This window comes from Mustelus asterias, unplaced genomic scaffold, assembly GCF_964213995.1.
Source record: "Mustelus asterias unplaced genomic scaffold, sMusAst1.hap1.1 HAP1_SCAFFOLD_619, whole genome shotgun sequence".
NCBI lineage: Eukaryota > Metazoa > Chordata > Chondrichthyes > Carcharhiniformes > Triakidae > Mustelus > Mustelus asterias.
Window position 1 is genome coordinate 119,915 of NW_027590568.1, and position 133,178 is coordinate 253,092.

A 133,178-nucleotide genomic window follows, 5' to 3' on the forward strand; every position below is an offset into this window, starting at 1 on the left:
TTCCTTGTCCTCCGAGTGTACAAAATAAGAATTGTTTTCCCAACACACACCTCTTGGTGCCTGTATATGTTTTGTATATCTCTGCTCAACTATTGGTCAAAATAGCCTTCAGTCTCACACAAGCAACCCATTAGCTTAAATGTTGTCCAAGGAAATTCTATCTGCTTTACATTGCCCGGCCCAGCAGCTGGTGGGTAAAATGTCAGTTCTGTGCTTTAAACTTCTAAGGTGTGATTATTTACAGGATTTTATAAAATAATTAGGTTTTGTATGATACATTATACTTAATATATATCATTCATCCCCTCTTCAATGTGTACCCAGAGAGTGGGAAGCACAGTGAGAGGGTTTGGGGTGCCCAGCACTACCTGGACATTGATGTGGGTCACACCAAACTCTCCCATCTACATTGTGTTGATGGGATGGACTTTGTCTCCGTCTGTGGAGACAGCCAGGAATTCCGCTCCCTGGATAACCAAGCCGAGAAGGAGTTCTCCCTTTCTCTCAGTCGCGCTGTGCACCGTTGGAATTGAACAGCCAATGACATTGCAGTAGTTCAGAGCTGCAGGTCAGGTATTGGCTGAGGGCTTTCACAACTTTGACCTCATCTTGACAGTCTGCAGAAAACGTCAAGTGATCACGGCCTCTCCCTCTGCCCCCCGCCCCCCCCCCTCTGCCCCCCGCCCCCCTCTCTGCCCCCCGCCCCCCCCTCTGCCCCCCCTCCCCCTCTGCCCCCCCACCCCCTCTGCCCCCTCCACCCCCCCTGCCCCCCCCTGCCCCCCCACCACCCCCCCTGCCCCCCCTCTCTGCCCCCCTCCCCCTCTGCCCCCCCACCCCCTCTGCCCTCCCCTCTGCCCCCTCCACCCCCCCCTGCCCCCCCGCCACCCCCCCCTGCCCCCCCCTCTGCCCCCCACTCCCCCCCCCACCCACTCCCCCCCCCACCCCCTCTGCCCCCCCCCACCACACCACCCCCCACCCCCCACCACAAGCAATCAGCAAAATCCAACCCCAACAGGCAGCTAATTCAGCCCACCTCAAAAATGGCTGCCACTCACAATGGCCAATGGCATGAGAGTTCTTCATTCCAGGAGCTTCTACTGGTGTGAAGAGGGGAGATCAGGAGAAACCTCATTCGTTATATGGGAGGGGGGGGACACACGATTGGTGGATGGAGGGGCTGGTGGAGGGAGAGGTTGGGGAGGGCGGGGCTGATGGAGGGCGGGGCTGATGAAGGGATGGGCTGGTGGAGGGCGGGGCTACTGGATGGAGAGGCTGGTGGATGGAGGGGCTATTGGATGGAGAGGCTGGTGGAGGGAGGGGCTGGTGGAAGGAGGGGCTGGTGGAGGGAGGGGCTGGTGGAGGGAGGGGCTGGTGGAGGGAGGGATTGGTGGAGGGAGAGGCTGGTGGAGGGAGGGGCTACTGGATGGAGGGGCTGGTGGATGGAGGGGCTATTGGGTGGAGGGGCTGGTGGATGGAGGGGCTATTGGATGGAGAGGCTGGTGGATGGAGGGGCTGGTGGAGGGAGGGGCTGTTGGAGGGCGGGGCTACTGGATGGAGAGGCTGGTAGATGGGGGGGCTATTGGATGGAGAGGTTGGTGGAGGGTGGGGCTGATGGAGGGAGGGGCTACTGGATGGAGAGGCTGGTGGATGGAGCGGCTATTGGATGGAGAGGCTGGTGGATGGAGCGGCTCTTGGATGGAGAGGCTGGTGGATGGAGGGGCTGGTGGAGGGAGGGGCTGTTGGAGGGAGGGGCTATTGTGTGGAGGGGGTGGTGGAGGGAGGCAGTTGGAGAGGAGTGGCTCTTGGAGGGAGAGCTAACTGGTTGGCATGGCTACCTAATGTTACGTCTCCAGCTTGCCTCGAAATAGCAAACAGGGAAAATTTTAGGGGAGTGGGAAATCTCCTGGCTGAGAAAGACCAGGAGAATTCCCCAGACCTGTTCCCACTCCCACTCTGGAATCTCGCTGGATCGCTGGCATTTTCATCAGCTTGGCATCTTGCAAAGGGGTGTCGGTGGGTTCATGATTGGGTGGGACACATGGAGTATAATGTGGGAAAATGTGAGGTTGTCCAGTTGGGTGGGAAGTTTAAAAAAGCAGCAAATTATTGAAATGGAGAGAGACTGCAGAATGTGGCAGTACAGAGGGATCTGGGTGACCTTGTACATGAATCACAAAAAGCTAGCATGCAGATACAGTAAGTAATTAGGAAGGCAAATAAAATGCTGGACTTCATTGCGAGAGGGAAGGAATACAAGCAGGGGTATAAAAATCTTTCGACAGCTGTATTGGGCATTGGTGAGACCACACCTGGAGTAGGATGTACAGGTCTGCTCTCTTTATTGAGGGAGGGATATACTTACATTGGAGGCAGTTCATAGTGAACCTCGATGAACTGATTCCTGGGATGAAGGGATTTGTCTTACGAGGAGAGGTGGAGCAGGTTGGGCCCACACTGATTGGAGTTGAGAAGAATGTGAGGTGATCTTATTGAAACACAGGATTCTGAGGGGGACTTGACAGGGTCGAGGCTGAGAGGTTGTTTCCCCTTGTGGGGGAATCTAGAACTAGGGGCACAGTTTGAAACTAAGGGGCCTCTCATTTCAGATGGAGAGGAGCAGGAATTTCAGAGGGTCGTTCATGTTCAGAATCCTCTCCCCCAGGGAGCAGTTGAGGGGGAGGAGGGTCATTGCATTTATTCAAGGTTGAGTTAGACAGATTTTGAAATGATGGGGAGGGTCGAGGGTTATGGGGAGCAGGCAGGAAAGAGGATTAAGGTCACAATCAGACCAGCCACGGTCCTACTGACGGGTAGAGCAGGCTCAATGGGCTGAATGGCCGACTCCTGCTCCTCGGTTTTCATGATGTGGAGACGCCGGCGTTGGAGCGGCGGGCTTGGAGCTCCGAAAGCTTGTGTGGCTTTTGCTACCAAATAAATCTGTTGGACTTTAACCTGGTGTTGTTAAACTTCTTCCTCTGTTTTCAGCCAGATTTCCAGAAACGTTATGACATAGTTGGGGGGGTGGGTGGTGGGGAACGTCTCCTGGGTAACAGTAACAGCCTTGACTCATCCAGCCCACCTTCTGCCCCGCCCCCCCCCCCACCCCCCGCCCCACCAGCCGTTGTGATCAATCATGTCTTCCAGGTTTCTTGTCCAGTTTGACTCAATTGTAACGATCCCAAGATCCGCTCCGTGAACTGGAATCCGATCCGATCCCGATCGACTGAACTCATCACCTTCTTGTTGTGCAGATTGTTCAGGATGTACAAGTCGGGGAATTCTCTCCCGGCCCTACGCCCAATACCGCTCCTCCCATTGACTCCCCGAGCCAGGTTATTAATGGTGGAAAGCAGTTAGAAGTGGAGACATTGAGAATGTGAAATTCTGTGTGGGATGTATAATAAAACTGTCAACTCTCTGTACCGACGTCTGTGTGTGTTTCTGTTGCTAAGGAGGTGAATTTTCACACGAATGGTCGTGGGGAGTTAAGCACAGCAATATTGAGAATGTCACCGAGTGGGCCACTGAGACAAGGCTCTCAGGCTTCTGTCCAATAGAAAGCCAGTGAGAGCCCTACCTTGCCTCTTATGGGATGACCCGCCCGTATCATGTGCCAATCAGGCATTTAATTCATAGAATCATAGAATCCCTACAGTGCAGAAGGAGGCCATTCGGCCCAATGAGTCTGCACTGACCACAATCCCAACCAGACCCTATCCCCATAACCCCCTGCACTTACCCTAACTAGTCCCCCTAACACTAAGGGGCAATTTAGCACGGCCAAGCCACCTAACCCGCACATTTTTGGACTGTGGGAGGAAACCGGAGCACCCGGAGGAAACCCATGCAGACATGGGGAGAACGTGCAAACTCCACACAGCTAGTGACCCAAGCTGGGAATCGAACCTGGGTTCCTGGCACTGTGAGGCAGCAGTGTTAACCATTGTGCCGCCTCTGTTCAGCATCAGGCCCTCGCCATGATCAAGGACCCCAAGGAGTGGAAGTCCCGCCCTCCCCGAATCCCCACTCCCACCCCGCATCTCTGAGGAACCCAGGTGATCAGTGTGTGATGGCAGGAGGGAGTCGTGGGGGAGGGGGCAGGATCACAGGGGAGAGGGTGATCGACGGCTAGGGCAAGGATGTGGTTCTCCCTTCCGGTTGTGTGGTGCCTCAGTCAAAGAAGAACAAAGAAAATTACAGCACAGGAACAGGCCCTTCGGCCCTCCAAGCCTGCACCGGCCATGCTGCCCGACTGAACTAAAACCCCCTACCCTTCCGGGGACCATATCCCTCCATTCCCATCCTATTCATGTATTTGTCCAGACGCCCCTTAAAACTCACTATCGTATCCGCTTCCACTACCTCCCCTGGCAGTGAGTTCTAGGCACCCACCACCCTCTGTGTAAAAAACTTGCCTTGTACACCTCCTTTAAACCTTGCCCCTCACACCTTAGAACTAAGCCCCCGAGTAATTGACTCCTCCACCCTGGGAAAAAGCTTCTGACTATCCGCTCTGTCCATGCCCCTCACAATCTTGTAGACTTCTATCAGGTCACCCCCCTCAACCTCCATCGTTCCAGTGGGAACTAACAAAGTTTCTCAAACCTCTCCTCATAGCCAATGCCCTCCATACCAGGCAACATCCTGGTAAATCTTTTCTGTACCCTCTCCAAAACCTCCACATCCTTCTGGTAGTGTGGCGACCAGAATTAAACACTATATTCCAAATGTGGCCTAACTAAGGTTCTATAAAGCTGCAACATGACTTGCCAACTTTTATACTCAATGCCCCAGCCGATGAAGGCAAGCATGCCGTATGCCTTCTTGACTACCTTCTCCATCTGTGTTGCCACTTTCAGTGACTTCTGTACCTGTACACCCAGATCCCTCTGCCTATCAATACTCTTGAGGGTTCTGCCATTTGCTGTATATTTCCCATCTGTATTAGACCTTCCAAAATGCATTACCTCACATTTGTTCGGGATTAAACTCCTTCTGCCATCTCTCCGCCCAAGTCTCCAACTGATCTACATCTTGCTGTATCCTCTGATGGTCCTCATCGCTATCTGGAATTCCACCAACCTTTGTGTTGTCTGCAAACTTACTAATTAAACCAGTTACATTTTCCTCCAAATCATTTATATATATTACAAACAGCAAAGGTCCCAGCACTGATCCCTGAGGAACGCCACTTGTCACAGCCCTCCATTCAGAAACGCACCCTTCCACTGCTACCCTCTGTCTTCTATGACCAAGCCAATTCTGTATCCATCTTGCCAGCTCACCACTGATCCCATGCGACTTCACTTTCTGTACCAGTCCTGCCATGAGCGACCTTGTCAAAGGCCTTACTGAAGTCCATGTGGACAACATCCACTGCCCTACCCTCATCAACATCTTTGTCACTTCCTCAGTCAGTCACTCAATAATTTTGAATGCGTGTCACCCCACCCCCACTCCCCCACCCCAGCCTGAAAATGACCCAACTGGGTTTGCTTTTTGGGTCTCACACATGGTAGGAGACCCCTTGCCCACCCCCACACCCCCCACCCCCTGTGCCCCCAGACCCCATCCCCATGCATCCCCACCCCCATCCCTTGCCACTGGGTGAATACTTGCAGGGGCAGAATGAGGGTCTTAAGTCGACATTAATTGCCCACATAAGGACCCCGATTGGGGGTCGGAGCAGGAAAGCCGACCATGAATCTTTCCAGCAGGGAGTTAATCGGGGCAGAGGCAGAAAGAATCAGAGGCTGGGTCAGGGCTGTATGAGCTCAGCAGACGTGATGCCAACTCTCCAATGAATCAAGAGTGGCTCTGGGCAACAGGCATAGTTGGCACAACACAGACATGCCAAAACCAAAGTGGGGGCGAATCAAGTGACAGGAGGCACAATCCCCATGTTGGATGGATCGCTAAATGGGAGCACTGCTTTGTAAGGTCGGTGTCCTCACGTGTTTGCACAGAGACGCTGTGGGCCGTGTACCTGGCAGTAGGTGGCACCCACAGTCAGCACTGTGGACAGGTCCATGCAGCACCAAGGAACAGATAAGGCAGATCATTCAACAATACAACACAGAAGGAGCCATGGAGCCCAGTATGTTTGTGCCAACACATCTCAAGAACTATCCAATCAGTGCCATGCCCTGATGTTTCTCCGGAGCCCTGTCTATTTCCTTCCCTCCGCAAGGTTTCTATCCAATTCCCTTTGGAAAGGGAATTATTGAATTCGATTCCATCTGCTTCCATTACACTTTCAGGAAATGAGTTCCAGATATGAATTCATTTTAAATACTTCTCACATCAACGGCCATTTATCCTAATTATGGAACTATGGCAGAGCTAAAGAAAGCTTTGAGGGGAAGATGTCCTTCGCTGATGACTACCAGGGGAGTGAGTGAATCTGGAAGACCCTTGACGCTGTAACATTGCAAATAGATACCAGGTGACTGTAAGACACCATTCCCACCCTGAACAAACGGTTAGTGATGTAGAAAGTGAGTGACAGATTGGGCATACATCCTTTAACTAACACCACATCTTTACTCTGATTAAAGGACAAGATCAGTTAATAATAGAAAGAACTTTCAATGCAATAGCACCTTGACACAAGGGGATACTGAACTTGAGAAAGAGCGAGTTACTGAGTGAGTGATATACGGTGTGAGGGAGGTTGTTATTGTGTGAGGGAGTGAGTTACTGAGAGTGAGGGAGTGAGTTAATGAGTGAGGGAGGGAGTTACTGAGAGGGAGGGAGTTACTGAGTGAGGGAGGGAGTTACTGAGTGAGGGAGGGAGTTACTGAGTGAGGGTGTGAGTTACTGAATAAGGGAGGGAGTTACTGAGTGAGGGTGTGAGTTACTGAGTGAGGGATTTACTGAGTGAGGGAGGGAGTTACTGAGTGAGGGAGCGAGTTACTGAGTGAGGGAGGGAGTTACTGAGTGAGGGTGTGAGTTACTGAGTGAGGGAGTGAGTTACTGAATAAGGGAGGGAGTTACTGAGTGAGGGTGTGAGTTACTGAGTGAGAGAGGGAGTTACTGATTGAGGGAGTGAGTTACTGAGTGAGGAGGGAGTTACTGAGTGAGGGAGTGAGTTCCTGGAAGTAAGGGAGGGAGTTAGAGGCATAGAGATTTACGGCACAAAAACAGGCCCTTCGGCCCAAATCATCCATGCCGACCACATTTCTTAAACTGATCTGGTCCCATTTGCCTGCGTTTGGACCATATCCCTCTAAACCTTTCCCATCCATGTACCTATCCAAATGTCTTTTAAATGTTGTAATTGTACCCGCCTCTGGCAGCCCATTCCATACACACATCACCCTCTGTGAAAAGGTTGCCCCTCAGGTCCCCTTTAAATCTTTCCCCTCTCACCTTAAACCTATGACCTCTAGTTTTGGACTCCCTGGGGAAAGACCTTGGCTATTCACTTTATCTATGCCCCTCATGATTTTATAAACCTCTAAGGTCACCCCTCATCCTCCTATGCTCCAGGGAAAAATCTCCTTCCGATTCAGCCTCTCCTTTATAGTTCAAACCTTCCAGTCCCCGTAACATACTTGTAAATTATTTTTGAACCCTTTCCAGTTTAATAACATCCTTCCTATAGCAGGGTGATCAGAATTGTACGTAGGACTCCGAATGTGGCCTTAACAGTGTCTTGTACAGTTGTAACATAATGTCCCAACTCCTGTACCCAATGCTCTGACCAATGAAGGCAAGTGTGCCAAACACCACCTTCACCACCCTGTCTACCTGTGACAACACTTTCAAGGAGCTATGTACCTGCACCCTGAGGTCTCTCTGTTCGACTCCCCAGGGCCCTACCATTAACTGTGTAAGTCCTGCCCTGGTTTGTCTCAGCAAAATGCAACACCTCGCATTTATCTGAATAAAACTCCATCTGCCATTTCTCCAGTCACTGGCCCAGTTGATCAAGATTACATTGTAATCTTAGATAACCTTCTTCACTGTCCACTACACCACCAATTTTGGTGTCATCTGCAAACTTACTAACCATGCCTCCTATATTCTCATCCAAATGACAAACAACAGTGGACCCAGCACCAATTGCTGTGGCACACCGGTGGTCGCAGGCCTCCGGTCTGAAAAACAACCCTCTACCACCACCCTCTGTTTCCTACCAGCAAGCCAATTTTGTATCCAATTGGCTAGTACTCCCTGAATCCCATGTGATCTAACCTTACTGACTAGCCTATCATGTGGGGTACCTTGTTGAAGGCCTTGCTAAAGTCCATGTAGACAATGTCTATGCACTGCCCTCATCGACTTTCATGGTCACCCCTTCAAAAAAGTATCAAATTTGTCAGACACAATTTCCCACGCTCGCAGACATGCTGACTGTCCCTAATCAGTCCTTGCCTTTGCAAATGTATGTAGATCCGATCTCTCAGAATCCCCTCCAACAACTTACCCACCACTGATGTTACGCTCAATGGTCTGTAGATCCCTGGCTTTTCCCTGTCACCTTTCTTAAACAATGGCACAACACTTGCCTCCCTCCAGTCTTCACTTGTGGCTGTCGATGATTCATATATCTCATAAGACCATAAGACGTAGGAGCAGAGTTAGGCCGCTCGGCCCATCGAGTCTGCTGCGCCATTCAATCATGGCTGATATTTTTCTCATCCCCATTCTCCTGCCTTTTCCCCATAACCCCTGATCCCCTTATTAATCAAGAACCTATCTATCTATGTCTTAAAGACACTCAATGGCCTGCAGCAAAGGGTTCCACAAATTCATCACCCTCTGGCTGAAGAAATTCCTCCTCATCTCTGTTTTAAAGGATCGTCCCTTTAGCCTGAGGTTGGGCCCTCTGGTTCTAGTTTTTCCTACTAGTAGAAACATCCTCTCCATGTCCACTCTATCCAGGCCTCGCAGTATCCTGCATGTTTCAATAAGATTCCCCCCACCCCCCCTGCCCCCTCCTCATCCTTCTAATCTCCAATGAGTACAGACCCAGAGTCCTCAACCGTTCCTCATACGACAAGCTCTTTATTCCAAGGATCATTCTTGTGAGCCCATTCTGGACCCTTTCCAAGGCCAGCACATCCTTCCTTACATATGGGGCCCAAATCTGCTCACAATACTCCAAATGGGGTCTGACCAGAGCCTTATACAGCCTCAGGAGTACATCCCTGTTCTTGTATTCTAGCCCTCTCGACATGAATGCTCACATTGCATTTGCCTTCCTAACTGCCAACTGAACCTGCACGTTAACCTTAAGAGAATCTTGAACAATGATTCCCAAGTCCCTTTGTGTTTCCCATTTCCTAAGCATTTTCCCATTTAGAGAATAGTCTATGCCTCCATTCCTCCTTCCAAAGTGCATAACCTCACACTTTTCCACATTGTATTCCATCTGCCACTTCTTTGCCCACTCTCCTAACCTGTCCAAGTCCTTCTGCAGCCCCCCTGCTTCCTCAATACTACCTGTCTCTCTACGTATCTTTGTATCATCTGCAAACTTAGCAACAGTGTCTTCAGTTCCTTCCTCCAAATTGTTAATGTATATTGTGAAAAGCTGTGGTCCCAGCATCGACCCCGAGGCACACCACAAGTCACCGGCTGCCATCCTGAAAAAGACCCCTTTATCTCCACTCTCTGCCTTCTGCCAGTCAGCCAATCCTCTATCCATGCCGGGATTTTACCCTTAACACCATGATTTAAATATCTACGCTAGGAGCCCCGCAATTTCTTCCTGAGCTTCTCACAATGTCTTGGGATACACTTGATCGGGTCACAGAATCACAAAATCACAGAATCCTGCAGTGCAGAAGAGGCCCTTTGGCCCATCGAGTCTGCACCAACGCATGGAAGGCCCTGACCTGCCCACCTAATCCCACTTGCCAGCACTTGGCCCATAGCCTTGAATGTTCTGGCGTGCCAAGTACTCACCCAGGTACTTTTTAAAGGATGTGAGGTGTCCCGCCTCCACCACCCTCCCAGGCAGCGCATTTCAGACCTCACCACCCTCTGGGTAAAAATGATTTTCCTCAAATACCCCCTAAACCTCCCACCGCTCACTTTTAACTTGTGTCCCCTCATAGCTGACCCTTCAACTAAGGGGAACAGCTCTCCCTATCCACCCTGTCCATGCCCCTCATAATCTTGAACACCTCAATCAGGTCGCCCCTCAGTCTTCTCTGCTTCAACAAAAACAATTGTCTGTACCTTTAAGACTTGATTAGCTGTAAAGACTCACATTCCAATCATTATTCATGTAAATTGAGTTTGTGTCTTCGTGCCCTGTTTGTGATCAGAACTCCCACCCACCTGACGAAGGAACAGCCTGTTCCGAAAGCTCGTGGCTTTTGCTACCAAATAAACCTGTTGGACTTTAACCTGGTGTTGTTAGACTTCTTACCAACGAAAACAACCCAAGTCTATCCAACCTCTCTTCATAGTTTAAATGCTCCGTCCCTGGCAGCATCCTGGTGAATCTCCTCTGCACTCCCTCCAGTGCAATCACATCCTTCCGATAACATGGCGACTAGAACTGCACACAGTGCTCCAGCTGTGGCCTCACCAAAGTTCCAAACAACTCCATCATGATCTCTCTGCTTCTGTAATCTATACCCCGATTGATAAAGGCGGGTGTGCCATATGTCTTTTTCACCGCCCTATTAACCTGATTTTCTGCCTTCAGCGATCTATGGACAAAGGTCCCAGGGATTTATCTACCTTTATGCATTTTAAGGCCTCCAGCACCTCCTCTACTGTAATGTGGACGCTTTTCAAGACATCACTATTTACTTCCCCCAATTTCCTAGCTTCCATGTCTTTCTCCACGGTAAATACTGACAAGAACATAGAACATAGAACAGTACAGCACAGAACAGGCCCTTCGGCCCACGATGTTGTGCCGAGCTTTCTCTGAAACCAAGATCAAGCTATCCCACTCCCTATCATCCTGGTGTGCTCCATGTGCCTATCCAATATCCGCTTAAATATTCCTAAAATGTCTGACTCCACTATCACTGCAGGCAGTCCATTCCACACCCCAACCACTCCCTGAGTAAAGAACCTACCTCGGACATCCTTCCTATATCTCCCACCATGAACCCTATAGTCATGCCCCCTTGTAATAGCTCCATCCACCCGAGGAAATAGTCTTTGAACGTTCACTCTATCTATCCCCTTCATCATTTTATAAACCTCTATTAAGTCTCCCCTCAACCTCCTCCGCTCCAGAGAGAACAGCCCGAGCTCCCTCAACCTTTCCTCATAAGACCTACCCTCCAAACCAGGCAGCATCCTGGTAAATCTCCTCCGCACTCTTTCCAGCGCTTCCACATCCTTCTTATAGTGAGGTGACCAGAACTGCACACAATATTCCAAATGTGGTCTCACCAAGGTCCTGTACAGTTGCAGCATAACCCCACGGCTCTTAAACTCCAACCCCCTGTTAATAAAAGCTAACACAAAGAAATATTTGTTTAGGGTCTCACCCATCTCCTGTGGCTCCACACGTAGACAACCTCATTGATCTTTTGCCCTTAATATACTTATAGACTCTCTTTGGATTCTCCTTTGCCTTATCTGCCAAAGCTATCTCATGTCCCCTTTTTGCCTTCCTGATTTCCCTCTTACTTTACTCCGATACCCCCGATACTCCTCAAGGGATTCACTTGACCCCAGCTGCCTGGCCATAGGCGGCACGGTCACACAGTGGTTAGCGCTGCTGCTTCACAGCGCCAGGGGCCCAGGTTCGATTCCCAGCTTGGGTCACTGTCTGTGTGGAGTCTGCATGTTCTCACCGTGTCTGCGTGGGTTTCTTCCGGGTGCTCCGGTTTCTTCCCACATTCTGAAAGACGTGCTGGTTAGGGTGCATTGGCCTGAACAGGCGCCGGACTGTGGCGACTCGGGGAATTTCACAGTAACTTCATTACAGTGTTAATGTAAGCCTTACTTGTGACTAATAAAAAGACTTTAAATCTGCTTCCTTCGTTTTATTGACCAGTGCCTCAATATCTCGAGTCATCCAGTGACCCCTATTCCTGCCAACCTCGCCCTTCACACTAACAGGAACATGCTGACCTTGAACTCCTGTTATTCCGCTTTTGAAAGCCTCCCATTTGCCAGACGCTCCTTTACCCGCAAACAGCCTCCCCCAATCAGCTTTTGAAAGTTCCTGTTTAATACCATCAAAACTGGCCTTTCCCCAATTTAGAACTTTTCACTTATGGACCAGACCTATCTTTTTCCATAACTATCTTAAAACTAATAGTCACTGGTCCCAAAGTGACCCCTCACGAACACTTCAGACATTTGCTCTGCCTTATTTCCCAAGGGGAGGTCGAGTTTTGCCCCTTCTCTGGTACATATTGATTGAGAATTTTTTCCTGAACACACTTGACAAATTCCTCCCATTTAAGCTGTTAACACAATGGCAGCCCCAGTCTATGTTTGGAAAGTGAAATTCCCCCATGATTACAACCTTATCATTCTGGCAGCTATCTGTGATATTTGCTCTTCAATTTCCCGCTGACTATTTGGGGGGCCTATAGTACAATCCCATCAAAGTGATCTCTCCCTTCTTGTTTCTCAGTTCCAACCATATCGCCTCACTGGACGATCCCTCAGGAATATCCTCTCTAAGTGCTGCCGTGATGCACAACTCCCCCTCCTCTCTTTCCTCCCCTTCCACCCTTCCTATAGCATCTGTACCCCAGAACATTGATCTGCCAGTCCTGTCCCTCCCTCAGCCATGTTTCAGTTATTGCCATGATATCCCAGTCACATGTACCCACCCATGCCTTGAGTTCATCGGCCTTACCAGTCAGGCCTCTTGCATTGAAATAAATACAGTTTAATTCATCAGTCTTCCCTCTCGTTCCCTGCCATGCTCATGCCAGCCTTGTCTATTTAACTTTGCTCTCTTTAAATTCTGTATTAGCCTCAATATCCCCTTTTGTCTCACTACTCTTTAGGGTTCCACCCACCCCTCCCCCAAACCCTCGCCAGACCAGTTTAAACCCTCCCAAGTAGCTTTAGCAAATCTCTCCACCAGTACATTTGTCCCCTCCAGTTCGGTGTAACCTGACCCTCTAGTGCAGGTCACCTCTGCCCCAGAAGAGTTCCCAATGCTCCAATAATCTGAAACCTGGCCCCCTGCACCAGCTCCTCAGCCACGCATTCATCTGCCCTACCCTGTTCCTACTCTCACTAGTGCAGGGCACCAGGAGTAATCCAGAGATTACCACCCTTGAGGCCCTGCTTTTTAACCTCTTGCCTAATTCCTTATATTCTGATTGCAGGACCTCATCCTTCTTCTTACCTCTGTCAATGATACCGATGTGGACCAGGATCTCTGGCCGTACGCCCTCTCCTTTCAGGATGCCCTGCAGCCGTTCAGTGACATCCCTGACCCTAGCATCAGGGAGGCAACACACCATCCTGGAGTCACATCTTTGGCCGCAGAAAGGCCTGTCTACTCCCCCAACTAAAGAGTCCCTTATCTCTATTGCTCTTACACCCCCCTTCTGCCCCACCCCAACACCCCCCAACCCCCCCCACCCCCCCCCACCCATATAACCAAGCCGCTAGCGGTGCCAGAAGCTTGGCTCTGACTGTGCTCCTCTGAGGTACCAGCGCCCGCATCAACTTCCAAACTAGAATACCGGTTAGTAAGTGGGATCCAGGCAACTCCTGCACTGCCTGCCTGTTCTTTCTGGACTGTCTGGTGGTCACCCATTCTTTTCTTAGAGCTGCGGTGTGAGCACCTCTCTAAACGTGCAGTCTACATAACTCTCAGCCTCGCCGATATGCCACAGTGTCTCCAGCCGCTGCTCAAGCTCCAAAACCCGGAGCTCCAGCTTCTGCAGTTGGGAGCACTTCCTGCCATGGCCATGTGGCCATCTCGGACACTGGCAGCGTCCAGGACTGCACACATTTTTTAAAAATTCATTTGTGGGACATGGGCGTCGCTGACTGGCCAGCATTTATTGCCCCATCCCCAGTTGCCTTGAGAAGGTGGGGGTGAGCTGCCTTCTTGAATCGCTGCAGTCCATGTGCTGTGGGTTGACCCACAATGCCGTTAGGGAGGGAATTCCAGGATTTTGACCCAGTGACAGTGAAAGAACGGCGATGTATTTCCAAGTCAGGATGGTGAGTGGCTTGGAGGGGAACTTGCAGGTGGTGGTTTTCCCATTTATCTGCTACCCTTGTCCTTCTAGATGGAAGTGGCCATGGTTTGGAAGGTGCTGTCTAAGGATCTTTGGTGAATTGCTACAGTGCATGTTGTAGATAGTCCACAGTTTTGCTATTGAGCGTCGGTGGTGGACGGAGTGGATGTTTGTAGATGTAGTGCCAATCAAGCGGGGCTGCTTTGTCCTGGATGGTGTTGAGTTTCTTGAGTGTTGGAGCTGCACCCATCCAGACAAGTGGATATGACATATGACAAGCTACACATTCCGCTTGGCAGGCCACTCCGGACATCTCTTAAATTGACAATTAACAACTTAGACTAGAATTAACAGACTATTAGACTTATTATGAGACTTCCTACTCCTTATCACTAAGATTATGGGAGTGTGGGAGTGCTGCTCGGGCTGCAGTAGAGTGTGACAGTTGGTGTCTCACTGTGGGAGTGCTGCTCGGGCTGCAGTGGAGAGTGACAGTTGGTGTCTCACTGTGGGAGTGCTGCTCGGGCTGCAGTAGAGTGTGACAGTTGGTGTCTCACTGAGGGAGTGCTGCTCGGGCTGCAGTAGAGTGTGACAGTTGGGGAAGTGTGGGGAAGTTTTTTGTTTTCTTTTTTTCTTGCTGGTAATGGCTTCAGGGATGGCAGTTCAGGCAGTATGCTGCATCTCCTGTGGGATGTATGTGGTGAGGAAATCCAGTAGTGTTTCAGGAGATTTTAGTTGTAAGAAGTGCATTAGATTGCAGCTTCTGGAGGAGCGTGTAAAGGAGCTGGAGGGGGAGGTAGAGGAACTCCGCATAATTCGGGAGGCGGAGGTGGAAGTTGATAGGAGTTATAGAGAAATAGTAACTCCTAGAAATGAGGCTTGGGTCAATGCCAGGAGGAGGGGTAAGAAGCAATCGGGAAGACAATCCCCTGGGGCGGTTCCCCTCCATAATAGGTTTTCGGTGCTGGAGGCTACAGTTGAGGAGGAATCAACTGAGCATAGAGAGCAGATCTCTGGGGGTGAGCCGAGTGAGAAAGCTCAGGTGGTTAGGGGCTGTAAAAGACTGGGCCTTGTGATTGGGGACTCCACAATTAAGGAGACAGATAGGAGGGTCGGAACTAAAGGTAGGGACTCAGGGTTGGTGTGTTGCCTACCAGGGGCTGGGGTCCGGGATGTGTCTGACAGGGTATTCAGGACTCTTAGGGGGGAGGGAGATAAACCACAAGTTATTGTACATGTGGGGACACACGACATAGGGAAGATAGGGGAAGGGGATATTAGGCAGGGATTTATGGAGTTGGGGTGGAAACTAAAGGCCAAGACTGACAGAGTGGTTATCTCTGGACTCTTGCCTGTACCACGGGATAGTTTAGAGAGGAATAGGGAGAGGGAAGGTTTGAATTCATGGCTGAGGGGATGGTGCAGGAGGGAGGGGTTCAGGTACTTAAGCAATTGGGGCTCGTACTGGGGAAGGTGTGACCTCTATGAGAAGGATGGTCTACACCTTAATCAGAAGGGGACCAATATCCTGGGGGGTAAATTTGCTAAGGCCATGCAGGGAGGTTTAAACTGATTCGGGGGGGGGGAGGGATCCTGAGTAGTGGGGCTGAAAGTGAGGGATGCATGGATGGGGACTGCAATGCACGGCATTGCAGAGGTGGGGTGGAGCAGGGTTTGAAATGTGTATACTTCAATGCCAGGAGTATTCGCAATAAAGTGGGTGAACTTGCAGCGTGGATCAGTACCTGGGACTTCGATGTTGTGGCTATTTCAGAGACATGGATAGAGCAGGGGCAGGAATGGATGCTGCAGGTCCCGGGGTTCAAATGTTTTAGTCGAAGTAGGGAAGGAGGTAGAAGAGGGGGAGGGGTAGCATTATTGGTCAGAGATTGTATCACAGTGTCAGAGAGGAGGTTTGATGAGGACTTATCTGTTGAGGTAGTATGGGCGGAGATTAGAAATAGGAGAGGAGAGGTCACCCTGTTGGGAGTCTTTTATAGACCTCCTAAAAGTTCTAGAGAGGTTGAGGAAAGGATTGCGGAGTCAATCCTGCTTAGGAGTGAAAGTAATAGGGCAATTGTTATGGGGGATTTTAACTTGACTAATATTGACTGGAATTGTTATAGCTCTAGCTCGTTAGAGGGGTCAGTTTTTGTTCAAAGCGTGCAGGAAGGTTTTTTGACTCAGTATGTAGACAGGCCAACTAGAGGTGAGGCTATATTGGATCTGGTGCTGGGAAATGAGCCAGACCAGGTGCTAGACTTGGAAGTTGGTGTGCATTTTGGTGATAGTGACCACAATTCGGTTACGTTCACCTTAGTGATGGAAAGGGATAGGCATGAACCTCGGGCCAATGGTTTTAGCTGGGGGAAGGGTAATTATGAGGCTATTAGGAGAGAATTAGGAAACATAGGTTGGACTAGGAGATTACAGGGACTGGGAACGTCCGACATGTGGAGTTTTTTCAAGGAGCAGCTACTGCGAGTCTGTGATAGGTATGTCCCTGTCAGGCAAGGAGGAATTGGTAGGGCTAGGGAACCGTGGTGCACCAAAAAAGTTTCTTTGTTGGTTAAAAAGAAAAAGGAGGCTTATGTTCGGATGAGACGTGAGCACTCGGGTAGTGCACTAGAAAGCTTTAGATTGGCTAAGAGGGAGTTGAAGAGCGAGCTTAGAAGGGCTAAAAGGGGACATGAGAAGACTTTGGCGGATAGGGTTAAAGAGAATCCTAAGGCGTTCTATAGGTATGTCAAGAACAGAAGGTTGGTTAGGGCAAGTTTAGGGCCAGTTATAGATGGCAGAGGGAAGTTATGTGTGGAACCGGAGGAGATTGGTGAAGCATTGAACCAATATTTCTCTTCGGTGTTCACGCAAGGGGACATGAATATAGCTGAGGAGGACACTGGGTTGCAAGGGAGTAGAATAGACAGTATTACAGTTGATAAGGAGGATGTGCAGGATATTCTGGAGGGTCTGAAAATAGATAAATCCCCTGGTCCGGATGGGATTTATCCAAGGATTCTCTGGGAGGCAAGAGAAGTGATTGCAGAGCCTCTGGCTCTGATCTTCAGGTCGTCGTTGGCCTCTGGTATAGTACCAGAAGATTGGAGGTTAGCGAATGTTGTCCCATTGTTTAAGAAGGGGAACAGAGACTTCCCCGGGAATTATAGACCGGTGAGTCTCACTTCTGTTGTCGGCAAGATGTTGGAAAAAATTATAAGGGATAGGATTTATAGTTATTTGGAGAGTAATGAATTGATAGGTGATAGTCAGCATGGTTTTGTGGCAGGTAGGTCGTGCCTTACTAACCTTATTGAGTTTTTTGAGAAAGTGACCAAGGAGGTGGATGGGGGCAAGGCAGTGGACGTGGTATATATGGATTTTAGTAAGGCGTTTGATAAGGTTCACCATGGTAGGCTTCTGCAGAAAATGCAGATGTATGGGATTGGGGGTGATCTAGGAAATTGGATCAGGAATTGGCTAGCGGATAGGAAACAGAGGGTGGTGGTTGATAGTAAATATTCATCATGGAGTGCGGTTACAAGTGGTGTACCTCAGGGATCTGTTTTGGGGCCACTGCTGTTTGTAATATTTATTAATGATCTGGATGAGGGTATAGTTGGGTGGATTAGCAAATTTGCTGATGACACCAAAGTCGGTGGTGTGGTAGACAGTGAGGAAGGGTGTCGTAGTTTGCAGGAAGACTTAGACAGGTTGCAAAGTTGGGCCGAGAGGTGGCGGATGGAGTTTAATGCGGAGAAGTGTGAGGTAATTCACTTTGGTAGGAATAACAGATGTGTTGAGTATAGGGCTAACGGGAGGACTTTGAATAGTGTGGAGGAGCAGAGGGATCTAGGTGTATGTGTGCATAGATCCCTGAAAGTTGGGAATCAAGTAGATAAGGTTGTTAAGAAGGCATATGGTGTCTTGGCGTTTATTGGTAGGGGGATTGAATTTAGGAGTCGTAGCGTTATGTTGCAACTGTACACAACTCTGGTGCGGCCGCACTTGGAGTACTGTGTGCAGTTCTGGTCCCCACATTACAGGAAGGATGTGGAGGCTTTGGAGAGGGTGCAGAGGAGGTTTACCAGGATGTTGCCTGGTATGGAGGGGAGATCCTATGAGGAGAGGCTGAGGGATTTGGGATTGTTTTCGCTGGAAAGGCGGTGGCTAAGAGGGGATCTTATTGAAACATATAAGATGATTAGAGGTTTAGATAGGGTGGATAGTGATAGCCTTTTTCCTCTGATGGAGAAATCCAGCACGAGGGGGCATGGCTTTAAATTGAGGGGGGGTAGTTATAGAACCGATGTCAGGGGTAGGTTCTTTACCCAGAGGGTGGTGAGGGATTGGAATGCCCTGCCAGCATCAGTAGTAAATGCGCCTAGTTTGGGGGCGTTTAAGAGATCCGTAGATAGGTTCATGGACGAAAAGAAATTGGTTTAGGTTGGAGGGTCACAGTTTTTTTTTAACTGGTCGGTGCAACATCGTGGGCCGAAGGGCCTGTTCTGCGCTGTAATGTTCTCTGTTCTATGTTCTATTATGAAAGAATTAACTGTAGCTAAGATCCTACTGCTCTAACTCTGTTAGGATAAGAAAGAGTTAACCAGTAATTGTCAGGTAACCAGTTCTCACCAATCCAGAGCTTTTCTACCCACCAAGACCGGAATTCCCGCCCAAGGTCAAGCGATATTTCCATTGTCGGCTCCGATTCTGTGGTGGGCGGGACGGTAGAGTTCCAGCAAATGACTACTAACTTCAGAGTTACTGACTACTAACTATAGAGTTACTAACTAGTAACAATCGAGTTACTGGGTGGGATTTTATGGCCTTGCTCGAGCGAGACCGGAAATTCCTGCCCAAGGTCAAGCGATATTTCCATTGTCTGCTCCGATTCCGTGGTTTGCGGGACGGTAGAATTCCAGCAAATGACTACTAACTTCAGAGTTACTGACTACTGACTATCGCCACCAACTAGACTAACCTCTAAATAGTCAAAAAGGAACTCTTACCTTTCAGCTGTAGTCAGATTCCCAGTCCTGTAGAACTAAGGGACTGCTTCCCAGACTGCTTCAGAGTGACGGTGACTGTAGAGTACACTCTTCCCCAATATCTACCCTTGTCCTTCTAGGGTAGAGGTCGTGCGTTTGGAAGGTGCTGCCTAAGGAGCCTTGGTGATTTCCTGACTTGTGCCTTGTAGATGGTGGACAGGCTTTAGGGAGTCAGGAGATGAGTTACTCGCCAGAGTATTCCTAGCCTCTAACCTGCTCTGGTAGACACAATATTTATATTATTAAGGCCCAGGCCAGAAACGCCAAGGTGTTTTGTGAAGTTGGCCTAGACCCTAAGTTTACATTTGTTTTGGCGTGGGTGGGCATAAGGTGTTTCACTCCAGGTATGATTCAAGTGACCCATTAGGAAGCTTTTATCAAAGTTTATTTAAGAACACAGTTAAAATATAACAAAAATAATTAACATAGCTTTTACCAATTACAGGACTTCAACATGACACAGTATAGCTCCTAACAGCTAGCTATCTCTGTTGTTCCAGGTTAAGCACCATCCCACAGACATAAACTCTTCTTCAGACTTAGCACAAAACAAGTATACTCACATGAGGCTGGATTTTCAGCTTTGTAACATCTATGGACATCTATGGACAGGGCGGCACGGTAGCACAGTGGTTAGCACTGCTGCTTCACAGCTCCAGGGACCTGGGTTCGATTTCCGGCTGTGTGGAGTTTGCACATTCTCCTCGTGTCTGCGTGGGTTTCCTCCAGTCCGGTTTCCTCCCACAGTCCAAAGATGTGCGGGTTAGGTTGATTGGCCATGCTAAAATTTCCCCTTAGTGTCCTGAGATGCATAGGTTAGAGGGATTAGTGGGTAAAATATGTAGGGATATGGGGGTAGGGTGGGATTGTGGTCGGTGCAGACTCGATGGGCTGAATGGCCTCTTTCTGCACTGTAGGGTTTCTATGATTTCTATGATGATTTCTATGAAATCCAGGCCAGCTGTTTACAGAGAAGGATATATCCTCAAAACAGCCAAACTTCAGCAAGGTAAATGTAATCTCTGGCGACTTCCAGTCTTCACACTCCAGAGAGTGAAAAAAAACTGCTGTTGCTTCTCTGCTTCAAGCTGCTTCTGAAAATGAAACTAAAGCCTGGAATGCTCTGTGAAAAATAAATGTCCCCGGGCATATCACCTGACCTGTCAATTACCCCCAAATCCAGCTCCATTCAGAAATTCCAGGGCACCATTAAAAACCACAGAACACTGCATTAGTTCAGATTAAAAGCAACTTGGTATCAATTATCCAGCTTCAGTAATAATAAAGGATACTGGCTACTGGCCGACTAAACATCCTGCAGAGAAACATATTAAAATACATTTCTTAAAGGCACGGTATCGTCACAGTATGACTAGTCCAGCTCAGCTTCTGGTCAATGATAACCCCCAGGATGTTGACAGTGGCAAATTCAGCCATGGTAATGCAATTGAATGTCAAGAGACAATGGTTAGATTTTGCTTGGCCCTTGTGTGGCACGACTGTTACTTGTCTCTGGCCAGCCCAAGTCTGGATATTGTCCAGATCTGGTGGCATTTGGACATGGACTACTGCAGTATCTGAGGAGTCGTGAATGGTGCTGAACATTGTGCAATCATCGGCGAACATCCCCACTCCTGACCTTATGATGGAGGGAAGGTCAATGATGAAGCCATTGATGGTTGGACCGAGGACACTCCCCTGAGGAACTCCTGCAAAGATGCCCTGTAGTGAGATCATTGACCTCAACTTTCCTTATATTGAGTGGGGACCAGATGGACAGGTGGATCTTTCCCCTTTGACACTGTGGAATGGGCAAACCTACAGACACGGACAGCTGCAGTTTGTGACTCTCTGTTTTATACATCATTCACTGCGTTATTCATAACAGCTCAGGAAAGGCCAGCAGCAGCTCCTATGGGTCTTCCAGAATGAAGGATGGTAACTCATTGAGTATGCGAGGTGCTGCGGGGTTGAGGGAGGCCATTTACATCTCGAGTACTGAAATGGGATTCCCTCCAGCAAGTACAACGCTGGGCAGATAGGGGACAGCTTCACATGTCTCTTCTGTTATTTGAGGCCAAATGTAATAAATCAAGGGCAACTTGATGTGGCTCAAAGTAACAAGGGATTTATTGCCAATGATAAATAAGCCTTTACAACACAAGGTCAGACTCAAGCTTCTATGCAATTCTACAATTCTCCTCCCAGACTCCAACTGTGGGATCTCCTCGACCCGGGAAATGCACCCTCGCTCCCGATTGGCTTAGCTTCCCTCCTTGAAAGCCCTTAAGGTCCGGTCCAAACGCACAGCCCTCAGGGAACGCCCCCTTAAAGGGGTCACACGACCACATTCTTCCCCCCGCCACACCCCAACTCCTGAACTCACCTATGGAGGAAACAAATAACATCATTTGCAAAGACAAACAAATTTTAAAGGCAACATGAGTAACCCAGGGAAAATTTCAGCATGAGTTTAGTTGTTCCGGTGACTTCCTGGTAGAATGCCTCAGTTCTGTGGCAGGCTCCTTAGGATTTGAAGAATCAGGCCGGGTGGCTGCAAAAGGCATCAATCCGAGGTCTAGTTCCTCCTCGATAGCGGCTGGTTCCTCAGTTACCAATACTGCTAGCTGCTCATACCCTTCATTTCCAACCAGGATTCCAGTAACCAATCCTGACATCTTCGAATATACAGCAGGGGTCGCCTGTGGACCCCTTGTGTCCGTCACTATTCTCCTCCTCAGATAGTCTACGTATTTCTTGAGACAACAAACTTGACATCGGAGATCAATCCTGTTCCAACCACGATCTTGCCAACCACTCATGCCGGTCCTGCTGCAAAGTATCTGACCACGACTGAATCCTCAACTTGGAAACTCTGTCATTTTTCCTAGAATCATGATTGCCCTTCTGAGAGGCTAGCGTAACCTCCACATTCCCTGCCAAATGTGGAAATACCTCCACCCATGTTCTTAAGCAGTGTCCCATCGGTAGCGCGGCTGGTGTGACCCCCCTCTTGGTGTGGTGTTATAAGACAGCAAAAAGCTGGCTGTAGGTAGAGGAAGAGGCCAATTGATGGGTTTCTTCATTGACGACTTGACTGCCTGTCCAGCACATTCTGCTTGCCAATTGGAGGCTGGGTGGTAAGGTGCTGACCTCAAATGGCCAATCCCATTTGATTCGACTCATTTTTGAAACTCCTTTGCGGTGAATGATGTGCCAATGTCCAACACGATAACTTCTGGAATTTTCCTTAATTTGTCAATGGTGGCCATGACTGTTGTGAACTCCATTAACTACACATCTAACAACTTAGATTGCGCATCGACTAATATAAGAAACATGATCCATGAACTGTCCAGCAAAGTCGATATGATTCTTACCCAGGGTCTACCTGGCCGCTCCCAAGGATGCATGCTCGCCGGTGGTGGCAAGGCCTGTTAAGCTTCACAATTGGGGCACTGACTGACCATTCTTTCAATTTCTTTCTCAATGCCCAGCCACCAAACGTGATTCACAGCTCGGGCCTTCATTCTGCTTTGCCCGGGATGGGAGTCATGCAATTCCTGTAATAAAAGTGGTCTCCCCCGGGATTATAACTCTAGCCCCCACACAATAACACCCCGTTTTCACAGGTTATCTCCGTCCTTCTGTGCTGGTAAGATTTCAGCAACTCTGACTTCTCACATCGCCACCCTTGCATTACCATCTTCTTAACTTTTGAGAATACAGTTTCTCTTTCTGTCCACATCTTTATTTGTTTAGCTGAGACTGGCAAGGTCGCTGCCAGATTCAGTGTCAATACAACCTCTTGAGGCACCGATGATGATGGGTGGCAAAGGCAACCAGTTGAGTGCAACTGCATTTGATATCCATGTCCAGGGTGATGCTGAAACGTATAACTGTGATGCACCATCAATCGAGCAAAGACTAGTTTGAACGGAAGAACAAATAGGCTTTTATTAGCAAAAGACTTGGAGCACACCCATGCCGATGAACTGGTCCAGACTGAGGCGGGGGGGGGGGGGGTGGTGGGGAGCAGTCACCTTTATATCTGGACCGGGGGGGGAGGAGTCTCGGGCAGGGCCGGCAGGGGATGTGTCCAGGCATGTCACATATACAGGTAATAAGCTAACAGTGGTTTACCACAAACTGTACGCTGATAATGAAAGAGCCATCTCTGCACCCTTACAGAGGCGATTTGGCAGCATGGACTTATCTTTTCTCAATAGACCGAACAATGGCTTGTGGTCTGAAACTATTGTGAAGTGCCAACTGTAAATATATTGATGAATGGACGGATGAATGAACACCGCTCGACAATCACCAGGCAGGAGCGTTCTCTTCCTGTCGGGGAACACTTCAGCAGTCACGGGCATTCAGCCTCTGATCTTCGGGTAAGCGTTCTCCAAGGCGGCCTTCATGACACATGACAATGCAGAATCGCCGAGCAAAAACTGATAGCCAAGTTCCGTACACATAATTTTATTCCTATTGGAGAATCTCGTCCTATCAACGTTACAGACAATAGTTAAGATATCTATCAATATTTAAAGTAATATTCATCCTAAATCCCCAAGTAGAAAGCTATCGAGTCAGGCAAAGTGCCTCTATTCCAATTAAGGGAATAACTACCATCGCCACACTACAGTAGTTATGCCTTTACCTTTTGAGACATTGAAATGAATGTAATAAGTCCTACTGTGTGGTTCTGATATTCCTACTATAAAAGAACAGAACCAGCATATTGGCCACATGTGCTGGAAAACAGTCTTTGCTTTTGTCAACATCTTTCGGTTTAGTCAACATCCTTGAAGCAAACGATACCGTGCAGATAGTGTTCAATACACGCAGTTTCGAGGATTCAATTGACAAGTTATTTAGGGTCATCCATTAGGTTATCCATTGGCAGATGAAGTTTAGTCTGGACAAATGTGAGGTAATGCATTTTGGAAGGTCTAATACAGATGGGAAATATACAGTGAATGGCAGAACCTTAAGAGTATTGGTAGACAGAGGGATCTGGGTGTACAGGTACACAAGTCACTGAAAGTGGCAACGCAGGTGGATAAGGTAGTCAAGAAGGCCTACTGCATACTTGCCTTCATCGGCTGGGGTATTGAGTTTAAAAATTGGCAAGTCATGTTGCTGCTGTACAGAACCTTAGTTAGGCCACACTTGGAATATAGTGTTCAATTCTGGTCACCGCACTACCAGAAGGATGTAGAGGCTTTGGAGAAGGGACGGAAAAGATTTACCAGGATGTTGCCTGGTATGGAGGGCATTAGCTATGAGGAGAGGTTGGAGAAACTTGGTTTGTTCTCACTGGAACGATGGAGGTTGAGGGGGGTGACCTGATAGAAGTCTACAAGATTACGAGGGGCATGGGACAGAGTAAATAGTCAGAAGCTTTTTCCCAAGGTGGAAGAGTCAATTACGAGGGGGCATAGGTTTAAGGTGCGAGAGACAAGGTTTAAAGGAGATAGATGAGGCAAGTTTTTACACAGAGGGTGGTGGGTGCCTGGAACTCACTGCCAGGGGGAGGTAGTGGAAGCGGATACGGTAGTGACTTTTAAGGGGCGCCTTGACAAATACATGAATAGGATGGGAATAGAGGGATATGGTCCCCGGAAGGGGAGGGGGTTTTAGTTCAGTCGGGCAGCATGGTCGGTGCAGGCCTGGAGGGACGAAGGGCCTGTCCTTTTGCTGTAATTTTCTTTGTTCTTTGACTGCATAGACCACCTCCAAACTTCCCTTGCTTATCTGCGAATACTCGTTTTCTGCATCTGGCAGGGTTCTAGAAGCAAAGGCAAGGGGCCTCTCTGCCCTGTGGGATAAATCAGCTCCCACTCTGTATGGTGATGAGGCCTTGCATGGGATTGTTAGAGTCAAAGTATTGAAAAGAGTTAAAAAAATAATTTGCAAAGATGAGTCAGGAACATTTGACACGTTCAGCAATATTGATAATTGAAAGTGCGTTGTCACAAGATTTTACCTACGATGATGTAATTGATAATTATTTGAAGAAAGAGTGAAGAAAAGCTATCTAAATTGCCATGCCAACAAGGGATGAAGCAAGAAAATCTTAAAAATCAGTCCCGCTTCCATATTCTCCTGTTTAAATTCTGTTTTTCAAAGCGGGGAATATTGCTGCTCTGATACAGTGGCTGCAGCTGGTCACATGTTGATAGCTCTAACCATCATCACTCTCAAGACTTCCTCTTCAGAAAGTCTCTACAGGACAAGGAACGGAATCCTCCTGCAGACGGAGCCGCTGATATGGATTCACCAGACATTTCACTCACATGAATTTATGGCAATAACTTCTTTGATTTTGTAAGAGGAAGTGGGGAAGTTAACTTCTGAACCTGAATGATACTCTGGAATGTACGGAATGATGGCGTATTGGAGTATTTGCTCTGGATTGGCTCATGACCATCTGCACTGGCCTGTGCTGCAGTGATGTCATTGGTTGCAATTATACAGGGCCTCGGTGAGGCCACACCTAGAGTATTGTGCGCAGTTTTGGTCTCCTTTTCTGAGGAAGGATGTTCTTGCTCTCCAGGGAGTGCAGCAAAAGTTTACCAGGCTGATTCCGGGATAGCGGGACTGATGTGTGAGGAGAGATTGACTAGGTTAGGATTGTTTTCGCTGGAGTTCAGACGAATGAGGGGGGATCTCATAGAGACTTATAAAATTCTAACAGGACTCGACAGGGTAGATGCAGGGAGGATGTTCCCGATGGTGGGGGGAGTCCAGAACCAGGGGTCACAGTCTGAGGATTCTGGGTAGACCGTTTAGGACGGAGGTGAGGAGACATTTCCTCACCAAAAGAGTGGTGAGCCTGTGGAATTCATTACCACAGGAAGTAGTTGATCGCAAAACATTGAATGTATCCAAGAGGCGGCTGGATATAGCACTTGGGGTGAATGGGATCAAAGGTTATGGGGAGAAAGCAGCATTGGGCTATTGAGTTGGATGATCAGCCATGATCGTGATGAATGGCAGAGCAGGTTCGAAGGGCCGAATGACCTCCTGACCTATTTCTAGATCTATGTTGATTTATCCATCTCGTTGCTCATCAGCAAGTTCCACATCTGCTCGTCTCAAAACTCACATTGCATTCTTGACCATCTTTACCGTCATCCTGACAAGACGGAAGCTTGGATTTCAGAGTCATAGGCTGGAATTCTCCAGACCTTCACGCCGGCGGGATTCTCCGGTCCTGCTGACAGCGCATCCCCTGCCCGTGGGATTGCCGCCGGTCTGGGGTGACGTCGATGGGAATTCCCATTGACAGCGGCAGGACCACGGAATCCCGCTGCTCGCAAGCAACACGCCACCTCCTGCAGGCGGGAAGCATGCGGCTGGGAGGCCAAACAATCCTGCCCATAGAGCCAAACAGCACAGAAAAGGCCCTTCCGTCCATCGAGTCTGCACTGACAATTACTACCACTAAAGTTGCGCGAATCGCATTTTCCAGCATGTGTCCCATATCCTTGAATGTTCTGATATTTCAAGTGCTCATCCAAATATTTTTTAAAGGTTGTAAGGTTTCCGGTCTCCACTACCTTCCCAGGCAGCGCATCCCAGATTCCCATCACCCTCTGAGTGAGAAAAAGTTTTCGCAAATCCCCTCTGAATCTTCTGCACCTCACCCTAAAACTGTGCCCCCTTGTGACTGACCCCTCAACCAAGGGGAACATCTGCTCCCTATTCACCCTGTCCACACCCCTCATAATCGTAGACACCTCAATCATGTCCCCCCTCAGCCTTCTCTGCTCCAGAGAAAACAATCCAAGCCTATCCAGTCTCTCCTTATCGCTCAAACGCTCTGTCCCAGGCAGCATCCTGGTGAATCTCCTCTGTACCCCCTCGAGTGCTATCACATCCTTCCTATAGTGAGGTGACCAGAACTGCACACAGTGCTCCAGCTGTGGCCTCACCAACGCTCTGTACAGCTCCAACATCACCTCCTCGCTCTTATACTCTATACCACGATTGATAAAAGCAAAAGTACCATATTCAGCAATTATTCACACACACATGTTTTCACAAGTGAAAAAGCAGTGATCGATGTGTGTATTTATGTGGCTTCCTTTCAGTTCTGTGGGGCGAGGGAGGGTCGGGAGGGACACGAAGTTGTGCCCTGACTGTAAGTGCGGTGGAGACAGGTTCAACTGAGGCATTCGGGGGGGCATTGAACAAACAAAGAACAAAGAACAATACAGCACAGGAACAGGCCCTTCGGCCCTCCAAGCCCACGCCGCTCCCTGGTCCAAACTAGACCATTCTTTTGTATCCCTCCATTCCCACTCCATTCATGTGGCTACCTAGATAAGTCTTAAACATTCCCAGTGTGCCCGCCTCCACCACCTTGCCTGGCAGCGCATTCCAGGCCCCCACCACCCTCTGTGTAAAATATGTCCTTCTGATATCCATGTTAAACCTCCCCCCCCTCACCTTGAACCTATGACCCCTCGTGAACGTCACCACTGACCTGGGAAAAAGCTTCCCACCGTTCACCCTATCTATGCCTTTCATAATTTTATACACCTCTATTAGGTCTCCACTCATCCTCCGTCTTTCCAGTGAGAACAACCCCAGTTTACCCAATCTCTCCTCATAACTAAGCCCCTCCATACCAGGCAACATCCTGGTAAACCTCTTCTGCACTCTCTCTAAAGCCTCCACGTCTTTCTGGTAGTGTGGCGACTAGAACTGGATGCAGTATTCCAAATGCAGCCGAACCAACGTTCTATACATCAGACCCCAACTTTTATACTCTATGCCCCGTCCTATAAAGGCAAGCATGCCATATGCCTTCTTCACCACTTTCTCCACCTGTGACGTCACCCTCAAGGATCTGTGGACTTGCAAACCCAGGTCCCTCTGCGTATCTACACCCTTTATGGTTCTGCCATTTATCGTATAGCTCCCCCCTACATTAGCTCTACCAAAATGCATCACTTCGCCTTTATCTGGATTGAATTCCATCTGCCATTTTTTGCCCAAATTTCCAGCCTATCTATATCCATCTGTAGTCTCTGACAATGTTCCTCACTATCTGCAAGACCAGCCAATTTTGTGTCGTCCGCAAACTTGCTGATCACCCCAGTTACACCTTCTTCCAGATCGTTTATATAAATCACAAACAGCAGAGGTCCCAATACAGAGCCCTGCGGAACACCACTAGTCACAGGCCTCCAGCTGGAAAAAGACCCTTCCACTACCACCCTCTGTCTTCTGTGACCAAGCCAGTTCTCCACCCATCTAGCCACCTCCCCCTTTATCCCATGAAATCCAACCTTTTGCACAAACCTCCAACCTTTTGCACCAACCATGGATGATTATTTGAATAGAAACATTGTGTAAGGGTACGGGGAAAAGCCAGGGAAATGGCACAAAGTCATGAAGCAGACATGGTGGGCCAAATGGTCTCCTTCTGTGCTGTGATTGTGAACGTCACTCCGACTTCCCGCTCCCATCAATGGACTTTTGTCCAGAGTGGAAAATTCTGCTCAGATGTGGGCGTAACCGTACCCACACAGTGAATGGCCAATCAGGTGAGGTAGCTAGCTGCTGATCGGGGAGATATTTAGTACCACATGCGAGAGCCTTGAGGAGAGGAAGAGAGAAAAACGGGCTGGAGGGGAGGTGCTTCACTGCAACATATCACCATGGATGAAGCCTTCATGCTCCGCTTCAATGGAGCTGTTAACAGAGTCTTGGAGCAAAGTCAAACGACACTTTGAATCATCATTAATCAGCTGGAGGTCTCTCTATTCTCCTTTATGGTCTATTAATCACTGCAGAAAATTACACAAATGCACTTTGATCCTTCCTTCCCTTTCTGCTTCTGGATCTCAATGTTTTACAATCGCTTCATCAAAGGCCATGCTGTTTCAAAGAAACCTGGGCGTTCTCAGTGGCCCGTTCTCTCAGACTCCTGTTCCCAGTGTTCACCCTGCGGGCCTGTTCGATGAGGTTTGACCCCCATTAACCCCGACAGGAATGAAGATTGTGGGAGGGTAATCACCGCCTGCCCCCGCACTAACTCACCCGCAATACCACTCTTCCTTAAGGAGCAGGGCTACTTATCTCCTGGAGGACCCAATTCCCTTCCTATCCACCATCCTCAGGGAAACACGGGCTGGCGATGTGGGGGGTGGGGAGAGGCAATGGGGGGAGGGGACGGTGGGGGGAGGGGGGACAGGGCTGGACCCAGACAGATTTTCCTTCTCTCAGTCAGGAACAGTAGTCTTGTTAGAATCATAGAATCCTACAGTGCAGAAGGAGCCATTCAGCCCATCGAATCTGCACCGACCACAATCCTAACGACGCCCTATCCCCATAACCCCCATTTATTTACCCAGCTAATCCACCTGACACTAGGGGGAAATTTAGCATGGCCAATCCACCGAACCCGCACATCTTTGGACTGTGGGAGGAAACCGGAGCACCCGGAGGAAACCCACGCAGACACGGGGAGAACGTGCAAACTCCACACAGGCAGTGACCCAAGCCGGGAATCGAACCCGGGTCCCTGGCGCTGTGTAGCAGCAGTGTTAACCACTGTGTCACCGTGCCACCTGCTGCTGATGTTGGCTGACTCCTGCAGAGCTGAAGGATTGGGCCTGGATCCCCTGGACTGTGTCAGCCGTGTCTCAGAGACTAAAACAATCGTCACAGGGCTGTGGAGAGAGAATAGAGCCAATGATTCGAGTCAGGAGAGGGTCATCCAGACACGAAACATTGGCTCTATCCTCTCTCCACAGATGCTGTCAGACCTGTTGAGATCTTCCAGCATTTTCTGTTTTTGTTTCAGATTCCAGCATCCGCAGTATATTGCGTTTGCCACAGGGCTCTGGTGGTCTAATCCAAGAAGAGAGTCTTGGTGCTGCCTTTTGGATGAAACATTAAACCGAGGCCCCGTTCGCCCTCAGATAATCGCTAAAGATCCCTTTTCAAGGAGGAACAGTCGAGCTGTCCTCATGTCTGGTTAATAGTTATCCCTCAATAAACATCTCTAAAACAGATGAACAAGTCACTGATGGTGGGAGCTTGCTGTGTACAAATTGGCTGCTGTGATTCCTACTTCACAACTCTTCGAAAGAGAATTGGATAATTATCTGAAGAGAAATAATTTTGCAGGACTACAGGGTCAAGGGGGAGGGGAAGGGGAGTAGAGAGTTTGCTCTTGCATATTTGACACCTCGACAATGATTGAGAGCTTCAAGTTTTTAGGTGTCCAGATCACCAACAACCTGTCCTGGTCCCTTCACACCGACGCTATAGTTAAGAAAGCCCACCAACGCCTCTACTTTCTCAGAAGACTAGGGAAATTTGGCATGTCCACTATTCATCAACTTCTATAGATGCACCATAGAAAGCACTCTTTCTGGTTGTATCACAGCTTGGTATGGCTCCTACTCTGTCCAAGACCGCAAGAAACTACAAATGGTCGTGAATGAAGCCCAGTCCATCACTCAAACCAGCCTCTCATCCACTGACTCTGTCTACACTTCTGGCTGCCTCGGAAATGCAGCCAGCATAATCAAGGACCCCACACACCCAGGACATTCTCTCTTCCACCTTCTTCCATCGGGAAAAAGATACAAACCAACTCAAGAACAGCTTCTTCCCTGCTGCCATCAGACTTTTGAATGGACCTACCTTATATTAAGTTAATCTTTCTCTACACCCCAGCTATGACTGTAACACTACATTCTGCACTCTCTCCTTTCCTTCTCTATGTACGGTATGCTTTGTCTGTATAGCACGAAGTGTAGACTGAGTCAGCAGGAAGTGTAGACAGAGTCAGCAGGAAGTGTAGACAGAGTCAATGGATGGGAGGCTGGTTTGCGTGATGGACTGGGCTACGTTCATGACCTTTTGGAGTTTCTTGTGGTCTTGGGCAGAGCAGGAGCCATACCAAGTTGTGATACAACCAGAAAGAATGCTTTCTATGGTGTATCTGTAAAAGTTGGTGAGAGTCGTAATCAATCGGTACTTACTCAGCAGGAACCTGCTCAGTGACGCCCAGTTTGGGTTCCACTCAGTTCCTGACCTTATTACAGCCTTGGTTCAAACATGGACAAAAGAGCTGAATTCCAGAGGGTGAGGTGAGAGTTATTGCCCTTGGCATCAAGGGTGCACTTGACTGAGTGTGGCATCAAGGAGCCCCCGCAAAACTGGAATCAATGGGAATCAGGAGGGAATTCTACGTTGGTTAGAGTCATAGCTGGCACAAAGGAAAATGGTGGTGGTGATTGAAGAGCAATCATTTCAATCCAGGGACATCTCTGCAGGAGTCCCTCAAGGTAGTGTCCTCGGCCCAACAATCTTCAGCTGCTTCATCAATGACCTTCCCTCCATCATAAGGTCAGAAGTGGGGATGTTCGCCGATGATTGCACAATGTTCAGCACCATTCACAACTCCTCAGATACTGAAGCAGTCCATGTTCAAATGCAGCAAGATCTGGACAATATCCAGGCTTGGACTGACAAGTGGCAAGTAATATTCATAGAATCATAGAATCCCTACAGTGCAGAAGGAGGCATTTCGGCCCATCGAATCTGCACCGACTCTTACCCATGCCCTATCCCCTCAATCCTATCCTGGTAATCACACGTATTTTACCCCGTTAATCCCCCTAACCTATCTTTGGATGCTAAGAAGCAATTTAGCAAGACCAGTCCACCTAACTGGCATATCGTTGGACTGTGGGTTGAAACCGGAGCACCCAGAGGAAACCCACGCAGACACAGGGAGAACGTGCAAACTCCACACAGACAATGACCTAAGGCCAGAATTGAACCCGGGTCCCTGGCGCTTTGAGGCAGCAGTGCTAACCACTGTGCCACCGCGTTGCCCAAGAGCCAGACAATGACCATCTCCAACAAGAGAGGATCTAACCATCGCCACTTGACAGGTCCAAGACTAAGCCAGTTTCTGATCCATCTCACCAAGTTTCCCTGAATTCCATGTGCTTCAACCTTCTCAATCAGTCTCTCATGTGGGACCTTGTCAAAGGCTTTGCTAAAATCCATATAAACTACATCAACTGCACTTCCCTCATCCACACACTCGATCACATTTTTAAATAATTCTATCAAAGGTGGGAGGCTCTTTGCCAGAAACTGGCTGAAGGAGAGAGTGGTAAACAGGACAGGCCACCACTGATGTTGTTGAGGTTGGATTCAGATGAAGAGCTTCAAAATTTATTCTATGGAGGCAACGTGTTCCAGTCACTCAGGGGATGAAATTCTCCCAACAGCCTCCACCACCGCCCCCCCCCCCCCGCCCCCCCCCGCCACAGGAATCGTAGCGGGCGGGACATGGACCATGCAAAGATCTATTGACCTCGGGCAGGGTTTTCCAGCCTTGGGGAGAGCACGGCCAGAAAATCCCACTCAGGGAGTGCAAGTCACTGCACTTTTACATACATTTTGTCAGCGAGATCTATGGTAGAAGCTGCAAAGTTCTAACATGAGGGAAAGGTGGGCTGTCTAATGAGGTTAGGCTGGTATCTGCCGGAGTTTAAAAGAATAAAAGGTGACTTGATCAGAACATTTATGATCCTGAGGGGTATTGACAGGGTGGATGTGGAGAGGATGTTTCCTCTTCTGGGAGAATCTAGAATGAGGGGTCACTGTTTAAAAATAAGGGGTCGCTCATTTAAGACAGAGATGAAGTGAATTATTCTCTTCTCAGGGAGTGCTCTCTTCTTCAAAAGGCAGTGGAAGCAGAGTCTTTCAATGTTTTTAAGGCAGAGCTGGATAGATTCTTGATTAATAAGGGGGTGAAAGGTTATCGGGGGTCGGCAGGAATGTGAGTTTGAGGTTACAATCAGATCCGTCAGGGTCTTATTGAATGGTGGAGCAGGCTCGAGGCATCTTTTGTTATGATCCCAATTGGTGTTACTACTGAACAGGGAGATCCCAGAATGGAAGCCCAGCTCAATAGACCCTAACTCTTACTTTTGTTTTAGAATATGTAGTAATAACGAATCTCAGGACAACTTTGAAAATTTGATAATAATGCAATATTTCTTCACTCCCCTCTTATTTTCACAAATGTACTCAGATTTCAAGAATAGCACAGGTCACACAACATAACTCATACTACAATGCTCTCAATAACCACACAGTCCCTGTAACTCAAGAGGCTAACTGTGGTCAGACAACACCCCTCTCTGAATCCCAGTGGCAGATGCCACTCAATCGATCTTCCATCTATTTCGCCTCAAATTCCCCCTCCTCAGATGATTGTCACATGAATGATTCTGAATTCCACTCTCAAAACAAATGCTTTAAAATCTTCTTTCAACCAATTATTTCCATCAGGTGTTTTCATCAAGGATCCACCTCCAGGTTTTCCAATTATCCTTTCAAACAAGGCTTTCTCTCAGCTGTTTTAGCAAGGACCCACATCCAGGTTTTCCAACTCTCCTTTCAGTATTCCTTTGTTTTTAATTGCAACATGCATCCAAACCTCTACACAAAAACTCCCGGGTACTGAGTCCCCAACAGAATACTATTGTTTCAAAAGGCTGGAAGTAAGGCTACCAAGCTTATGATTGCTTCAGATGTCTGGCTTTTCCCTCACTGACTTCACACAGGTCTGCACTTCCAGCTTTTCAGGGGCCAGTATCTTGTTCCAATGGCATTCCTCTTTCATCCTTTCACTTCAGTCTTCCGGGAAACTTGGGAGTTTCCAGAATTAACCGCCCTTGAGCTTCTTGGGAGCTTGCTTTCATGCCTATTACTCCAATGTACAGCTTTCCAGTTTCTAGCAGAGCTGGGAGTTGTCCCCTCTCTAGCATCCTATCTCCAACTACCTGGATTCAGTGAATCATTAAGACGCAAAAGGTTTTCTCCCGAAAAGTGCCCCTTTAGCTGCTAAGCAACATCTCATTCTTTCCACCAGCTTGTGTTTACTTTCCTCATCGTAAACTCACTCAGCACAACGCAGAAAACAGTTTCCCCCACATATACAAACAGCTTTGTTTAACATGAATCTAACCTGGGTTGTGCCCTTTCCGGGACAAACACTAAATTAATCCGACCTAAATCTGTACCATGTTTCTAATATTTAACAAAAAATGTATAGATCACTTAAACTACCTCTGTTTCCTGACACTTCTCCTGTTTCTAATTGCTACGTGCCAAAAAAATGCCTAACCAGGTATCTCTCCCACTCTTACCGCCTGCCGCTGGCATGTTTGGAAGGATTTGCAGGTTGATGGTTAACCTGTTTGACCACGTTTAGAATGTGTCGTCCTTGGCCGTCAAGTCCTGGATTGGGATTACGAACCTGGACCTTCTGGCTCAGGGGCAGGGACACTAACCCACCGCGCCACAAGTAAACAGGGTTCGTTTAATATCTTCTCCACCCAAAATCAAAAGCATATTGGAATTCGAGTGAGACTCACCAAGGACTTCCTGGGGGAGAGTGAGTTTGGGGTGGGGGGGAGGGGGGTGTGTGATCAGAGTTTGAACAGTGTGGGTTTAGAGTGGGATAAGGCATCCTGAGCTGGAAAACGAGTTTCATTTTATTTGTGGCAATGTTAGGCCATTAATCATTCATCTGATCTCAGACATTTCAGTCCAGTAAAGAACAAGAGGTGGCAATGATAACCTTTTGAAAGAAAGCAAAGTTAAAATAAGGAGCCTCTCTGAACTAATACATCCGACCAAAATTATTCATCTATTCTTTTCTAAAACAAAGTCCTGGAACAAAGTTTGCTGATGAAATCAGCAGCAGTTTGAGAAGCTGGGAGGAATGACTGTACAACTCCGTCAGAGATTGTGAAGTAACAATCCTGTCACAAGAAATGTGATGTTTCATTAATTTGACTTCATTATGAGGACAGGCACAGTTAGATCTGCCGTGTTCATTATGCACTGGGTTTATTATTCACGTACAGTCTCCCACTCTCTGCCCAAAGCAATAATCCCACCAACGTGAGTGCTTATAGGTAATCCAACCATGAAAGGCATTACAACTGAGTGTTCGAGACAACGGCCACAGCTTCAAGGCACAACTAAATGCCTCCTTCTCAGCACAAAGTACTCTTCCGCGCAGGAAGTGAGGGATTTGCTGTGGTTTCGACAAGAAGCTGTCAGCTCAGAGTCACTCCAGCAGCACTGTCTTACTCTCTCTCAAAGCTGTCCCTGTCCCCAGTTTCGTTTCATCCTCCGCATCATTCGGTGTCTTAACAAAAAACTTTTCCTGTTTCTTGCCGATGTTAAGGAACACAGGCTTCAACAACTCATCAACACCACTGCCCATCCTCGGCTCTCCGCCAGTCCCAAATCCCTCAAACTCCATCTCTTCTAGCGCCAGCCCTTGCCGTGTGTTCACCATATCCTCCGACCCTCCCCTCTGAGGCTGAGCGTGCTGTTCTCAGCAAAGCACTCAGCTTTGTACCCTTACGTCCCCACCTCAATGAATTCCGGGCTCAACATGATGTGAACTCTTCTTCTGCCGCCTTCGACTCCGTGCCCACTTCTTTGGGCAAGAATCCTCCCCCTGTTCCACAGATCCTTTCATGTGCCTCCAACATTCTGCCTCCAATTGGACACCCCCACCGAGACAATTACCTGCCCTCAATCTTTTCACTGGGAACAGTCAACAGGACATTGGTCATCTTAATTTTTCTGCCTCCCCCTCACCCATTCCAACCTCTCTCCTTCTGAACTTTCCGCTCTTCACTCCCTCAGGTCCAACCCCGACTTTGTCATCAAACCTGTCGACAAAGGGGCGCTGTTGCCGTCTGGTGTACTGACCGCTTCCTCGCAGAGGCTGTGTGCCAGCTCTCAGGTACTCTCAGATGTCACAAGTAGGCTTACATTAACACTGCAATGAAGTTAGTGTGAAAATCCCCTGGTCGCCACACTCCGGCGCCTGTTCGGGTACACTGAGGGAGAATTTAGCACGGGCAATGCACCTAACCAGCACGTTTTTTGGACTGTGGGAGGAAACTGGAACACCCGGAGGAAACCCACGCAGACACGGGGAGAACATGCAAACTCCACACAGACAGTGACCCAAGCTGGGAATCGAATCGAGGTCCCTGGCGCGGTGAGGCAATAGTGCTAACCACTGTGCCACCATGCCGCCTGTGGTGAACCATAGATGGTTACCACTATGGGTACTGAACCATAGATGGTTAGTACTATGGGTACTTGTACATATGTTACTGTTGTCACTGTTGGGGTTAGGGTTGGGGTGTTCTACCTGTTGGTATTGTTCTGTGGTACACTCCGGTTGGCTCCGCCTACCTGTAGGAGTATAAAGGTCACTGCACTGCCTGGTGACCCTTTAGTCTGGGATTGTATTGTTATATAGTATGCTCCATTCTTGTTACTAATAAAAGCCTTTATTTCCCGGGTACGATCCAGCCTCCCGAGTGATTTAATCGCACATCACCGCCCTAATCAGGACCACATCAACCATTCAACCCCTCCAATTCTCCAAGTTGCTGCACTTTCCCACGCGTGTTGTAGTCTGGAGCTATGGTCAGTGATGGTCGAGGCTCCAACATTCTTTCCATCACATGTCTGACCAGGAATCTTTCCCACTCTCACCGCCTGACATTGGCTTGTGTTTGGAAGGATTTTACAGGCTGATTCTCAACCTGTTTGGCCGCGTTATGAACTTCCTTGGGCATCAAGTCCTGGGGTGGGACTCGAACCCAGAGCTCCTGGCTCAGAGGCAGGGACAATAACCCACTGCGCCACAAGATCGCCAAATCACAGCGATCAATCTCTTATCAATTTGTCTCCAACAGCCTCAGACATGAGGTGAGGAAAACCCCCAGCGAGGGTAATCCTTGGGAACCAGAGATCGAAAAAACACCTGTTTCTTCCATACACTACACACACCAGACATCAAATCCAAAATTATTCATAGAGTATTCAAAAATATTATTTTCTGAAATCAATCCAATTTTGATTTGAATTAATTAATGCTCACCGCTCTCACCACCTCAAGAAGGTGGGGCGCTGCTCTATAAATCAACCAATCATCTCCTTGGAATATTGAGCTAAATTTGTGTCAAACTCCCTGGGCCAGGTTGGAAGGCAAGGTGCTGTTAAAATGGGGAGGGTAGTCAGGGGCTGGAGAATGGGGTGCTCGATTCTTTCTGACCATTTTACCAGCGGCAGAGAATGGAGTAGAAAGACCTCCTCCATCCAGAGGCTAATTAAACCACATACAGAGCCAATCAATCGTCTCTTCCCACATCTCACTGTGGGGGGCGGTGGGGGTCTGCCACCCTGTGGGGAGACCACTCAGTACCAATAGGCTCAGGCAGGTATGTAATCTCCTACCGAAAGAGGAAACGCTGGAAAATCTCAGCAGGTCCGGCAGCATCTGTAAGGAGAGAAAAGAGCTGATGTTTCGAGTCCAGACGACCCTTCGTCATGTGTGGTCTCCTATTTTGTCACTCTTTACTCAATGGGAGGGGGGCTCCCGGGAGCATTATCCAATTCCGTGACTAAAGATACAGCCTGCTGACACCATTCCCCCACCCCAGCCCAAGCATTGGAGCCTCTGTGACTGCCCCTGCCACCAATAGATTCCTCTCATCCACCTTCTGTGCCATCCTCTTCTTCCAGGTGCAGTCCCAGCAGTGGCCAGCACAGCCGATGAAGAAATCATAGAATCCCTACAGTGCAGAAGGAGGCCATTCGGCCCATCGTGTCTGCACCGACCACAATCCCACCGAGGCCCTATCTCCGTAACCCTACATATTTACCTTGCTAATCCCCCTTTAGCAAGGTAATTTAGCATGGCCAAGCGACCTAACCCGCACATCTTTGGAGTGTGGGAGAAAATTGGAGCATCTGGAGGAAACCCACGCAGACAAGGGGAGAATGTGCAGACTCCACACAGACAGTGACCCAAGCCGGGAATCGAACCCAAGTCTCTGTGAGGCAGAAGTGCTAACCACTGTGTCACCGTGGCGCCCATACGAGAGTGTCTTGAATGATGATTTAGGCAAAATAAAAGGCCTGCAAGTGAAGGTCTACGTGGACCCAGGGGTGGACCCAGGGTCTGACTCGTACCATGTGCTTTACAAGAGAATGTAGATACTGAATTGCAGTGATTGGAAGGACTGAGCATTATCCAGCCAGTTCAGTTCACGGAATGAGCAACACCTACAGTCTCCGTATTGAAACCGGAGAAGACTTTCCACACTTATGGTGATTACAAGTTAACAGCTCATTGTGCTGCCAAGTTGGATAAATATCCAATCCCAAAGATTGAAGACCTGTATGCAAAGCTGGCTGGAGGTCAGTCTTATACAAAGCTGGATATGAGTCATGGATATCAGCAACTCGAATTAGATGATGCTTCCCGAGGTTATGTCACGGTAAACACACACGTGTTCCAGTACACACGCCTGCCTTTTGGTGTGCCTTCAGCATGTGCGATTTTCCACAGGACAATGGAGAGTCTGCTGCAGGGGCTGTCACGAGTTGTGTGGACCTTGATGATGTTCTCATAACTGGATCGACAGAAGCCGAGCATTTAGCAAACTTAGAGGAGGCGCTAGAGAGATTTCAAGAGGCTGGAATCCACCTCAAGAAGGAGAAATGTACTTTTCAAGTCACTGAGGTCGCCTATCTGGGGTATTGTGTAGATGTCCAAGGATTACACCTCATGGAAGACAAGGTCAGAGCCATAAAGGAGGCACCTGCCCCCAGAAACACATCCGAGCTCGAGTCACTCTTAGGAATGGTGAATTACTGTGGGCATTTTTACTGAATTTGTTGACATTATTTTGCCCCCTTGTATATTCCGCTGAAGAAACACCAGCGTTGGTTTTGGAAGATTCCCCAGGAAGAAGCTTTCAACAGAGTAAAGCAATTGCTGCATTCTTCAATCCGACTAGAGAGGGGGCTATACTGGACCTAGTTCTGGGAAATGAGCCCGGTCAGGTCGTCAAAGTTTCGGTAGGGGAACATGTGGCAAATAGTGACCACAACTCTGTTAGCTTTAGGATAGTAATGGACAAGGATGAGTGCTGTCCTACGGGCAGGGAGCTAAATTGGGGGAAGGCTAACTATAACCGGATTAGGCAGGAATTGGTGGATGTTGATTGGGAGAGGATGTTCGAGGGTAAGTCCGCGTCTGGCATGTGGGAGTCTTTTAAGGAATTATTGATAAGGCTGCAGGATAGGCATGTGCCTGTAAAAAGGAAAGATAGGAAAGGTAGGATTCGAGAGCCGCGGATAACCAGGGAAATTGAGGATCTGATTAAAATGAAAAGGGAGGCGTACGTTAAGTCCAGGCAACTGGAAACAGATGGAGCTCTGGAGGAATACAGAGAGAGTAGGAAAGAACTCAAACGGGGAGTTAGAAGGGCAAAAAGAGGTCACGAGATGTTCTTGGCAGGCAGGATTAAGGAGAATCCTAAGGCATTCTATTCATACGTTAGGAACAAAAGAGTTGTCAGGGAGAAAATCGGACCTCTCAGGGACAAAGGAGGGGAATTATGCTTAGAACCCAAGGGAATAGGGGAGATCCTAAATGAATACTTTGCATCAGTATTCACGAAGGAGAGGGGCGTGTTAACCGGGAGTGTCTCGGAGGGAGGTGTTGACCCGTTAGAGAAAATCTCCATTACAAGAGAGGAAGTGTTAGGTTTTTTAGGGAACATTAAAACTGACAAAGCCCCAGGGCCTGATGGCATCTATCCTCGACTGCTCAGGGAGACGAGAGATGAAATTGCTGGGCCTCTGATGGAAATCTTTGTCGCTTCTTTGGACACGGGTGAGGTCCCTGAGGATTGGAGGATAGCGAATGGGGTCCCGTTGTTTAAGAAGGGTCGCAGGGATAACCCAGGAAATTATAGGCCGGTGAGCTTGACGTCCGTGGTAGGGAAGTTGTTGGAGAGGATTCTTAGAGACAGGATGTATGTGCATTTAGAACGGAACAATCTCATTAGTGACAGACAGCATGGTTTTGTAAGAGGGAGGTCGTGCCTTACAAATTTGGTGGAGTGTTTTGAGGAAGTGACAAAAACGGTTGATGAAGGAAGGGCCGTGGATGTCATCTATATGGATTTCAGTAAGGCATTTGACAAAGTCCCACATGGCAGGTTGGTTCAGAAGGTTAAGGCTCATGGGATACAAGGAGAAGTGGCTAGATGGGTGGAGAATTGGCTTGGCCATAGGAGACAGAGGGTAGTGGTCGAAGGGTCTTTTTCCGGCTGGAGGTCTGTGACCAGTGGTGTTCCGCAGGGCTCTGTACTGGGACCTCTGCTATTTGTGATATATATAAATGATTTGGAAGAAGGTGTAACTGGTGTAATCAGCAAGTTTGCGGATGACACGAAGATGGCTGGACTTGCAGATAGCGAAGAGCATTGTCGGGCAATACAGCAGGATATAGATAAGCTGGAAAATTGGGCGGAGAGGTGGCAGATGGAGTTTAAATGCGAAGTGATGCATTTTGGAAGAAATAATGTAGGGAGGAGTTATACAATAAATGGCAGAGTCATCAGGAGTATAGAAACACAAAGGGACCTAGGTGTGCAAGTCCACAAATCCTTGAAGGTGGCAACACAGGTGGAGAAGGTGGTGAAGAAGGCATATGGTATGCTTGCCTTTATAGGATGGGGTATAGAGTATAAAAGCTGGAGTCTGATGATGCAGCTGTATAGAACGCTGGTTAGGCCACATTTGGAGTACTGCGTCCAGTTTTGGTCGCCGCACTACCAGAAGGACGTGGAGGTGTTAGAGAGAGTGCAGAGAAGGTTTACCAGGATGTTGCCTGGTATGGAGGGTCTTAGCTATGAGGAGAGATTGAGTAAACTGGGGTTGTTCTCCCTGGAAAGACGGAGAATGAGGGGAGATTTAATAGAGGTGTACAAGATTATGAAGGGGATAGATAGGGTGAACGGTGGGAAGCTTTTTCCCAGATCAGAAGTGACGTTCACGAGGGGTCACGGGCTCAAGGTGAGAGGGGCGAAGTATAACTCAGATATTAGAGGGATGTTTTTTACACAGAGGGTGGTGGGGGCCTGGAATGCGCTGCCAAGTAGGGTGGTGGAGGCAGGCACGCTGACATCGTTTAAGACTTACCTGGATAGTCACATGAGCAGCCTGGGAATGGAGGGATACAAACGATTGGTCTAGTTGGACCAAGGAGCGGCACAGGCTTGGAGGGCCGAAGGGCCTGTTTCCTGTGCTGTACTGTTCTTTGTTCTTTGATAAACTGCGGTGTTGAGTTAATAGTGCTTGCTTTGTTTAACTCTAAAATACAATAAAGTTTGTTTTTATTTGAAAAAGTTGAAATCTAGTGACGTAGTTCTGTCAGGTAATTATGGTCAGTTAATTCTCTATAAATGTTCCTAACAGGGTTGTAATAAATTACAGCGGCCACTACACTTCGCTGACTGTAGTGTTTTACAATGTCCTGAGGAAAGGCGCTGAAGAAATGCAATTCTTTGTTTCTTTTGGCGACCAGCTGGTTCAGTTCTGAGAGAATTGAGCAGAGATTTCCGTGTCCGTGTGGCTCACTTGTATCCCACGCGGAGCATTTACTGACACAACATTTAATTTGCTCCCCTTGCCGCAGTACTCACTGAGCTTCCTCTTCTGTTGGCTCTTTGCACCTGGGTTATAGCCCGGGGGATAAACCAGCTCCAGGAACTCCTCTGCCAGCTGTCCGATTCTCCTGTCCATAACATCATTCTTTGGCACTGTGTGGGGAAAAGACGATTTCCCCTATTACGCTCCTCTATCAAAGTCATTTATTCGCACCTCTCCAGCTTCCTCTCTCCCCCCGCCCCGGCTTCTCCCCCCACGCTCCCTCCAGCCCCCGCGTCCCCACCCCCACCCGCCACGGCTCTCCCTCTCCAACCCCCCTTCTCCACCTCTCTACCTTTCCTCCTCCCCCCCCAGCACCCCATCTCCCCTCTGGCTCCCCCTCTCTCCCCCAGCTCCCCCTCTGCCCCCCAGCTCCCCCTCTCTGCCCCCAGCTCAGAATCACAGAATCCTCCAGTGCAGAAGAGGCCCTTCGGCCCACCAAATCTGCACTGATGCATGAAATGCCCTGACCTGCCCACCTAATCCCATTTACCAGCACTTGGCCCATAGCCTTGAATGTTATGACGTGCCAAGTGCTCATCCAGGTACTTTTTAAAGGATGTGAGGCATCCCGCCTCCACCACCCTCCCAGGCAGCGCATTCCAGACCCTCACCACCCTCTGGGTAAAAACCTTTTTCCTCAAATCCCCCTTAAACCTCCCACCCCTCACTTTTAACTTGTGTCCCCTCGTAACTGACCCTTCAACTCAGGGCAACAGCTGCTCCCTATCCATCCTGTCCATGTCCCTCATAATCTTGAACACCTCGATCAGGTCGCCCCTCAGTCTTCTCCGCTCCAGAGAAAACAACGCAAGCCTATCCAATCTCTCTTCATAACTTAAATGTTCCGTCCCAGGCAGCATCCTGGTGAATCTCCTCTCCACCCCCTCCAGTGTGTTCACATCCTTCCTATAAGGTGGCGACCAGAACCGCACACAGTGCTCCAGCTGTGGCCTCACCAAAGTTCTATACAACTCCATCATGACCTCTCTGCTTTGTGATCTATACCCCGATTGATAAAGGCGAGTGTGCCATATGCCTTTTTCACCACCCTATTAACCTGCCTTTCCACCTTCAGAGATCTATGGACAAACACGCCAAGGTCCTTTTGTTCTTCGGAACTTCCCAGTGTCAGACATTTCACAGTATACCTCCACCCTCTCCCCACCCCCACTCCCCATCTCCACCCCCACCTCTCCACCCCAATTCTCCCTCCCCCCAGCTCCCCCTCTCCAACCCTAGGTCACCCCCTCTCCCCCCCCTCCCCCCACCCCCAGCTCCCCCTCTCTCCCGCCCCAGCTCCCCCTCTTCCCCCCCCCCAGCTCCCCCCCCAGCTCTCCCCGCCCCAGCTCCCCCTCTCCCCCCCGCCAAGCTCCCCCTCTACCCCCCCCAGCTCCCCCTCTCCTCTCCCCCCCAAGCTAACCCTCTCTTCCCCAGCACCCCCTCTCTCTTCCCTAGCACCCCCTCTCTCTTCCCCAGCACCCCCTCTCTCCTCCCCAGCACCCCCTCTCTCTCTTCCCCAGCACCCCCTCTCTCTTCCCCAGCACCCCCTCTCTCTTCCCCAGCACCCCCTCTCTCTCTTCCCCAGCACCCCCTCTCTCTTCCCCAGCACCCCCTCTCTCTTCCCCAGCAGCCCCTCTCTCTTCCCCAGCACCCCCTCTCTCTTCCCCAGCACCCCCTCTCTCTTCCCCAGCACCCCCTATCTCTTCCCCAGCACCCCCTCTCTCTTCCCCAGCACCCACTCTCTCTCTTCCCCAGCACCCCCTCTCTCTCTTCCCCAGCACCCACTCTCTCTCTACCCCAGCACCCCCTCTCTCTTCCCCAGCACCCCCTCTCTCTCTTCCCCAGCACCCACCCTCTCTCTTCCCCAGCACCCCCTCTCTCTTCCCCAGCACCCCCTGTCTCTTCCCCCAGCACCCCCTCTCTCTCTTCCCCAGCACCCCCTCTCTCTCGCCCCCACTCCCCTCAGCTGCCCTTCTCCAACACGGTAAGAAGTTTAACAACACCAGGTTAAAGTCCAACAAGTTTATTTGGTAGCAAATGCCACTCGCTTTCGGAGCGCTGCCCCTTCGTCAGCTGGAGCTCAACACCCCCAGCTCCCCCTCCCCGCCAGCTCCCCCTTTCCCTGCCAGCTCCCCCTCTCCCCCCAGCTCCCCCTCTCTCCCCCCTATCTGCTCCTCCCCCCAGCTCTGCCCAGCTCTGCACCGCCGCCCCCCCCCCCCGCCCCGCCCCGAGCTCCCTCTTATTAACAGTGGAGGAATAATACAGCAGCTGGTCTTTTTCCTTCAGCAAGTTTATTCTACATGCAGCTCAGTACAGATACAAGCTCCTCTGATTCCCCCACAGTATCTGTTCCTGCTGTGTCCATTTATACTCTTTCAGAGGTTGAGTCAATAACCATCGCCTGTCTTCAATAAGGCAATTACTGTAATTGCCACAGTATGCATTTGCTGATACACTGACTCTCCTCTCCGCATCCCCCAGCTCCCCCACCCTAACCCTCCCCCCACTTTGCCATATTTCTCCCCTCTTCATGCCCCCAGCAACCCCTCTCTGCCCCCCAGGGAGCATTACAACTGGATTCAACAATTACCCAATATTCATACCTGCCCCGGGGCCCTGAATCCAATGGGAAATATTCCCGATATACTGCTCTGTTACAGACTACGTGTGAAAGCTGGGCTTTTTTAGTCTTTACAATCACTATCTTATCATAATCACTATCATTCCTTATCATAATCAAGGACCCCACGCACCTCGGACATTCTCTCTTCCACCTTCTTCTGTCGGGAAAAAGTCTGAGGTCACGTACCAACCGACTCAAGAACAGCTTCTTCCCTGCTGCTGTCAGACTTTTGAATGGACCGACCTCGCATTAAGTTGATCTTTCTCTCCACCCTAGCTATGACTGTAACACTACATTCTGCACTCTCTCCTTTCCTTCTCTATGAATGGTATGCTTTGTCTGTATAGTGCGCAAGAAACAATACTTTTCACTGTATGTTAATACATGTGACAATAATAAATCAAATCAAATCAAATTAATTCCTTTTGCTGCTGGGCAGTGGGTACGAGCTGTACAGCAGGATACTCACGTGTCAAATCTTCAACTTCTTCCGGTTCCTTCAAATCGAGGGCCAGTGCCTCCAGATTACGGAAATGCCGCTGAATAACCGGATTCTCAAAGCTCTCAGGCCTAATCCAGAGGGATAGAAATGGTCACCATTTTATTTTAAGGAGAATTTGCAGAAATTTCCTGTTCATCTGCACTGGGGAAATCATAGAAATCCTACAGTGCAGGAGGAGGCCATTCAGCCCATCGAGTCTGCACCGACAACAATCCCACCCCAGGTCCTATCCCCGTAACCCAATGTATTTACCCCGCTAGTCCCTCTAATCTACACATCTGGGTCACTGAGGGGCAATTTAGCACGGCCAATCCCGCACACCTTTCAGACTGTGGGAGGAACCCGGAGGAAACCCATGCAGACACGGGGAGAACGTGCAGACTCTCCGCACAGACAGTGATCCCCTAAAGGCGCAGAAAGTATCGCTGGAACCTCCGACTGACCTGTATTTAAACCGGAGCTTCTGCACCACTGATTTCATCTTCTCGATCTGATCCTCGCTGGCCACTCGCTTCTCCGTAAAGCCGATCTTCCTGACATCGTCGGCGTAAGGCAAATAAATCAGGTGGAATCCTGATGGGAAAACAATACTTTTTGTTTTGTTTGTACCAGGAATCGGTGAGCATTTCACACGCCCACTCTGCCCGACTCAGGAGTTGCGTTTGATGGGATGACCTGGGATGAACATTCGCGTTTTTGCAGAAATCAGGTCAAAGCTACGACTAGTAAAGTTTTAAAGTTTAAAGTTTCAAAGTTTATTTTATTAGTGTCACAAGTAGGTTTACATTAACACTGCAATGAAGTTACTGTGAAAATCCCCTAGTCGCCACACTCCTGTTCGGGTACACTGAGGGAGAATTTAGCACGGCCAATCCACCCTAACCCGCACGTCTTTCAGACTGTGGGAGGAAACCGGAGCACCCGGAGGAAACCCACGCAGACACGGGGAGAACGTGCAGACTCCGCACAGACAGTGACCCAAGCTGGAAATTGACCCAGGTCCCTGGGTGCGTGTGTGAGTGGGGATTGCAGCTCTGTGGGGTGTTTGGATTCTTCGCGTACTTTAATGCTTTTCAGAAGTGACAGAAAACTGCGGTCCCCACATCCCTCGGAGATGGATGTTAACGACCCTGTTTTGAAGAGCAGCAGGGGAGTTTTCCCTGGTGTCTCGGCCAGTATTCATCCCTCAATCAACATCGCTTAAAAAACTCTGCCTATCGTCAGGTTACTGTTCCCAGGGAGGAAACCACAAGTGAAGACCCACGTCTAAAATCACTGCACTGCCAATGTAATGCAGGACTACAGCGATGGTAAATGATTCATTGAATGACACTGCATAGAAGCCATTCAGCCCATCATGGCTATACTGGCTCTTTGAAAGAGCTTATCCAATGCGTCTCAAGAGCCTTCTCTTTCCCCCAGCCCTGCAATCTTTTCCCCTTTATAGATTGGATCAATTTCCTCTCAGCAGTTATTATGTAATCTTCAATTTTCATCCATCCACTGTAACATGTATCCGCTATAACTCTGAACTATAGAAATCTGAAGTTAGTTCATCTGAGTCCAAGCCCAGGCTGTGGTGCTATCTTTCTCTTACGTTGATCTTTCTCTACACCCGAGCTGTGACTGTAACACTACATTCTGCACTCTCTCCTTTCCTTCTCTATGAACGGTATGTTTTGTCTGTATAGCGCGCAAGAAACAATACTTTTTACTGTATACTAATAAACGTGACAATAATAAATCAAATCAAATATCTGGTTTCAGTTCCTCTCTGCATTGGAGCTGCACACAATCAGCCAGGCTCCACTGTGTGTATATATGTGTGTGTACGTGCGGTGTGCGCGTACGTGTGTTGCGCGCGTGTACGTGTGGTGCGCTTGCACGTGTGGTGTGCGCGCGCATGTGTGGTGTGCGCACACGTGTGGTGCGCGCGTACGTGTGGTGTGCGCACATGTGTGGTGTGCGCTTGTACGTGTGGTGTGCGCTTGTACGTGTGGTGCGCGCTTGTACGTGTGGTGCGCGCTTGTACGTGTGGTGTGCGCGCATACGTGTGGTGTGCACGTACGTGTGGTGCGCGTGTATGTGTGGTGCGTGTGCGTACGTGTGGTCGTGCGTGTACGTGTGGTGCGTGCATGTACGTGTGGTGCGTGCATGTACGTGTGGTGCGTGCATACGTATGGTGCGCGTATACGTGTGGTGCGTGTGTACGTGTGGTGTGTGCGTGTGTGTGTGGTGCGCGTGTACATGTGCTGTGTGCGTGTACGTGTGGTGTGTGTGTGTACGTGTGGTGCACGCGTACGTGTGGTGTGTGCGTGTACGTGGTGTGTGCGTGTACGTGTGGTGTGTGTGTACGTGTGGTGCACGCGTACGTGTGGTGTGCGCGTATGTGGTGCGCGCTTGTACGTGTGGTGCGTGCTTGTACGTGTGGTGTGCGCACGTACGTGTGGTGCGCGCGCGTACATGTGGTGTGCGCGCGTACGTGTGGTGTGCGCGCGTACGTGTGGTGTGCGCGCGTATGTGTGGTGTGTGCGTGTACGTGCGGTGCGTGTGTATACGTGTGGTGCGTGCGTGTACGTGTGGTGTGTCTGTGTACATGTGGTGCGTGTGTGTATCTGAGATGTGTGTAAATGTGTGCTATGTGTGTACGTGTGGTGTGTGTACGTGTGGTGTGTGAACATGTGATGTGTGTACATGTGATGTGTGTACGTGTGGTGTCTGTACGTGTGGTGTGTGTACATGTGATGTGTGTACATGTGATGTGTGTACGTGTGGTGTGTGTACGTGTGGTGTGTATACGTGTGGTGTGTGTACATGAGATGTGTGTACATGATGTGTGTACGTGTGGTGTGTGTACATGTGATGTGTGTACATGTGATGTGTGTACGTGTGATGTACGTACGTGTGGTGTGTATACGTGTGGTGTGTATACGTGTGGTGTGTATATGTGTGGTGTGTATATGTGTGGTATGTGGTGTGTGTGTGGGGAAGGTGAGTGGGGGTAGGATAGGCAACAGCTACGATGCCCTCCATAGACAAATAGTGTGTGAATAATTATCATATGTGGTCAGGCAGAAAAGGTGCCGGGGATTCTGTGGCACTGGTGTGACCATAACTCAGTCAGAAAGGAGAGACAAATCAAGTGTACTCACCCAGTCAGTGAGCGATCCGAGAGAGACAGTGTCACTGACCTGGAGGGATGGTCTGCACTTTCTGATCATCCAGCGCCTCCTCCTGTGGGACCAACGCCACAAATCGGGGTGGGGTGTTCCTCCGGGGAGTGTAGCGGCAAACAGCATACACGTCCTTCTCCAGGCACTTGGTGAGCAGTGCGCTGAATAAAGTGGTGCTTCCTGTTGGGAATGTGAAACATAAACACAGCTCAGAACAATAAGCACCTGGCACCAGGGCTGGCCCAAAGGCTGCTGGAAAGGACCAGGGGGGCTGACCTCTCTGAGCTGCTTAGCAAGCGGCGACGATAAAGTCAAATTGTTACTTCATCCCCTATAACACGATAGAATTCTTCATCAAGGTGGACAGTGAGGGAGTTGATTTTGAGACTAGGGTCCTGAATCTTAATAAAGGAAACTACGATGAATATGAGGCACAAGTTGGCTTTGATAGATTGGGAAATGTTATTTAAGGGGACGATGGTGGATCGGCAACGGCAAACATTCAAAGAATGATTATTTAATCCAGTCTGGCACAAAAATAAAACTGGAAAGGTGGCCAAACCAAGGCTTACAAGGGAAATTAGAGATAGTTAAAGGTCCAAGGGAGAGGCATACAAATGATCCAGAAAAACTGTAGACCTGAGGATTGGGACAGTTTATAATTCAGCAAAGGGACTAATTAATAAGGGGAAAATGGAGTACGGGAGTAAGCTCGTGGGAAACATAAACATTGACCGTAAAAGTTTAGAAACATAGAATCCTACAGTACAGAAAGAGGCCATTCGGCCCATCGAGTCTGCACCGACCACAATCCCACCCAGGCCCTACCCCCATATCCCTACATATATACCCACTTATCCCTCTAACCGACACATCTCACGACACTAAGGGGCAATTTTTAGCATGGCCAATCAACCTAACCGGCACATCTTTGGACTGTGGGAGGAAACCGGAGCACCCGGAGGAAACCCACGCAGACACGAGGAGAATGTGCAGACTCCACACAGACAGTGACCCAAGCCGGGAATCGAATCCAGGCCCCTGGAGCTATGAAGCAGCAGTGTTAACCACTGTGCTACCGTGCCATCCAACTTCTATTAGGTGTGTGAGGTGAAAAAGATTGTTAACGACAAACTAGGTCCTTTACAGTCAGAAACAGGGGAATTTATAATGGGGAACAAAGAAATGGCTGACCAACTAAATACATACTCTGGTTCTGTCTTCACAAAGGAGGACACAAATAACGTACCAGAAAAGTTGGGGAACACAGGGTCTAGGGAGAGGGAGGAACTGAAGGAAATTAATATTAGTAGAGAAATGGTTTGGGGAAATTGAGATTGAAGGCTGATAAATCCCCAGGGCCCGATAATCTACACCCCGGAGTACTTAAGGAAATGGTCTGAGAAATAGTGGGTATATTGGTATTCATCTTCCAAGGTTCTATAGCCTTTGGGACAGTTCCTATGGATTGGAGGGTAGCTAATGTAACCCCACTATTTAAAAAGGGAGGCAGAGAGAGAACAGGGAATTATAGACCAGTCAGCCTGACGTCGGTAGTGGGGGAGGATTTAATAGCAGAGCACTTGGTAAACAGCGGCTGGACAGGACAGAGTCAGATGGATTTACACGAGGGGAATCATGCTTGACAAATCTACTGGAATTCTTCAAGGATGTAACTAGTAGAGTTGATGAGGGGCAGCCAGTGGATGTGGTTTATTTGGACTTTCAGATAAGGTCCCACATAAGAGATCAGTGTGTGAAATTAAAGTGCATGGGATTGGGTAGTGTATTGAGATGGATAGAAAACTGGTTGGCAGGCAGGAAACAAAGAGTAGGAAATAAACAGGTCTTTTTCCAAATGGCAGGCAGTGATTAGTGGGGTACCGCTGGGATCAGTGCTGGGGCCCCAGCTATTCACTACATATAAATTAATGATTTAGACGAGGGAACTAAATGTAATATCTCCAAATCTGCAGATGACACAAAGCTGGGTGAGCTGTGAGGAAGATGGAGAGATGCTTCAGTGTGATGTGGACAAGTTGAGTGAGTGGGCAAATGAACAGCAGATGCAGTATAATTTGGAGAAATGTGAGATTATTCACTTTGGTAGCAAAAGCGGAAGGCAGATTACTATCTGAAAGGCCATAAATTAGGAGAAAGGAATGTGAAATGAGACCTGGGTGTCCTCATGCACCAGTCGCTGAAGTTAAGCATTCAGGTGCAGCAGGCGGTGAAAAAGGCAAATGGAATGTTGGCCTTCATAGCGAGAGGATTTGAGTACGGGGCAGGGGTGTCTGGTTGCATATATATGGGGCCTTGGTGGGACCACACCTGGAATATTGTGTGCAGCTTTTGTCTCCTTTTCTGAGGAAGGACGTTCTTGCTGTAGAGCGGAGGTTTACCAGGCTGATTCCTTGGATGGCGGGACTGACTCCCAAGGTGAGATTGAGTCGGTTAGGATTATATTCACCAGAGTTCAGAAGAATGAGGGGTGGGGGAGAATCTCATAGAAACCCGTGTCTACGTGGGTTTCCTCCGGGTGCTCCGGTTTCCTCCCATAATCTGAAAGACGTGCTGGTTCGGTGCATTGGCCATGCTAAATTCTCCCTCGGTGTACCCAAACAGGCGCCAGAGTGTGGCAACTCAGGGATTTTCACAGTAACTTCATTGCAGTGTTAATGTAATTGTGACACAAATAAATAAACTTGAATTTCTAACAAGACGAGACAATGTAGATGCAGGAAGGATGTTCCCCAATGGCGGGGGGTTGGGGCGGCGTACAGAACCAGGGATCACAATTTAAGAATACAGGCTAAACCATTTAGGACAGAGATGAGGAAAAATGTCTTCACCCAGAGGGTGGTGAATATGTGGAATTTGCTACCACAGAAAGTAATTGAGGCCAAAATATTGAATGTATTCAAGAAGCAGTTAGATATAGCACTTGGTTGGGGCGAAGAGGATCAAAAGATATGGGGGGGAAGATGGGAACAGAATATCGAGTTGGATGATCAGCCATGATCATAATGAATGATGGAGCAGACTCGAAGGGCTGAATGGCCTCCTCCTGCTCCTATTTTCTATGTTTCTAACCAGGGTAATAGGATTCAGCACCTGACTCCTCGATTCAAAGTGTGAGAAATCTTTGGCGTGATCTATGATCCAGAGCAGTGGAGAGAACACATTAACGCATTCAGTATGTAACCGCATGCTGTAATGAGAGGAAGTGGACCAGGTACAATGAGCTCAAATTCATCTTCTCATCTCTTAAGATATAATAATGCTCAGGTAGCATCAAACAATCAGTGATACAGCTCCCAAGGATAGGGGATACTCTTCAGGGTATTCTAGGATAGTTATATTCTATGCAGGGTTTTCTAGCGTAATTATATTCTATACAGGGTATTCTAGGGTAGGGGGATTCTAGAGGAGGGGTATTCTATCCGATAACATATTTGCATCTGCTCGATATTACGGCTGCATTGTAAATATATAAAATGTCACTCTCTCTCTCTCCAGTAGGATTCCTTCATGCTGGAACATTAGCTCCTAACGTTTTAACACTTCTCGCTGCCACTGCAGGGTTTCCCATCATTATCTGCATGAATCTGTCTTGTGAACCATCAGCTAACTGAGGAGAAGGGGGATGAAGTTTGGACCCTGTGCTCTATAAATACCCTGGGTAGAGCCATGCCCACTTGGCCAAAGGGCAGCAGTAACAGCGGCTGAGGGTTACCTGTTATCAGCGTCTCATCTGGGTAAATGAACTGTGGGGATCTGATGTGGTGGTGCTTCGTTAGGAGTGACAATGGCTTGAAACCAATGAGAACCAAGCCTGGGCCATCAAATCTCTTCAATTCCTCGGTTTCCTCTTTCTCCAGAACAATCTGCCTCTGTCCATAAACCTGGGAACCAAAAAGAACAAGAACAGGCTTAAATTATATGAAAGAGCAACATCTTTCGAGGTACTCGCCCGCTGACCCTCCCAAAGCCTGTCCACCATCTACAAGGCACAAGTCAGGAGTGATGGAGTACTCTCCACTTGCAGCTCCAGCAACACTCATGAAGCTTGACACCATCCAGGACAAAACAACCGCTTGACTGGCACTCCTCCTACAAGCATTCACTTCCTCCACCACGGACACATTGGCAGCCGTGTGTACCATCGATAAGATGCACTGCAGGAACTGACCAAGGTTCCTTCAATAGCTCCTTCCAAACCCACAACTACTTCCAACTAGAGGGGCCAGGGCAGCAGATACCTGGGAAGACCATCACCTACAAGTTCCCCTCCAAGCCACTCACTATCCTGACTTGGAAATATATTGGCTGTTCCTTCACTGTCGCTGGGTCAAAATCCCTGAACTCCCTCCCTAACAGCACAGTGGGTGTACCTACACCACATGCACTGTCGCGTTTCAAGAAGGAAGCTCACCACCACCTTCTCAAGGGCAACTAGGGATGGGCAATCATAGAATCCCTGCAGTGCAGGAGGAGGCCATTCAGCCCATTGAGTTTGTACCGACCACAATCCCACCCAGCCCCTATCCCTGTAGTCCCATGTATCTATCCTGATAGTGCCCCTGACACTAAGGAGCAATTTATCATGGCCAATCAACCTAACCCGCACATCTTTGGAGTGTGGGAGGAAACCGGAGCACCCGGAGGAAACCCACGCAGACACCGGGAGAACGTGCAGACTCCACACAGACAGTGACCCAAGCCGGGAATCGAACCCGGGTCCCTGGCGCTGTGAGGCACCAGTGCTAACCTCCGTGCCGCCCTAACGGTCCTCTTCTGGATTAGGTCACACTGTGTGATATGAGCGATCACCGTCATGAGTAACACAGCCTCTGTGTTATTTTGTTAAATAACACAGAGGCTCAAGCACGCTCTGTTCATTAGGCTGGACATATTTTGTGGAATAATCCATCAATATAGATGGTCATGTAACCACATCAAGCAGATAAACTCAATGAAGCGAAAGCAAAATACTATGGACGCTGGAAATCTGAAATAAAAACAGAGAATGCTGGAAAAGCTCAGCAGGTGCACGGAGAGAGAAGCAGAGTTAACATTTCGGGTCCGTATGCCTCTTCTTCAAAGAGCTAATCCAGTGAAGGTCTGACTGAAAAATGGAAAGTTAATCTCGGTATAAAAAGAGCAAAGGGATGGAAGCCTCTTCCCACTGGCTGTCTGGATTACGATGGTACAAAATATTCAGGACATTGGAAGAAGGGTGATGCGTATCCCAGAAACGGGGCGGCACGGTGACACAGTGGTTAGCACTGCTGCTTCACAGCGCCAGGGACCCGAGTTCGATTCCCGGCTTGGGTCACTGTCTGTGTGGAGTCAGCACGTTCTCCCCCGTGTCTGCGTGGGTTTCCTCCGGGTGTTCCTGTTTCCTTGCACAGTCCGAATGACGTGCTGGTTAGGGTGCATTGGCCGTGCTAAATTCTCCCTAAGTGTTACCCGAACAGGCGCCGGAGTGTGGCGACTAGGGGATTTTCACAGTAACTTCACTGCAGTGTTAATGTAAGCCTTACTTGTGACACTAATAAATAAACTTTTAACTTTAAACAGGTAACCAGTTAAAGACAGAGCAGAAAATAAAAATGATACCTCGTACTGATCCTTATTTTAAAATAAAAAAGCAAGTTACAGGGAGGGAATCAGTTTGTGGAAGAAAGGGATGGAGAGAGTCAAATGTAAGTAGAAAGATTCCTACATTACAGCAGTGGCTAAACTTCGAAACCAATGCTGAACAAGGAGACAGGTTGTCGAAGTTTTTTGTCTTGCACTCATCAGGACAAACCCCAGAAGGTCAAATTTCAAACAATTGTGACAATTTATACCACAGGAGAAAAGGGTGTTGATTGGTTGACAAGTCGACTCTGATTGGCCGAGGTCTTGCCATGGAGAAAGCAATGGGGAGCTATAGGCTCCTCAAGCTGCCAGATAATTCAAAACAGGTGCAAGGCTTGGGCATATTCCTTTTGTCTGCAGGAAAGTTCAGAAGTACTTCATTGGCTGTGAAGTGCTTTGGGCCATCTTGAAGTTGTGGAAGGCGCTATTTTAATTAACACAAGTTCTTTTTCTCTTTATTTACTCATCTCATTACCATTCTATCTTTGCCTTGCACCATTATCTCTTCTGTTATTTAATCTCTGCTGCCTCCCCTTTCACTCTTTCCAGCCCTCCATGCATACCTTCCTTCTGTACCTGTTTGAACCCTGTGGCATGTCTAACGTGGGCTAGTTGTAAAGAAAAGTCATCGACCTAAAACATTAACTCTTGTTTCTCTCTGTACAGTACGCACAAGGGATACAATAACAGGGGAGTTCTGTTACTGGATGAGTAATTCAGAGGTTTTGACTAATGATAGAATCATTAGAATACCTACAGTGCAGAAGGAGGCCGTTCAGCCCATCAAGTCTGCACCGACCACAATCCCACCCAGGCCCTGTCCTCATAAACCTATGCATCTACCCGAGCTAGTCCCCCTGATACTAAAGGGGCAATTTAGCATGGCCAATCCACCTAAACCGCACATCTTTGGACTGTGGCAGGAAACCGGAGCACCCGGAGGAAACCCACGCAGACACGGGGAGAACGTGGAAACTCCAGATAGACAGTGACCCAAACCAGGAATCGAACCCGGGTCCCTGGCGCTGTGAGTCAGCAGTGCTAACCTACTGTGCCACCGTGCCGTCGATCTAGAGGCACGAGTTCAAACCACACCACAGCAACTGGGGGAGAAAAAGAGAAGATGCTGGAAAATCTCAGCAGGTTTGGCAGCATCTGTGAATAGAGAAAAGAGCCAATGTTTCGAGTCTGGATGACCCTTCGCTAGAGCTGTATAATAAAGGGGAAATTAGTCTGTGATCATGAAATTACCCGATTGTTGTAAAAACCCATCTGGTTCATTAATGCTCTTTAGAGAAGGAAATCTGCCGTCCTTACCCGGTCTGGCCTGTCTGAGGATCCAGAACCGCATGGCTGACTCTCAACTACCCTCTGATTGACTTAGAAAGCCACTCAGTTGTGTCAAAAGTCATGATGAAACTGCACTGTGGATGTGCCTTCACATCGCAGAGTGCAGCAGTTTTAGAAAACGCCCCATCATCGCCTTCTCGAGGGCAATTAGGGATGCACAATAACTCACATCTCGTTCATGAATTAAGAAAGAGCATTTTCTGTTTGTATTTCAGATTACCAGCATCCGCAGTGTTTTGCCTTTGGTCAGGCAGGAGTTGACGTTTTAATTCAGCACAGTATAGGTTCACCGTCCTTTACCTGGGCCTTCTTGGTGTCGCTGGGCAGGAGCAGACTGCCCGTCTTCCCGTTAAACCAGCGGGTTTTGGTTTTGACGGGCTTGTTGCTTTCTCGGTACAGGCGGATGGCACTGGGTTTCCTGGCACTCCGCACGAGATTGTAAACTCCGACTGAAAGTTCCACGCCTTCTCCCAGCTTCAGGTTCAGCCTGGCCAAAACAAAACACAAAAAAAACAGGACATCAAATACAAGCGGCACCGGAACAGAGAGTTTAACAGGGGCTGAAACTCAAAGACATTCTGATGCACATTAAGCGGTTGAAGAAGGCGGCAGTTTAGGGATGGGGGGCGGTGGGGTTTAAGCCAAGGTCCTGACGACTTGGTCAGTTGGATGTAAAAGATCCCACAGCACCACATGGAGGATGGCACGGTGGCACAGTGGTTAGCACTGCTGCTTCACAGCGCCAGGGACCCGGGTTCGATTCCCGGCTCGGGTCACTGTGTGGTGTTTACACATTCTCCCCGTGTCTGCGTGGGTTTCCTCCGGGTGCTCCAGTTTCCTCCCACATTCTGAAAGATGTGCTGGTTAGGGTGCATTGACCCGAACAGGCGCCGGACTGTGGCAAATAGGGGAATTTCACAGTAACTTCATTGCAGTGTGAATGTAAGCCTTACTTGTGACTAATAAATAAACTTTACTTTGGAGAGCAGGGAAGCTCTGTCCTGTCAAATTAACCTCCAAAAAACAGATCTGGTCATTATCTCACTGTTCAAGTGTGTGTGGAAAATAGTTGCTATGTTTACCAATGTTTGTGAGGAGGATTGTCAGAGGATGCAGCAGGATATCGATAGACTGGATAGACTTGGGCGGAGAAATGGCAGATGGAATTTAATCCAGACAAATGCGCCTCTGTTTTCTCAGAAGACTAAGGAAATTTGGCATGTCCACTATGACTCTCACCAACTTCTACAGATGCACCATAGAAAGCATTCTTTCTGGTTGTATCACAGCTTGGTATGGCTCCTGCTCTGCCCAAGACCGCAATAAACTACAAAAGGTTGTGAATGTAGCCCAATCCATCACGTAAACCAGTCTCCCATCCATTGACTCTGTCTACACTTCCCGCTGCCTCAGCAAAGCAGCCAGCATAATTAAGGACCCCACACAGCCCGGACATTCTCTCTTCCACCAAAAGATACGGTCACGTACCAACTGACTCGAGAACAGCTTCTTCCCTGCTGCCATCAGACTTTTGAATGGACCTACCTTGCATTAAGTTGATATTTCTCTACATCCTAGCTATGGCTGAAACATTTTTCACTCTCTCCTTTCCTTCTCTATGAATGGTATGCGTTGTCGGTATAGTGCGCAAGAAACAATACTTTTCACTGTATACCAATACATGTGACAATAATAAATCAAATCAAATCAAAGATGATGCATTTTGAAAGGTCCAATGCAGTACGGAAATACACAGGAAATGGCAGGACCCTTAGAAGCATTAACATACAGAGGGATCTGGGCGTACAGGTCCACAGTTCCCTGAAAGTGGCAACACAAGTGGATAAGGTGGTCAAGATGGCGTATGGCATGCTTGCCTTCATCGGTTGGGCCATAGGGTGCAAAATTTGGCAGGTCAAGTTGCAGCTGTCTCGAGCTTTAGTTAGGGCATGTTTGGAATATTGCATACAGTTCTGGTCGCCACATTAAAAGTTTACCAGGATGTTACCTGGTTTGGAGGGTATTAGCTATGAGAAGAGATTGGACAAACTTGATTTGTTTTCATTTGAACGTCAGAGGCTGAGGGGCGACCTGAGAGAAGTCTACAAGATTATGAGAGGCGTGGATAGAATGGATAGTCAGAGTCTTTTTCCCAGGGTAGAAATGCCAATTACTAGGGGACAGAGGTTTAAGGCAAAAAGGGGGAAAGTTTAAAGGAGATGTGAGAGGCAGGTTTTTTTACACAGAGGGTGGTAAGTGCCTGAGACGCGCTGCCAGAGGAGGTGGTAGAAGCAGACACAATAGCAACATTTAAGAGGCATCTGGATAGATACATGAAAAGGCTGGGAATGGAGGAATTTGCTATGTAGAGACGACAGGTCTTCAGTTTAGAAAGGCGTCCTGTGTCGACGCAGGCTTGGAGGGCTGAAGGGCCTGTTCCTGTGCTGTACTATATTCTTTGTATGGCCGATTCCTGTCAAAGTAACATGATGCACGGTAGCACAGTGGTTAGCACTGCTGCTTCACAGCTCCAGGGTCCTGGGTTCGATTCCCGGCTCGGGTCACTGTCTGTGTGGAGTTTGCACGTTCTCCTCGTGTCTGCGTGGGTTTCCTCCGGGTGCTCCGGTTTCCTCCCACAGTCCAAAGATGTGCGGGTTAGGTTGATTGGCCAGGTTAAAAATTGCCCCTTAGAGTCCTGAGATGCGTAGGTTAGAGGGATTAGCGGGTAAATATGTAGGGGTAGGGCCTGGGTGGGATTGTGGTCGGTGCAGACTCGATGGGCCGAATGGCCTCCTTCTGCACTGTAGGGTTTCTATGATTTCTATGATGCACTTTATGATGTTTCAACATAAGAGACGCAGCAGAGAAACAGGCCATTCAGCCCAACAGCTGCATGCCAGTATTTCCGCTTCCCATGAACTTTCTCCCTCCCCTCTCCCTTTTAGCGTTATCAGCGTAACCGGCCAATGATTTTCTCTCTCATGCTCATTCAGCTTCTCCCTAAATGCAGCTACACCATTCATTACAACCCTGTGGTAGCCAAGTTCCACATTCCCATCACTCTCTGGGTAAAGAAATTTCTCCTGCATTCCTGGCCTGGTCACTACCTGGTGTTGACAGTTTCTGGTTTCGCTCTTCCCTGCGAGTGGAAACATGCCCTGAGTGCCTAATCTATGAAGATCGTCCGTACATTTGAGCAGATTGTGTGCATGAACACGGACGTTCTGTCTGCCAAGGTCCGCAGGGAGTACATTAGAAGCTCTCCGAGGACCCAGGAGACACGGTGCTACTCTGAGTGACTGCTGACCTGGTGACGGTCCTCTTCTTGTAGTCCTTGGCCCACACTTTCCGAAGCAGATCGTCCAACCTGGCTGACCCCTCGCCTTGCACAGCTGCATCCCCATCCTCTGATACACTGACAATGTCGCAGTAAAAGAGAGACATGTCAAACCCACCAGGCTTCTTCAGATGCATCAGGTCAAGGATGATCCCTGTACACAGACAAGGGCAGAGACAAAGACACGACATTCACAGCATAGCAGCAAAAGGCAAAGCTTCTGTTATTATTGCTCGCGAGATGATGGGCGGGATTTTCCAGCCACGCTCACCCCCAAGGGTCCATGTCCCGCTCGCTACGATTCCCGTGGTGGGCGGGACGGGAAAATTCCGCCCAGTCTTTTGACAAAAATGATCGGCAATTTTCCCTGCAACGTTTCTCAGATTCTTTAAGTTGGAGCTGGACCCAGTTCTTGACGAGGGTAAAGATTGTGAAGTACAGAAAATCAGATTTGATCTGTGATCTCCTAGGCTGGTTTTGGTTGCCTGACGGGTTTGACTTTGGGCCTGTTTATTTGCCTTGATTAGCAGACTATGTCGGTGACTGTGGGGGAAGCGGGGAGTGGAGGGATAGAATGAGGAAAGAGAGGAAGAAGTGTTTAGTTCCGGTCTTCGTACCATCACGTCACAGGGCAGGCTGGCGTGGACTGCAGGTCTTACCCTTCCCTTTAGTTACCCTTTCCCTTTAGATGCTGGCTGGCAGGACACCAACCCATGTTGGGAAACAGCCTTCTGGCCATCCCTACAGAACCACGCTTCAGGTGACAATCAGGACAGTGGAAGCAGTGAAGGGATTGTTCGATGAAGCTCCAATGCACAGTACAACACTGGTCTGGCCACTACACTGTCTAACCCTGCTTCAACACAACTGAATAGTTTGAAAGGGAGAAGAGTGGGCCTAAGGCTAGTATTTTAAACTTAAATAAAGGCAACTATGTGGGCATGAAAGTTGTGCTAGCTAAGTGAACTGGGAGATTAGGCTAGGGGACAGATCAATAGACAAGCAGTGGCAGACATTTAAGGGGCTATTTCAGAATATTCTGAATAAGCAAATTTCTACTATTAAAAAGATTTGGAGGGGGAGGACCCACTTCTGTGGTTAACTAAAGAAGTTAAGGAAACTGTCAAACTTAAGCATCTGACTGCAGGCCAGATGATTGGTTAGAATGTGAAGAACAGCAGAGAATGACCAAAGGTTAATCAGGAGAAAGAAATTAGAGTATGAGAGGAAGATGGCTAGAAATGTGAAAACTTATAGCATGTGTTTCTACAGGTGTTTAAACAGGAAAATAGCAAGTTAAGTGGGCCCTCTAGAGAGTGAGAATGAACCATAGAATCCCTACAGTGCATAAGGAGACCATTCAGCCCATTGAGTCTGCACCAGCTCTCCGAAAAAACATCTTACTCAGATCCACCCAATCGATTTATCCCTGTAACCCCATGCATTGACCATGGCTAATCCACCTAACCTACAGTATCAGGAGAATTAGCTGGGTAAATACATAAGGTTATGGGGATAGGGCCTGGGTGGGATTGTCAGTGAAGACTCAATGGGCCGAATGGTCTCCTCCTGCACTATAGGGATTCTATGATTCTACACATTTTTGGACACTAAGGGGCAATTTAGCATGGCCAATCCATCTAACCTGCACATCTTTGGACTGTGGGAGGAAACCGGAGCACCCGAAGGAAACGCACGCAGACACGAGGAGAACGTGCAAACTCCACACAGGCTGTCACCCAAGCCGGGAATCAAACCGGGTCTCTGGTGCTGTGAGGCAGCAGTGCTAACCACTGTGCCACCACGTCGCCCAATGGGTAGACAATAGTAGATAATAGGAAGATGGCCAACAAAATGAACACATATTTGGATTTCGTCTTCACTGGAGAGGATACATAAACATTCCAGAAATATCTGTAAATCTGGAGGTGGAAAGGGGAGAGGAACTTGGTGAAATTACAATCATTAGAGAAGTGGTTTGAGCAAACTGATGGAGCTAAGGCTGGCAAGTCTCCGGGTCCTGATAGACTTCATCCTAGGGTCTTGAACAAATGAGGTGGTAGATACATTGGTGTTAATTTTGCAAAATTCTCTAGATTCTGGAAAGTTTCCATCAAATTGGAAAGTGGCAAATATAACCCCTCTATTCAAGAAGGGAGGGAGGCCAAAAACAGGAAATTATAGGCCAGTTAGCTTGACATCTGCCGTGGGAAAATTGTTAGAATTGATTGTTAAGTCCAAAGATGCGCGGGTTAGGTTGATTGGCCATGCTAAAATTGCCCTTAGTGTCCTGAGATGCGTAGGTTAGAGGGATTAGTGGGTAAATATGTAGGGATGTGGGGGTAGGGCCTGGGTGGGATTGTGGTCGGTGCAGACTCGATGGGCCGAATGGCTTCTTTTTGTGTTGTAGGGTTTCTATGATTCTATGAAGGAGGCTATAGCTGGACACTTATAAAATCCCAAGGTAATTGGGAAAAGTCAGCATGATTTTGTGAAAGGGAAATTATGTTTAACCAACTTAATGGCATTCTTTGAAGGAGTACCATATACTGTGGATAAAGGGGAACCTGTAGATGTGCTGTACTTCAATTTCCAGAAAGCAAAGCAAGAAGAACAAAGAAAAGTACAGCACAGGAACAGGCTCTTCGGCCCTCCAAGCTTGCGCCGATCATGATGCCTGTCTAAACTAAAACCATATGCACTTACGGAGCCCGTATCCTTCCATTCCCATCCTAGTCATGTATTCGTCTAGTTGCCCCTTAAATGCCGCAATCGTACCCGCTCCCACCACCTCCCCGGGCAGCGCGTTCCAGACATTCATCACCTTCTGTGTAAAAAAATTGCCTCGGCACATCTCCTCTAAACTTTTCCCCCACGCACCTTAAACCTATGTCTCCTAGTACCTGACTTTCCTACCCTAGAAAAGAGCATCTGACTATCCACTCCGTCCATGCCTCTCATAAGCATTTGATAAGCATCAAAGATTATTGTGAAAAATAAAAGCTCACGATGTACGGGGTAACATTTGAGCCTAGATCGAAGACTGGCTGGCTGGCAGAAAACAGAGAGTATGTATAAATGGGTCTTTGTCTGATTGGCAGGGCAGGAGGTCATGAGCAGAGTCTTGTAGAGGTCTGTGCTGGGGCCTCAACCTTTTACATCAATGGCTTAGATGAGGGAAGCAAAGGCATGGGAGATACATTTGCAGACAGTACAATGATAGATAGGAAAGTATGTTGTGAAGGGGACGTGAGTTTGCAGATGAATACAGACAGGTTGAGTGGGCAAAAATCTGGCAGATGGAGTATAATGTGGGAAAATGTGAAGTTGTTCACTTTAGCAGGAAGAATAAAAAAATCAGCATTACTTAAATGGAGAATAATTGCAGAATGCCGAGGTGCAGAGGGATCTAGGTGTTCCTGTGCTTGAATCACGAAAAGTTAGTATGCAGGTACAGCATGGAAATGAGAAGGCTAATAGAATGTTATTCCTTATTACAAAAGGAATTGAACATAAAAGTAAGGATAGTATGCTTCAGTTACACAGGGCATTGGTGAGACCGCATCTCAAATACTGTGTGCAGTTTTTGTCTTATTGAAGGTATGGTGGCACAGCGGTTAGCACTGCTACCTCACAGCGCCACAAACCCCCGGGTTCCATTCCAGCTTTGGGTCACTGTCTGTGGAGTTTGCACATTCTCCCCGTGTCTGCGTGGGTTTCCTCCGGGTGCTCCGGTTTCCTCCCACACTCCAAAGACGTGCAGGTTCGGTTGATTGGCTATGCTAAATTGTCCCTAATGTCAGGCGCATTAGCAGGGTAAATATGTGGGGTTACAGGAATAGGGCCTGTGTGGGATTGTGGTTGGTGCAGACTCGATGGCCTCCTTCTGCACTGTAGGGATTCCATGGGATTTTAAGGAAGTGTGTAAATGAGTTGGAGACGTTTCAGAGGGGGTTTGCTGGATCGATAGCTGGAACGAGCGGGTTATCTTATGGGGAAAGGTTGGGCAGACTGGGCTTGTTTCCACTGAAGTTTAGAAGGGTGAGGGGTGACTTGATTGAAGTAACTAAGATCCTGAACGGTCTGGACAAGGTGGGCATGGAAAGGATGTTTCTTCTTGTGGGAGAGTCCAGAACGAGCGGGCACAGTTTTAAAATTAGTGGTCGCCCTTTTAGGACAGAGATGGAGAGAATTGTTTTCTTTCAGAGGGTTGCATGACTTTGGAACTCTCTGGCCGGAATTTACTGGCACGTCCGCTCGAGGTTCGTACGATCCCGCCCGAGACTAACGGAGAATGCCGTTCTCCGAGCCTCACCCATCCCTGGAATCAGGGCAGGCGTGCCGGTAAAATTCCGGCCTCTGTCTCAGAAGGCAATGGGGGGTCACTGAATATCTTTAAGGCAGGGGTAGAGAGATTCTTGTTTGGCGAGGGAATCAAAGATTATTGTGGGTAGATAGGAATGTGGAATTTGAAACACAAACGTACAAGGCATGATCTCATTGAACGGCACAGCAGGCGGGAGGGGCCGAATGGCCTACTTACGCTCCAATTTTGTGCGAAGCACTATTTTCAATCTTGTCAAATCCATCCATTGCCTCAGCCCTCCCCGTCTCTGCGACCTGCACCCCAGTCCGATAACCCTCTGAAATCTCTGCTCTCAGGTGACAAGCTGAGGAAGAGGGTCTGCAGTGACCCAGAGGGTCAAGGATCGGGGGGGGGGGGGGGCGGCAGCCATAAGCCAGAGGGCTGGTAGCAAGAGGAAAGGTGAGGGAGTGGAAGAGGCGGGGAGCTGAAGGGGCAACGACAGGGAGGGTCAGCGAGTGGAATGTGTGGCACGTGGGAGATTCGGCAAGCATGATGGGCAGAAAACCGGAGCAAAGTATATTTATATCTTTAAATTGATTTCATTTCAAAAGTTGTTCCATCGACCGCTATAGTAATTCAGCAACGTTAAATATTTTCACTCGCAGGTTATCATGTTGAGAAATGTCCTACAGACTCTAAAGACAGCTTTCACATTGGTTTTAATGGGAAAACCTGATTTGTTTAAAGTTGTTTCACATAAAGTTGCACTTCACGGCAATGCAACTGCAATCTTAAGTGAGGACTTTGTGATTCAACATCTTTGAACCAGTCGCTGACAAAGGCTTGATGGTAACAGTGGTTTGCCGACCTGTCTCTCGCAGGTCATTGGCCTTTGTTCTGGTCAGTCGTGCTTTGGAGCTGTCTTTAGCATGTGGGTTGTCATTGTTGGTGAACAGCATGATGCGCTTGTGGCTCAGTTTCAGCGTGACGTCACTGAAGAGATTGGAGCAGACCCAGAGAGCATCGCTCAACGAGTCATCGGTACTGTGGCCTATGTTCTTCTTGAAGGACTTGTTCCCCTTCTCCCCCTCATACTGGTCCAACTCCAGTACTCGCTTAGCACCTGAGCCCAGACAGAGAGAGTCAGATTCGAACATCAATCTATTAAACACACCAGGGGAGGCGATGGCCCAGTGGTATTATCGCTAGACTATTAACCCAGAAACTCAGCTAATGTTCCGGGGACCCGGGTTCGAATGGCGCCACAGCAGTCGGTGGAATTTGAATTCAATTTTTTAAAAATCTGGAATTAAGAATCCACTGATGACCATGAACCACGGTCGATTGTCAGAAAAACCCATCTGGTTCACTAATGTCCTTTAGGGAAGGAAATTTGCCTTCCTTACCTGGTCTGGCCTACATGTGACTCCAGATCCACAGCAATGTGGTTGACTCTCAACTGCCCTCCAAGGGCAACTAGGGATGGGCAATAAATGCTGGCCAGCCAGCGACGCCCGTGTCCCACAAATGAATAAAAAACAGGAAATGGCCCATGTTCTTTTTACATAGATACAGGATGATGACCTATTAGGGACAGAGGCCTCAGAAACCTGCTCTTACACTTTCAAACTTAAGGATCCTGGGGTTAGAACTCTCCTCCTCTTGGCTTTTTAATTTTTCTTTTATAGGATGTGGGCGTTGCTGGCTAGACCATCTCATATTGCCCTCGAGAAAGTAGGTGGTGAGCCGCCATCTTGAACCGCTGCAGTCCCTGTGGTGTAGGCACACCCACAGTGCTGTTAGGGAGGGACTTCCAGGATTTTGACCCAGTGACAGTGAAGAAACGGCCGATATATTTCCAAGTCAGGATGGTGAGTGGCTTGGAGAGGAACTTGCAGGTGGCGGAGTTCCAAGATATGTGCTGCCTTTTTCCTTCTAGATGGTAGAAGTCATGGGTTTGGAAGGTGCTGTTCATAAGTTGATAAGATATAGGAGCAGAATTAGGCCATTTGGCCCATCGGGTCTGCTCCGCCATTCAATCATGGCTGATATGCTCCTCATCCCCATTTTCCTGCCTTCTCCCCATAACCTTTCAACCCATTACCAATTAAAAAATCAGTCTAACTCCTCCTTAATTTTACTCACTGTTCCAGCATCCGCTGCACTTTGGGGCAGCGAATTCCAGAGTTTCACAAGCCTTTGGGAGAAGTAGTTTCTCCTCAACTCTGTTTTAAATTTGCTTCCCCTTATCCTAAGACTATGACCTCTCGTCCTCGAATGCCCCACCAGCAGAAGCATCCGCTCCACGTCTACTTTATCCTGTTGAAGGAGCCTTAGGTGAGTTGCTGCAGAGCATCTTACAGATGGTACACACGGCTGCCACTCGGTGGAGGAGAGTGAGAGTGTTGAAGGTGGTAGATGTGATGCCAATCAAGTGGACCGCTTTGTCCTGGATGGTGTCGAGTTTCTTGCGTGAAGTTGGAGCCGCACTCATCCGGGCAAGTGGGGAGTATTCCATTACACTCCTGACTTGTGCCCTGTAGATGGTGGACAGATATTGGGGGAGTCAGAAGGTGAGTTACTCCCCGCAGAGTTCCCAGCATCTGACCTGCATTTGTGATGTGCTATTCAGACACGAGGCTTGAAGCTCAGTAAATGAAAGGCTTTTATTTACTGTTAATGAAACTACCAGAACTTATATACACTATCCCAGACTGAAGGGGTCCCGGCCAGAGCAGGGACTCTTATACCTCTCCCAGGAGGCAGAGCCCGACTGGGATGTGCCACAACACTACAATACAAAGGTGTAACAACCCCACCCTAACCCAACAGCAACAATAGCACAATCCAACAGTAACATATGTACATCCTTGTAGTCCTGGCCAGCCCCTGGCTCAGCACTATCCAGTGGGAACCAACGATGGTTCACCACATTCACCCCTCCTTTGAAAACAAAGGCCGGCGGGGTACAAAAAACCCAGAATAAAATGTCAGCAGTCCATAAGTTCAGACGGTCAGGGGGACCGCACCGTTGTTGTGACCTCCTCAATACCGGCGGTGACACCGGAGTAGGCACTTGCGGTGGCGTTCTCCCCAAAACGGCGTCCAGCTGTTCTTCCACGGACTCACAGGCCGGTTGACCCTGAGGTGACGGTAGTCCAGGGGATCCTGACACGCCCTGCGGTGGCGACCATCTTCTGGGCTCAGGCAAGCTGTACATGGGAGTAAAATGGTTAAGCAATGGTCCCGATGCTGCCCGCGCCGTGTCCGGGGAAGAAATAAGAGATAATGGGTTTGTTACTGGGGGTATGGGAGCGACAGGGGTTGCTACGTCCCCTGCTGGCGCCAGGTCTCGGATCGAGACCGTGTCCTCTCGCCCGTCAGGGTATGCCACATAGGCATACTGAGGGTTGGCGTGGAGGAGATGGACCTGTTCGACCAACGGGTCAGACTTGCGGGCCCTTATATGTCGCCGCAGGAGGACGGGTCCTGAGTACGTCAACCAAGACGGTAATGAGGTCCCCGAGGAAGACTTCCGAGGGAATGAGAACATCCTCTCGTGGGGAGTAGCATTGGTTGCCGTACACAGGAGGGAGCGAATAGAATGGAGCGCATCAGGGAGCACCTCTTGCCAACGGGAGACTGGAAGACCTTTTGACTTCAACGCCAGTAAGACAGCCTTCCAGACTGTAGCATTCTCACGTTCCACCTGTCCGTTACCCCTAGGGTTGTAACTCGTGGTCCTACTAGAGGCAATCCCGTATGAGAGCAGGAATTGGCTCAAGTCATCGCTCATGAACGACGAGCCCCTGTCGCTATGGATGTAGCTGGGGTACCCGAACAGGGTAAAAAGATCACGGAATGCCTTGATCACCGTGGCAGCGGATGTATCCGAGCAGGGAACAACAAAAGGGAACCGAGAGTACTCATCGATGATATTGAGAAAGTACACGTTCCGATCTGTTGAGGGAAGGGGGCCCTTAAAATCAACACTCAGCCTCTCGAAGGGACGAGTGGCCTTGACTAAATGTGCCCGGTCAGGTCGGTAAAAGTGCGGTTTGCATTCCGCGCAAATCCGACAGCTCCTTGTTACCGACCTGACGTCCTCCACTGAGTAAGGCAGGTTGCGGGCTTTTACAAAGTGGTAGAGCCGAGTGACCCCAGGATGGCACAGATCATTATGGAGGGCGTGCAAACGGTCCTCCTGAATACTAGCGCATGTTCCACGCGAGAGGGCATCCGAGAGCTCATTGAGTTTCCCTGGACGATACATGATATCGTAGTTATAGGTGGAGAGTTCAATTCTCCACCGCAAGATCTTGTCATTTTTGATCGTGCTCCTCTGCGTGTTGTTAAACATGAACGCCACGGACCGCTGGTCCGTGATCAGGGTGAACCGTTTTCCCGCCAAGTAATGGCACCAGTGTCTGACGGCCTCCACAATGGCCTGGGCCTCCTTTTCCACCGCTGAATGCCGAATTTCGGGGCCTTGGAGGGTGCGGGAAAAAAATGCGACGGGCCTGCCCGCCTGGTTAAGTGTGGCGGCCAGGGCGAAATCAGATGCATCGCTTTCCACCTGAAAGGGGATGGACTCGTCTACCACGTGCATCGTAGCTTTCGCGATGTCGGCTTTCAATTTATCGAAGGCCAATCGGGCCTCTGGCGTTAGGGGAAAAGTCGTGGACTTAATGAGCGGACGGGCTTTGTCCGCGTAATTGGGAACCCACTGCGCATAATAAGAGAAGAAGCCTAAGCATCTTCTCAGTGCTTTTGCACTAGTAGGTAAGGGAAGTTCAGCAAGGGGGCGCATACGGTCTGGATCAGGGCCAATGACCCCGTTTTCCACCACGTATCCTAGGATGGCTAAACGGCGCGTACGAAACACACACTTCTCCCTGTTGTAGGTCAAGTTCAGGCGAGATGCAGTGCGTAAGAAGTTCAGGAGGTTTGTGTTGTGGTCCTGCTGGTCATGGCCGCAGATGGTCACATTATACAGGTACGGGAAGGTAGCCCGCAGCCCGTTCTGGTCCACCATTCGGTCCATAGCACGCTGGAAGACGGAGACCCCATTGGTGACACCAAAGGGAACCCTGAGAAAATGATACAAGCGACCATCCGCCTCAAAAGCCGTGTATTGTCGGTCCTCTGGGCGAATGGGGAGTTGGTGGTAGGCAGACTTGAGGTCTATGGTGGAGAACACCCGGTACTGCGCAATCTGATTGACCATATCAGATATGCGCGGAGGGGGATACGCATCCAGCTGCGAATATCGGTTAATGGTCTGACTGTAGTCAATGACCATCCGGGGTTTGTTCCCGCTCTTGACCACCACGACCTGTGCTCACCACGGACTAACACTGGGTTGTATGATCCTTTCTTTGAGGAGCCGCTGAACCTCAGATCTAATGAAGATCCGATCCTCAGTGCTGTCACGCCTACTTTTAGTCGCGATGGGCTTGCAGCCTGGCACAAGATTCTGAAACAAGGAGGGTGTGGTGATCTTCAGCGTCGAGAGGCTACAGGCGGGGCGCGTTGGGCAATTTGGAGGCTGCTGCTCTTTTCCCACTGCCAGTGAAGGGAGTGGCCCACCGTACTGTAGGATTACACTCCTCAAGTGGACCATGAAGTTTAGTCCGAGAAGTATTGGCGCGCAAAGATACGGCAACACAAGGAGCTTGAAGCGCTCCTAAACTGTGCCTTGTACTTTCAAGGTTACCACGCAACTCCCTAGCACGGCAACAGACCGGGACCTCGATGCCATAGAGATTGTCTGTTTGGCAGGTTGAATCTGAAGTCCACACCGCTTCACAGTGTCTGGGTGGATAAAGCTCTCAGTGCTCCCGCTGTCAAACAGACAATAAATCACATGATTATTTACCTGGATATTCATCATAGAACGGTCGAGTCTATGAGGCTTGGCCTGGTCCAGGATGATCGACGCCACCGTTGGTTCATGAACGCCACTGCAGGCAGCTGAAATCGATGCGGAGGACCCCTGCTGGTCGTTCGTGGTCAGTGTCGACCAACATGGCTGCCCCCATGAATCGCACGTGGGTGAGGGCGCCAAACTCAGCGACCCCTGGTGGTCATACTCCGACTCCGTCGACCGTAATGGCGTCGTCCTGGTCTCGCACGTGGACGAACCCCGCGACAACTTCGACGATGATGACCCAAGCTCTGAAGAATCGCAGGCCGCACTGCTGTTCCTGGGTTTAGATTGGCACACTTTTGCATAATGCCCTTTTTTACCGCATGCGGTACACAATACAGCTTTAGCGGGACACTTTTGCCGGATATGCTTCGCTCCTCCACAGAAGTAGCACCGCGGGCCGCACGGGGCTGCAGCCGTCGTCTGGCCCGAATGGGAGCACGCCATTACACAGCATTTCGAACCCGAGGGACGAGGAGGGATTTGCGACTGCTCCTGCCACGTTGTCTCCACGTGGTCCTCCGGATATAAAACTAAGCTCTTTGAAGCCGACTCGAGCATCTCTGCTAACTCGATGGCCTGGGTAAGATTAAGGTTACCCTTCTCCAACAGTTTAAGTCGAATGTACGACGATCCGACCCCGGCCACAAACGCATCTCGGGTGAGGTCGTACATGCTCTGCTCAGCCGACACAGCTTTGCAGTCACAGCCCCTGGCTAGCTGTAGGAGCTCATTGGCATAGTCCTCCATCGTTTCGCCAGACTGCCGTCGTCGAGTGGCTAGGAGGTAACGAGCGTGTATCTCGTTAGGTGGTTTGGTATAGCGCTTCTTTAGAAGCTCGAGGGCCTTGGGGTAATTAGTGGCCGCACGGATCGCGAGGTAGACAGTGTCGCTTACCCTCGCATGGAGGACCCGGAGTCTGTCATCATCTGTGGTGACCGCTGCGGAGGCTGCCAGGTAGTCTTCGAAACACTTCAGCCAGTGGTCGAAGGTGTTAGAAGCGCCCACCGCACGTGGATCTAGCGTAAGGCGTTCCGGCTTGAGAATTTGCTCCATACTCTCTCTCTTTTTTTTTCGACGAGAGTTTAACGACAGTAAATAAAATTGATGCGCTATTCAGACACGAGGCTTGAAGCTCAGTAAATGAAAGGCTTTTATTTACTGTTAATGAAGCTACCAGAACTTATATACACTATCCCAGACTGAAGGGGTCCCGGCCAGAGCAGGGACTCTTATACCTCTCCCAGGAGGCGGAGCCCGACTGGGATGTGCCACAACACTACAATACAAAGGTGTAACAACCCCACCCTAACCCAACAGCAACAATAGCACAATCCAACAGTAACATATGTACATCCTTGTAGTCCTGGCCAGCCCCGGCTCAGCAGTATCCAATGGGAACCAACGATGGTTCACCACAATTTGTAACCACAATATTTCTATTCCACCAGGACCTCAAAACAATGCATCCAAGGACTTGTGCGTTTTGAACCTCAGTCTGAGCTGTCCTGCAAAATGGTGCCTCATGCCACAGATATCAGACGGACATATTTTACACAGAGGGTGGTGGGGGCCTGGAATGCGCTGCCAGGCAAGGTGGTGGAGGCGGACACACTGGGAACGTTTAAGACTTATCTAGACAGCCATATGAACGGAGTGTGAATGGAGGGATACAAAAGAATGGTCTAGTTTGGACCAGGGAGCGGCGCGGGCTTGGAGGGCCGAAGGGCCTGTTCCTGTGCTGTATTATTCTTTGTTCTTTGTGCCAGCCAGAGTTCCCCACACCTCCAGTGGAAGTGGGCTCGAGGAGACACATGTTCTGCTCCATGGAAACAGAATCTCATCTGGACTTGAGCTGTCCGCTTAGTGGCTCTGGACGGGCTGAGATTGCGGTAATTAGCAATTAGGTCCAAGAATGGGCGTTAAATCTGGAGTTTCAAATAGACTATTCTTATTAGCAGAATGTTCATTCCGTTCCTGTGGTCCAGACAAGTCCTGGAGAATTGTGAGTTGTAAACATGTGAAATTTATTTTCAAGTTTTGTGGTTGAGGCAGAAAGGATGTTAACCCAACTGGACAGAGGGACAAAGGAAATGGGATCAAGGAAATATAGAATTTTACATACATGGTGGCACGGGTGGCACAGTGGTTAGCACTGCCGTCTCACTGCGCCAGGGGCCCGGGTTCAATTCCGGCCTCAGGTCATTGTCTGCGTGGAGTCTGCACATTCTCCCCGTGGGTTTCTTCTGGGTGCTCTGGTTTCCTCCCACAGTCTGAAAGACGTACAGTTAGGTGGAATGGCCATGCTAAATTAACCCTTAGTGTCAGGGGATTAGCAGGGTAAGTATATGGGGTTACAAGGATAGGGCCTGGGATTGTTGTCAGTACTGGCTCAAATGGCCTCTTTCTGCACTGTAGGATTCTATGATGAGGAGGCCATTCAGTCCATCATGCCTGTTGCCTGCTCTTCATATCAGTGATCCCATGAGAAGACGGTGGGTAAATGTGAAAAGTGCAGCCAAAAAGCACCAATTGCATTGATATAGCGCCTTTCCCAATCCCAGATGTCCCAAAACGCTTTACAGTCAATACTTCTGAAGTGTATTCCCAGTATTCCGGCCAATAGTTACTTCTCAATCAACATCACTGAATCAGATTGCCTGGTTATTGTCACTTTACTGCTCCCAGCTGCGTACCTACACCACAACGTGCACAGAGCAGAGTCCCAAGGGAGGGACATACCCCACACCGAGTTTAAACGGACTTGCTCCAGATCTGGGGGATAAACTTGCCTGGTGTGTCCAAGTCGTGGAGGACATAAACATGCTTGAAGTCAACAGAGTTCTTGTGCTTCTGAGTCCCGAAGAACACGACAGCCAGAAGGTCACGGTCGCTGCTAATAATCTTACTGGTGTAAACCCTGTGGACACACTGCAAGTAGAGAGAGTCTAATCAGTCAGCAGCACTATCAACCGACCTTTGCGGAAGGATGTATTGGCCTTGGAGGGAGTACAGAGAAGGTTGACCAGGTTGATACCGGAGATGAGGGGGTTAGCTTATGAGGAGAGATTGAGTAGATTGGGCCTGTACTCGTTGGAGTTTAGAAGGCTGAGGGGAGATCTTATAGAGACATATAAGATAATGAAGGGGCTAGAGAGGGTAGAGGCAGAGAGATTCTTTCCACTTAGAAAGGAAACAAGAACTCGAGGACACAGCCTCAAAATAAGGGGGAGTCAGTTTAGGACAGAGTTGAGGAGGAACTTCTTCTCTCAGAGGGTAGGGAATCTCTGCCCATTGAAGCAGTGGAGGCTACCTCATTAAATATGTTTAAGTCACAGGTAGATAGATTTCTGATCAATAAGGGAATTAAGGGTTATGGGGAGTGGGCGGGTCAGTGGAACTAAACTACTATCAGATCAGCCATGATCTTACTGAATGGCGGGGCAGGCTTGAGGGGCTAGATGGCCTTCTCCTGCTCCTATTTCTTATGTTCTTAAAACACTCAGCACACGCAGACACAGGGAGAACATGCAAACTCCACACAGACAGTGACCCAAGCCGGGAATCGAACCTGGGTCCCTGGCACTGTGAAGCAGCAGTGCTAACCACTGTGCCACCGTGCTGTCCCTTTTGCACGGTAGATATTCTTCACAGTATTTTTGAAAAACATCAGGACAAATTTCAAAAACCTTTTTTGAGGTAAAAATGTGCCTTGAATGTTTTCAAGAAGAGGGACTGTGTGTGTGTGTGTCTCTCAGAGATGTGAGGGAGAGACAGACATCTGGTTTTATAGGACCATTCGAGTATCAGGCATAGGAACAGAAGGAGGCCATTCAGCCCATTGAGTCTGTTCCACCATTCAATGAGATCATGACTGATGTGATAATCCTCAACTCCACTTTCCCGCCTTATCCCCAAGACCCTCGATTCCCTGACTGATTAAAAATTTGTCTACCTCAGCCCTGAACATACTTAACGACTGTCACCTACAGCACTGTCACTGGTCTCCTCTTACCTGAATAGTCATGTCGAATGCTGAAGTGGCCTCACCATTCATTTCAAACATGGCCTCCGAGGCATCGATGAGGAAGACTAAGCTATCCCTGCCTGCGTATCAAATGTCCTCTGAAACATAAATCAACACGTCACAACCTTAACTGATAGAAAAGAGCGGCCGGTGACAAAACCGAGTAATCGCAGCTTGTGATCATTCTCCAACCACTACACGCTTCTTTGTATTAGGAGGGATTTATGGTGTTTGTAACAGCTGGACATCTCTGTGAGTGGATGTAATACATTCTCTTTTGTAAAAAAAAATCGATAGCTGTGGCTCAACGACCTTCTAACTGCTAGAACCGCAGTGACATCACTCAGAGAAGGCCCCGGAAAGACTGCAGGGGTTGGGGGCGGGGGGGGGGGGGGGTGTCACCCTGGTTTGATTTGATTTATTGTCACGTGGATTAGTATACAGTGAAAAGTATAGTTTCTTGCACGCTATATAGACAAAATATACCATTCACAGAGAAGGAAAGGAGAGAGTGCAGAATGTAGTGTTAGTCATAGCTCGGGTGTAGAGAAAGATCAACTTAATGGAGGTAGGTCCATTCAAAAGTCTGATGGTAGCAGGGGTGCACGGTGGCACAGTGACTAGCACTGCTGCCTCACAGCGCCAGGGACCCGGGTTCAATTCCCGGCTTGGGTGAAAGTCTGTGTGGAGTCTGCACATTTTCCCCGTGTCTGCGTGGGTTTCCTCCCACAGTCCAATGATGTGCAGGTTAGGTTGATTGGCTATACTAAATTGTCCCTTAGTGTCAGGGGGATTAGCAGGGTAAATATGTGGGGTTACGGGGATAGGGCCTGGGTGGGATAGTTGGTGGTGCAGATTCGATGGGCCAAATGGCCTCCTCCTGCACTGTAGGATTCTATGATTCTAAGAAACTGTTTTTGAGTCGGTTGGTACTATGATCTCAGACTTTTGCATCTTTTTCCCAATGGGAGAATGTGGAAGAGAGAATGTCCGGGGTGCGTGGGGTCCTTAATTATGCTGGCTGCTTTGCCAAGGCAGCGGGAAGTGTAGACAGAGTCAATGGATGGGAGGCTGGTTTGTGTGATGGATTGAGCTACCTTCACGACCTTTTGTAGTTCCTTGCGGTTTTGGGCAGAGCAGGAGCCATACCAAGCTGTGATACAACCAGAAAGGATGCTTTCTATCTGCGGACATACGACTCTCACCAACACCTACAGATGCATCATCGAAAGCATTCTTCCAGTTGTATTTCCTTAGTCTCCTCAGAAAATAGAGGCGTTGGTGGGTTTCTTAATGATAGCGTTTTACTCATCTAATAAAATCAAATAACTGGGGATGCTGGAAATCTGAAATAAAAATGGAAAATGCTGGAAAAATTCAGCAGGTCTGGCAGTGTCTGTGGAGAGAGAAAGGATTCAGATCTTTCTGAAGTTGTGGCTGAGTCACATGGGAGGAATACCTTCACTGTGCCACCTGTCATGAAGCTGGAAATGTGTTTGCAAAAATTGAATTAAGAAAGACTTGGAAGGACTGTGAACTGTCAGATAGTGTTAAACTTGAAGAGGACAAAGACGGGGCTGATGGAATGGACAAGTATCAGATTAAATGTAATGCTGAGAAACGCAAAATGATTCGGCACGCTAGCACAGTGGTTAGCACTGTTGCTTCACAGCTCCAGGGACCTGGGTTCGATTCCCGGCTTGGGTCACTGTCTGTGTGGAGTTTGCACATTCTCCTCGTGTCTGCGTGGGTTTCCACCGGGTGCTCCGGTTTCCTCCCACAGTCCAAAGATGTGCGGGTTAGGTTGATTGGCCATGCTAAAAATTGCCCTTAGTGTCCTGAGATGCGTAGGTTAGAGGGATTAGAGGGTAAATATGTAGGGATATGGGGGTAGGGCCTGGGTGGGATTGTGGTCGGTGCAGACTCGATGGGCCGAATAGCCTCTTTCTGATTCATTTTGGTTGGAAGAATGCATAGGACACAATATAAAATAAAACAAACAATTCTAAAGTGGGTGCTGGAGCAGAGAGACCTGGGTGTATATGTGCATAAATCATTGAAGGTGGCAGGACAAGTTGAGAAAGTGGATAAAAAGGCACATGGGATCTTGGTCTTTATAAATAACAGCACAGAGTACAACAGCAAGGGAGTGAAAATGAATTTTTACAAAACACTGGTCCAGCATCAACTGGAGTATTGCGTCCAATTCTGGAGATTGCAACTTAGGAAAGATATGACGGCTTCAGAAAAGGTCCAGGTGGTTCCAGGGATGAGGGACTTCAGTGATGTGGATAGATTGGAGAAGTTGGAACTGTTTTCCTTGGAAAAGTTCAAAATCACGAGGAATCTGGACAGAGTCAAGAGGGAGAAACTGTTCCCATTGGTGGAAGGATCAAGAACCAGAGGACCAATGCACCTAACCAGCACATCCTTCCGGAGGAAACTGGAGCACCTGGAGGAAACCCACACAGACACGGGGAGAATGTGCAGACTCCGCACAGTCACCCAAGCCGAGAGTCAAACATGGATCCCTGGCGCTGTAAGGCAGGAGTGCTAACCACTGTGCCACCCTATATAACATCTGGGGGAAGCACTGGTGAGTACTGTTCTGTCACTCATTGAGGCTATGGTTTCAGGTCAGGGTTAGAATTATCAAAACGTGCGCAGTGTGTTGTACTTAAACATAATAAATAGGAACAGGAATGCTCCACCATTCAATGAGATCACGGCTGATTTGATTGTGGCCTTAACTCCACTTCCCTGCCTGTTTCCCTCTCCTATCAAAAACCCGTCTCCTCAGCCTCAAATGTTTATTATCGAGAGGTGTACAGCATGTTAGAATCGTAGAATCCTACAGTGCAGAAGGAGGCCATTTGGCCCATCAGGTCAAAGGTAGGGTTCTGAAGACTGTGGAGGAACAGAGAGATCTTGGGGTTCATATCCACAGATCTCTGAAGGTTGCCTCTCAAGTGGATAGAGCTGTGAAGAAGGTCTATAGCGTGTTAGCGTTTATTAACAGGGGGTTGGAGTTTAAGAGCCGTGGGGTTATGCTGCAACTGTACAGGACCTTGGTGAGACCACATTTGGAATATTGTGTGCAGTTCTGGTCACCTCACTATAAGAAGAATGTGGAAGCGCTGGAAAGAGTGCAAAGGGGATTTACCAGGAAGCTGCCTGATTTGGAGGGTAGGTCTTATGAGGAAAGGTTGAGGGAGCTAGGGCTGTTCTCTCTGGAGCGGAGGAGGTTGAGGGGAGACCTCCCTTCGTTTTCCTCTGCTTCCTCTGGATCCTCCTCATCTTCATTCCGAAAGTGTGACTGCCAATCCGCCATATCTGCTGTGGAGGAAGTGCCAACTCCCCTGTCAGGTAGAAGTACAAGGGACAACATTAACCAAAGGAGACATTCCTGGATCATGGGATTAGCCCAGAGAAGTGACAGAGACAAGGTGGCAGAATAATTCAGTCACTTTGGACTCAAAAAGATTTAAAAACAAAACAGTGCCTTGATTGGTTTCACTTCTTCAAGGGCATACAGCTCTCTCAATCGGAGCTAGTGTAGACCATTCGGCCCCTCAAGCCTGTCCTGCCATTCAATAAGATCATGACTAATCATCTACCTCAACTCCACCTCCCTGCATTCTCCCCACCTCCTTTGGCACCCAAAGTCCTATTGATTTCTGCCTGGACTATGCTCATCGAGTGAGCATCCACAGTCCACAGTGGGGTGGAGCGTTCCAAAGGGAGATGTACGGCTCCCAGCCTCATCCAGTGCTGGCCTCACTGTGGCTGATTAATTTTCTCCAGGCAAAGGGTATTAACAGATTCAAGGTAGGTGACCCAGATCAGTCATGAATTAGCTAAATGATGGAACAGACTCGAGGGACCGAATGGCCTCCTCCTAGGTGGAAAGTGAGACTTGGTGTTGGGAAATGTGCCCAATATAAGTCTCTTTTAAATTACACATCTGGATTTTAAATGTTTGGAATGATATACAACAGAGAAGAGCAATGGGAGAAGAAATATAAGTTAGTATTAAAGCAGCAGTTATTGAAATGTGTTCCCCTGGAGGGAGCTGTCCCTTTAAGAGGAGAATATGGCGCTTTAAGAGTGCAGTAAGAAGTCTCACAACACCAGGTTAAAGTCCAACAGGTTTATTTGGTCGCAAAAGCCACTAGCTTTCGGAGCGCTGCTCCTGCATCAGGTGAGTGGGAGTTCTGTTCACAAACAGGGTGTATAAAGACACAAACTCAATTTACAAAATAATGGTTGGAATGCGAGTCTTTACAGGTAATCAAGTCTCAAAGATACAGACAATGTGAGTGGAGAGAGGGTTAAGCACAGGTTAAAGAGATTTGTATTGTCTCCAGCCAGGACAGTTAGTGAGATTTTGCAAGCCCAGGCAAGTCGTGGATTACAGATAGAATGACATGAACCCAAGATCCTGGTTGAGGCCGTCCTCATGTGTGCAGAACTTGGCTATCAGTCTCTGCTCAGCGACTCTGCGCTGTCGCATGTCGTGAAGGCTGCCTTGGAGAACGCTTACCCGAAGATCAGAGGCCGAATGCCTGTGACTGCTGAAGTGTTCCCCAACAGGAAGAGAACACTCTTGCCTGGTGATTGTCGAGCGGTGTTCATTCATCTGTTGTCGTAGCATCTGCATGGTCTCCCCAATGTACCATGCCTCGGGGCATCCTTTCCTGCAGTGTATGGAGGTAGACAACGTTGGTCGAGTTGCAAGTGTATGTACCGTGAACCTGGTAGATGGTGTTCTCACGTGAGATGATGGCATCCATGTCGATTATCCGGCACGTCTTGCAGAGGTTGCTGTGGCAGGGTTGTGTGGTGTCGTGGTCACTGTTCTCCTGAAGGCTGGGTAGTTTGCTGCGGACAATGGTCTGTTTGTGGTTGTGCGGTTGTTTGAAGGCAAGAAGTAGGAGTGTGGGGATGGCCTTGGTGAGATGTTTGTCTTCATCAATGACATGTTGAAGGCTCTGGAGAAGATGTGATAGCTTCTCTGCTCCGGGGAAGTACTGGACGATGTAGGGTATTTTGTCTGCCGTGTCCCGTGTTTGTCTTCCGAGGAGGTTGGTGCGATTTTTCGCTGTGGCGCGTTGGAACTATCGATCGATGAGTCGAGCGCCATATCCTGTTCTTATGAGGGCATCTTTCAGCGTCTGGAGGTGTCTGTTGCGATCCTCCTCATCTGAGCAGATCCTGTGTATACGGAGGGCTTGTCCATAGGGGATGGCTTCGTTAACGTGTTTAGGGTGGAAGCTGGAGAAGTGGAGCATCGTGAGGTTATCTGTGGGCTTGCGGTACAGTGAAGTGCTGAGGTGACCGTCCTTGATGGAGATGCGTATGTCCAAGAATGCAACCGATTCTGGAGAGTAGTCCATGGTGAGTCTGATGGTGGGATGGAACTTGTTGATGTCATCATATAGTTGTTTCAGTGATTGTTCACCATGAGTCTAAAGGAAGAAAATGTCATCGATGTATCTAGTGTATAGCATCAGTTGAAGGTCCTGTGCGGTGAAGAGTTCCACTTCACCAGGCAAGAGTGTTCTCTTCCTGTTGGGGAACACTTCAGCGGTCACGGGCATTCAGCCTCTGATCTTCGGGTAAACGCTCTCCAAGATGGCCTTCACAACGCAGAGTCACTGAGCAGAGTGATAGCCACGTTCCACACACATGAGGACGGCCTCAACCGGGATCTTGGGTTCATGTCACACTACCTGTAAACCCCATGACTTGCAAAATCTCACTAACTGTCCTGTCTGGAGACAATACACATCTCTTTAACCTGTGCTTAACGCTCTCTCCACTCACAATGTAACCTTTAAGATTACCTGCAAAGACTCACATTCCAACCATTATTCTGTAAATTGAGTTTGAGTCTTTCTGTGCCCTGTTTGTGAACACAACTCACACTCACCTGATGAAGGAGCAGCGCTCCGAAAGCTAGTGGCTTGTGCTACCAAATAAACCTGTTGGACTTTAACCTGGTGTTGTGAGACTTCTTACTGTGTTCACCCCAGTCCAACACCAGCACCTCCACAACATGTCTTTAGGAAGCCCAGGGGCAATGACTCACTGGGTTTGATTGACAGCCGAACAGGAGCTATCAACCAATCGGAACCCGGAGAGAGCAAAGGCAAGAGGCCAATCAACCGAAACGTGGGCGGTTCCCAGGGTCACAATGATTGATCGCCGATTAGGCCAATCAGATACGGTGTAGAGGAGAACTAAGGAGCCAATCAGCAGCAAGATGGGCGGGCGCCAAGGGACAGATTAATTGACTATCGGATTACCCAATCGGAGGCAGGAGACAAGGCAACAAAGCCAATCACAAGCGAGGAAAGCGGACCTTGGGGGGGCTATGAATCACACGTGACATAGCCAATCAGAAGCCGGAGCGAAGGGAACAGGCCAATCAGCCACAAGATGGGTGGATCTAAGGGACAGTGATTGACAGGCATGACAACCAATCGAAACCCTTGGTGCCTCTGATTGACAGCCGCGTTAACCAATCAGAAACGAGACGAGTGAAGCCTCGAGGAGGCGGACAGCCGGTTCGGACGCGAATGTGTTGCTGGCCCCGCGGGTAAAAGTTTGAGTCTGGCCAGGGAGAAGGTGATTCAGCGGTAAAACCCAGTTAGAATTCCCGACGGGAGCGGAAAATAATAATAATTAAAAACTCCGGCCTCAGGCAGGCGGGCGGGGCGGTTAATCGCCGGAACGTGAAGAGAGATTGAGAAACGGCTGCCGGCTGCTCGCGCCTGCTCACTTCCGGTCTCGCGAGGGGTCGGGGCCGCGGCCGCGCAGGCGCAGTGCCACTCCCTGTGGGGACAATGGGTTGTGGCACCAATCGAGACCAATGGGTAAGGTTTGGTGGGGATTCCAGAGACATGGTTAAGGAGGAGCAGGACTGGGAGTTGAATGTCCAAGGGTGCTTACTCAGTATTGTGGAACGATGGACAGGATAGGGCAGGAGATGGAGTTGCTTTATGGGTTAACGATGACACCAAGGCTGTATTAAAGTTTATTAGTCACAAGTAAGGCTTACATTAACATAATGTGATGTCCAGTTGGCAATCAGTTTGTCCCTGCAATGATGTTACTGTGAAATTCCCCGAGTCGCCACATTCCGGCTTCTCTTCGGGTACTCCGAGGGAGAATTTAGCACGGCCAATGCACCCTAACCAGCACGTCTTTCAGACTGTGGGAGGAAACCGGAGCACCCGGAGGAAACCCACGTAGACATGGGGAGAACGTGTAGACTCCACACAGACAGCGAGCCAAGCCGGGAGTCGAACCTCGGTCCCTGGCGCTGTGAGGTAGCAGTGTTAACCACCGTGTCGCCACATCAGAAGCAGGAAAGAAGTGAACAGGCATTATTATTTCCCTGGCCCTGCACTCAACCCTGGAACACCGAGATAACAAAGACACCGATGTCAGACTCCTATTTATTGACTACAGCTCAGCCTCCAACACCATTATTCTAACGGACCGCAAGAAACTACAAAGAGTCATGAATGTAGCCCAGTCCCATCCATTGATTCTATCTGCACTTCCCGTTGCGTCGGAAAAGCCGCCGGCAAAATTAAGGACCCCATGCACCCCGGACATCCTCTCTTCCACCTTCTTCCATTGGGGAAAAAGATAGAAAAGTTGAGGTCATGTACCAACCGACTCGAGAACAGTTTTTTCCCTGCTGCCATCAAACATTTGAATGGACCAACCTTGCATTAAAGTTGATCTTTCTCTACACTCTAGCTATGACTGTAACACATTCTGCACTCCTTCTCTATGAACGGTATGCTTCGTCTGTATAGTGTGCAACAACCTATACATTTCACCGTACAAAGAACAAAGAAAATTACAGTACAGGAACAGGCCCTTTGGCCCTCCGAGCCTGCACCGACTATGCTGCCCGACTGATCGTCTAACTCAATAACTTAATCCTGCTTTTTCCCCATAACCTTTGATCCCATTCGTCCCAAGTGCTATATCCAGCCACCTCTTGAATACATTCAATGTTTTGGCATCAACTACTTCCTGTGGTAACGAATTCCACAGGCTCACCATTCTTCGAGTGAAGAAATGTCTCCTCACCTCCGTCCTAAACGGTCTACCCTGAATCTTCAGAGTGTGACCCCTGGTTCTGGACTCCCCCACCATCGGGAATATCCTCTCTGCATCTACCCTGTCTAGTCCTGTTAGAAGTTTCTAAGTCTCTATGAGATCCCCTCTCATTCATCTGAACTCCAGCAAAAACAATCTTAACCTAGTCAATCTTTCCTCATACATCAGTCCCGCCATTCCCTGAATCAGCCTGGTAAACCTTCGCTGCACTCCCTGGAGAGCAAGAACATCCTTCCTCAGAAAAGGAGACCAAAACTGCACACAATACTCTAGGTGTGGCCTCACCAAGGCCCTGTATAATTGCAACAACACATCCCTGCTCCTGTACTCGAAACCTCTCGCAATGAAGGCCAACATACCATTTGCCTTCTTTACCGCCTGCTGCACCTGTGTGCTTACCTTCAGTGACTGGTGCACAAGGACACCCAGGTACCGCTGCACACTCCCCTCTCCCAATTTACAGCCGTTCAGGTAGTAATCTGCCGCCTTGTTTTTACTTCCAAAGTGAATAACCTCTCATTTATCCAAATTATACTGCATCTATCATTGATTTGCCCACTCACCCAATCTGTCCAGATCATTCTGTAGGATCTCTGCATCCTCATCACAGTTCACCCTCCCACCCAACTTGGTATCATCTGCAAACTTTGAGATGTTACATTTTGTTCCCTCATCCAAATTATTAATATATATTGTGAATATCTGGGGTCCCAGCACCAATCCCTGTGGCACCCCACTAGTTACTGCCTGCCAATTTGAAAAGCAACCATTAATTTTTACTCTTTGTTTCCTCTCTGCCAACCAGTTTTCTATCCATCTCAATACACTTCCCCCAATCACATGCGCTTTCATCTTGCACGATATTCTCTTATGCGAGACTTTGTCAAACGCTTTCTGAAAGTCCAAATATACCACATTGATTGGCTCCCCCTTGTCAACTCTACTAGTTACATCTTCAAAGAATTCCAACAGATTTGTCAAGCATGATTTCCCCTTCATAAATCCATGCTGACTCTGTCTGATCCTGCCACGCTTTCTAAATACTCTGCAATAAGGTCCTTGATGATGGATTTGAGAATTTTCCCCACTTCCGATGTTAAGCTTACTGATCTATAATTCCCTGTTTTCTCTCTACCTCCCTTTTTGAATATTGGAGTGACATTCGTTACCCTCCAACCTGCAGGGACTGTTCCAGAATCTATAGAATCCTGGAAGATGACCACCAATACATCCACTATTTCTGGAGCCACTTTCTTAAGTACTCTGGGATATAGATTATCAGGCCCTGGGAAATTATCCGCCTTCAATCCCATCAATGTTTCCAGCACCATTTCTCTACTAATATTGATCTCCCTCAGCTCTTCTTCCCTCTCACTAAATCTTGCATTCTCCAACATTTCTGGCATCTGATTTGTGTCCTCTTTTATGAAGACAGAACCAAAGTATATTCAGTTGCTTGGCCATTTCTTTGTCCCCTATTATACATTCCCCCATTTCTGTCTGTAGGGGACCTACATTCGTCTTCACCAACCTCTTTCTCTTCACATATCTATAGAAACCCTCAGTGTCAGTCTTTATGTTCCCTGCAAGCTTACTTTTGCACTGTATTTCCCCCTTAATTGGGGCGGCACGGTAGCACAGTGGTTAGCACTGCTGCTTCACAGCTTCAGGGTCCCGGGTTCGATTCCCGGCTCGGGTCACTGTCTGTGTGGAGTTTGCACATTCTCCTCGTGTCTGCGTGGGTTTCCTCCGGGTGCTCCGGTTTCCTCCCACAGTCCAAAGATGTGCGGGTTAGGTTGATTGGCCAGGTTAAAAAATTGCCCCTTAGAGTCCTGGGATGTGTAGGTTAGAGGGATTAGCGGGTAAAATATGTGGGGGTAGGGCCTGGGTGGGATTGTAGTCGGTGCAGACTCGATGGGCCGAATGGCCTCCTTCTGCACTGTAGGGTTTCTATGATTCTATGATTAATCAATCACTTGGTCCTTCTTTGTTTGAATTCTAAACTGCTCCCAAATTTCAGACCTATTATTTTTCTTGGCCAATCTATATGCTTCTTCCTTAGATCGGATACTCTCTCTAATTTCCTTTGTAAGCCATGGATTGGCCCTCTTACCCATTTTGCTTTTGTGCCAGACAGGAATAAAGAGTTGCTGCAGTTCCCCCATTTGTTCCTTGAATGTTTGCCATTGCCTATCCACTGTCATCCCTTTAAGTAATTCTCCCCAATCTATCAAGGCCAACTCACACCTTATATCCTCATAGTTTCCTTTATTAAGATTAAGCACCCTAGTCTCCGAATCAACTATTTCACTCCCCACCTTGATAAAAAAATTCCTGATGTTATGGTCGCTCATCCCCAAGGGGTCTCGTACAGCTAGATTGGGAATGATTGGGGCGGCACGGTAGCACAGTGGTTAGCACTGCTGCTTCACAGCTCCAGAGACCTGGGTTCGATTCCCGGCTTGGGTCACTGTCTGTGTGGAGTTTGCAAATTCTCCTCGTGTCTGCGTGGGTTTCCTCCGGGTGCTCCGGTTTCCTCCCACAGTCCAAAGATGTGTGGGTTAGGTGGATTGGCCATGCTAAAATTGCCCCTTAGTGTCCTGAGATGCGTAGGTTAGAGGGATTAGCGGGTAAATATGTAGGGATATGGGGGTAGGGCCTGGGTGGGATTGTGGTCGGTGCAGACTCGATGGGTGGCCTCCCAGTCCAGGTGGCCTCTTTCTGCACTATAGGGTTTCTATGATTCCCTTCTCATTACACAGTACCCAGTCTAAGATGGCCGGCTCTCTAGTTGGTTCCTCCACATATTGGTCAAGAAAACCATCCCATACGCACTCCAGGAATTCTTTCTCTACGGCATTGTTGCTAATTTGATTTGCCCAATCTATGTGCAGATTAAAATCACCCATGATCACCGATATTCCCTTACCACATGCATCTCTAATTTCGTGTTTAATGCCGTTCCCAACATGACCACTGCAGTTTGGGGGTCTACATATGACATCCACGAATGTTTTTTGCCCCTTGGTATTTCTCAACTCTACCCATACAGACTTCATGTTGTCAGAGCTAATATCCTTTCTCACTATTGTGTTAATTTCCTCTTTAACCAGCAGTGCCACTCCACCACCTTTCCCTTTATGGCTGTCCTTCTTAAATATTGAATACCCTGGGACATTCAATTCCCACCCCTGGTCATCCTGCAGCCATGTCTCTGTAATCCCAATTATATCATACCCGTTTAGATCTATGTTGAATCAATATGGTGGGAATAAAAAAAAGAGGATGTGTTGGTGCAGACTCGATGGGCCGAAGGGCCTCTTCTGCGCTGTATGGTTCTATGAAAAAACATCTTGGTCGGAGCAATTTACAGGCCCCCAAGCAATACTTCCAAAGTGGGGCATAGTATAAACCAATATAAACTAATGTGGGCTTATGAGAAGGGCATAAGATAATCGTGGGTCATTTTAACATGGATATAGATGGGATCAATCAAATTGGCAAAGGTAGCCTCGAGGGAGATTTCATAGAGTATATGAGGGATTGTTTCTTAGAGCAATATGTTATGGAACCAACCAGGGAACAGGCTATTTTAGATTTAGTAACGAAGAAGTGTTGATAAATAGTCTTGTTGTTAAAGATCCTCTTGGATCTGCTAGAATTTCGGATTCCGATTGAGTGAGAGAAGCCAGAGTGCCATACTAGAGTTTTAGCGTTGGGCAGAGGTAATTATACAGGTCTGAGGAAAGAGTTGGCCCAAGTAAATTGGACACAAATACTTGAGGGCAGGACCGTTAAGGAACAATGGCGGATGTTGACGGAGATATTGAATATCTCTCGATTAAAGTATATTCCTGAGAGGAAGAGGAATTATTAAAGGAAGGAAAACGTTCCATGGCAAGACAAGGAAGTCAAAGAGGACATAGAATCTACGGCATGGAGACAGGCCCTTCGGCCCAAACTGGTCCATGCTGACCAAAATGCCCATCTAAGCTAACCCCATTTGCCTGCTTTTGGCCCATATCCCTCAAAACCTTTCCTATCCATGTATCTGTCCAAATGCCTTTTAAATGTTGTCAATGTCCCTGCCTCAACCACTTCCTCTGACAACTCATTCCACACACGTACCACCCTCTGTGTAAAAAGAAAAGGTTGCTCCTCAGGTTCCCATTAATTAATTCTTTCCCCTCTTAACTTAAACCAATGCCCTCTAGTTCTCGATTCCCCAACCCTGGGAAAAAGACTGAGTGCATTCACCCTATCATATTCACCCTACATAGAGGCAAAAACTAGGGAAACTACTGCAAAGCTAGTGGCAAGCTGGAGGATTGGGAGAACTTTAAGGTTCAGTTAAAGGCTGTTAAAAATAGAATCAAAGGAGCTAAGGTGAACTACGACAGGAAGCTAGCAGAAAACATAAACACAGAAACCAAAAGCTTCTACAAGTATATAAGGAGGAAGAGAATAGCGAAACTAAATGTTGGCCCTTTAGAGGACGATACTGGTGAGGTATTATTGGGGAACACAGAGATGGCGGAGGCACTAAACCAATATTCTGCCTCTGTCTTCATGGTGGAGAAAAATGAAGATTTTTCAAAAACTGTCTTTAATGCAGGGCAGCTTGGTGCAATAAATATCACTAAGGAGAAGGTATTGAATAAACTAATGGGATTAAAGGCAGATAAGTCCCTGGGGCCTGATGGTCTGCACTCGAGGGTATTAAAGGAGGTGGCCGCAGAGATAGTGGATGCATTGGTTGTGATATTTCAAAATTCCCTGGATTCCGGTGAGGTCCCGATGGATTGGAAACACGCTAATGTGACGCCCTTATTCAAAAAGGGACAGAGGCAAAAAGTAGGAAATTATAGGCCAGTTAGCTTGACCTCTGTGCTGGGGAAGTTGCTGGAATCAATCATTAAGGAGGAGATGGCTGAGCATTTGGAAGGACAAAGCTCATTGTCAGTATGGTTTTACGAAGGGTGAGTTGTGCTTGAAAAACTTGCATGAGTTCTTTGATCTGCAAGAAGGGGACAGAGTGTAACACAGCAAAATTTGTGGATGAGACTAAAATAATGGGGAAGCAGGCAGTGAAGAGGATATAAAGACTCTACAGGTGGATATAGGTAGGCTAAGAGAATGGGCCAAAATTTGGCAGATGGAGCTTAATGTGGATAAGTGTGAGGTTGTCCATTTTGGCAGAAAAAATAGAAAGGCAGATTATTACCTAAATGGGAAGCAGATTCAAAATGTGTCCGGGCAGAGGGATCTGGGTGTCTTTGTTCATGAATCGTGGAAAGTTGGTATGCAGGTGCAGCAGGTAATAAAAAAGGCAAATAGAGTGTTGCCATTTATTGCAAAGGGACTGGAGTATAAAAGTAGAGGAGTGTTGCTGCAATTGTATAGGGTGTTGGTGAGACCACGGCTGGAGTCATGTCCAGGTTTGGTCTCCTTATTTGAGCAAGGACGTGGTGGCATTGGAGGCAGTTCAGAGGAGGTTCACCAGATTGATTCCGGGAATGAAGGGGTTGATGTATGAGGAGAGATTAAATAGTTTGGGCATGTCCTCACTGGAGTTGACAAGGGTGAGGGGGGATCTGATCGAGGTATATAAAATTTTAACCAAATGTTTCTTCTTATGGGGCAATCTCGAACAAGAGGTCACAGAGTATAGGTTGAGAGGCGGTAGATTTAAAACTGAGATGAGGAGGAACTACTTCTTGCAGAGGGTGGTGAATTTGTGGAACTCGCTGCCCCATTGCGTGGTGGAGTCTGAATCATTGAATGATTTCAAGAAGGGAATAGATATATTTCCAATAAAAAAAAGGGAAAGAGGGAGATGGGGAGCAGGTGAGGAGGTGGATTTGAGACCAGATCTGATTGAATGGCGGAGCAGGCTCGAAGGGCTGAATTTGCTTACTTCTGCTCCTAATTCCTATGTTCCTATGGCAACTCCCATCCCTGGGTCAGCGCATCCCACTCCCAATAGGGACTCCTCCCATCCCTGGGTCAGTGTGTCCTACTCCCAATGGGGACCCCTCCCATCCCTGCGTCAGTGTGTCCCACTCCCAGTGGGGACCCCTCCCATTCCTCCATCAGTGTGTCCACTCCCAGTGGAGACCATTCCCATCCTTGGGTTAGTGTGTCCCACTCCCAATGGGGACCACTCACATCCCATTGTCAGTGTGTCCTACTCCCAGTGGGGACCCCTCCCATCCCTCCATCAGTGTGTCCCACTCCCAATGGAGACTGTTCCCATCCCTGGGTCAGTGTGTCTCACTCCCAGTGGGGACCCCTCCCATCCCTCCATCAGTGTGTCCCACTCCCAATGGAGACTGTTCCCATCCCTGGGTCAGTGTGTCTCACTCCCAGTGGGGACCCCTCTCATCCCTCCGTCAGTGTGTCCCACTCCCAATGGGGACCATTCCCATCCCTGTGTTAGTGTGTCCCACTCCCAATGGGGACCATTGCCATCCCTCCGTCAGTGTGTCCCACTCCCAATGGGGACCACTCCCATCCCTGCGTCAGTGTATCCACTCCCAGTGGGGAGTACCCCCAATGGAGACTACCCCTAATGGAGATCACTCCCATTTGAGAACTCCCCCAATGGAGACCATCCCCAATGGAGACCACTTCCAATGGAGACCAGTCCCATCCCTGCGTCACTGTGTCCCACTTCCAATGAAGGCAACTCCCATCTCTGGGTCAGAGTGTCCCACACCCAATAGGGACCTTTCCAAGTTGGAACCCAATGGAGACCACTCCCATCCGTGCGTCAGTTTCTTCCAGTCCCAATGGTGACCACCCCCTATGGGGGCCAGGTGGAGACCACTCCCAATGGAGATCACTCTCATCCCTGGCTCAGTGTGTCCCACTCCCAGTGGAGACCACTCTCATCCCTGGCTCAGTGTGTCCCACTCCCAGTGGAGACCACCGCCAATGGGGACCCAATGAAGACCACTCCCATCCCTGGGTCAGTGTGTCCCACTCCTAATATGGACCCCTCCCAATGGGGACTACCCCCATGGAGACCACTTCTAATGGAGACCACTCCTAATGGAGACTACTTCCATCCCTGGGTCAATGTGTCCCACCCCCAATGGGGACCACCCCCAACGGGGACCATTCCCAATGGGGACCACCCCCAACGGGAACTGCTCCCATCCCTGGGTCACTATGCCCTGACTTCAAGCTCCATTTCAGAAATTATAAGCACAAAATCCAAAATTGGTGCAGTATAGTGAGAGTGCTGCACTGCCATAGGTGCTGTCTTTTGGGTGGGATGTTAAACCTTCTTGGGTGGGCATGGTCGATAGAGGTGAGGAAAATTTGTTTCTATCAGAGGGTTGTGTGATTTTGGAACTCTCTGCCTCAGAAGGTGGTGGAGGCTGGGTCACTGAATATTTTTATGGCAGAGGTAGATAGATTCTTGTTAGGTGAGGAAATCAGAGGTTATCGTGGGTAGGCGGGAATGTTGAACTCGAAACAGAAATAGATTAGCCTGATCTTGTTGAATGGTGGAGCAGGCCCGAGGGGCAGAATGGCCTGCTGCTACTCCTATTTTGTATGTTTGTTTGATCACGTTGCGCTCTTTGGAAGAAGAGCAGAGGGTGTATTTTTCCTGGTGTTCTGGCCAATATTTATCCCACAATCCACGTCGGATCACAAAAACTGACTATCGGGTAATAATCACATTGTGGGAGCTTGCTTTCCCCAATTGCCTACATTACAACAATGATTACACCTCAAAAGTGCTTGATCAACTGGACAATATTTGGCAACATGAGGCAACATTTTTTAATGACACAGTGTATTATCCAGAGGGCGGCGAAAGCAGATTCAGTATGTAGCAACTTTCAAAAGCAAATAAGAACATTATCTGAAGGGAAATTATTACAGAGCAATGGGGAGAGAGCAGCTGAACAAGAGCACAATGAGATTGCTCTGAAAAGCCAATGTAGACACGATGGAGTGTACAAGAAAGAACAAGGAAAAGTACAGCACAGGAACAGGCCCTTTGACCCTCCAAACCTGTGCCGATCATGATGCCCTAAATTAAGTAAAAAAAACCTTCTGCCCTTACTCGGCTGATGAAAGCAAGCATGCCATATGCCTTCTTAATAACCTTGGCCACCAGCGTTGCCACTTTTAGGGAACTATGGACCTGTATGCCCAGATCCCTCTGTATGTTAATGTTGCTCAGAGTTCTGTCACATCATATTATTCACACCTAAATTTGATCGTCTAAAATGCATCACCTCGCATTTGTCTGGATTAAACTCCATCTGCCATTTCTGTGCCCAAGTCTCTGATCTATCTATATTCTGTTGTATTCTCTGACAATCCCCCGCATTATCAGCAACTCCACCAATCTTCGTGTCATCCGCAAATTTACTAATCAGGCCACCCACATTTTCTTCCAGATTATTTCTTTTGCTACCCTCTTGCTCCTAATATATGCATATAAAAGCCTTGGGATTTTCCTTGACCTGTTTGCTAAAGACATTTCATGGCCCCTTTTAGCCCTCCTAATTCTACGTTTAAGTTCCTTCCTACTTTCACTAAGCTTACAATTTCACTCGTCACCTATTGTTCCCGAATCCTGCCATTTCTATCCTTCATTTTTGCGGAGACATGCCTGTCCTGCACGTCAATCAACTGGCCTTTAAAAGCCCCCCGCATGCCAGACATGGATTTGCCCTCAAATAGCCGCTCCCAATCCACATTCCCCAGTTCCTGTCTAATTTGCATGTATTTAGCCCTTGCCCAATTAATCACCCTCACTCGAGGGCCACTCTTGTCCTTATCCAAGACTACCCGAAATCTTATGGAGTTACGGTCGCTAAGTCCAAAGTGCTCCCCTATTGAAACATCGATCACCTGGCCTGGCTCATTCCCCAATATCAAGTCTAGTATGGCCCCCTTCCTGGTTGGATTGTCAACATACTGTATCAAAAAACCCTCCGAGACACAACTAACAAGTTGCCCTCCATCCGAGCCCCTGTCTGTAAGGGAGTCCCAGTCAATGTGGGGGAAAGTTAAAGTTGCCCACCACAACGACCCTGCTTTTTTCACACCTTTCTAGTATCTGACTACACAACTGCTCCTCTGTCTCCTACGGGCTGATGGGAGGTCTACAGTACATTCCCAACATTGTGATTTCACCCTTCCTATTTCTGAGCTCCACCCATAATGCCTCACTAGAAGATCCCTCCAATGTGTCCTCCCTCAACACAGCTGTGATGTGCTGCCTGATCAGCAATGCGACTCCCCCGTGCCCCCTCCCCCCCACAACGCTCCTTCTGTTTCCCCCTCTGTCCCATCTAAAACAATGATATCCCGGAATGTTAAGCTGCCAGTCCTGTCCCTCCTTTAACCAGGTCCCCGTAATTGCAATAACATCATAATTCCATGCAGTAATCCAGGCTCTCTGTTCATCTGTCTTACCTGTTATACTTCTTGCATTGAAGCAAATGCACTCCAAACCTCCAGTCTCGCTGAGCCCCTCTGCCTGCTCTTACTCTGCGATACGTTTATCTCAGTCTCACTTTTTTCCCCAGTCCCTACACTTACTGGCTTGCTGTTCCGGTTCCCACCCCTCTGCCGCACCAGTTTAAATCCTCCCGAACAGCACCAACAAACTTCCCACCCAGGATATTGGTGCCCCTCCAGTTCAGGTGGAACCCGTCCTTCTTGTACAGATCCCACCTTCCCCAGAAGAGATCCCAATGATTCATGTATCTAAAGCCCTCCCTCCTACACCAGCTCTTTAACCATGTGTTCAATTGTACTGTCTCTCTGTTCCAAGCCTCACTGGTAGCATGTAGCGTGAACCCTTTATTGTATATATGTACCTGGTTCTTGTAGTTAATCAATACATACAGTTAACCTACTTAAGATGATGAAGGCTTTATTAAGACCTACCGAGCAGTATCCAACACCCGACAGAAGAGGGGTCAATAACCAGGAGGCATAGCTTTAATGTAAGGGGTGGGAGATTTATAGGGGATTTGAGGAAAAACCTTTTCACTCAGATGGTGGTGGGAAACTGGAACTCACTGCCTGAAAGGGTGGTAGAGGTGGGAACCCTCACAATATTTAAGAAGCATTTAGATCGGCACTTGAAATGCCATAGCACACATGGTTACGGACCAAGTGCTGGAAAATGTGTTGAGACCATAAGACGTGGGAGCAGTAGTAGACCATTCAGCCCACCGAATATGCGCCCCCATTCAATGAGATCATGGCTGCTCTGATATAAAGCTCAACTCCACTTTCCCACCTTGTCCCAAGAACAAAGAAAAGTACAGCACAGGAACAGGCCCTTTGGCCCTCCAAGTTGTGCCAATCATGTCATAACTAAACTAAAACAAACCTGCCCTTACTCAGTCCGTATCCCTCTATTCCCTTCCTATTCATGTACCCATCCAAATGCCTCTTAAATATTGCTAATGTGCCTGCTTCCACCACCTCCTCTGGCAGCGCGTTCCAGACACCCACCACTCACTGCGTGAAAAACTTCCCCCCCCCGCATCTCCCTTAAACTTTCCCCCTCTCACCTTGAACATGTGCCTCCTTGTAATTGACACTTCCACCCTTGGAGAAATCCTCTGACTATCCACCCTGTCTATGCCTCTCATCATTTTGTAGACTTCGATCAGGCCACCCCTCAGCCTCCATCTTTCTAGTGAAAACATTCCAAGTTTATTCAACCTCTCCTCATGGCCAACACCTTCGAGACCAGGTAACATCCTGGTGAACCTTTGCACTCTCTCCAAAGATTCCATGTCTTTCTGGTAGTGTGGCAACGTGAACTGCACGCGATCCACCATAACTCTTGATTCCCTTACTGATTAAAAATCTGTCTATCTCAGCCTTGGCTAGGTGCTGGATGGCCAATGCAGACATGATGGGCTGAAGGGCCTCTTTCTGTGCTGTAAAACTCTATAATTCTACAATAACAAGATTCTGTAGTAGTTTCTCCACATCTACCCTATCACTGATCTGATCGCCTCTCACTGTCCTGTTTTCCAGGGAAGAGCTTGCTAAATCGTTCCTGAGAGTTGGATCCTCTCAGTCCCACTAGCACTCTTGTTAATCTTTTCTGTAATTTTCCTGCTCCTTTTTATAAGAAAGGGACCAGAAATGTACACACAACTGCCAAGCATAGTTGAATCAGAGTTCCGTGGTAAGTTCCACATTATCTCCTTGCTTTGGTATTGAGGTGGTCAGCCTTGGCTCAGTGTGGTCCTCTCATCTCTGAGACAGAGGGTTGTGAGTTCCAGTCCTACTGCAGGGATCTGAGTTATTACATAACCCGAACTTACCTTAATGTTGAGCTTGGAAGTCTGGAACCTCAACTCCTGACAGACCTTGGAATTTCGGCACGTGAGCAGACCTGGGAGTGGGCTTCCCGCACTCAGTTCAGCATAAGTTGTCCCGGCCCACGACAGGCCCAAACTGACTACACATAAAGAGAAAGAATATAAATAGCATGAGAATCCGGGTGCGGATTGCCAGAACCAAACAGTGTCCCAGACAGGGGGGAGAGCACAGAGAGAGGTCCCACAAGGAAGTCCCAAGTAAGAGACCTCAGACAGGGGCAGTTAAGTTCAGTTAAAAGAGAAACACGGTGTGGCCGAAGGTCTGAAATTCTGCCTGTAGTTTGGTGTTTGAGAGTATACTCGGGGATTCCAGGGGAACGGGATCTTGGAAGGTGAGACTGAAACCCAATAAGATGGGCTACCATTGATGCTGCCTGAGGGTTCAAGAGAAGCCCTGAAGATCCAAGAAGACAGCCAAATGTTGGTGACTGTGCTGTGGGCCGTTGGGACAAAGGTACCACTTTTGAATAGTTATGTTCTGCTCAGCATGGCCGAAGAACTGAAATCATGCTGTTGAGTAGCTGTTTGAGTGTACTTGGGAATCCAGGGGCACGTGATCTCAGGAGACGAGATTAAAATCCTGCGAGGTGGGGCGTCATTGAAGCCGTCTGAGTTGGAGCGAGTTTTTGAGATAATTCCAAGGTAAGATCTTCTAAGATGAAAATTGGAAACTTTTGTGAGTGAGAGAGTTACAGTGAGATTGGTTGACTCACAGTGTTACTGATGTCTGGGTGTGATGTTGAGAAATCGTGGACTCTGTTTTGGTCACGCCTGTCATTATGCAATACTCCATAACCCTTGATTCCCTTACTGGTTAAAAATCTGTCTATCTCCGCCTTGGCTAGGTGCTGGATGGCCGTTGCAGATATGATGGGCTGGAGGGCCTCTTTCTGTGCTGTAAAACTCTATGATTCTACAATAACAAGAAGATTGTGTCGTTGGCATGTCTGACCACAATTTGCCTGTTAATTTAAATATACCTCTTGAAACCTGAATGCTAACGTTTAGGATACATGTTGTAAATAGTTTTATCTTTCTGATCTTGCATAGTAAAGTTAATTTCTCTTTCTTCAAACTCTGTGGAATTTTGTGACTTTATTCAGTGAACAAGTGTCTCAAATCTCAAGCTTTGTCTATGTTAAATAAAATGTCATTGGTCACTAACCGGATCTCGCCAACACTTGGAGCTCTGGCCGATGATCATAACAAATTAGATGATTCAAACTGATGTTGCCAGTGCAGTACTGAGGGAGTGCTGCAGTACTGTCCTTTGGGATGAGATGTTTTCCCTCTCAGGTGGATGTAAGAGATCCCATGGCACTGTTTTGAAGAAGGTGTACAAGATTATGAGAGGTGTGGACAGGGTGGATCGGAAGCAGCTGTTACCCTTAGTTGAAGGGTCAGTAATGAGGGGGCATAATTTTAAGGTGATTTAGAGGGGATTTGAGGAAAAGATTTTTCACCCAGAGGGTGGTGGGAGTCTGGAATGCGCTATCTGGGAGGGTAGTAGAGGCGGGAAACCTCACAACCTTTAAAAAGTATGTGGATGAGCACTTGAAATGTCAGAACATTCAAGGCCATGGGCCAAGTGCTGGAAAGTGGGATTAGTGTAGATTTAGTGTAGTTTTGTTGGTACAGGCTCAATGGGCTGAAGGACCTCTTCTGTACTGTATGACTCGATGACTCTAAGAACCAGGAGGGTTCCCCTGGACAATATTTATCTCCTAACTGTTGCGAAGTTGGGTTGAGTAATTGTAGATTGGGAAGTAGGAAGTTAAAGTTTTGGTGTTTGGAAAACCGTAAAATGCTATGGGGGGGGGAGGGGGGAGGAGAGAGGGGGGGGGGGGGGGAAGCATTGCATAGTCCCGGTAAAAGGTGGTGCTTTTTCCGTGCTTAGAGATTAAAAGTGCAAGTACACAGAGAGCCCAAACTGAAACATTTGTATTGAAAGGCCGAGCAGCAGTTTTTCCAAAACAACAGGCTTTTGAATTTAGCCAATTTGAATCAAGCACTTAGATACCAAGAACCTATTAAATTTAAGTCTGATGGTTTTGACAATCTAGGACCAATCCTATTGTGGAAAATACTGATATGCCATCAGGGGTATAAAAGAAGGGGCAGTGGAACAAAGAGAGAGAGAGAGCAACTGCCGCCTTCTAGAGTTAACAGCTCTTAGTTCAGCTCTCCATTCTAGAGAAAGAGAGAGCGAATTGCTGGCTCTCATAGCTTCACCTATGTCTTAAGAGAAAGCACTATCGAAATAGCAAAGATACTAAAGAAGAAAGAAGTTCCAGACAGAAGATTCAACAGAGAAGGCCCAGAACATTCCAGAAGATGCCAAACATGATTGTAATTTTGAGAGTGACTAAATTCTATTTTGTTAAGGAGTGGAAATTGTATTTATCTGAACAGCATTCCATTAGAATCGTGTTTTATCCGGTTCGTTACTAGTTTAGTTAATTTGTTCACTGTTAGTTAGATAAATTAATTGTTACGTGTTGATTTTAGAGTGAGTGTCAGGGATTTATTTTGTATTTAACCACTAGGAGTTGCCGAAGAGCGGGTCACACCACTTCACACACACTTTTTACAGATTATAAGGTGAGGTATTCCTCTTTGAGTGGTTAGGTGTTAGTTCTCAGAGGGGGGCATCAACCTCTGCTTTATAACAGATTGGGGGCTCGGGTTCAGGCTATGACTCGTCCTCGATCTTTAAATAAACCTTCAGTGAGAAGTGGAAAATCTGTTTAAGTTTGGTGGCTTGTTGTCGCTTAAATCAAAAGTGGGGAAATGGTTCTTAAAATTGCTAAAGAGATTCTGGGGGTCGAAGATGCTTCCCAAATTTGCCAAGGAAGCTTAGAAAGACAGAAAAAGACGACACTTGTAGAATTAGCAAACAGGCTAAAAGTGGGTTTAACCAGGGATAATAAGAAAGCTGAAATTGTAACGGAGTTATCCAATCATTTAGGCATATCAGAGAAACAGTCAAGTGCAGTGGAGTTAGAAAAAAAATAAATTGCAAATGAGACAATTGGAGCTAGAAAGTGAACTGAAAAGGCTGGAGTCAGAGAAAGAAGAAAGAGAAAGATTGTTCGAGTTGGAAAAGATGACGTTGGAACTTGAAGCAAAAAGACTTCAAATGACTGAAGTAAAAGTGCAAGATAGAAGTGATGATGGGCAAACTCATCGTGGCCAACCGCCTGGTGGGGATACATACAAATATGTCCAAACATTAGCAAAATTTGATGAAAAAGATGCAGAAGTCTTTTTCATTTCCTTTGAGAAATTGGCTACACAGATGAAATGGCCAGAAGAGGTGTGGGTAACGTTAATTCAGACCAAAGTTGGTAAGCAGGGCTACTGAGGTGTTTGCAGCGCTGTCAGAGGAGGTGTCAGGAAAATATGAAGAAGTAAAGAAGGTTGTTTTGAGTGCCTATGAATTAGCATAGAGACAACGGTTCAGAAATGTAAGAAAGGAACCAGGTCAGACTTATATCGAGTTTGAAAGAATTAAACAGAGCAACTTCAATAGATGGGTGGGAGCATTAAAGATAGAAAAGATATATGAGGTTATTAGAGATATTATTCTGCTGGAGGGGTTTAAAAACTCATATCCAGAAGTGATAAGAACACATGTTGAGGAACAGAAAGTTAAAACAGTGAGAAGAGCTGCAGAGATGGCAGATGAATACACATTACTGCATAAATTGACATCTAGCTTCCAACAGCAATTTCATTCCATGAGGGATAGAAATTGGGAAAGAGGGAGATCCTTCAATGAAAAACAAAAATGTAGATCACATTGGGAACAGTTTACCACCTGTGAGAAAAGAAACCCAAGAAGGTGGAAAAGAGGTGAAAGACCTCGGGTGTTTTCACTGTAATAAGGTCGGACACACTAAGTCACAGTGCTGATGGCTTAAGAAAGGCACTGGGAAAAAGGATGTGGTAAAAGAGGCTCAACCAGTGGGATTAGCTAAGGCAGTGAGGGAAATTCCAGAGAGGTCGAGGAGCTAAAGGAGAGTGCACAGCCTCGGCACAGGCTGGATAGTAAGATAGCGTCTGATCTTTTCAACGACTTTACCTGTGTGGGTAAGATTTACTCAGGTAGAACAGGAGGAGTAGGTAAAGAAGTTAAAATATTGAGAGATATGGGAGCTAATCTGTCTCCAATAGTAAGAGGTGAAAATATTTGCACTCCTGAAATATTGCCCGAGAGAGTGGTAATCTGTGGAATAAATGGAGAGAGGAGTATGTCCCCTGTGTAAGATAAGGCTAGAAAGTCCAATCAAGACTGGGGAAGTGATAGTGGGAGTGATGGAAAACTTGGCTATTCCAGGAATACAGTTTATCCTTGGAAATGATATCGCTGGTTCACAGGAGGGACTGATGCTCACTGTAGTGGAAAAGCCAAAAGAAAACCAGGGAACTGAGGCGTTAAAAGAAAAATACCCTGGAATTTTTCCAGATCGTGTGGTGACAAGATCCCACAGCCATTAGTGAAAACTGGAGTGGGAGAACAAAAGAGGAAGATGAAGGAATTGAGGTCCAGCTAGCTGACACTCTGATGAGATGGTAAAGGAAAGACCTAAGCAGGTAGAGGATCAGGCAGAGGTGTCTAGCTCTAAAAGATTAATAGAGTTATAACAAAAAAATGAGGTGATAAAGGATTTATATCATAAAGCCGACTCGGAAAAGGAATCAGAGTGTATTCTAGAATGCTATTACCGAATGGCCTACTTAGACCTCTGTTACATAAATTTGACTGTGAGAGGTATCGCAGTCTGGCCCTGTGCATACCCAACACACACTCTCGCTGTTAGTTAGAGACTGCTGGCTGATTTTATTTACTGCTCCCTGAGCCAGAGGTTCCTGAGGGTAGATGTGTGTAACTGAGCGAGTCAGAATCGTCACGACACAGAAAGGGACCATTGAGTTAGTGCCAGCTCTCTGTCGAACAATCCAGTCAGTCCCACTCCCCCGCTCTATCCCCGTCTCCCCACAAGTTTATCTTCCTCCAAGTGCCCATCCAATTTCCTTTTGAAATCTTTCATTATATCTGATTTCACCCCCTTCCTCATTTTACCCCCTGCACACCTTGCCCGAAACCTCATCTCTGTCTCCTTCAGTCCTTGTACCCTCAGCTAACGGCAATAGCTTTTCTTTGTCCACTTGATCTAAACCTTGTACACCCTTGGCAAATCTCCTCTCAATCTCCTTCACTCCAAGGAGAACAACCCCAACTTCTCCAACCTAACCCTGTAGCTAAAATCCTCCCCATCCCTGGCAGCATTCTGATAAATCTCCCTCTTCATTGTCACAAGGACCCTCACACCCTTCCTAAAGCGACCAGAACTCAGTGCAGTCTTCTAATTGGTGCTTAACCCAAGCTTTATACAGGTTCAGCATAACTTCCCTACTTTTGTCCTCAGTGCCTCTAATAATGAAGCCCAAGATGCTTTGCGAACCGCTCTCAATCTGTCCAGCCACCTTGAAAGATGCACATGAACCCACAAGTGTCTCTGTCCCTGCTCACTCTCCGGATTTCTGCCATTAAGGAATATCCAAAAAATCTCTTCTTTCCAATACAACTTCTATTTGTTCCTTCCACCTTCCTCCCTGGTTCTGTACGTGCTTAAAAACAGTTCATCATCAACAACTTCTTGTTCTATTATATAGAATTACATCAAATGTACGAGATCCTGTGGCACAGTGGGTTGGTGTCCCTGCCTCTGATCCAGAAGCTCCGGGTTCGAGTCCCACCCCAGGACTTGATGTCCAAGGAAGGTGAGTTCATAATGCAGCCAAACAGGTTGAAAATCAGCCTGTATAATCCTTCCAAACAGACGCCAATGTCAGGTGGTGAGAGTGGGAGAGATTCCTGGTCAGACATGTGATGGAAAGAATGTTGGAGCCTCGACCGTCACTGACCATAGCTCCAGACTACAACACGCATGGAAAAGTGCAGGTTACCAAGGCAACTCGGACTCTCTGAGTGAACTGTAACATGAAGTCTACAGCCATTCAGCCAAACGAGGTTGTGCTAGTTTGTAAGTTCCACACAAGTTACTGCCCACTCTGCTTCCTCTCCGCTTCTCAACGTACCCTTTCTCTCTCAGGTGGTTTATCCAGCTTCCCTGTTTTAAATGAATTTATGGAAGGCTCCTGATCTGGAACATTGGGCCGGAAATTCATCGTGCAGGCGAGAATTGGGAGTTGAGTATTTTCCCTCCATCCCTGGAGTGCCCCTCCGCGGGATATCCATCTGCCTGAGACAGAAATGGAGGTAGTGGATGCTAAGGTGGCATTCACAGAGACATTAGCCCAGTTCTGAAGACCATTGTAAAGCAGCCCCCCCCCCTCTCACCACCCTGCACCACCTTGAGTGCCCTCACCCACACACTCAGTGATCACTTTACATACATACAGTCATAGAGACATAGAGTTTTACAGCACAGAAAGAGGCCCTTTGGCTCATTGTTTCCACGCTGGCCATCAAACACTTATCTATTCTAATCCTATTTTCCAGCACTTGATTTGTAGCCTTGCATTCTATGGTGTTTCGTGTGCTCATCTAAATGCTTCTTCTGAGGGTTCCTGCCTTTACCACCCTTTCAGGCAGTCAGCTCTAAATTCCCACCAGCCTCTGGGTGAAAAAGCTTTTCCTCACATCTCTTTTAAACAACCTGCCCCTTAACTTAAATCTATGCCCTGGTTATTGATGATGTGGAGGTGCCGGCGTTGGACTGGGGTAAACACAGTAAGGAGTCTAACAACACCAGGTTAAAGTCCAACAGGTTTATTTGGTAGCAAACGCCACTAGCTTTCGGAGCGCTGCTCCTTCGTCAGGTGAGTGGGAGATCTCCTCACAAACAGGGCATATAAAGACTCAAACTCAATTTACAGAATAATGGTTGGGATGTGAGTCTTTACAGGTAATCTTAAAGGTACAGACATTGTGAGTGGAGAGAGCGTTAAGCACAGGTTAAAGAGATGTGTATTGTCTCCAGACAGGACAGTTAGTGAGATTTTGCAAGCCATGGGGGTTACAGGTAGTGTGACATGAACCCAAGATCCCGGTTGAGGCCGTCCGCATGTGTGTGGAACATGGCTATCACTCTCTGCTCAGCGACTCTGCGTTGTCGTGAAGGCCATCTTGGAGAGCGCTTACCCGAAGATCAGAGGCTGAATGCCCGTGACCGCTGAAGTGTTCCCCAACAGGAAGAGAACACTCTTGCCTGGTGAAGTGGACCTCTTCACCGCACAGGTCCTTCAACTGATGCTATACACTAGATACATCGATGACATTTTCTTCCTTTAGACTCATGGTGAACAATCACTGAAACAACTATATGATGACATCAACAAGTTCCATCCCACCATCAGACTCACCATGGACTACTCTCCAGAATCAGTTGCATTCTTGAACATACGCATCTCCATCAAGGACGGTCACCTCAGCACCTCACTGTACCGCAAGCCCACAGATAACCTCACGATGCTCCACTTCTCCAGCTTCCACCCTAAACACGTTAACGAAGCCATCCCCTATGGACAAGCCCTCCGTATACACAGGATCTGCTCAGATGAGGAGGATCGCAACAGACACCTCCAGACGCTGAAAGATGCCCTCATAAGAACAGGATATGGCGCTCGACTCATCGATCGATAGTTCCAATGCGCCACAGTGAAAAATCGCACCAACCTCCTCAGAAGACAAACACGGGACACGGCAGACAAAGTACCCTTCATCATCCAGTACTTCGCCGGAGCAGAGAAGCTATGACATCTTCTCCAGAGCCTTCAACATGTCATTGATGAAGACAAACATCTCACCAAGGCCATCCCCACACCCCCACTTCTTGCCTTCAAACAACCGCACAACCACAAACAGACCATTGTCCGCAGCAAACTACCCAGCCTTCAGGAGAACAGTGACCACGACACCACACAACCCTGCCACAGCAACCTCTGCAAGACGTGCCGGATCATTGACATGGATGCCATCATCTCACGTGAGAGCACCATCCACCAGGTACACGGTACATACACTTGCAACCCGACCAACGTTGTCTACCTCCATACACTGCAGGAAAGGATGCCCCGAGACATGGTACATTGGGGAGACCATGCAGACGCTATGCCAACAGATGAATGAACACCGCTCGACAATCACCAGGCAAGAGTGTTCTCTTCCTGTTGGGGAACACTTCAGCAGTCACGGGCATTCGGCCTCTGATCTTCGAGTAAGCGTTCTCCAAGGCAGCCTTCACGACATGCGACAGCGCAGAGTCTCTGAGCAGAGACTGATAGCCAAGTTCCGCACACATGAGGACGGCCTCAACCAGGATCTTGGGTTCATGTCACACTATCTGTAATCCATGACTTGCCTGGGCTTGCAAAATCTCACTAACTGTCCTGTCTGGAGACAATATACATCTCTTTAACCTGTGCTTAACCCTCCCTCCACTCACATTGTCTGTATCTTTGAGACTTGATTACCTGTAAAGACTCGCATTCCAACCATTATTTTGTAAATTGAGTTTGTGTCTTTATACACCCTGTTTGTGAACAGAACTCCCACTCACCTGATGCAGGAGCAGCGCTCCGAAAGCTAGTGGCTTTTGCGACCAAATAAACCTGTTGGACTTTAACCTGGTGTTGTGAGACTTCTTACTGCACTCTTAAAGTGCCATATTCTCCTCTTAAAGGGACAGCTCCCTCCAGGGGAACACATTTCAATAACTGCTGCTTTAATACTACCTTATATTTCTTCTCCCATTGCTCTTCTCTGTTGTATATCATTCCAAACATTTAAAATCCAGATGTGTAATTTAAAAGAGACTTATATTGGGCACATTTCCCAACACCAAGTCTCACTTTCCACCTAGGAGGAGGCCATTCGGTCCCTCGAGTCTGTTCCATCATTCAGCTAATTCATGACTGATCTGGGTCACCTACCTTGAATCTGTTAATACCCTTTGCCTGGAGAAAATTAATCAACCACAGTGAGGCCAGCACTGGATGAGCCGTACATCTCCCTTTGGAATGCTCCACCCCACTGTGGACTGTGGATGCTCACTCGATGAGCATAGTCCAGGCAGAAATCAATAGGACTTTGGGTGCCAAAGGAGATGGGGATAATGCAGGGAGGTGTCCCTTGTACTTCTACCTGACAGGGGAGTTGGCACTTCCTCCACAGCAGATATGGCGGATTGGCAGTCACACTTTTGGAATGAAGATGAGGAGGATCCAGAGGAAGCAGAGGAAAACGAAGGTAGGTCAAATGTGAACCCGAGGTTTACAACGGCACGGTGGCACAGTGGTTAGCACTGCTGCCTCACAGCGCCAGGGACCTGGGTTCAATTCCCGGCTTTGGTCACTGTCTGTGTAGAGTTTGCACATTCCCCCCGTGTCTGTGTAGGTTTCCTCTGGGTCCTCTGGTTTCCTCCCACAGTCCAAAGATGTGCGAGTTAGATGTATTGTCCATGCTAAATTGCACCTCAGTGTCAGGGGGGCTAGCTAGGGTAAATGCATGGGGATAGGGCCTGGTGGGATTGTGGTCAGAGCAGACTTGATAGAACATAGAACAGTACAGCACAGAACAGGCCCTTCGGCCCATGATGTTGTGCCGAGCTTTATCTGAAACCAAGATCAAGCTATCCCACTCCCTATCATCCTGGTGTGCTCCATGTGCCTATCCAATAACTGTTTAAATGTTCCTAAAGTGTCTGACTCCACTATCACTGCAGGCAGTCCATTCCACACCACAACGACTCTCTGCGTAAAGAACCTACCTCGGACATCCTTCCTATATCTCCCACCATGAACCCTATAGTTATGCCCCCTTGTATTAGCTCCATCCACCCGAGGAAATAGTCTTTGAACGTTCACTCTATCTATCCCCTTCATCATTTTATAAACCTCTATTAAGTCTCCCCTCAACCTCCTCCACTCCAGAGAGAACAACCCTAGCTCCCTCAACCTTTCCTCATAAGACCTACCCCCCAAACCAGGCAGCATCCTGGTAAATCTCCTTTGCACTCTTTCCAGCGCTTCCACATCCTTCTTATAGTGAGGTGACCAGAACTGCACACAATATTCCAAATGTGGTCTCACCAAGGTCCTGTACAGTTGCAGCATAACCCCACGGCTCTTAAACTCCAACCCCCTGTTAATAAACGCTAACACACTATAGGCCTTCTTCACAGCTCTATCCACTTGAGAGGCAACCTTCAGAGATCTGTGGATATGGACCCCAAGATCTCTCTGTTCCTCCACAGTCTTCAGAGCCCTACCTTTGACCTGATGGGCCAAATGGCCTCCTTCTGCACTGTAGGATTCTACGATTCTAACATGCTGTACACCTGTCGATAATAAGAACATTCGAGGCTGATGAGACGGGTTTTTGATAGGAGAGAGAAACAGGCAGGGAAGTGGAGTTAAGGCCACAATCAAATCAGCCGTGATCTCATTGAATGGTGGAGCATTCCTGTTCCTATTTATTATGTTTAAGTACAACACACTGCGCACGTTTTGATCATTCTAATCCTGACCTGAAACCATAGCCTCGCCAGTGCTTCACCCAGATGTTATATAGGGTGGCACAGTGGTTAGCACTACTGCCTCACAGCGCCAGGGATCCGTGTTTGACTCTCGGCTTGGGTGACTGTGCGGAGTCTGCACATTCTCCCCGTGTCTGTGTGGGTTTCCTCCAGGTGCTCCAGTTTCCTCTGGAAAGATGTGCTGGTTAGGTGCATTGGTCCTCTGGTTCTTGATCTTTCCACCAATGGGAACAGTTTCTCCCTCTTGACTCTGTCCAGATCCCTCGTGATTTTGAACTTTTCCAAGGAAAACAGTTCCAACTTCTCCAATCTATCCACATAACTGAAGTCCCTCATCCCTGGAACCACCTGGACCTTTTCTGAAGCCGTCATATCTTTCCTAAATTGCAATCTCCAGAATTGGACGCAATACTCCAGTTGATGCTGGACCAGTGTTTTGTAAAAATTCATTTTCACTCCCTTGCTGTTGTACTCTGTGCTGTTATTTATAAAGACCAAGATCCCATGTGCCTTTTTATCCACTTTCTCAACTTGTCCTGCCACCTTCAGTGATTTATGCACATATACACCCAGGTCTCTCTGCTCCAGCACCCACTTTAGAATTGTTTGTTTTATTTTATATTGTGTCCTATGCATTCTTCCTACCAAAATGAATCAGAAAGAGGCTATTCGGCCCATCGAGTCTGCACCGACCACAATCCCACCCAGGCCCTACCCCCATATCCCTACATATTTACCCACTACTCCCTCTAACCTACGCATCTCAGGACACTAAGGGCAATTTTTAGCATGGCCAATCAACCTAACCCGCACATCTTTGGACTGTGGGAGGAAACCGGAGCACCCGGAGGAAACCCACGCAGATACGAGGAGAATGTGCAAACTCCACACAGACAGTGACCCAAGCCGGGAATCGAACCCAGGTCCCTGGAGCTGTGAAGCAGCAGTGCTAACCACTGTGCCACCGTGCCATCCTCCATGTGATGCTGTGGGATCTTTTACATCCAACTGACCAAGTCGTCAGGACCTTGGCTTAAACCCCACCGCCCCCCATCCCTAAACTGCCGCCTTCTTCAACCGCTTAATGTGCATCAGAATGTCTTTGTGTTTCAGCCCCTGTTAAACTCTCTGTTCCGGTGCCGCTTGTATTTGATGTCCTGTTTTTTTTTGTTTTGTTTTGGCCAGGCTGAACCTGAAGCTGGGAGAAGGCGTGGAACTTTCAGTCGGAGTTTACAATCTCATGCGGAGTGCCAGGAAACCCAGTGCCGCCCGCCTGTACCGAGAAAGCAACGAGCCCGTCAAAACCTAAACCCGCTGGTTTAACGGGGAGACGGGCAGTCTGCTCCTGCCCAGCGACACCAAGAAGGCCCAGGTAAAGGACGGTGAACCTATACCGTGCTGAATTAAAACGTCAACTCCTGCCTGACCAAAGGCAAAACACTGCGGATGCTGGTAATCTGAAATACAAACAGAAAATGCTCTTTCTTAATTCATGAACGAGATGTGAGTTATTGTGCATCCCTAATTGCCCTCGAGAAGGCGATGATGAGGCTTTGTCTAAAACTGCTGCACTCTGCGGTGTGAAGGCACATCCACAATGCAGTTTCATCGTGACTTTTGACACAACTGAGTGGCTTTCTAAGTCAATCAGAGGGTAGTTGAGAGTCAGCCATGCAGTTCTGGATCCTCAGACAGGCCAGACCGGGTAAGGACGGCAGATTTCCTTCTCTAAAGAGCATTAATGAACCAGATGGGTTTTTAACAACAATCGGGTAATTTCAGGATCACAGACTAATTTCCCCTTTATTATACAGCTCTGGCGAAGGGTCATCCAGACTTGAAACGTGGGCTCTTTTCTCTTCTTACTGTGCTTACCCCAGTCCAACGCCGGCATCTCCACATCATGACTACCATCAACGCCGCAAACTGCCGGTTCCAAGTGGAGAGGATCTCCAAGAAGATCGCGCATATCGACACAGACATCAAGTTTCTACAAACATGCAAGAAAGCAGACAAGATACCGAAAGGACTACGGATCACGAACCCACTCAGGTCAACCTATAACACGGACTACGCTGAGAGACTGTGCCGTCGCACCTCTCTCACCCTCCTCAAACACCTCATACACCAACTTTACAGCAAACGCCGCAGCCTGGAAACCAAGATCGAATCCATAGTCTCAACTTGCGCTCAGGATGCAGACCAGCTGCGAAACTCTGCCAAGCAGACGAGACAAAGGAACTACACCATCTACATGCACACCAAGAACAGGAAACTTGAGAAACTCGGCATCACCAGCAGCAGCAACCAAGCCCCCCCCGGTACCACAGTAGAAAACAGCACCACTGCAGGGAAGTCCATTGTCAACTTATCGGACGACACACTTCAGCCAGATGAAATCGAAGTTCTCAGCCGAGGGCTCAACTTTTGCCCCACTACCAAAATAGACCCCATCAGTCTCGCAGCGGACACAGAGGAATTCATCAGGCGAATGAGGCTGCGGGAGTTCTTCCACAAACCCCAAGAGGCCAACAGCGAACACAATGAGACAGCTAATGAACCGGAACAGCAGACAGAGAGACCCGCAGTGCAACCGAAGAGGAAAGAGTCGAATTGGACTCCTCCGGAAGGCCGCTGCCGTCGACTTGACATGTATGCCCAAGCCATCAGGAGGTGCGTCAACACCAAATTCATCAGCCGCACTCACAAGACAGCACCGAACATCACCCAAGCACAACGCAACGCCATCCACGCTCTCAAGACCAACCGCAACATTGTCATCAAACCAGCAGACAAAGGGGCCATCGTCATACTGAACAGAACGGATTACTGCAAAGAAGTGTACCGACAACTGAACAACGAGGAACACTACAGACAGTTACCCACAGATCCGTCAAAGAACACACCCGTCAACTCAACACTCTGATCAAAACCTTTGATCTGGACCTTCAGAGCACCCTCCGTGCTCTCATCCCACGTACTCCACAAGTTGGAGATCTCTACTGCCTCCCAAAAATACACAAAGCAAATACACCCGGCCGTCCCATCGTTTCAGGAAACGGAACCCTGTGCGAGAACCTCTCCGGCTATGTCGAGGGCATCTTGAAACCCATTGTACAAAGAACCCCCAGCTTTTGTCGCGACACTACGGACTTCCTACAGAAACTCAACACACATGGAGCAGTTGAACCAGGAGCACTCCTCGTCACAATGGATGTCTCGGCACTCTACACCAGCATCCCCCACGATGATGGCATTGCTGCAACGGCCTCAGTACTCAATGCCGTCAACTGCCAGTTTCCAGATGCAATTTTACAACTCATCCGCTTCATCCTGGACCACAATATCTTCACCTTCAACAACCAGTTCTTCATCCAGACACACGGAACAGCCATGGGGACAAAATTCGCACCTCAATATGCCAACATCTTCATGCACAGGTTCGAACAAGACTTCTTCACCGCACAGGACCTTCAACCGATGCTATACACTAGATACATCGATGACATTTTCTTCCTTTGGAGTCATGGTGAACAATCACTGAAACAACTATATGATGACATCAACAAGTTCCATCCCACCATCAGACTCACCATGGACTACTCTCTGGAATCGGTTGCATTCTTGGACACACGCATCTCCATTAAGGACGGTCACCTCAGCACCTCACTGTACCGCAAGCCCACGGTTAACCTCATGATGCTCCACTTCTCCAGCTTCCACCCTAAACACGTAAAAGAAGCCATCCCCTACGGACAAGCCCTCCGAATACACAGGATCTGCTCGGATGAGGATGATCGCAACAGACACCTCCAGACGCTGAAAGATGCCCTCATAAGAACAGTATATGGCGCTCGACTCATCGATCAACAGTTCCGACGCGCCACAGCGAAAAACCGCACCGACCTCCTCAGAAGACAAACACGGGACAGACAGAGTACCCTTCGTCGTCCAGTACTTCCCCGGAGCGGAGAAGCTACGGCATCTCCTCCGGAGCCTTCAACATGTCATTGATGAAGACGAACATCTCGCCAAGGCCATCCCCACACCCCCACTTCTTGCCTTCAAACAACCACGCAACCTCAAACAGACCATTGTCCGCAGCAAACTACCCAGCCTTCAGGAGAACAGTGACCACGACACCACACAACCCTGCCACAGCAACCTCTGCAAGACGTGCCGGATCATCGACACGGATGCCATCATCTCACGTGAGAACACCATCTTCCAGGTACACGGTACCTACTCTTGCAACTCGGCCAACGTTGTCTACCTGATACGCTGCAAGAAAGGATGTCCCGAGGCATGGTACATTGGGGAAACCATGCAGACGCTACGACAATGGATGAATGAACACCGCTCGACAATCACCAGGCAAGACTGTTCTCTTCCTGTGGGGGAGCACTTCAGCAGTCACGGGCATTCAGTCTTGGATCTTCAGGTAAGCGTTCTCCAAGGCGGCCTTCACGACACACGACAGCGCAGAGTCGCTGAGCAGAAACTGATAGCCAAGTTCCGCACACATGAGGACGGCCTAAACCGGGATGTTGGATTTATGTCACATTATCAGTAACCCCCACAGCTTGCCTCCTGGGCTTGCAGAATTTCACCAGCTGTTCTGTCTGGAGACAATACACATCTCTTTAACCTGTGTTGAATGCTCCCTCCACCCACATTGTCTGTACATTTAAGACCTGGCTGGCTGTAGAGATTCGCATTCTAATCAGTATTCTGTAATTTGATTTCTGTGTCTGTTTGCACTGTTTGAGAACAGATAACCACTCCATCTGACGAAGGAGCTGTGCTCCGAAAGCTAATGGTATTTGCTACCAAATAAACCTGTTGGACTTTAACCTGGTGTTGTGAGACTTCTTACTGTACTTACCCCAGTCCAACGCCGGCATCTCCACATCTTTTCTCTATTCACAGATGCTGCCAAACCTGCTGAGATTTTCCAGCATCTTCTCTTTTTCTCCTCCAGTTGCTGTGGTGTGGTTTGAACTCGTGCCTCTAGATCGATGGCATGGTGGCACAGTAGGTTAGCACTGCTGACTCACAGCGCCAGGGACCCGGGTTCGATTCCTGGTTTGGGTCACTGTCTATCTGGAGTTTCCACGTTCTCCCCGTGTCTGCATGGGTTTCCTCCGGGTGCTCTGGTTTCCTCCCACAGTCCAAAGATGTGCGGGTTAGGTGGATTGGCCATGCTAAATTGCCCCTTTAGTATCAGGGGGACTAGCTAGAGTAAATGCATAGGGTTATGGGGATAGGGCCTGGGTGGGATTGTGGTCGGTGCAGACTTGATGGGCTGAACGGCCTCCTTCTGCACTGTAGGGATTCTCTGATTCTATCATTAGTCAAAACCTCTGAATTACTCATCCAGGAATATAACTCCCCTGTTATTGTATCCCTTGTGCGTACTGTACAGAGAGAAACAAGAGTTAATGTTTTAGGTCGATGACTTTTCTTTACAACTAGCCCACGTTAGACATGCCACAGGGTTCAAACAGGTACAGAAGGAAGGTATGCATGGAGGGCTGGAAAGAGTGAAAGGGGAGGCAGCAGAGATTAAATAACAGAAGAGATAATGGTGCAAGGCAAAGATAGAATGGTAATGAGATGAGTAAATAAAGAGAAAAAGAACTTGTATTAATTAAAATAGCGCCTTCCACAACTTCAAGATGGCCCAAAGCACTTCACAGCCAATGAAGTACTTCTGAACTTTCCTGCAGACAAAAGGAATATGCCCAAGCCTTGCACCTGTTTTGAATTATCTGGCAGCTTGAGGAGCCGAGAGCTCCCCATTGCTTTCTCCATGGCAAGACCTCGGCCAATCAGAGTCGACTTGTCAACCAATCAACACCCTTTTCTCCTGTGGTATAAATTGTCACAATTGTTTGAAATTTGACCTTCTGGGGTTTGTCCTGATGAGTGCAAGACAAAAAACTTCGACAACCTGTCTCCTTGTTCAGCATTGGTTTCGAAGTTTAGCCACTGCTGTAATGTAGGAATCTTTCTACTTACATTTGACTCTCTGCATCCCTTTCACAAACTGATTCCCTCCCTGTAACTTGCTTTTTTATTTTAAAATAAGGATCAGTACGAGGTATCATTTTTATTTTCTGCTCTGTCTTTAACTGGTTACCTGTTTAAAGTTAAAAGTTTATTTATTAGTGTCACAAGTAAGGCTGACATTAACACTGCAGTGAAGTTACTGTGAAAATCCCCTAGTCGCCACACTCCGGCGCCTGTTCGGGTAACACTGAGGGAGAATTTAGCACAGCCAATGCACCCTAACCAGCACGTCATTCGGACTGTGGGAGGAAACCGGAGCACCCGGAGGAAACCCACACAGACACGGGGGAGAACGTGCTGACTCCACACAGACAGTGACCCAAGCTGGGAATCAAACTCGCGTCCCTGGCGCTGTGAAGCAGCAGTGCTAAACACTGTGTCACCCTACCGCCCCGTTTCTGGGATACGCATCACCCTTCTTCCAATGTCCTGAATATTTTGTACCATCATAATCCAGACAGCCAGTGGGAAGAGTCTTCCATCCCTTTGCTCTTTTTATACCGAGATTAACTTTCCATTTTTCAGTCACACCTTCACTGGATTAGCTCTTTGAAGAAGAGGCATACGGACCCGAAATGTTAACTCTGCTTCTCTCTCCGTGCACCTGCTGAGCTTTTCCAGCATTCTCTGTTTTTATTTCAGATTTCCAGCGTCCATAGAATTTTGCTTTCACTTCATTGAGTTTATCTGCTTGATGTGGTTACATGACCATCTATATTGATGGATTATTCCACAAAATATGTCCAGCCTAATGAACAGAGCGTGCTTGAGCCTCTGTGTTCTTTAACAAAATAACACAGAGGCTGTGTTACTCATGACGGTGATCACTCATATCACACAGTGTGACCTAATCCAGAAGAGGATCGTTAGGGCGGCACGGCGGTTAGCACTGGTGCCTCAGCTCCAGGGACCCGGGTTCGATTCCCGGCTTGGGTCACTGTCTGTGTGGAGTCTGCACGTTCTCCCTGTGTCTGCGTGGGTTTCCTCCGGGTGCTCCGGTTTCCTCCCACACTCCAAAGATGTGCGGGTTAGGTTGATTGGCCATGATAAATTGCTCCTTAGTGTCAGGGGCACTATCAGGATAGATACATGGGACTACAGGGATAGGGGCTGGGTGGGATTGTGGTCGGTACAAACTCAATGGGATGAATGGCCTCCTTCTGCACTGCAGGGATTCTATGATTGCCCATCCCCAGTTGCCCTTGAGAAGGTGATGGTGAGCTTCCTTCTTGAAACGCTACAGTGCATGTGGTGTAGGTACACCCACTGTGCTGTTAGGGAGGGAGTTCAGGGATTTTGACCAAGCGACAGTGAAGGAACAGCCAATATATTTCCAAGTCAGGATAGTGAGTGGCTTGGAGGGGAACTTGTAGGTGATGGTGTTCCCAGGTATCTGCTGCCCTGGCCCTTCTCGATGGAAGTAGTTGTGCATTTGGAAGGAGCTATTGAAGGAACCTTGGTCAGTTCCTGCAGTGCATCTTATCGATGGTACACACGGCTGCCAATGTGTCCGTGGTGGAGGAAGTGAATGCTTGTAGAAGGAGTGCCAGTCAAGCGGGCTGTTTTGTCCTGGATGGTGTCAAGCTTCATGAGTGTTGCTGGAGCTGCAAGTGGAGAGTACTCCATCACTCCTGACTTGTGCCTTGTAGATGGTGGACAGGCTTTGGGAGGGTCAGTGGGCGAGTACCTCGGAAGATGTTGCTCTTTCATATAATTTAAACCTGTTCTTGTTCTTTTTGGTTCCCAGGTTTATGGACAGAGGCAGATTGTTCTGGAGAAAGAGGAAACCGAGGAATTGAAGAGATTTGATGGCCCAGGCTTGGTTCTCATTGGTTTCAAGCCATTGTCACTCTTAAAGAAGCACCACCACATCAGATCCCCACAGTTCATTTACCCAGATGAGACGCTGATAACAGGTAACCCTCAGCCGCTGTTACTGCTGCCCTTTGGCCAAGTGGGCATGGCTCTACCCAGGGTATTTATAGAGCACAGGGTCCAAACTTCATCCCCCTTCTCCTCAGTTAGCTGATGGTTCACAAGACAGATTCATGCAGATAATGATGGGAAACCCTGCAGTGGCAGCTAGAAGTGTTAAAACGTTAGGAGCTAATGTTCCAGCATGAAGGAATCCTACTGGAGAGAGAGAGAGTGACATTTTATATATTTACAATGTAATATAGAGCAGATGCAAATATGTTATCAGATAGAATACCCCTCCTCTCGAATCCCTCTACCCTAGAATACCCTGTATAGAATACCACTATCCTAAAATACCCTGTATAGAATACCCCTCCTCCAGAATCCCTCTACCCTCGAATACCCTGTATAGAATAACACTATCCTAAAATACCCTGTGTAGAATACCCCTACTCTAGAATCTCTCTATCCTAGAATACCCTGTCTAGAATCCTTCTATCCTAAAGTACCCTGAATAGAATACCTCTATCCTAGAATACCCTGTATAGAATCCCTCTATCCCAGAATACCCTGTATAGAATACCACTATCCTAAAATACCCTGTATAGAATACCCCTACTCTAGAATCCCTCTACCCTAGAATGCCCTGTCTAGAATCCCTCTATCCTAGAATACCCTGTCGAGAATACCTCTATCCTAAAATACCCTGAATAGAATACCTCTATCCTAGAATACCCTGTCGAGAATACCTCTATCCTAAAATACCCCGTATAGAATACCTCTATCCTAGGATACGCCGTATAGAATATCTCTACCCTAAAATACCCTGTCTAGAATATCTCTATCCTAGAATACCCCATATAGAATACCTCTACCCTAGAATACCTCGTATAGAATACCTCTACCCTAGAATACCCCATATAGAATACCTCTACCCTAGAATACCCCGTATAGAATACCGCTACCCGCGAATACCCTGTATAGAATACCCCTGCCCTAGAATACCCTCAATAGAATACCTCTACCCTAGAATACCCTGTATAGAATACCACTACCCCAAAATACTCTGTATAAAATATAACTACGCTAGAAAACCCTGCATAGAATACCACTAGCCTAGAATACCCTGAAGAGTATCCCCTATCCTTGGGAGCTGTATCACTGATTGTTTGATGCTACCTGAGCATTATTATATCTTAAGAGATGAGAAGATGAATTTGAGCTCATTGTAACTGGTCCACTTCCTCTCATTACAGCATGCGGTTACATACTGAATGGCGTTAATGTGTTCTCTCCACTGCTCTGGATCATAGATCACGCCAACGATTTCTCACACTTTGAATCGAGGAGTCAGATGCTGAATCCTATTACCCTGGTTAGAAACATAGAAAATAGGAGCAGGAGGAGGCCATTCAGCCCTTCGAGTCTGCTCCATCATTCATTATGATCATGGCTGATCATCCTTTTCGATATTCTGTTCCCATCTTCCCCCCCATATCTTTTTATCCTCTTTGCCCCAACCAAGTGCTATATCTAACTGCATCTTGAAAACATTCAATATTTTGGCCTCAATTACTTTCTGTGGTAGCGAATTCCACATATTCACCACCCTCTGGGTGAAGACATTTTTCCTCATCTCTGTCCTAAATGATTTAGCCTGTATTCTTAAATTGTGATCCATGGTTCTGTCCGCCGCCCCAAAAAATCCCTGAGTTGCCACACTCTGGCGCCTGTTTAGGTACACCGAGGGAGAATTTAGCATGGCCAATGCACGTCTTTCGGATTATGGGAGGAAACCGGAGCACCCGGAGGAAACCCACGCAGACACGGGTTTCTATGAGATTCCCCCCCCACCCTCATTCTTCTGAACTCTGGTGAATATAATCCTAACCGACTCAATCTCACCTTGGGAGTCAGTCCCACCATCCAAGGAATCAGCCTGGTAAACCTCCGCTCTACAGCAAGAACGTCCTTCCTCAGATAAGGAGACAAAAGCTGCACGCAATATTCCAGGTGTGGTCCCACCAAGGCCCCATATATATGCAACCAGACACCCCTGCCCCGTACTCAAATCCTCTCGCTATGAAGGCCAACATTCCATTTGCCTTTTTCACCGCCTGCTGCACCTGAATGCTTAACTTCAGCGACTGGTGCATGAGGACACCCAGGTCTCATTTCACATTCCTTTCTCCTAATTTATGGCCTTTCAGATAGTAATCTGCCTTCCGTTTTTGCTACCAAAGTGGATAACCTCACATTTCTCCAAATTATACTGCATCTGCTGTTCATTTGCCCACTCACTCAACTTGTCCACATCACACTGAAGCATCTCTCCATCTTCCTCACAGCTCACCCAGCTTTGTGTCATCTGCAGATTTGGAGATATTACATTTAGTTCTCTCATTTAAATCATTAATTTATATGTAGTGAATAGCTGGGGCCCCAGCACTGATCCCTGCGGTACCCCACTAATCACTGCCTGCCATTTGGAAAAAGACCTGTTTATTTCCTACTCTTTGTTTCCTGCCTGCCAACCAGTTTTCTATCCATCTCAATACACTACCCAATCCCATGCACTTTAATTTTACACACTGATCTCTTATGTGGGACCTTATCTGAAAGTCCAAATAAACCACATCCACTGGCTGCCCCTCATCAACTCTACTAGTTACATCCTTGAAGAATTCCAGTAGATTTGTCAAGCATGATTCCCCTCGTGTAAATCCATCTGACTCTGTCCTGTCCAGCCGCTGTTTACCAAGTGCTCTGCTATTAAATCCTCCCCCACTACCGACGTCAGGCTGACTGGTCTATAATTCCCTGTTCTCTCTCTGCCTCCCTTTTTAAATAGTGGGGTTACATTAGCTACCCTCCAATCCATAGGAACTGTTCCAAAGGCTATAGAACCTTGGAAGATGAATACCAATATACCCACTTTTTCTCAGACCATTTCCTTAAGTACTCCGGGGTGTAGATTATCGGGCCCTGGGGATTTATCAGCCTTCAAACTCAATTTCCCCAACACCATTTCTCTACTAATATTAATTTCCTTCAGTTCCTCCCTCTCCCTAGACCCTGTGTTCCCCAACTTTTCTGGTACGTTATTTGTGTCCTCCTTTGTGAAGACAGAACCAGAGTATGTATTTAGTTGGTCAGCCATTTCTTTGTTCCCCATTATAAATTCCCCTGTTTCTGACTGTAAAGGACCTAGTTTGTCGTTAACAATCTTTTTCACCTCACACACCTAATAGAAACTTTTACAGTCAATGTTTATGTTCCCCGCAAGCTTACTCTCGTACTCTATTTTCCCCTTATTAATTAGTCCCTTTGCTGAATTATAAACTGTCCCAATCCTCAGGTCTACAGTTTTTCTGGATCATTTGTATGCCTCTCCCTTGGACCTTTAACTATCTCTAATTTCCCTTGTAAGCCTTGGTTTGGCCACCTTTCCAGTTTTATTTTTGTGCCAGACTGGATTAAATAATCATTCCTTGAATGTTTGCCGTTGCCGATCCACCATCGTCCCCTTAAATAACATTTCCCAATCTGTCAAAGCCAACTTGTGCCTCATATTCATCGTAGTTTCCTTTATTAAGATTCAGGACCCTAGTCTCAAAATCAACTACCTGACTGTCCACCTCGATGAAGAATTCTATCGTGTTATAGGGGATGAAGTAACAATTTGACTTTATCGTTGCCACTTGCTAAGCAGCTCAGAGAGGTCAGCCCCCCTGGTCCTTTCCAGCAGCCTTTGGGCCAGCCCTGGTGCCAGGTGCTTATTGTTCTGAGCTGTGTTTATGTTTCACATTCCCAACAGGAAGCACCACTTCATTCAGCGCACTGCTCACCAAGTGCCTGGAGAAGGACGTGTATGCTGTTTGCCGCTACACTCCCCGGAGGAACACCCCACCCCGATTTGTGGCATTGGTCCCACAGGAGGAGGCGCTGGATGATCAGAAAGTGCAGACCATCCCTCCAGGTCAGTGACACTGTCTCTCTCGGATCGCTCACTGACTGGGTGAGTACACTTGATTTGTCTCTCCTTTCTGACTGAGTTATGGTCACACCAGTACCACTGAATCTCCGGCACCTTTTCTGCCTGACCACATATGATAATTATTCACACACTATTTGTCTATGGAGGGCATCGTAGCTGTTGCCTATCCTACCCCCACTCACCTTCCCCACACACACACCACATACCACGTGTATACACACACCACATGTGCACACACACACCACACATACACACATAGCACACATTTACACACATCTCACGTACACACACGCACCACACGTACGCACGCACCACATGTACGCACGCACCACACGTACGCATGCACACCACACGTATGTGCGCACCGCACGTACACGCATGCACCGCACGTATGCGCGCACCGCACGTACACACACATATATACACACAGTGGAGCCTGGCTGATTGTGTGCAGCTCCAATGCAGAGAGGAACTGAAACCAGATATTTGATTTGATTTATGATTGTCATGTTTATTAGTATACAGTAAAAAGTATTGTTTCTTGCGCGCTATGCAGACAAAACATACCGTTCATAGAGAAGGAAAGGAGAGAGTGCAGAATGTAGTGTTACAGTCATAGCTAGGGGTGTAGGGAAAGATCAACGTAAGAGAAAGATAGCACCACAGCCTGGGCTTGGACTCAGATGAACTAACTTCAGATTTCTATAGTTCAGAGTTACAGCGGATACATGTTACAGTGGGTGGATGAAAATTGAAGATTACATAATAACTGCTGAGAGTAAATTGATCCAATCTATAAAGGGGAAAAGATTGCAGGGCTGGGGGAAAGAGAAGGCTCTTGAGACGCATTGGATAAGCTCTTTCAAAGAGCCAGTATAGCCATGATGGGCTGAATGGCTTCTATGCAGTGTCATTCAATGAATCATTTACCATCGCTGTAGCCCTGCATTACATTGGCAGTGCAGTGATTTTAGACGTGGGTCTTCACTTGTGGTTTCCTCCCTGGGAACAGTAACCTGACGATAGGCAGAGTTTTTTAAGCGATGTTGATTGAGGGATGAATACTGGCCGAGACACCAGGGAAAACTCCCCTGCTGCTCTTCAAAACAGGGTCGTTAACATCCACCTCCGAGGGATGTGGGGACCGCAGTTTTCTGTCACGTCTGAAAAGCATTGAAGTACGCGAAGAATCCAAACACCCCACAGAGCTGCAATCACCACTCACGCACGCACCCAGGGACCTGGGTCAATTCCCAGCTTGGGTCACTGTCTGTGCGGAGTCTGCACGTTCTCCCCGTGTCTGCGTGGGTTTCCTCCGGGTGCCCCGGTTTCCTCCCACAGTCTGAAAGACGTGCTGGTTAGGGTGCGTTGGCCGTGCTAAATTCTCCCTCTGTGTACCCGAACAGGAGTGTGGTGACTCGGGGATTTTCACAGTAACTTCATTGCAGTGTTAATGTAAACCTACTTGTGACACTAATAAAATAAACTTTGAAACTTTAAACTTTAAAACTTTACTAGTCGTAGCTTTGACCTGATTTCTGCAAAAACGCGAATGTTCATCCCAGGTCATCCCATCAAACGCAACTCCTGAGTCGGGCAGAGTGGGCGTGTGAAATGCTCACCGATTCCTGGTACAAACAAAACCTTTCCGTCGTTTTCCCATCAGGATTCCACCTGATTTATTTGCCTTACGCCGACGATGTCAGGAAGATCGGCTTTACGGAGAAGCGAGTGGCCAGCGAGGATCAGATCAAGAAGATGAAATCAGTGGTGCAGAAGCTCCGGTTTAAATACAGGTCAGTCAGAGGTTCCAGCGATACTTTCTGCGCCATTAGAGGATCACTGTCTGTGCGGAGAGTCTGCACGTTCTCCCCGTGTCTGCATGGGTTTCCTCCGGGTTCCTCCCACAGTCTGAAAGGTGTGCGGGATTGGCCGTGCTAAATTGCCCCTCAGTGACCCAGATGTGTAGATTAGAGGGACTAGCGGGGTAAATACATTGGGTTACGGGGATAGGACCTGGGGTGGGATTGTTGTCGGTGCAGACTCGATGGGCTGAATGGCCTCCTCCTGCACTGTAGGATTTCTATGATTTCCCCAGTGCAGATGAACAGGAAATTTCTGCAAATTCTCCTTAAAATAAAATGGTGACCATTTCTATCCCTCTGGATTAGGCCTGAGAGCTTTGAGAATCCGGTTATTCAGCGGCATTTCCGTAATCTGGAGGCACTGGCCCTCGATTTGAAGGAACCGGAAGAAGTTGAAGATTTGACACGTGAGTATCCTGCTGTACAGCTCGTACCCACTGCCCAGCAGCAAAAGGAATTAATTTGATTTGATTTGATTTATTATTGTCACATGTATTAACATACAGTGAAAAGTATTGTTTCTTGCGCACTATACAGACAAAGCATACCATTCATAGAGAAGGAAAGGAGAGAGTGCAGAATGTAGTGTTACAGTCATAGCTAGGGTGTCGAGAAAGATCAACTTAATGCGAGGTCGGTCCGTTCAAAAGTCTGACAGCAGCAGGGAAGAAGCTGTTCTTGAGTCGGTTGGTACGTGACCTCAGACTTTTTCCCGACAGAAGAAGGTGGAAGAGAGAATGTCCGAGGTGCGTGGGGTCCTTGATGATGATAAGGAATGATAGTGATTATGATAAGATAGTGATTGTAAAGACGAAAAAAGCCCAGCTTTCACACGTAGTCTGTAACAGAGCAGTATATCGGGAATATTTCCCATTGGATTCAGGGCCCCGGGGCGGGTATGAATATTGGGTAATTGTTGAATCCAGTTGTAATGCTCCCTGGGGGGCAGAGAGGGGTTGCTGGGGGCATGAAGAGGGGAGAAATATGGCAAAGTGGGGGGGGGGTTAGGGTGGGGGAGCTGGGGGATGCGGAGAGGAGAGTCAGTGTATCAGCAAATGCATACTGTGGCAATTACAGTAATTGCCTTATTAAAGACAGGCGATGGTTATTGACTCAACCTCTGAAAGAGTATAAATGGACACAGCAGGAACAGATACTGTGGGGGAATCAGAGGAGCTTGTATCTGTACTGAGCTGTATGTAGAATAAACTTGCTGAAGGAAAAAGACCAGCTGCTGTATTATTCCTCCACTGTTAAGAAGAGGGAGCTCGGGGGGGTGGGGTGGGGGGGGGGTGCAGAGCTCAGGGGAGGGGGGGGCAGAGCTGGGGGGAGGAGCAGATAGGGGGGAGAGAGGGGGAGCTGGGGGGAGAGGGGGAGCTGGCAGGGAAAGGGAGAGCTGGCGGGGAGGGGGAGCTGGGGGTGTTGAGCTCCAGCTGACGAAGGGGCAGCGCTCCGAAAGCGAGTGGCATTTGCTACCAAATCAACTTGTTGGACTTTAACCTGGTGTTGTTAAACTTCTTACCGTGTTGGAGAAGGGCAGCTGAGGGGAGTGGGGGCGAGAGAGAGGGGGTGCTGGGGAAGAGAGAGAGGGGGTGCTGGGGGAAGAGAGAGGGGATGCTGGGGAAGAGAGAGGGGGTGCTGGGGAAGAGAGAGGGGGTGCTGGGGAAGAGAGAGGGGGTGCTGGGGAAGAGAGAGAGAGTGGGTGCTGGGGGAAGAGAGAGGGGGTGCTGGGGAAGAGAGGGGGGGTGCTGGGGAAGAGAGAGGGGGTGCTGGGGAAGAGAGAGGGGGTGCTGGGGAAGAGAGAGGGGGTGCTGGGGAAGAGAGAGGGGGTGCTGGGGAAGAGAGAGGGGGTGCTGGGGAAGAGAGAGGGGGTGCTGGGGAAGGAGAGAGAGGGAGCTGGGGGGGAGAGGGGGAGCTGCGAGGGGGGGGGAGGGAGAGGGGGAGCTGGGGGGGAGGGGGGAGAGGGGGTGCTTGGGAGGGGAGAGGGGGAGCTGGGGGGGGTGAAGAGAGGGAGCTGGGGGGGAGAAGCGGGGGAGCTGGGGGGGGAGAGAGGGGGAGCTGGGGGGGGGAGAGAGGGGGAGCTGGGGGAGGGGGGTGGGAGGGGGGTGGGAGGGGGGGACCTAGGGTTGGAGAGGGGGAGCTGGGGGGAGGGGGGGGGGTGGAGATGGGGAGTGGGGGTGGGGAGAGGGTGGAAGTATACTGTGAAAGGTCTGACACTGGGAAGTTCCGAAGAACAAAGGGACCTTGGCGTGTTTGTCCATAGATCTCTGAAGGTGGAAAGGCAGGTTAATAGGGTGGTGAAAAAGGCATATGGCACACTCGCCTTTATCAATCGGGGTATAGATCACAAAGCAGAGAGGTCATGATGGAGTTGTATAGAACTTTGGTGAGGCCACAGCTGGAGCACTGTGTGCGGTTCTGGTCGCCACATTATAGGAAGGATGTGAACGAACTGGAGGGGGTGCAGCGGAGATTCACCAGGATGCTGCCTGGGACGGAACATTTAAGTTATGAAGAGAGGTTGGATTGGCTTGCGTTGTTTTCTCTGGAGCGGAGAAGACTGAGGGGCGACTTGATTGAGGTGTTCAAGATTATGAGACAGGATGGATCGGGAGCAGCTGTTCCCCTGAGTTGAAGGGTCAGTTACGAGGGGACACAAGTTAAAAGTGAGGGGTGGGAGGTTTAGGGGGGATTTGAGGAAAAAGGTTTTTACCCAGAGGGTGGTGAGGGTCTGGAATGCGCTGCCTGGAAGGGTGGTGGAGGCGGGATGCCTCACATCCTTTAAAAAGTACCTGGATGAGCACTTGGCACGTCATAACATTCAAGGCTATGGGCCAAGTGCTGGTAAATGGGATTAGGTGGGCAGGTCAGGGCATTTCATGCATCAATGCAGATTTGATGGGCCGAAAGGCCTCTTCTGCACTGGAGGATTCTGTGATTCTGAGCTGGGGGGCAGAGAGGGGGAGCTGGGGGGCAGAGAGGGGGAGCTGGGGGGCAGAGAGGGGGAGCTGGGGGGCAGAGAGGGGGAGCTGGGGGGCAGAGGGGGAGCTGGGGGAGCCAGAGGGGAGACGGGGTGCTGGGGGGGAGGAGGAAAGGTAGAGAGGTGGAGAAGGGGGGTTGGAGAGGGAGAGCCGTGGCGGGGGGCGGGGCTGGAGGGAGCGTGGGGGGAGAAGCTGGGGGGGGGGGGTGGAGAGGAAGCTGGAGAGGTGCAAATAAATGACTTTGATAGAGGAGCGTAATAGGGGAAATCGTCTTTTCCCCACACAGTGCCAAAGAATGATGTTATGGACAGGAGAATCGGACAGCTGGCAGAGGAGTTCCTGGAGCTGGTTTATCCCCCGGGCTATAACCCAGGTGCAAAGAGCCAACAGAAGAGGAAGCTCAGTGAGTACTGCGGCAAGGGGAGCAAATTAAACGTTGTGTCAGTAAATGCTCCACGTGGGATACAAGTGAGCCACACGGACACGGAAATCTCTGCTCAATTCTCTCAGAACTGAACCAGCTGGTCGCCAAAAGAAACAAAGAATTGCGTTTCTTTAGTGCCTTTCCTCAGGACATTGTAAAACACTACAGTCAGTGAAGTGTAGTGGCCGCTGTAATTTATTACAACCCTGTTAGGAACATTTATAGAGAATTAACTGACCATAATTAACTGACAGAACTACGTCACTAGATTTCAACTTTTTCAAATAAAAACAAACTTTATTGTATTTTAGAGTTAAACAAAGCACTATTAACTCAACACCGCAGTTTATCATTCCTCATGCCTGTGAACTCAGTTCAACTTTGTGCTCCCTGCCCAAGAATTCCCCTATACGTGGCAAGAATATTGAAGGTGCATTCACTTCTGTAGAAACCAGCCCGTGAGGTATGCCACAGCCCTCCAGAATTCACTTTATCGTTCCTTCCTGTTAGTTATTTCCTGAGGAAAGGTTTTATGGGGATCCTGCCCATTGATTTTTGGCAAAGCAACCTTCCAACCTTTATTTAACATCACACAACTGTGGAAGTTCAGCTCCTTGTTCTGGTGGCTGGCAGGTACCCAACCTGCTCCTCAGAGTTTCCAAACAATTCTGTTGACTGCTTTCGGCCTCAAGGTTCTGGGGTGGACGACTGTAGATAATCCAGGGAACAAATAGCTGTTTTATTATACAGGACAGATGCAAGAATATCAAATTTCAAAGAGCAGCAATTAAAGATTATCAGTCGGGCTCGTAATGTGGCCCATTTACGCCTGCTAGAAATTACGTGTATTCATATGGAGGGACCTGTCCTCTACAGGCAAAAGGAACATGTCCAGGCACTGCCCTTTTTAATTAAATGGAAGCATGGGGAGGGGGGGGTCAATAGTTCCCTGGCGCACCCACCATGGCAATACCTCAACCAATCAAAATCGATATGCTGACCAATCAGCACCCTTTTTTTCGTGGAGTATAAATTGTTACTCCCTTTGAAATTTGGCATTCTTGTGTCTGTCCTGATGAGTGCAAGATGAAAAGCTTCGACAGCACGCCTCTGTTTTTGCAGCGGTATTCAAATCCAGAGGAAAAATGTGGGTTCAAATGCCCACCATGACTGTCTGAGAATTCTAAGCTAGTGTTTGTTTTTTTAAAACTTGATCAATATAAAGTAGCTCCCGGTAAAAGTGACCCCAAAACCTGTCAGATTGTCAGAAAAATCCAACGACCGAGCTCATGTCTATTATGGAAGGGGGTGGCACGGCGGCACAGTGGTTAGCACTGCTGCCTCACAGCGCCAGGGACCCGGGTTCGATTCCCGACTTGGGTCACAGTCTGTGCAGAGTTTGCACGTTTCTCCCCGTGTCTGTGTGGGTTTCCTCCGGGTGCTCCGGTTTCCTCCCACCATCCCGAAAGACATGCTGGTTAGGGTGCATTGGCCGTGCTAAATTCTCCCTCAGTGTTACCCGAACAGGCGCCAGAGTGTGGTGACTAGGGGATTTTCACAGTAACTTCATTGCAGTGTTAATGTAAGCCCACTTGTGACGAATAAATAAACTTTAAACTTGCTGTCTTTACCAGCCTGTCCTCCTGGTGATTCCAGTCCCAATGAGGCTGACAGCTGAACGTTCTCTGAATTAACTTGGCAAGTCCCACACAAAACTGCCCTATTCATGGCAACTAAAGAAGGGCAATAAATGCCAGCGATGCCCGCTCCTCCAGAATGATTATTGTTTTACTGTCCCTTATAGAACATAGAACAGTACAGCACAGAACAGGCCCTTCGGCCCACGATGTTGTGCCGAGCTTTATCTGAAACCAAGATCAAGCTATCCCACTCCCTATCATCCTGGTGTGCTCCATGTGCCTATCCAATAACCGCTTAAATGTTCCTAAAGTGTCTGACCCCACTATCACTGCAGGCAGTCCATTCCACACCCCAACCACTCTCTGAGTAAAGAACCTACCTCGGACATCCTTCCTATATCTCCCACCATGAACCCTATAGTTATGCCCCCTTGTAATAGAACATAGAACATTACGGCGCAGAACAGGCCCTTCAGCCCACGATGTTGCACCGACCAGTTAAAAAAACAAAAAACAAAACTGTGACCCTCCAACCTAAACCAATTTCTTTTCGTCCATGAACCTATCTACGGATCTCTTAAACGCCCCCAAACTAGGCGCATTTACTACTGATGCTGGCAGGGCATTCCAATCCCTCACCACCCTCTGGGTAAAGAACCTACCCCTGACATCGGTTCTATAACTACCCCCCCTCAATTTAAAGCCATGCCCCCTCGTGCTGGATTTCTCCATCAGAGGAAAAAGGCTATCACTATCCACCCTATCTAAACCTCTAATCATCTTATATGTTTCAATAAGATCCCCTCTTAGCCGCCGCCTTTCCAGCGAAAACAATCCCAAATCCCTCAGCCTCTCCTCATAGGATCTCCCCTCCATACCAGGCAACATCCTGGTAAACCTCCTCTGCACCCTCTCCAAAGCCTCCACATCCTTCCTGTAATGTGGGGACCAGAACTGCACACAGTACTCCAAGTGCGGCCGCACCAGAGTTGTGTACAGTTGCAACATAACGCTACGACTCCTAAATTCAATCCCCCTACCAATAAACGCCAAGACACCATATGCCTTCTTAACAACCTTATCTACTTGATTCCCAACTTTCAGGGATCTATGCACACATACACCTAGATCCCTCTGCTCCTCCACACTATTCAAAGTCCTCCCGTTAGCCCTATACTCAACACATCTGTTATTCCTACCAAAGTGAATTACCTCACACTTCTCCGCATTAAACTCCATCCGCCACCTCTCGGCCCAACTTTGCAACCTGTCTAAGTCTTCCTGCAAACTACGACACCCTTCCTCACTGTCTACCACACCACCGACTTTGGTGTCATCAGCAAATTTGCTAATCCACCCAACTATACCCTCATCCAGATCATTAATAAATATTACAAACAGCAGTGGCCCCAAAACAGATCCCTGAGGTACACCACTTGTAACCGCACTCCATGATGAATATTTACTATCAACCACCACCCTCTGTTTCCTATCCGCTAGCCAATTCCTGATCCAATTTCCTAGATCACCCCCAATCCCATACATCTGCATTTTCTGCAGAAGCCTACCATGGTGAACCTTATCAAACGCCTTACTAAAATCCATATATACCACGTCCACTGCCTTGCCCCCATCCACCTCCTTGGTCACTTTCTCAAAAAACTCAATAAGGTTAGTAAGGCACGACCTACCTGCCACAAAACCATGCTGACTATCACCTATCAATTCATTACTCTCCAAATAACTATAAATCCTATCCCTTATAATTTTTTCCAACATCTTGCCGACAACAGAAGTGAGACTCACCGGTCTATAATTCCCGGGGAAGTCTCTGTTCCCCTTCTTAAACAATGGGACAACATTCGCTAACCTCCAATCTTCTGGTACTATACCAGAGGCCAACGACGACCTGAAGATCAGAGCCAGAGGCTCTGCAATCACTTCTCTTGCCTCCCAGAGAATCCTTGGATAAATCCCATCCGGACCAGGGGATTTATCTATTTTCAGACCCTCCAGAATATCCTGCACATCCTCCTTATCAACTGTAATACTGTCTATTCTACTCCCTTGCAACCCAGTGTCCTCCTCAGCTATATTCATGTCCCCTTGCGTGAACACCGAAGAGAAATATTGGTTCAATGCTTCACCAATCTCCTCCGGTTCCACACATAACTTCCCTCTGCCATCTATAACTGGCCCTAAACTTGCCCTAACCAACCTTCTGTTCTTGACATACCTATAGAACGCCTTAGGATTCTCTTTAACCCTATCCGCCAAAGTCTTCTCATGTCCCCTTTTAGCCCTTCTAAGCTCGCTCTTCAACTCCCTCTTAGCCAATCTAAAGCTTTCTAGTGCACTACCCGAGTGCTCACGTCTCATCCGAACATAAGCCTCCTTTTTCTTTTTAACCAACAAAGAAACTTTTTTGGTGCACCACGGTTCCCTAGCCCTACCAATTCCTCCTTGCCTGACAGGGACATACCTATCACAGACTCGCAGTAGCTGCTCCTTGAAAAAACTCCACATGTCGGACGTTCCCAGTCCCTGTAATCTCCTAGTCCAACCTATGTTTCCTAATTCTCTCCTAATAGCCTCATAATTACCCTTCCCCCAGCTAAAACCATTGGCCCGAGGTTCATGCCTATCCCTTTCCATCACTAAGGTGAACGTAACCGAATTGTGGTCACTATCACCAAAATGCACACCAACTTCCAAGTCTAGCACCTGGTCTGGCTCATTTCCCAGCACCAGATCCAATATAGCCTCACCTCTAGTTGGCCTGTCTACATACTGAGTCAAAAAACCTTCCTGCACGCTTTGAACAAAAACTGACCCCTCTAACGAGCTAGAGCTATAACAATTCCAGTCAATATTAGTCAAGTTAAAATCCCCCATAACAATTGCCCTATTACTATCACTCCTAAGCAGGATTGACTCCGCAATCCTTTCCTCAACCTCTCTAGAACTTTTAGGAGGTCTATAAAAGACTCCCAACAGGGTGACCTCTCCTCTCCTATTTCTAATCTCCGCCCATACTACCTCAACAGATAAGTCCTCATCAAACCTCCTCTCTGACACTGTGATACAATCTCTGACCAATAATGCTACCCCTCCCCCTCTTCTACCTCCTTCCCTACTTCGACTAAAACATTTGAACCCCGGGACCTGCAGCATCCATTCCTGCCCCTGCTCTATCCATGTCTCTGAAATAGCCACAACATCGAAGTCCCAGGTACTGATCCACGCTGCAAGTTCACCCAACTTTATTGCGAATACTCCTGGCATTGAAGTATACACATTTCAAACCCTGCTCCACCCCACCTCTGCAATGCCGTGCATTGCAGTCCCCATCCATGCATCCCTCACTTTCAGCCCCACTACTCAGGATCCCTCCCCCCCCCCGAATCAGTTTAAACCTCCCTGCATGGCCTTAGCAAATTTACCCCCCAGGATATTGGTCCCCTTCTGATTAAGGTGTAGACCATCCTTCTCATAGAGGTCACACCTTCCCCAGTACGAGCCCCAATTGCTTAAGTACCTGAACCCCTCCCTCCTGCACCATCCCCTCAGCCATGAATTCAAACCTTCCCTCTCCCTATTCCTCTCTAAACTATCCCGTGGTACAGGCAAGAGTCCAGAGATAACCACTCTGTCAGTCTTGGCCTTTAGTTTCCACCCCAACTCCATAAATCCCTGCCTAATATCCCCTTCCCCTATCCTCCCTATGTCGTGTGTCCCCACATGTACAATAACTTGTGGTTTATCTCCCTCCCCCCTAAGAGTCCTGAATACCCTGTCAGACACATCCCGGACCCCAGCCCCTGGTAGGCAACACACCAACCCTGAGTCCCTACCTTTAGTTCCGACCCTCCTATCTGTCCCCTTAATTGTGGAGTCCCCAATCACAAGGCCCAGTCTTTTACAGCCCCTAACCACCTGAGCGTTCTCACTCGGCTCACCCCCAGAGATCTGCTCTCTATGCTCAGTTGATTCCTCCTCAACTGTAGCCTCCAGCACCGAAAACCTATTATGGAGGGGAACCGCCCCAGGGGATTGTCTTCCCGATTGCTTCTTACCCCTCCTCCTGGCATTGACCCAAGCCTCATTTCTAGGAGTTACTATTTCTCTATAACTCCTATCAACTTCCACCTCCGCCTCCCGAATTATGCGGAGTTCCTCTACCTCCCCCTCCAGCTCCTTTACACGCTCCTCCAGAAGCTGCAATCTAATGCACTTCTTACAACTAAAATCTCCTGAAACACTACTGGATTTCCTCACCACATACATCCCACAGGAGATGCAGCATACTGCCTGAACTGCCATCCCTGAAGCCATTACCAGCAAGAAAAAAAGAAAACAAAAAAAAAAACTTCCCCACACTTATAATTAGGTTAGAGGAGGATGGAAGGGTGGGATCCTCTACCAGTGTAGAGGATCGGGTATCTCCTCTGCACCAATTTATAGGGCTAGGGGCCCGAGAGAAAAAAAAACTACTACTGAGGGGGAACCACCCAGGTAACTGACTTTTAAAGTTAAAATAAAAACCCTTCCCAGACTCCTTTGCTGCCCACTTCTAGTTTTCACTTTAAACTAGAAAAACTGCTGTTAAAGTAAAGGCCAAAAAAATACACACACTAGCTGACTAATTAAATAAATAAACAATTCAATTAATCCAATTAATCTCTTACCAGCACTGCTGCTTTTCAATCACCCCTCTCAGCTTGCTCCAGTGGATCAATGAGGGGGAACCACCCAGGTAACTGACTTTTAAAGTTAAAATAAAAACCCTTCCCAGACTCCTTTGCTGCCCACTTCTAGTTTTCACTTTAAACTAGAAAAACTGCTGTTAAAGTAAAGGCCAAAAAAATACACACACTAGCTGACTAATTAAATAAATAAACAATTCAATTAATCCAATTAATCTCTTACCAGCACTGCTGCTTTTCAATCACCCCTCTCAGCTTGCTCCAGTGGATCAATGAGGGGGAACCACCCAGGTAACTGACTTTTAAAGTTAAAATAAAAACCCTTCCCAGACTCCTTTGCTGCCCACTTCTAGTTTTCACTTTAAACTAGAAAAACTGCTGTTAAAGTAAAGGCCAAAAAAATACACACACTAGCTGACTAATTAAATAAATAAACAATTCAATTAATCCAATTAATCTCTTACCAGCACTGCTGCTTTTCAATCACCCCTCTCAGCTTGCTCCAGTGGATCAATGAGGGGGAACCACCCAGGTAACTGACTTTTAAAGTTAAAATAAAAACCCTTCCCAGACTCCTTTGCTGCCCACTTCTAGTTTTCACTTTAAACTAGAAAAACTGCTGTTAAAGTAAAGGCCAAAAAAATACACACACTAGCTGACTAATTAAATAAATAAACAATTCAATTAATCCAATTAATCTCTTACCAGCACTGCTGCTTTTCAATCACCCCTCTCAGCTTGCTCCAGTGGATCAATGAGGGGGAACCACCCAGGTAACTGACTTTTAAAGTTAAAATAAAAACCCTTCCCAGACTCCTTTGCTGCCCACTTCTAGTTTTCACTTTAAACTAGAAAAACTGCTGTTAAAGTAAAGGCCAAAAAAATACACACACTAGCTGACTAATTAAATAAATAAACAATTCAATTAATCCAATTAATCTCTTACCAGCACTGCTGCTTTTCAATCACCCCTCTCAGCTTGCTCCAGTGGATCAATGAGGGGGAACCACCCAGGTAACTGACTTTTAAAGTTAAAATAAAAACCCTTCCCAGACTCCTTTGCTGCCCACTTCTAGTTTTCACTTTAAACTAGAAAAACTGCTGTTAAAGTAAAGGCCAAAAAAATACACACACTAGCTGACTAATTAAATAAATAAACAATTCAATTAATCCAATTAATCTCTTACCAGCACTGCTGCTTTTCAATCACCCCTCTCAGCTTGCTCCAGTGGATCAATGAGGGGGAACCACCCAGGTAACTGACTTTTAAAGTTAAAATAAAAACCCTTCCCAGACTCCTTTGCTGCCCACTTCTAGTTTTCACTTTAAACTAGAAAAACTGCTGTTAAAGTAAAGGCCAAAAAAATACACACACTAGCTGACTAATTAAATAAATAAACAATTCAATTAATCCAATTAATCTCTTACCAGCACTGCTGCTTTTCAATCACCCCTCTCAGCTTGCTCCAGTGGATCAATGAGGGGGAACCACCCAGGTAACTGACTTTTAAAGTTAAAATAAAAACCCTTCCCAGACTCCTTTGCTGCCCACTTCTAGTTTTCACTTTAAACTAGAAAAACTGCTGTTAAAGTAAAGGCCAAAAAAATACACACACTAGCTGACTAATTAAATAAATAAACAATTCAATTAATCCAATTAATCTCTTACCAGCACTGCTGCTTTTCAATCACCCCTCTCAGCTTGCTCCAGTGGATCAATGAGGGGGAACCACCCAGGTAACTGACTTTTAAAGTTAAAATAAAAACCCTTCCCAGACTCCTTTGCTGCCCACTTCTAGTTTTCACTTTAAACTAGAAAAACTGCTGTTAAAGTAAAGGCCAAAAAAATACACACACTAGCTGACTAATTAAATAAGTAAACAATTCAATTAATCCAATTAATCTCTTACCAGCACTGCTGCTTTTCAATCACCCCTCTCAGCTTGCTCCAGTGGATCAATGAGGGGGAACCACCCAGGTAACTGACTTTTAAAGTTAAAATAAAAACCCTTCCCAGACTCCTTTGCTGCCCACTTCTAGTTTTCACTTTAAACTAGAAAAACTGCTGTTAAAGTAAAGGCCAAAAAAATACACACACTAGCTGACTAATTAAATAAATAAACAATTCAATTAATCCAATTAATCTCTTACCAGCACTGCTGCTTTTCAATCACCCCTCTCAGCTTGCTCCAGTGGATCAATGAGGGGGAACCACCCAGGTAACTGACTTTTAAAGTTAAAATAAAAACCCTTCCCAGACTCCTTTGCTGCCCACTTCTAGTTTTCACTTTAAACTAGAAAAACTGCTGTTAAAGTAAAGGCCAAAAAAATACACACACTAGCTGACTAATTAAATAAATAAACAATTCAATTAATCCAATTAATCTCTTACCAGCACTGCTGCTTTTCAATCACCCCTCTCAGCTTGCTCCAGTGGATCAATGAGGGGGAACCACCCAGGTAACTGACTTTTAAAGTTAAAATAAAAACCCTTCCCAGACTCCTTTGCTGCCCACTTCTAGTTTTCACTTTAAACTAGAAAAACTGCTGTTAAAGTAAAGGCCAAAAAAATACACACACTAGCTGACTAATTAAATAAATAAACAATTCAATTAATCCAATTAATCTCTTACCAGCACTGCTGCTTTTCAATCACCCCTCTCAGCTTGCTCCAGTGGATCAATGAGGGGGAACCACCCAGGTAACTGACTTTTAAAGTTAAAATAAAAACCCTTCCCAGACTCCTTTGCTGCCCACTTCTAGTTTTCACTTTAAACTAGAAAAACTGCTGTTAAAGTAAAGGCCAAAAAAATACACACACTAGCTGACTAATTAAATAAATAAACAATTCAATTAATCCAATTAATCTCTTACCAGCACTGCTGCTTTTCAATCACCCCTCTCAGCTTGCTCCAGTGGATCAATGAGGGGGAACCACCCAGGTAACTGACTTTTAAAGTTAAAATAAAAACCCTTCCCAGACTCCTTTGCTGCCCACTTCTAGTTTTCACTTTAAACTAGAAAAACTGCTGTTAAAGTAAAGGCCAAAAAAATACACACACTAGCTGACTAATTAAATAAATAAACAATTCAATTAATCCAATTAATCTCTTACCAGCACTGCTGCTTTTCAATCACCCCTCTCAGCTTGCTCCAGTGGATCAATGAGGGGGAACCACCCAGGTAACTGACTTTTAAAGTTAAAATAAAAACCCTTCCCAGACTCCTTTGCTGCCCACTTCTAGTTTTCACTTTAAACTAGAAAAACTGCTGTTAAAGTAAAGGCCAAAAAAATACACACACTAGCTGACTAATTAAATAAATAAACAATTCAATTAATCCAATTAATCTCTTACCAGCACTGCTGCTTTTCAATCACCCCTCTCAGCTTGCTCCAGTGGATCAATGAGGGGGAACCACCCAGGTAACTGACTTTTAAAGTTAAAATAAAAACCCTTCCCAGACTCCTTTGCTGCCCACTTCTAGTTTTCACTTTAAACTAGAAAAACTGCTGTTAAAGTAAAGGCCAAAAAAATACACACACTAGCTGACTAATTAAATAAATAAACAATTCAATTAATCCAATTAATCTCTTACCAGCACTGCTGCTTTTCAATCACCCCTCTCAGCTTGCTCCAGTGGATCAATGAGGGGGAACCACCCAGGTAACTGACTTTTAAAGTTAAAATAAAAACCCTTCCCAGACTCCTTTGCTGCCCACTTCTAGTTTTCACTTTAAACTAGAAAAACTGCTGTTAAAGTAAAGGCCAAAAAAATACACACACTAGCTGACTAATTAAATAAATAAACAATTCAATTAATCCAATTAATCTCTTACCAGCACTGCTGCTTTTCAATCACCCCTCTCAGCTTGCTCCAGTGGATCAATGAGGGGGAACCACCCAGGTAACTGACTTTTAAAGTTAAAATAAAAACCCTTCCCAGACTCCTTTGCTGCCCACTTCTAGTTTTCACTTTAAACTAGAAAAACTGCTGTTAAAGTAAAGGCCAAAAAAATACACACACTAGCTGACTAATTAAATAAGTAAACAATTCAATTAATCCAATTAATCTCTTACCAGCACTGCTGCTTTTCAATCACCCCTCTCAGCTTGCTCCAGTGGATCAATGAGGGGGAACCACCCAGGTAACTGACTTTTAAAGTTAAAATAAAAACCCTTCCCAGACTCCTTTGCTGCCCACTTCTAGTTTTCACTTTAAACTAGAAAAACTGCTGTTAAAGTAAAGGCCAAAAAATACACACACTAGCTGACTAATTAAATAAATAAACAATTCAATTAATCCAATTAATCTCTTACCAGCACTGCTGCTTTTCAATCACCCCTCTCAGCTTGCTCCAGTGGATCAATGAGGGGGAACCACCCAGGTAACTGACTTTTAAAGTTAAAATAAAAACCCTTCCCAGACTCCTTTGCTGCCCACTTCTAGTTTTCACTTTAAACTAGAAAAACTGCTGTTAAAGTAAAGGCCAAAAAAATACACACACTAGCTGACTAATTAAATAAATAAACAATTCAATTAATCCAATTAATCTCTTACCAGCACTGCTGCTTTTCAATCACCCCTCTCAGCTTGCTCCAGTGGATCAATGAGGGGGAACCACCCAGGTAACTGACTTTTAAAGTTAAAATAAAAACCCTTCCCAGACTCCTTTGCTGCCCACTTCTAGTTTTCACTTTAAACTAGAAAAACTGCTGTTAAAGTAAAGGCCAAAAAAATACACACACTAGCTGACTAATTAAATAAATAAACAATTCAATTAATCCAATTAATCTCTTACCAGCACTGCTGCTTTTCAATCACCCCTCTCAGCTTGCTCCAGTGGATCAATGAGGGGGAACCACCCAGGTAACTGACTTTTAAAGTTAAAATAAAAACCCTTCCCAGACTCCTTTGCTGCCCACTTCTAGTTTTCACTTTAAACTAGAAAAACTGCTGTTAAAGTAAAGGCCAAAAAAATACACACACTAGCTGACTAATTAAATAAATAAACAATTCAATTAATCCAATTAATCTCTTACCAGCACTGCTGCTTTTCAATCACCCCTCTCAGCTTGCTCCAGTGGATCAATGAGGGGGAACCACCCAGGTAACTGACTTTTAAAGTTAAAATAAAAACCCTTCCCAGACTCCTTTGCTGCCCACTTCTAGTTTTCACTTTAAACTAGAAAAACTGCTGTTAAAGTAAAGGCCAAAAAAATACACACACTAGCTGACTAATTAAATAAATAAACAATTCAATTAATCCAATTAATCTCTTACCAGCACTGCTGCTTTTCAATCACCCCTCTCAGCTTGCTCCAGTGGATCAATGAGGGGGAACCACCCAGGTAACTGACTTTTAAAGTTAAAATAAAAACCCTTCCCAGACTCCTTTGCTGCCCACTTCTAGTTTTCACTTTAAACTAGAAAAACTGCTGTTAAAGTAAAGGCCAAAAAAATACACACACTAGCTGACTAATTAAATAAATAAACAATTCAATTAATCCAATTAATCTCTTACCAGCACTGCTGCTTTTCAATCACCCCTCTCAGCTTGCTCCAGTGGATCAATGAGGGGGAACCACCCAGGTAACTGACTTTTAAAGTTAAAATAAAAACCCTTCCCAGACTCCTTTGCTGCCCACTTCTAGTTTTCACTTTAAACTAGAAAAACTGCTGTTAAAGTAAAGGCCAAAAAAATACACACACTAGCTGACTAATTAAATAAATAAACAATTCAATTAATCCAATTAATCTCTTACCAGCACTGCTGCTTTTCAATCACCCCTCTCAGCTTGCTCCAGTGGATCAATGAGGGGGAACCACCCAGGTAACTGACTTTTAAAGTTAAAATAAAAACCCTTCCCAGACTCCTTTGCTGCCCACTTCTGGTTTTCACTTTAAACTAGAAAAACTGCTGTTAAAGTAAAGGCCAAAAAAATACACACACTAGCTGACTAATTAAATAAATAAACAATTCAATTAATCCAATTAATCTCTTACCAGCACTGCTGCTTTTCAATCACCCCTCTCAGCTTGCTCCAGTGGATCAATGAGGGGGAACCACCCAGGTAACTGACTTTTAAAGTTAAAATAAAAACCCTTCCCAGACTCCTTTGCTGCCCACTTCTAGTTTTCACTTTAAACTAGAAAAACTGCTGTTAAAGTAAAGGCCAAAAAAATACACACACTAGCTGACTAATTAAATAAATAAACAATTCAATTAATCCAATTAATCTCTTACCAGCACTGCTGCTTTTCAATCACCCCTCTCAGCTTGCTCCAGTGGATCAATGAGGGGGAACCACCCAGGTAACTGACTTTTAAAGTTAAAATAAAAACCCTTCCCAGACTCCTTTGCTGCCCACTTCTAGTTTTCACTTTAAACTAGAAAAACTGCTGTTAAAGTAAAGGCCAACAAAATACACACACTAGCTGACTAATTAAATAAATAAACAATTCAATTAATCCAATTAATCTCTTACCAGCACTGCTGCTTTTCAATCACCCCTCTCAGCTTGCTCCAGTGGATCAATGAGGGGGAACCACCCAGGTAACTGACTTTTAAAGTTAAAATAAAAACCCTTCCCAGACTCCTTTGCTGCCCACTTCTAGTTTTCACTTTAAACTAGAAAAACTGCTGTTAAAGTAAAGGCCAAAAAAATACACACACTAACTTGACATAATTAAATAAATACAATTCAATTAATCCAATTTTGCTGCCACTTCTAGTTTTCACTTTAAACTAGAAAAACTGCTGTTAAAGTAAAGGCCAACAAAATACACACACTA

The 133,178-nt window shown here is 47.7% G+C and overlaps 2 protein-coding genes and 1 long non-coding RNA gene across 3 annotated transcripts; 2 read left to right on the plus strand and 1 right to left on the minus strand.

The window, feature by feature from the left end:
- Window positions 1–41,504: 41,504 nt before the first annotated feature.
- Window positions 41,505–79,016, minus strand: LOC144487150 (X-ray repair cross-complementing protein 5-like). The gene is made up of 13 exons (XM_078205210.1): window positions 79,002–79,016; window positions 75,857–76,052; window positions 72,682–72,791; window positions 71,459–71,597; window positions 63,606–63,860; window positions 58,402–58,585; window positions 55,395–55,581; window positions 51,835–52,003; window positions 48,117–48,278; window positions 45,369–45,498; window positions 44,893–44,993; window positions 41,794–41,910; window positions 41,505–41,686 (listed from the first exon to the last, which is right to left on the minus strand). The coding sequence occupies exons 3-13, from the start codon at window positions 72,730–72,732 to the stop codon at window positions 41,505–41,507; spliced, it is 1,677 nt and encodes a 558-aa protein (XP_078061336.1). The 5' UTR covers window positions 72,733–72,791; window positions 75,857–76,052; window positions 79,002–79,016.
- Window positions 79,017–79,243: 227 nt separating this feature from the next.
- Window positions 79,244–105,969, plus strand: LOC144487148 (uncharacterized). The gene is made up of 2 exons (XM_078205209.1): window positions 79,244–79,294; window positions 104,596–105,969. Exon 2 carries the CDS (start codon window positions 104,685–104,687, stop codon window positions 105,705–105,707), a length of 1,023 nt encoding a protein of 340 aa, XP_078061335.1. The 5' UTR covers window positions 79,244–79,294; window positions 104,596–104,684; the 3' UTR covers window positions 105,708–105,969.
- Window positions 103,997–116,552, plus strand: LOC144487149 (uncharacterized). The gene is made up of 4 exons (XR_013496373.1): window positions 103,997–104,153; window positions 110,601–110,769; window positions 114,588–114,749; window positions 116,434–116,552. It is a non-coding gene; the product is annotated as an uncharacterized LOC144487149 (long non-coding RNA).
- Window positions 116,553–133,178: the final 16,626 nt, after the last annotated feature.

Coding starts and splice junctions, on each gene's coding strand:
- LOC144487150 (XM_078205210.1), bottom strand. CDS start 72,732: ATGTTTGAAATGAATGGTGAGGCCACTTCAGCATTCGACATGACTATT. Junction 71,598..72,681: donor CATTCGACATGACTATTCAG/GTAAGAGGAGAC, acceptor CTCTACTTGCAG/TGTGTCCACAGGGTTTACAC. Junction 45,499..48,116: donor AGTGCAGACCATCCCTCCAG/GTCAGTGACACT, acceptor TTTTCCCATCAG/GATTCCACCTGATTTATTTG.
- LOC144487148 (XM_078205209.1), top strand. CDS start 104,685: ATGACTACCATCAACGCCGCAAACTGCCGGTTCCAAGTGGAGAGGATC.